The following is a 144,179-nucleotide window of genomic DNA, read 5'->3' as shown; positions in this document are numbered from 1 at the left end:
AGGGACTGGTCCTTGGTCCCGTTCTTTTTCATATTTTGAAAGTGATTTTGCAAAAGGTGTATCTGGTAAGGTCTGATTCTGTGCTTATGATACCAGAATCTGAAATAGGGTAGACACCTTGGAAGGTGTGGATAATATAAGGAGGAATCTTGCAAAAGATGATGTAGAATTTGGGCTGCAGAAAACTCAAGGGAAGAGATAAATAGTAACATAGTAGATGATGGCAGAAAAAGACCTGCACGGTCCACCCAGTCTGCCCAACAAGATAAACTCATATGCGCCATTTTTTGTGTATACCTTACCTTGATTTGTACCTGTTCTTTTCAGGGCACAGACCGTATAAGTCTGCCCAGCACTATCCCCGCCTCCCAACCACCAGCCCCGCCTCCCAACCACTGGCTCTGGCACAGACCGTATAAGTCTGCCTAGCACTATCCCCGTCTCCCACCACCGGCTCTGGCACAGACCGTATAAGTCTGCCCAGCACTATCCCCGCCTCCCACCACCGGCTCTGGCACAGACCGTATAAGTCTGCCCAGCACTATCCCCGCCTCCCAACCACCAGCCCCGCCTCCCACCACAGGCTCTGGCACAGACCGTATAAGTCTGCCCAGCACTATCCCCACCTCCCAACCACCAGCCCCGCCTCCTACCACCGGCTAAGCTTCTGGGGATCTCTTCCTTCTGAGCAGGATTCCTTTATGTTTATCCCACGCATGTTTGAATTCTGTTACCGTTTTCCTCTCCACCACTTCTGTGCATGGAAGAAGAGTGGGACTTGGGGATGATTGGATCTGATGACCTTAAGGTGGTAACACACATAGAAAAGGCAACAGCAAAAGTCAGAAGGATGCCTGGAAGCCTAGGAAGAGAACATAAGAGTAGCCATACTGGGTCAGACCAATGGTCCATCTAGCCTTGTAACCTGTTTTCCAACAGTAGCTAAGCCAGGTCACCAGTACCTGGCGGAAACCCAAATCGTGGCAATATTCCATGCTACAAATCCCAGGGCAAGCAGTTGCTTCCCCATGTCTGTCTTAATAGCAGACTATGGACTTTTCCCCAGGAACTTGTCCAAATCTTTTTTTAAACCCAGATACGCTAACCGCTGTTACCACCTCCTTCAGCAAAGAGTTCCAGAGCTTAACTATTCATTGAGTGAAAAAATATTTCCTCCTATTTGTTTTAAAAAGTATTTCCATGTAACTTCCTCAAGTGTCCCCTAGTCTTTGTACTTTTGGAATAGCTAGAAGGAAAAAGGAGGTGAAAATGCCTCCATATAAGATCTCATTTGGGCTACTCTGCTAAAATCTGGAGACTGCATCTTCAAAAAGATATAAACAGAATTGGGTGGTCCAGTGGGTGGCTACCAAATGGTCAGTGGTTTTTGTCATAAAGCATATGATGACAGATTTAAAGATCTGAATGTCTATGCTTTGAAAGAAAGGCTGGAGAGGGGAGATATGATAGAGGCATTTAAATTCATTTGAAGTATAAATCCACAGGAGGTGTCTCTTTCAATTGAAAGGAAGTTCTGGGATGAGGGGGCACAGGATGAAGGTGAAAGAGGACAGGCTCGGGAGTAATCTAAGAAAATACTTCTTAGAAACAGTGATGGATACATGGAATGGCCTCTCAGTCGTTCCATGCTAGAGATGAGGACTATATCTGAATTCAAGAAAGCTTGGGAGAAGCCCAGAGGATTTCTAAGGGAGATGAAGGGACTGTAGAGATTAGTACTTGGTGTGGATGAGCAGACCAGATAGGCTGTATGATCTTTATCTGCAAACACTTGCTAAGGTTTTATGATGTCTTGTAAAAGTCTTCACACCATTGTACGTTTTTCACATTTTTATGTGTAAAATAATATAATTGAAAATGTATTAAAGTAGGAGTTGGTTCTTTCATATTGAAAGTGTAGAGTGTGTTGTATAGATCTGTGAAAATTACAGAAACATCCCAACAAGTAATTAAGAAACCCTTTGTGATTGCAAACTCACCAAGTGGAGCCTATAAGCATCTCTGGGATTGCTCTTCCAGTCTCACCGCCTTTCCAGTCTCATCCACCTCTCCAGGCTTCACCAAGTGATTCTCTTGCCTTCCCACAACTGCGCAAACCTTTTGTCCCTGAGTTAACACTGTGGCTCTAGTGGTTTCCAAATGACTTCCTGTCTGCTCTTCCATCCTTGCCTGGCATACAAATTCCTTATCATACACCTTTACCACACTGACTGTTGTAACATCGTTTTCCCTTAGCATTTTTATAAAATCCAATTTCAATATACAATACTTACCCCACCGTAATATCAAAGATGTTGCTGCCAATAGAGCTTGAAACAGCCATATCACCAAGGCCTTTGCGTGCCACAATGACACTGGTAATCAGGTCAGGAATGGATGTGCCAGCTGCCAAAATGGTCAAACCCATAATCTCCTCTGAGATCCCTACTGTTTCACCAACCTGAAGTAAAGATGTAACAGAAATGAGACATCCTGTGACCATGTTTTTAGTTAATAGAAGTGATCGAGGCCATAACAAGCAGGCATAAGTTATGCTTTCCATTGGACCACGTGTACTGTTAGGATAGCATTTATGGACAGTTGAGTATATGAAAGAAGCTTACTTATATACACTGTCAGCTAGCACATTTGCTTATTTCCGATCTGACGAAGAAGGACAACCTTCGAAAGCTAATCAAGAAATGTATTAAGTTATGTCCAATAAAAAAGGTATCATCTTATTTTCTTTTCCATGTTTTATTTTGTTTGATTTCTATTGATAACTGGGAGAAAAGGATAAAGCCAGAAAAATGGATGGTGAAAAGGGCTTCAACTATGATAGAACCAGGAGCTGTCTTAGAAGGAAGATTAGACATGGGTCTGGGAAAGACTGATTAATAGTAGGGCAAAGTAACTGGTGTCATGGGAACACAACTACCACATGCAAGAACAGGAAGCATGACTGCAGAAAACGGGAAGGGCCACACAGGTTGAAGCATGTCACACATCTATATGTTGTGCCTCTAATGCGTGTCCTTCATGCACAGACACAACCCTTTGGGCAAACTCAGTCCTGCAGTTCTGTTCTTCATGCCCTCTCCTGATTTTTATTCTTTTGTGGGTAATGTTACTATGACAGTTACTCAGGACATGGCAGCAATATGTCATAATTTCAGTGCTCTAGTGGTGAGCCCTCTGTCCCATGCCAAGGTATCTCCTGCAGTATCTGGAACCCCTTACCTGATGAGCCCACCATACCATAAGGTAGGAGAATATTGCGATCCATAGGATGGAGATCAGGAATGTGAGGACAAAGTATTTTCTAGATTTCTGTAGGTAACAAAGACAAAAAAAAATGTTTATTGAATTAATATCTATTGCTTTCAGTTCTCAGCAGTAAATAATTATTGTTCTTCATAGACAATCAGAGAAATGCAGGTACAATTGATGGTGATGGCACTGGCTCCACCGAGTGACGGTAGCCCTCCTCTAGATGAGAAGCGTTTTTAAGCTTCTTTGAAGCTGCATGAGAGTTCTCACATTTCTTCTTCGATGTATCCCCTTTTGGTCTAGTTCATCTGTGGACTTGAGCAAATCCAGTCCCCCCTCCCACCCTCCCTCCCCTTCACAGCAAGAGAAAAACAAAAAGAGGGGAAAGAAGACCCCTTCAAACAGAGCAGCTCTGCTCAAGTGAGAATGATCACATTACAAAAACAAAAATCCCCAAACAAAATAGTTTAAACAGTACCAGTTCCCCTTCTTGTCCCCATGGCACCGCTATCTTGGACGCAGTCCCTTCTGCCGCCAGTACCCTGCCCAGTCCAGCTCAGGCTCCTTTAGGAGAACTTTCATGGAGAGCAGTTGGAAGCAGGCACCTCTTCCAACAGTGGAAGCTTCCCAGGCAGTCTGGCGTTGTTGGGTGATATTACCATAAATCTGGAAAAACCCCATCACTACTACTACTACTTATCATTTCTATAGTGCTACTGGACGTACGCAGCGCTGTACACTTGAACATGAAGAGACAGTCCCTGCTCCACAGAGCTTACAATGTAATCAGAACAAGATAAATAAGAGATAAGGGACTATTAAAGTGAGAATGATAAATTAAGGGTTCTGAACAAGTGAATAAGGGTTAGGAGTTAAAAGCAGCATCAAAAAGGTGGGCTCTTAGCTTAGATTTGAAGACGGTCAGAGATGGAGCTTGACGGTAGGCTCAGGAAGTCTATTCCAGGCACATGGTGCAGCAAGATAAAAGGAACGGAGTCTGGAGTTAGCAACTCTGCTTTCCATACTGCACTGAGGTTATAAAGCACAATAAACTAAAACATCTCAAGCCCAAAGGGATGGACTAAGACAGTTTGTTTCCCAGAAAGAACTACTCAAGCGGGCTATATTTGGTGTAATATACATACATAGTAACATAGTAGATGACGGCAGAAAAAGACCTGCACGGTCCATCCAGTCTGCCCAAGACAAACTCATATGTGTATTCCTTACCTTGAATTTGTACCTGTCCTTTTCAGGGCACAGACCGTATAAGTCTGCCCAGCAGTATTTTCCGCCTCCCAACCACCAGTCCCGCCTCCCATCATCGGCTCTGGTACAGACCGTATAAGTCTGCCCTCCCCTATCCTAGCCTCCCAACCACCAACCCCTCTTCCCCCCACCTGCTCCGCCACCCAATTTCAGCTAAGCTTCTGTTTTTAAGGAAGCTTGAAATCCATCACACGGCTTGCAGAAGCAGCAGCAAAGTCAGTATCTAGAACGTGAACATGGTGTAGGTAACCGTTCTGCTAAACACTAGGAGCCGGATTTAGTAAATGCTGCCTGAATAGAGGCGCTGGAGAGAACTATAAAGGGTGCTCAGTGCCAGGTGCCCTTGATAGAACATTGATTAGCACCAATTCTCATGCCCACCTGCTGTCAACCCTGGTGCGCAACCCAGGACTATGCCGAAATTTTGAGAATGCCCCTGACCCACCCATGTTTCTGTCATGGCCACACCCCCCTTTGGGTTGCACCCGAGACACTCTGAGCATTGCAACTTTACAGAATAGAAAGATGCAGGAGCAGAAACGGTGGAACATGAATGACAACCTTTAGTGTAAAATGCAGGTAAGCGGGTGCCCGACACAGCGTGTTTCACCCAGCAGGGCTGCTTCAGGGCCATTGCAATACTAATAAATATAAAAACATAAACACATGAATTGAAATGCATATCTGACAATCCAAGAAGTCATTATATCTTATCCTATATAATAAAAAGCACCTCCAACATTCTGAAGCTGACTCTGTGGCACTTTAGGGTTCGTAAGTCTGTAGTTCAGCGTTTCATTGGCTCTCACTGTCCCCACCCTCACCAATCAGACAGAGCGGAACTTGGAGGAGGGAAGTGGAGTGGACTGAATCTCTAACAAACAATCATATACAGGGAGGTACGAACATCAGTGGAGGCAAAAGGGAAGACAAACATTTAATCACTTTGTCACTCACACACATCACACACACACACACACACAGACATCACACACACACACTCACACACACTCAATCACTCTGTCTATCACTCTCTTACACTGTCTGTAAAACACACTGTCACTCTCACGTGGGCCATAGGAGCCAACTTTTCAAAATTATTGGGGGTGCTTAGCCCAATGGAAATAACCCCTCCCTGGACACATACAAGGAATTTTCTCAATATTGGGGGTGCTCAAGCACCCACAGAGTCGGCTCCAATGACGTGGGCAACTGTATGTTGCATTCTCAGGAGTAAGGAGCTCTTCTGATGTGATTGTTAAACTGATTGAAGGGCCTGAACAAGGAAAACTTTTACCACATTGTAACACAGTTTACACAAAAACTATTGTATATAAAGAAATCTTACACATGTAAACAACAATTATATTCAGAATACAACCGTGGAAACATTAATGGCAGGAACTCATTACATTGCTAGCGCCCGTTCCATTGCGTTAAGAAACGGGCCTTTTTTTTTACTAGTAAATAAATAAATGCATATACAGGTAATTGCTTAATCAAATCAACAAATACATAGTAACATAAATATACAAACAAGACTTGGTGTTATTACATAACCCTCAAGGAGTAATCCTGTTACTTTTCCAAAGGGAGGAAACCTGGGTTTTTCTGTATATGCTTCAAGTCAAAAAGAAAATTAAATAAGGATTTTAAGCATTTAATGACACTTATTTCTTTATATAATTACTTATTCATTAGGATTGCCAAATATGCATTTTAATTTATGTTTGTCTTTATATTTATTAGTATTGTATCGCCCCTGAAGAAGCCCTGCTGGCGAAACACAGCACCCGTTTACCCGCATTTTACACTAAAGGTTGTCATTCATCTTCCACCGTGCCTACTTCTGCATCTTCCATTCTACTGGGACTAGGGGTCCCTTGCCCACCTGTTTTCTAGGAGTGTTATCTAGATTGTAAGCTCTTTGAGAAGGGACTGTCTTTTTGTGCATGGTGTACAGCGCTGCGTATGCCTTGTAGAGAGTGGTGTGCTGGTAAATGTTTAACAACAGGCTCTCTCCCCGGTCCACCTCTGCGCCCCCCCCCCCCATCCACCTCTGCGTCCCCACCCGTCCAACTCTGCGCCCCCCCCCCCCCCCCAAATTGCAGAGCTGGCTATAGCCGGGGAGAGAGCCGGGGGGGGGGGCAATCTAATTCATGTTTAATGTGGGATAAAATGCCATAAATAAGTAATAAACTTTTAATGTTGAGCACCTGATTCTCAAAGTGGACATATTCCAAACACTATAATGAAAATAAAATGATTTTTTTCTACCTTTGTTGTCTGGTGACTTTCTTTTTCCGATCATGCTGGCCCAGTATCCGATTCTGCTGCTATCTGTCCTGTTAACTGCGTTTCCAGGGCTTCCTTTCCATTTATTTCTTTACTTTCCTCCTTTCTTCTTCATTTCTGGTCCTCAGCTTCTGCCTATTTTCTTCATCCATGTGCAGTTTTTCTCCTCTCTTCCTTTTCCCTCATCTCATCTCCTTCCTCACTCTTGCCTCCCCTCCATCCATGTCCAGCATTTCTTCTCTCTCCCTTCCCTCTCTTCCATCCATGTCCAGCAACCCTCCTCTCACCCCTGCCCTCCATCCACCCATGTCCAGCAGCAACCCCCCTCTCCCCTGCCCTCCATGCACCCATGTCCAGCAACCCTCCTCTCCCCTCCATCCACCCATGTCCAGCAACCCTCCTCTCCCCTGCCCTCCATACACCCACCCATGTCCAGCAACCCTCCTCTCCCCCCTGCCCTCCTCTCCTCCATCTGCCTTCTTCCAGCCCTCCCCACTCCCCTGGTTGTCCATCTTCCGTCTGCCCTCTGCAGATCTGCCGATAGTAGCCCTGGTTTCCTTCTTGCCCCGCTGCCCTGCCTTTAAAATTTTTATTTTCCCTCGAGGCGCACCAGCGTTGAAGCAAAGGCAGCAGGCTCAGCTCGGTTCCAGCCTTCATTCCGTTCCTTCGCATCATGGCTCCATCCCTCGCCTGACGTATTTCCTGTTTGCGCGAGGGCGGAGCCATGATGCGAAGGAACAGAACGAAGGCTGGAACCGAGCTGAGCCTGCTGCCTTTGCTTCAACGCTGGTGCGCCTCGAGGGAAAATAAAAATTTTAAAGGCAGGGCAGCGGGCAAGAAGGAAACCAGGGCTACTATCGGCAGATCTGCAGAGGGCAGACGGAAGATGGACGAGCGGGGGAGCAGAGGTGAGCCGGCTCGCACGGGCCAACAACCGGCTCGCAAGATGCCAGTAAATTTAACTTGCGAGCCGGTGCGAGCCAGCTCCAGCACACCACTGCTTGTAAACTATAGAAGTGATAAGTAGTAGTAGTAGTAGTAATGTAGAAGCCTGCCCTTGCAGATCAGCAATGTGGCCGCACAGGCTTCTGTTTCTGTGAGTCTGACGTCCTGCAAGTCAGAATCACAGAAAAAGAAGCCTGCATGGCCGCATTGGTGATCTGCAAGGGCAGGCTTGTACAGGAAATGTTGCTAGTGGAGGAGTAGCCTAGTGGTTAGTGCAGTGGAACATGGGATGTTGTTACTATTTGAGATTCTGCAATGTTGCTATTGAGATTCTACATGGAATGTTGCTACTATTGGAGATTCTAGATGGAATGTTGCTACTATTGAGATTCTGTTGCTACTATTTGAGATTCTACATGGAATGTTGCTATTCCACTAGCAACATTCCATTTTTAGATTGTGAGCTCTTTGAGCAGGGACTGTGTTTTCATGTATGGTGTACAGCGCTGCGTATGCCTTGTAGCGCTATAGAAGTGATAAGTAGTAGTAGTAGTAGTAGTAATGTAGAAGCCTGCCCTTGCAGATCAAGTCAGACTAACAGAAACAGAAGCCTGCGTGGCCGCATTGCTGATCTGCAAGGGCAGGCTTCTAGATGGAATGCTGTTAGTGGAGGAGTAGCCTAGTGGTTAGTGCAGTGGAACATGGAATGTTGCCACTATTTGAGATTCTACATGGAATGTTGCTACTATTGGAGATTCTCCATGGAATGTTGCTACTATTTGAGATTCTACATGGAATGTTGCTACTATTGGAGATTCTAGATGGAATGTTGCTACTATTGAGATTCTGTTGCTACTACTTGAGATTCTACATGGAATGTTGCTATTCCACTAGCAACATTCCATTTTTAGATTGTGAGCTCTTTGAGCAGGGACTGTCTTTTCATGTATGGTGTACAGTGCTGCGTAAGCCTTGTAGCGCTATAGAAGTGATAAGTAGTAATAATAATGTTACAGATAGACAGATACACATGTAAACCCAAATCAGTGCCAGTTAACACAATAATTGATTGTTAATGGCTTGTTAACTAATTAATTTACACACTCATCTGCTCTGTGTGCCCAAATTTGAGTGCCATTTACTGAAGCCAGGGGTAGATGGATGTATAGAAAGGCTGAGCAGTTGGGACTGAAAAGTCGGTTCACAAGAAAGTTGTTTTTTTTTTTAAATAGCACTTGCGTGCAGACAGGAATGGACCAGCTCAAAACTGGAACATAGGACATGTCACCTGCCCTTTAGGTTTTCACTGCTGATTCAGTACAGCCACATCTGGAGGGTGAAGTCTTACCGGATTCCTAACATCAGGCACAGTAAGCCACAGAGGGGTAACAATGGGGAGCACAAACAGATAAGTGGCCTGCTCCCTCCTCGTTTCAGGCCATTTCAGGGACAACAGTTTGTCAGTTTCTTCCTCCTCCTCCTCTTCCTCCTCTTTTCTGTTGTCACTGTTATCTTCATCACCATTGGTATTTGAGCTGCCCTCTCCAGCCACAGCATTCTGTGAAGCCAAGTAATATGTCATTATACTGCCTGTCCTTCTAGACAAATCAGTCTCTGCTCATACTCTGCCCCTGTACCACCCTGGCTCCAGATGGTGTGGAGGTGGTCTGGAAGGATATTCAGCAGCATTATGCATGTAGTGTCGCTGAACATCCATGGACAGTTCTCGTGTGTGGATGACAGCTATCAAGTTCAGTAAATAAATAAATATATAAACAAATAAATGATTTTGTATTCAGTCTGGAGGTGAGCACATACTTACCCAATGACTTTATGCTTCAAATGAAATTTCAAGGAATAAGGAAATTTCCCTGTTTTGGAATAAGAATCCTCCAGATGCCTGCAAAGCTCTGTCTCTAGCTCCGCAGTCGCTAGAGTTGAAACATACTGCGGGATTATTTTATTTGTCCAGTCTGAAAGAGTAATGCTACGACTGGTAGCGCTATAGAAAAGGCGGTAAAACGAGAGGACATGAAATGAGATTGAAGGGGGGCAGACGCAAGAAAAATGTCAGGAAGTATTTCTTCACGGAGAGAGTGGTGGATGCTTGGAATGCCCTCCCGCGGGAGGTGGTGGAAATGAAAAAGGTAACGGAATTCAAACATGCGTGGGATAAGCATAAAGGAATCCTGTTCAGAAGGAATAGATCCTCATACGGTCTGTGCCAGAGCCAGTGGTGGGAGGCGGGACTGGTGGTTGGGAGGTGTTAACAGTGCTGGGCAGACTTGTATGGTCTGTGCCAGAGCCGGTGGTGGGAGGCGGGGCTGGTGGTTGGGAGGCGGGGATAGTGCTGGGCAGACTTGTACAGTCTGTGCCCTGAAGAGGACAGGTACAAATCAAGGTAGGGTCTACACAAAAAGTGGCACATATGAGTTATCTTGTTGGGTAGACTGGATGGACTGTGCAGGTCTTTTTCTGCCGTCATCTGCTATGTTACTATGTTTGTTACTACTACTACTTAACATTTCTAAAGCGCTACTAGGGTTACACAGTGCTGTACAGTTTAACAAAGAAGGACAGTCCCTGCTCAAAGGAGCTTACAATCCAAAGGACGAAATGTCAAGTTGGGCAGTTGAGATTTCTTGAATAGAGGTGTAGTGGTTAGGTGCCGAAGGCGACATTGAAGAGGTGGGCTTTGAGTAAGGATTTGAAGATGGGCAGGGAGGGGGCCTGGCGTATGGGCTCAGGGAGTTTATTCCAAGCATGGGGTGAGGCGAGGCAGAAAGGGCGGAGCCTGGAGTTGGCGGTGGTGGAGAAGGGTACTGAAAGGAGGGATTTGTCTTGAGAGCGGAGGTTAGGGTAGGAACGTAAGGGGAGATGAGGGTAGAGAGGTAATGAGGGGCTGCAGATTGAGTGCATTTGTAGGTTAGTAGGTGAAGCTTGAACTGTATGCGGTACTTGATCGGAAGCCAGTGAAGTGATTTGAGGAGAGGGGTGATATGAGTATATCGGTCCAGGCGGAAGATAAGACATGCAGCAGAGTTCTGAACGGACTGAAGGGGGGATAGATGGCAAAGTGGGAGGCCAGTGAGGAGTAGGTTGCAGTAGTCGAGGAGAGAGGTAATAAGAGAGTGGATGAGAGTTCGGGTGGTGTGCTCAGAGAGGAAAGGGCAAATTTTGCTAATGTTATAGAGAAAGAAGCGACAGGTCTTGGCTATCTGCTGGATATGCGCAGAGAAGGAGAGGGAGGAGTCGAAGATGACTCCGAGGTTGCGGCAGATGAGACGGGGACGATGAGGGTGTTATATAAAATATTTGGGTGGAGTGGAACAGGTGGATGTGAAGCGTCCTGTTCACGCTTTCCAAAAAATACTAGGACTAGGGGGCCTGCGATGAAACTACAGTGTAGTAAAAGTTTTTTCTCCAATTTTTATTGAGTAGAACAACATAATATTTTCCAAATACAAATTATAATCTGCTTAAAAGGAACCCACTGTATGTTTCCCCCTCCCCCCCCCCCCCCCACAGTGTAGTAAATTTAATACAAATCGGAGAAGAACCGTTTTCTTTCACCAACGCGTAATTAAACTCTGGAATTCATTGCCAGAGAACGTGGTGAAGGCGATTAGCTTAGCAGAGTTTAAAAAGGGGTTAGACGGTTTCCTAAAGGACAAGTCCATAAACCACTACTAAATGGACTTGGGAAAAATCCACAATTCCAGGAATAACATGTATAGAATGTTTGTACATTTGGGAAGCTCGCCAGGTGCCCTTGGCCTGGATTGGCCGCTGTCGTGGACAGGATGCTGGGCTCGATGGACCTTTGGTCTTTTCCCAGTGTGGCATTACTTATGTACTTATGTGACTATATCCATGCACGTCCATTTACGCCAATGAAAAGCTGGTGTACAGTTTCACATTCTGATGGTGCAGACAGTCTTTGAGTTTGATATCTTAAGCTCCAAAGATACATTGGTGTTGATCTTGTTGCTGGGTCATTTTAGAGCTGAGAATTTCAGGCTCTGTGTGTCAAATGGGGGCAGATGATTTTGATGTAAAGTTTTTTTCAGGTTTCAGTTGGTAGTTAGTAGTTAGGTAGCTACGTGGGGCCTGGGCCCCCGTAGATTGGCCCTGGACTCCCCTGCCGACGACCCTCTGGACCTCCCCCTCCCGCCAGCCGAGATCCTCTTCTTTCCGCAAAAGCCTTCCTTCTGCTTCTGACGTAACGTGCGGAAGGTAATTTCAGAGGAAGGTATCAGCAGGGTTCAAACCACAGCAGTTGATAAAGGACAGGGCCAGAGCCTGAGTGATAGAACTGAGCAGCATGCTGGAGATGGTGTCCACTTCACGTGATGGACCAGACTGGTCAAGACAGTTTGAAAAGCAGCTGCTGGGAACTAGGAAGTTTTTCACTGATGCCAGAAGGCTATGCGAGCTCTCTAGAGAGGTAAATGCTGTCCTTCGCAGGAAAGTTCTCCTTCTTGTGGCTCTAAATGCAGCTCCAGCTTTAAATTCCAGCTTCACCTCGAGTTCTGTTTCCAGCCAACCAGGCCTCCTCTACCTGCAAGAACCCAGTTCCTAGCCATCAGTACCAATGTGACTAGAAAACCTTCAAGCACTCTATCTGAGAGCAAGAGCTGACGGAGCAGTAATATAACCCAAGAGCCCCAGGCTCTCTCATCTGATCATACCTGAAGGTCTTGTGTGCCATCGACGGTTGTTGTTTCTTCTTCCTCTTTCCTCAATGTCTCAGAGCTGACTGGAGGTTTTACTTGCACGCTCACAGTGGACCCAACTTTCGCTTCTAAATGGAAGGATAAAAAACTGGAGGATTCAGTGAACAACATGCCCAGGCCAATCACAAGGCCCACAACTCTCGTTTTCTTGTCATTGTGTACAGAACATAAATAGCACCACAGCCATGCAAGAGAAGGAGGCACAGCGCCACCTAGGGACCACCCCCAGTCCACTCCCTAATTCCTCATGTCTGTGGGCCTTCTAGGTATTATGACAAAGTGGGATTAGAACTGAGCCGTAGGAAGATAAATTGACCTTTCCAAAGAGATACAGGAAGTCAGCAGCAAATATGAAATCCAAATTTGCATCCTAAGACTTCTTCCTGGTTGTGGCCTAGCACTTTAAATTAAAACTAGATGACATCACTCTCCTTTCAGCCCAGCCCCATCTTGTCCTATTCTCTTGCATGGCTGGAACTAATCCCGTGCAAACAGTGACAGTGATGCTACAAAAACCTGGTCTAAGATTGAGAACCACCAAACTAAATTCACTTGTGAAACCCAGGAACAGAAGACTTCTGCAAAGCAGTGTGCTGAACCTTCTCTCTACAGAGGGGAGATGTAGAGCTTATCTTTTTCCTCAAGCTTTCGTTGCTATTTAGAGATATGTTCAATGAGATGCCAATGTCAGCTCTTTTATCGCTGTTTTTTGAAACGATTGGAGTTCACTTTGTTTATTTTTATGTACTGATAATGTATGAGATGTTGCGATCCGCCTTGAGTTGTAGGATAGTGCAGAATATACATAAGATCCTAAGTGACAAAATTGTCAGGTGTTTAAAGTCAAGAAGTGGAGTGGAGGAGTGGTTAGTGTGGTGGACTTTGGTCCTAGGGAACTGGGTTCGATTCCCACTTCAGGCACAGGCAGCTCCTTGTGACTCTGGGCAAGTCACTTAACCCTCCATTGCCCCATGTAAGCCGCATTGAGCCTGCCATGAGTGGGAAAGCGCAGGGTACAAATGTAACAAAAATAAAATAGATACTATTGGAAATTCTACATGGAATGTTGCTACTATTGGAGATTCTATATGGAATGTTGCTACTATTGGAGATTCTACATGGAATGTTGCTATTCCACTAGCAACATTCCATGTAGAAGGCTGCGCAGGCTTCTGTTTCTGTGAGTCTGACGTCCTGCACGTACGTGCAGGACGTCAGACTCACAGAAGCAGAAGCCTGCGCGGCCACATTGGTGATCTGCAAGGGCCAACTGGGGAACTAAGGAACTGAGTTCGATTCCCACTTCAGGCACAGGCAGCTCCTTGTGACTCTGGGCAAGTCACTTAACCCACATTGCCCCATGTAAGCCGCATTGAGCCTGCCATGAGTGGGAAAGCGCAGGGCACAAATGTAACAAAAGTAAAATAGATACTATTGGAGATTCTACATGGAATGTTGCTACTATTGGAGATTCTACAAGGAATGTTGCTATTCCACTAGCAACATTCCATGTAGAAGCCTGCGCGGCCACATTGGTGATCTGCAAGGGCCGCCTTCTACATGGAATGTTGCTAGTGGAATAGCAACATTCCATGTAGAATCTCAATAGTAGCAACAGTGGAGGAGTGGCCTAGTGGTTAGGGTGGTGGACTTTGGTCCTGAGGAACTGAGTTTGATTCCCGCATGTGGGAAAGTGCGGGGTACAAATGTAACAAACAAGTGTGAATTGGGAAAAATGTTGCATGGATAGCGGAGCAAAAGCAACACAGCAAATAACAAAAGAAGCCATTTTAGCATTTCACTCCTCGGCAGCAAAGTAGAAAATGAGACTTTGCAAATGGTGATACAAAACATAAACAAAACAGCTGGAAAGCAACGAGTTCAAACACTCAGGGGCCCTTTTACTAAAGGGTTGCCGCGTGGCGATATGGAATTACTGCTGGCCCAACGCAGACACTGGCGGTAGTTCTGCCTTGAGTGCGAGTCATTTCTGGCGCTAAGGAAAATGCCACCTGTATTTTCTAAAAGCAGCGCTAACCCAGCAGTAATCAGGCAGCCGGTTAGGCCAGGTTACTAGGGGAGCCCATACCGCCACCTTCAATGGGTGGTGGTAAGGGCTCCCCCCCCCCCCCCACACACATGGCCACGTGGTAAGAATAATCTTACCGCATGGCCATGTCTTTTTAGTGGCTTTTTATCCATTGTTGTAAAAATGCAAACCCCCCCCCCCCCCCCTGCTACCGCAGGGCCCTTTCAGCACAGCTTGGTAAAAAGACCCCTCACAGTCTAAGCAACAGAGTTCCAGATCTGCAAGCCCTGATGGGATAGGCAAATTGGTTCAATAAGTCCCATTAATAGGTCAAATTCATACTGGGCTATAATCTCTTTAAGAGGGGTAGAAATGACCAAAAATTGAAGGGAATGGGGAATAGCCCTTTATTTGAAAACAAACATTGTCTATTAGGGGTATTACGCAGGCCTGAAATCATATCTTGGTTCAGGCTCTGAAATGACAGTAAAACTGACACGCTCATTTCTAAGTGACTTTCAGTTGAACTAATGTGTGACTCAAGATCTCAAGACACAATGTCACAAGCTATATGAGGGAGGGTGCAGGTGCAAAATAGCTGACCACAGGGGTTTAGAAATATGACAGTTAGCAACTGTTAACAGATGTTCTGGAGAAGGAGGGAACAAAGTAGTTCCTCGGGAAGATGACGATGTTGCCGAGAAATGAAGGCCTCTTCATTATCATACAACCAATTATCTGTAACTAATTAATTACCATGAACCTATCATATGTAACCAATTAATTAGCATGTAGCCAATTACCTGTAACTACAATATTACAATATGCAACGGAAATTACCTGTATAAAAGTGATTGTACCAGGAAGCAAGAGCCAGAGTAGCAGATTCAGCCAGTACTTCTGTATAAGCTTGTCTGTACTCTCATGAGAAATTACAATTTGTAATCTGCAATTGGTGAGTAATAAACAATCACATTTCTCATTCTAAACATAGCCTTGGTTTATTTATTCCACCTATTAGGAGGTGGCTGGTCCATACACTTTAGTAAGGAATAGATAAACCTGAAAATTTAACATTAAAGTGACTGAAATGTAGAGGGCTAGAGGAAATGGAACCTTTATCCAACTCAAATAGAGAAATTGGTCATAAATATTCAAAAGTTAGGAAGACAAGGGGAGGTGATTTTTTATAAAAATTTACAAATAAGCAATTGCAAGAAATAAATCTTGTAGTAGAAAATAAGACAGCATAGAAAGGAAGATATATAATTTCTATCACAGAAGGAAATGTGTAATAGAAAAATAATAATATACTTTTCTCTCTAATCCAGTCCAGAAAATAGAGGGAGAATCCAAGGCAATATTCAATGAAATGACCATAAGGAGTACAAAGACTTGAAAGATGGTGTATCATCAGAAGTTACCTCAAGACATAAATTCCCTGCTATTCCAGAATCTAGGACTGAAATCAAGTGATCTGGATCCTAGACGATGTACTTGAGCTACTCCAATTTTTTCCATTATCGGCTGAGGACGCCCATCTCTTAATCGTGCCCCAGTCCCGCCTTCGCTACGGTGCCGACATGCCCCCCGTGAACTTTGGTCGTCCCCGCGATGGAAAGCAGTTGACGCCGAAAATCGGCTTTCGAGTATGCCGATTTGGGCGACCCTGAGAGAAGGACACCCATCTCCCGATTTCTGTCATAAGAAGGGCGCCCTTCTCTTTCGAAAATAAGCCTGATAGTAAAACCAAACATATAAAATAAAATAAATAATAAAATCTATCATGTTAAAAAATTTACATTCAAAGGTTTTACATATAAAATGTGTGATTAATGATACACTCATAAAAAATAATAATAAACCAATATATATGTAAAATATATCATTGTTAATATATAATATGAATAAAATAGCAAATAATATAATCCATCGTGTGCTTTAAAAAATATTTCCAGTAGAAAACTATCTGAGATTGAAATGAATGTTTTGAGTAAAGGATTGTCATTTATACCAACGCCTAAATATAACACATTTAAAACTAGGATTGAGTTTTTTTTTAATTTATAAGAAAATTACAAATTATGGAATTTTTCTCCAAACATGCAGACCAATCGATAGATAAAAGGAATAGCAAATGGAAAAGTTTTATTGTTTCCTGATGTCTCCAAGGAGACATGACGACGAAGGAAACAATTCCTGTTCCTTAGGCCTGAAGTTTTACACTTGGGGGTACCTTTTTTTTAAGATACCCCTGCAAGTGTATAATAAAGTTTAAGGAAAAAAAAATATGTATTTACAGAGCCGTCTCATGTATCTTCACTCATAACCTCAGTGAAAGTGGATAAATGTTAATTATAAGTGTTTGCTCTACTTAACAGTACTTGTAGAATTTCTTTTTTGATTAACCTTTAGATATTTTGTCTCCAGTAATTTCCTGAAATCTTGGATCACATGTATGGACTTGAGTATAGTTTTCCTGTTAATGTGAAGCTTCTTAAGCCTCACTTTTTTCCTTTCTGTTTTACTATCTTTACATAATTTTAGATTATTAGATACTTTTCCTGAACAAGAGGGTTGTCTTGTAAAATATTGGGTAATATTAATAAATAAATAAAAAAAGGAATAGCAAATGGGTTCCATCAGGCAACACACATCCAGTGGCGTTCCTAGGGGGGGCGGACACCTGGGGCAGCGCCCCGCCCCCCGGGTGCAGCCCCCCCCCGATGCAGCGAGGACCCCCCCCCCCGCGAAAGAGCCCCCCCCCCCGGGTGCATGCCACTGGGGGGGGTGCCGCAGCGCGCGCCTGCTGCGAGTTTACTAACTTTGCTCGTTCGCTGCAGCTCCCTCTTCCCCGGAACAGGAAGTAACCTGTTCCGGGGCAGAGGGAGCTGCAGCGAACGAGTTAGCAAACTCGCGCAGCAGGCGCACGCCGCGGCACCCCCCAGCAATGTGCACCCGGGGCGGACCGCCCCCCCCCCCTTGGTACGCCACTGCACACATCACTTGATACAATCATATGAAACTATTGTCCTTAATGACATTATGACATTGGAAAAACAAGACAATCAGAGGATTTTCTACAATATGACAAGAGAGGAGAATGGAGAGCAGTTAGGACACTACAGAAAGATCCTGATATTATTATTAAGCCAGCAGACAAAAGTGGAACCGTAGTTGTAATGAATAGGGTCGATTAAATTCAAGAGATTTATAGACAATTAAATGACAACAGTTTCTATAAAGTATTGAAAAAAAGATCCTACAGTCAATATTAAGGAAGAAATGTCTTCGTTGGTATTGTTAGGAAAAGAAGCCGTTCTTCCCACAATATACACCCTCCCCAAAATACATAATCCCTGTCCAAACCTCCTGGCAGACCTATCGTATCTGCCTGCGGCTCTTGTGTAGAACCACTTTTTATTTTTATTGACAAGGTTTTCACGTCCATGGTTTTTAAGATTCCGTCATATACTCGAGACTCGTCTGACATGATAAACACACTTAACACCATGTCTCCAAGCAACAATATGTTTCTAGTCACTTTTGACCTAGAGATGGGAGTAACTAGTGAGGTATTTAAATTTGCTTGATGACACAAAGCTATTCAAAGTTGTTAAATCGCAGGAGGATTGTGAAAAATTACAAGAGGACCTTACGAGACTGGGAGACTGGGCATCTAAATGGCTGATGACGTTTAATGTAAGCAAGTGCAAAGTGATGCATGTGGGAAAGAGGAACCCAAATTATAGCCACGTCATGCAAGGTTCCATGTTAGGAGTCATGGACCAAGAAAGGGATCTAGGTGTCGTTGTTGATGATACGTTGAAACTTCTGCTCAGTGTGCTACTGCGGCTAAGAGAGCAAATAGAATGTTAGGTATTATTAGGAAAGGAATGGAAACAAAATGAGGATGTTATAATGCCTTTGTGTCGCTCCATGGAGCGACCACAACCTCGAATATTGTGTTCAATTCTGGTCGCCGCATCTCAAAAAAGATAGTAGTGGAATTAGAAAAGGTGCAGAGAAGGGCAACAAAATGATAAAGGGGATGGGCCGACTTCCCTATGAGGAAAGGCTAAGCGGCCAGGGCTCTTCAGCTTGGAGAAAAGGCGGCTGAGGGGAGATATGATAGAGGTCTATAAAATAATGAGTGGAGAACGGGTGGATGTGAAGCGTCTGTTCACGCTTTCCAAAAATACTAGGACTAGGGGGCATGCAATGAAGCTACATGTAGTAAATTAAAACAAATCGGAGAAAATGTTCTTCACTCAACGTGTAATTAAACTCTGGATTTCGTTGCCAGAGAATGTGGTAAAGGTGGTTAGCTAGCAGAGTTTAAAAAAGGTTTGGACGGCTTCCTAAAGGAAAATTCCATAGACCGTTATTAAATGGACTTGGGGAAAATCCACTATTCTGGGATAAGCAGTAATAACATGTTTTGTACTTTTTTGGGATCTTGCCAGGTATTTGTGATCTGGATGGCCACTGTTGGAAACAGGATGCTGGGCTCAATGGACCTTGGTCTTTCCCAGTATGGCAATACTTATGTACTTATGTACTTATGATGTAGAAAGTCTATATACCAATATCCCACAATTAGAATCCATTGAGATTATTAAGGAAGTATGGCAAATAGAGGTCTCATTGTATGATTCCCAGAGAATTTATCATAGAATTAATGACTATTGCACTTACAAAGAATTTTTTGTTTTCAATGGTAAATTTACCAACAAGTGAAGGGTACAGCTATGGGGCTACATTGCGCCCTCTATAGCTAATTTATATGTGGCTGATTTCGAGAAGAAAACCTTACAGATAATGTATATATGAACAACATATGTCTTTGGAAAAGATATATTGACAACATCTTTATGATTTCGAGAGGGACAGTGAGCAACCTGGAAGAATTCTATACATGGGTAAACACCCTGGATGCCAATCTCAAGTTCCAAATGAATTACAACAAGAAAAAGGTATCTTTCCTAGACATTAATATAAGGATTAGAGGCGGAGAATTTATTACCGACATTTATCGCAAACCGACTGATGTTAACAAATTTTTGAATTACAAAAGTTGTCACAGTGCATCGCTTAAGGCCAATTTTCCCTATAGCCAGTTTTTGCGCTTGAAGCGCCTCTGTTCAGATTCTAGAACTTATGCATGGCGAAACTGTTTGTAGAAAAGGGTTACCCGGCAAAATGTATAGAGATGGGATTTCAGAAAGCCTCTAACTTTCGAAAGAAGTATTGTTAAAACCTGCACCAAAACCAGTTGATAATAAGATGGTTTGTACTCTTCCGATTACCAATATGTCAAGACCTATTGTAAACCTTTTTAAAAAGCATTGGCATCTGTTACAAGGATTAGATAACTTTAATAACAAGAAGTTAATTGTCGCGTATAAAATGTGAAAAAAACCTTAAAGATTTACTAGTCCCATAAATATTACCAGACTATCAGGTGAATTTTCGAAAGAGAAAGCCGCCCATCTTCCGACATAAATCGGGAGATGGGCGTCCTTCTCGCAAGTCGTCCCACATCGGCATAATCAAAGCCGATTTTGGGCGCCCTCAACTGCTTTCCGTCGTGGGGACGACCAATGTTCATGGGGACGTGTCGGCAGTGTAGCGAAGGCGGGACTGGGTCGTAATTAGGAAATGGGCGTCCTCGGCCGATAATGGAAAAAAGAAGGGCGTCCCTGACGAGCACTTGGACAACTTTACTTTGTCCATTTGTTTTCACGACCAAGCATCAACAAGGTGCCCGAACTGACCAGATGACCACCGGAAGGAATCGGAGACCACCTCCCCTTCCTCCCCAGTGGTCACTAACCCCCTCCCACCATAAAAAAACGTTTAAAAAACACTTTTTGCCAGCCTCAAATGTCATACTCAGGTTCATCGCAGCAGTATATAGGTACCTGGAGCAGTTGTAGTGGGTGCAGTGTACTTCAGGCAGGCGGACCCAGACCCATCCCCCCTAGCTGTTACACTTGTGGAGGTAAATGTGAGCCCTCCAAACCCACCCGAAACCCACTGTACCCACATGTAGGTGCCTTCCTTCATCCCTAAGGGCTATGGTAGTGGTGTACAGTTGTGGGGAGTGGGTTTGGGGGGAGGTTGGGGGCTCACGTACACAAGGTAAGGAGCTATGCACCTGAGAGCAATTTTTGAAGTCCACTACAGTGCCCCCTAGGGTGCCCGGTTGGTGTCCTGGCATGTGAGGGGGACCAATGCACTACGAATGCTAGCTCCTTTCATGACCAAATGGCTTGGATTTGGTTGTTTTTGAGATGGGCGTCCTCGGTTTCCATTATCGCCAAAAAACCGAGGACGACCATCTCAAAAACGACCTAAGGACGACCATCTCTAAAGTCGACCTAAATTTCATGATTTGGGCGTCCCCAACCGTATTATTGAAACGAAAGATGGACGTCCATCTTGTTTCGATAATATGGGTTGCCCCGCCTCCTTACGGGGCCGTCCTGCGAGGACGCCCTCATGAAAACTTGGGCGCCCCATTCGATTATGCCCCTCTATGTCAAACCATCAGTGAATTTACCCATCTCCCTCCTTCCTTTTCTCTCCAAATTACTTGAGCGTGCTGTTCACCGCCGCTGCCTTGATTTTCTCTCCTCACATGCTATATTTGACCATTACAAATCTGGTTTTCGCCCTCTCCACTCAACCGAAACTGCGCTTACTAAAGTCTCCAATGACCTATTACTGGCTAAATCCAGAGGTCAATATTCCATCCTCATTCTTCTTGATCTTTCCGCTGCTTTTGACACTGTCGATCACAGCATACTTCTCGATACCCTTCCTCACTTGGATTCCAGGGCTCTGTCCTTTCCTGGTTCTCTTCCTACCTCTCCCTCCGCACCTTTAGTGTTCACTCTGGTGGATCCTCTTCTACTTCTATCCCTCTGCCTGTCGGCGTACCTCAGGGTTCTGTTCTTGGTCCCCTCCTCTTTTCTCTCTCCACTTCTTCCCTTGGTTCATTAATCTCATCCCATGGCTTTTCCTACCACTCTCTATGCTGATGACTCCCAAATCTACCTTTCTACCCCTGATATCTCACCTGCATCCAAACCAAAGTTTCAGCGTGCTTGTCTGACATTGCTGCCTGGATGTCTCAACGCCACCTGAAATTAAATATGACCAAAACCGAGCTTCTCATTTTCCCCCCCAAACCCACCTCCCCGCTCCCCCCGTTTTCTATTTCTGTTGATGGCTCTCTCATTCTCCCTGTCTCCTCAGCTCGAAACCTTGGGGTCATCTTTGACTCTTCTCTCTCCTTCTCTGCTCATATCCAGCAGACCGCCAAAACCTGTCGTTTTTTTCTTTACAACATCCGTAAAATCCGCCCCTTTCTTTCCGAGCACTCTACCAAAACCCTCATCCACACCCTTGTCACCTCTCGTTTAGACTACTGCAATCTGCTTCTTGCTGGCCTCCCACTTAGTCACCTCTCCATCTCCAGTCGGTTCAAAACTCTGCTGCCCGTCTCATCTTCCGCCAGGGTCGCTTTACTCATACTACCCCTCTCCTCAAGACCCTTCACTGGCTCCCTATCCGTTTTCGCATCCTGTTCAAACTTCTTCTACTAACCTATAAATGTATTCACTCTGCTGCTCCCCAGTATCTCTCCACACTCGTCCTTCCCTACACCCCTTCCCGTGCACTCCGCTCCATGGATAAATCCTTCTTATCTGTTCCCTTCTCCACTACTGCCAACTCCAGACTTCGCGCCTTCTGTCTCGCTGCACCCTACGCCTGGAATAAACTTCCTGAGCCCCTACGTCTTGCCCTTCCTTGGCCACCTTTAAATCTAGACTGAAAGCCCACCTCTTTAACATTGCTTTTGACTCGTAACCACTCGCCTCCACCTACCCTCCTCTCTTCCTTCCCGTTCACATTAATTGATTTGATTTGCTTACTTTATTTATTTTTTGTCTATTAGATTGTAAGCTCATTGAGCAGGGACTGTCTTTCTTCTATGTTTGTGCAGCGCTGCGTATGCCTTGTAGTGCTATAGAAATGCTAAATAGTAGTAGTAGTAGTAGCAGTATGCACTGTCAATATGAAAATGAAAACTTTCTGTGTTCCCTCTTCACATAAAAAAATACAGCTTAAACAATTTTCTAACTGTAAAACAAGCAATGTGATTTATGCGGCTTTATGCCCTTGTCATTTAGTTACATTGGTAAAAGCAAAAGGAAGTTTAACATTCGTCTGATCGAACATAAGAGTGCATTAAAACGTAAATTGATTGACAAACCTTTGGTTAACACTCAATAGCCCTAGGACACAATTTGAAGATTACCATTTTGTGTTATATCTATATATAAAAGGCAACCCCAATGTTCTGAAGCCTCCACGGACGTTGAGGCGCCCCGAGATTCCGGTGTGCCCTGGAGTGTCTGCACCACCCTCGCGTCAAACGCCATGACGCGTCAAAACGTCATGACGTCGAGGCGGAGCTATTCACACTCGAGGGCCGAAACGGCCCACAGCGAACAAGGCAAGTAGCTTCGAGGGACGGAGGGAGGGGGCCCCTTGCTAGCGCCCGTTTCATTCCGCGCAGAAACGGGCATTTTTTCCTAGTTTGTTCATAAACCAACATGGAGAGGTGGCCCTATAGACATTCAACTGTTACGTAAGGAACAACAATTTATTTTGAATTAGACACCCTCTATCCTAAAGGGCTGAATGCAGAGACAGACCTTTCAGTTTTTCTATAAATATGTTCTGCATGCAGGACATCCCCACTCATTCCCTGACTTTTTTTCATTCTTTATTTTCATTTTTTAAATTTTTATTTTGTATTAATTAATTTTTTATTTTTGACGTATGTTTCAGCACTTTATCTATATATTTTTTTTCATATACATATTTATATTTTTTATTACTGGTATTATTTTCATATTGGTTATATATTTATATAATTTTTTGTAAATATACATACATTAACACAGTTTCCAATTGGGGACTTTTGGTCTATTTGTGATACAAGTATTTCTCTCATTATTAAATTATTGACTAGTTTTTGTGTAGTTGGGACCATTGTATGATTGAATATATATTATTCCCTTTTTACTTTGACTATAAGGTGTCCAGGTTTATACCACTCTATCCCTCTTTCAAGAGTTTTATCCTTTGTGGCATATTTATATTTATTTTATCATTTTTTATATTAGCGACACCTTTCACCAAGTTGGGATTTTTGTAGCATTAGGTCATGTGTCGGTTTTTTGATTATTTCATTTGGATTAAATGTAGCCCAGCTTTTATAATATCTGTTTTTATTACCTTGTGCATTTTTTTTAGATCGTTGTATGCTCATATTAACATAGTAACATAGTAAATGACGGCAGAAAAAGACCTGCCACGGTCCATCCAGTCTGCCCAACAAGATAAACTCATATGTGCTACTTTTTGTGTATACCCTACCTTGATTTGTACCTGTCCTCTTCAGGGCAACAGACCATATAAGTCTGCCCAGCACTATCCCCACCCCCCTAACCACAGCCCCGCCTCCCAACCACTGGCTCTTGGCACAGACCGTATAAGTCTGCCCAGCACTATCCCTGCCTCCCACCACCGGCTCTGGCACAGACCATATAAGTCTGCCCAGCACTATCCCCGCCTCCAAACCACCAGTCCCGCCTCCCACCACCGGCTCTGGCACAGACCGTATAAGTCTGCCCAGCCCAATCCCCGCCTCCCAACCACCAGTCCCGCCTCCCACCACCGGCTCTGGCACGACTGTATAAGTCTGCCCAGCACTATCCCCGCCTCCAAACCACCAGTCCCACCTCCCACCACAGGCTCTGGCACAGACCGTATAAGTCTGCCCAGCACTATCCCTGCCTCCCACCACCGGCTCTGGCACAGACCGTATAAGTCTGCCCAGCACTATCCCTGCCTCCCAACCTCCAGTCCCGCCTCCCACCACCGGCTCTGGCACAGACCGTATAAGTCTGCCCAGCACTATCCCTGCCTCCCAACCTCCAGTCCCGCCTCCCACCACCGGCTCTGGCTCAGACCGTATAAGTCTGCCCAGCACTATCCCTGCCTCCCAACCTCCAGTCCCGCCTCCCACCACCGGCTCTGGCTCAGACCGTATAAGTCTGCCCAGCACTATCCCGCCTCCCAACCTCCAGTCCCGCCTCCCACCACCGGCTCTGGCACAGACCGTATAAGTCTGCCCAGCACTATCCCTGCCTCCCAACCTCCAGTCCCGCCTCCCACCACCGGCTCTGGCTCAGACCGTATAAGTCTGCCCAGCACTATCCCCCGCCTCCCAACCACCAGCTCTGCCTCCCACCACCGGCTCTTTTCTTTAGGTACAACTTCAAGTCAATCTATAGATACATTTTTCCATTATTTAAGTAGTAATGCCTTTTTGCGTAGTTGATCATATGTGGTCTATATTTATTTATTTTTAAATAGAGCAAGGTTTCTTTTGATATTATTTTCGTGCATCTCATTCTGACGTCCTCTAATGGTGTATTAGGCGTTTTTTTGATTCACCATTCACTATTACTTACTGTCTATTTTTTTTTTAATATGCATGTACTAATTTATTTTTGTGATGCTACTCATTGTATTATATACTTTTCATTCATTTTATTAGACAGTGAAAGCCTTATAACTTATATGTGTCTTACCCCATTGACGTCATGATTGACATATAACGACATATTTCATGTTGTTGAATTTTTTAAGTATTGGATTAAGATTAGATCATAGGAACTACAAATCAATATCTATATGATTCACTATGATTTTATAATATTATTTCAGCGCATTCCTCAGATATGCACTTTGACCTTTAGAGCACTTATATTATGCCTCAGCTAGGCGGTGTAATTCCTTCAGCCATTCTGAGCCACAAGGGTGTATCGTTGCTTTTGCGTGTAAGTTTGATTTCTACTTGATTTGTTTTATTGTGTCAGTATTTCTTCGAGATCGTTTTTGAGTTTGATTCTTGATACACTGTGAATGGTGACATTCTTAACCCGGGTACTAGGCTGAAGGCAGTAGAAGAGCGAGAGGGTTTTGTACTTGTTTTGCAACTTTGCACTTTCTTTGGTAGTAGGTCACCATCCATTTCAGTGGTTTTTCATTTGTGCTGGTTTTTAACTTTGTGCTTGAGAAGATTTTCATCATCGTTTCTGCACATGTGAGTTTGGCCATTTTGTCATTATCAATTTTATTTACATTAATTATATAGCTCATATTTTCTTATATACAATCATTTATTATATTTTTTATTTTTCATTTCTTATCTTTTTTCAATCAAGGTCACTGGCTGGCACGGTCGTGTGCATTGATAACAAGGAGTATCTAGTAGGTGGGTGTCCTTTTTGCTGCCATTTCAACACACATATTTCCAAAGTGTATGATGGATTATGATATATAAGGAATTTTTTTTAAAGCACACAATGGATTCTATTACTTGCTATATCTTTTTAGTAGGCATAGGATGGCTATTCAAATGCCTTTGCCAGTTAGAGCAGTTCAACAAATCTCTATATATAAAGGCACCACCAACGTTCTAAATGAAGCCTCCAGCCGGAAGTGTGAAGGGGGAGAGATATCTGGTTTCCCCATGAGTGTCTGCCCTGTCCTCGCTCTCTCTGTAACACAAACAGTGAAGGAAAACACAGCAAAGCAAGAAAGCAAATCGCTCTCTCTGTAACAGTGAAGGACTCAGAGGGGGGAGGGGAGAGAGGGCAGAAGCCCTCACTATCTCTGTAACACAAACACAGCACAGCAGGAAACTTAAACACTGAAGGACTGGACTCCGAGGGGGGAGGGGACAGAGAGGACAGACAGCACAGGGGAAGGGAGAGAGGGCAGAGGGCAGGGACACACACACTCCCTCATGCACACAGAAGAAAACCTTGCTAGCCCCCGTTTCATTTGCATCAGAAACGGGGCTTTTTTACTAGTTAAACTATAACTGCCCATTCTAGCATTGTACAACCAACATTTAATTCCAACCAAGCAAAACAAAACATCACAGAAACCCCAAAAAGAAAGGGAAGGAAGAAAATATAGCCTCTTTCCCCCCCCCCCCCCCCCACTTGAATTTACTCCCATTTAAGATAAATATCCACTTCCTTCCATTGTGCCATTATTTCAGACCCATTTTAAGCTGTGCAAGGGATTCTAGAAGCCCTGAACCCCTTAAGCTCCCCTTCCGCAAGGTTAGAGATGGAGCTACTTCTGCCTTCCAACGTCTGACTGGCACCTTCTGGTCAGCCAAATAGCACAAGTGTTCCTCCACTCCTAGCGAAGGGTGCTCCCAGCCAGCCCCTAATAAACAAGCTGCTGGTATCAAAGAAAAAGATTGGTCAAGTATAACCCCCATTTCTTTCCCCACCAATGATGGAATAAAGTGCCCTCCGTACCACACCCCCGCCAGCATCTGTCAAACATTGCTGAGTTAGTGGTGCAGGCCTATAGGAGTGAGATGCCAATGAAACAAAACATTTACATTTGCCTCCTTAACACTAGCAGCAACCCGAGAATTTATGGCCAAGTACCAGGATATCCCTCCACTGTATAGTCACTTCTTAGGTCTTGTTCCCACACTACCATATAAGATAGCTTACAAAAACCCTTGGATAATAGCGAGGCATATATTGATGGGTCAGCCACAATAGCTCCCACCTATTCAGTGGACTCCACTATACCGTAGCCTTTGTTGCATAAAATGTCTAACATAGTAACATAGTAGATGGACGGCAGAAAAGACCTGCATGATCCATCCAGTCTGCCCAACAAGATAACTCATATTTGCTGCTTTTTGTGTAAACCCTACTTTGATTTGTACCTGTGCTCTTCAGGGCACAGACCGTATAAGTCTGCCCAGCACTATCCCCACCTCCCAACCACCAGCCCCGCCTCCCAACCACTGGCTCTGGCACAGACCGTATAAGTCTGCCCAGCACTATCCCCACCTCCCAACCACCAGCCCCGCCTCCCACCACCGGCTCTGTCACTGACCGTATAAGTCTGCCCAGCACTATCCCCGCCTCCCACCACCGGCTCTGGCACAGACCGTATAAGTCTGCCCAGCACTATCCCCTCCTCCCAACCACCAGCCCCGCCTCCCACCACTGGCTCTGGCACAGACCGTATAAGTCTGCCCAGCACTATCCCCGCCCCCCAACCACCAGCCCCGCCTCCCAACCACTGGCTCTGGCACAGACCGTATAAGTCTGCCCAGCACTATCCCCGCCTCCCACCACCGGCTCTGGCACAGACCGTATAAGTCTGCCCAGCACTATCCCTGCCTCCCACCACCGGCTGGCTCTGCCACCCAATCTCGGCTAAGCTCCTTAGGATCCATTCCTTCTGACTAACCCATAAATAATTGTAAGAATTCTATTTAGGGAGCCCAAATTCACTATGCAAAAGCTTTCGAGCCCCCTTGCTCCAGCAGCTGATAGCAGTGGTTCAACCCATGTCTGTCCCAACCAGCTTCAACCCTCCCCCCACTTTGCCCTCTCCTCACTGCAGTTCCCAATTAAAAGGAGTCGGTGGAGATTTGACATCCCTCACGCCCCCCCCCCCCCCCCCAATCTGCATTTTCCACCTTAAAGTAAGCAAGTACCTTGTGTATGGATTAGGTATCCTTTCCAAGATCCCTCCTAGCACAAACTAAATCTCCTAACTTACAATCTCCCAGCAAAACTCTTTCTCAAATTTTAAAACAAAGGGGAAGGGTGTTAGAACGAAGTACAACGGACTCATCGTAGTGGAGCTGCATTCTAATGATTTTTTAAATCAGTTGACATGCCTGTGTCATGATAGGAAGCTCTGGCAGCTCCCACATGAGATGCTGGTAGTGTGAAAGATTGATAATCCTATATAATAATTCTCACCTCCAACGTTCTAATGTGCCTTGGACCGTGGATCCCTCGGAAGTGGTCTGCTAGGCAGCTTAGAATGTACTGGCGTCAGTGACGTCACTGACAGCTGATTCCAAGGCAAGGTTTCCCTACTCCTCCCCCTGCCTGGGAATCAGCTGTCAGTGCGCCGCTCCCTGCCACTTCAGAGTAAGTGGCAGGGAGCGGGACAACACAGAACACACCCGAAAGAACATCAACACCCCCCCCCCCCCCCCCCACACACACACACGTCACTCCCTCCCTCCCATCCCGTTCAAGGAGCGCGAGTCCCAACGGGCGCCAGAGGCTCGAGCCACACAGGATGGCGGTGGCGTGCAAAGCCTGCCACAGAGCATAGGTAGAGCGGAGGGAAATGGGCGCGCCTCCCTGTGGACCCTGCCACGGCACTCACCGGGCCCTCTTCACGCCGCTGAGGTCGCGCCGATCACCATCTGATGCCCGGCTGTGCACAGGATGCTCCCGCCGCCACCCGCTTCCGCTCAGCGCCCTTCTGACAGGCTGAGGGAAGCCGAGCCGGAGAACAAGATGGCAGCTCCTCCATTCCCCTCCCCTCTCAGAAGGAAGGAAGGGAGGGAGGGAGGTCTGGAACTCAGAAGGAAGGAAAGCAAGGGAGGGGGGGGGTCTGGAACTCGGGAGGGAGGGGGGTCTGGAACTCGGAAGGGAGGGAGGGGGTCTGGAACAAGGGAGGGGGGTCTGGAGGGAGACAGGGAGGGATTACCTTGCTAGCGCCCGTTTCATTGCCTACCGAAATGGGCCTTTTACACTAGTATGTGATAAAGCTGAACATTTAAGGGCCTATTTTCTAAGCTGTGTTAGCACACATTGGGGTCATTTTACTAAAGGGCATTAAGCCCTAACAAGTGAGAAAATGCTTACCAGAAAACTAGGGCTGCTTGTTAATCTTAGTTAACATTGCGATTAATACATTATTTATTAGTTGCGATTTTTAAAAATTAATTGCACTGCACGGTCTCCCCCCAGCATTTCCCTCCCTTCTCCCTCCCATCCTCCAATGCATGGTCTAGCATCTCCCTCCCGCGATCCCACATCTCTCTCAATTCCCTCCCCTTGTACCGCCCGTATCAAATTTAAAATTCTCTTGCTCGTGTAGAAATGTAGGTTCCCCTCTGCCTCTTCCTACCTCAATAACCTCCTTATTCCCTATGCCTCCCTCTGTTGTCTCCGTTCCATCGATAGCAATCTCCTTACGCTCTTTCCACCCTCACTCATACATCTCACCACCACCTGTGACTCTGCTCTCAGTTATCTAGGCCCTAAGCTATGGAACGACCTACCTCTCCGTATCAGGAACCAGCCTACCCTCTCTTACTTCAAACAAGGTTTAAAAACTCACCTCTTTTCCATTTCTTTCCCTAGTTACTACAAAGTATCCTTTCCATGACTATTCTCCCCCTTTAGGCCCAGATGCATCAACCAAACGTAAAAAAAGCAAAAACGTAAAAGCTGTTACCGAATTTTAAAAAAATGAACAATACAGCAAAAAAACAAGTCGCACATGTTCGGTGCGGTATTGTAAAGTACAATGCATCAATCTGGTGGAATCCCCATCGGTAATCGGTCCCTAAAGCATGCGCGCAGAGCGTCAAAAAACTATTGGTATAGTCACTTCTTAGGTCTTGTTCCCACACTTCTGTGGTCTGCTTGAGATGTGTGAGGTTTGGTGGAACCAGGAACCAGACCCCTGGATTGGTTTAAGCACTACTCTGTAGGGTGTTTTTGCTGGCTGTTAAACAGTTGTGGAGATGCACCATTTGCTTGTTTTGCAACGCAGACCATAGATTGGACTGGTTTAGTATGTATGACATCAGTGTCGTTACCACTATATATAACGTCAGCGATCTGGAATTCAATACGGTGGAAAAAAAAGGTGGGGGGACTGGAAGGGGGAGGGTGTGGGGAGAAAAATGTTAAAACTGAAATGATGAGCTTATTGGTTTGCTGTTATTCAGATGCTTTTGTTTTCACTTTTTGTAAATTGTGCTTTTTGGCTGTTTATTTGGTTGCATCATCAATAAAAATTATTGAAACACTAGTAAAAAAGCCCCGTTTCTGATGCAAATGAAATGGGGGCTAGCAAGGTTTTCTTCTGTGTGCATGTGGGAGTGTGTGTGTCCCTGCCCTCTCTCCCTTCCCCTCTGCTCTCTGTCCCCTCCCCCCCTCGGAGTCGAGTCCTTCAGTGTTAAGTTTCCTGCTCTGCTGTGTTTGTGTTACAGAGATAGTGAGGGCTCTGCCCTCTCTCCCCTCCCCCCCTCTGAGTCCTTCACTGTTACAGAGCCAGCGATTTGATTTCGTGCTCTGCTGTTTTCTTCACTGACTGTGTTACAGAGAGGGCGGGGCAGACACTCATGGGGAAACCGGATATCTCGCCCCCTTCACACTTCCAGCTGGAGGCTTCATAGAACGTTGGTTTTGCCTTTTATATAGAGAGATAGTAAAAAAGCCCCATTTCTGATGCAAATGAAACGGGGGCTAGCAATGTTTTCTTCTGTGTGCATGTGGAGTGTGTGTGTCCCTGCCCTCTGGCCTCTCTCCCCTCCCCCCTCTGAGTCCTTCACTGTTACAGAGCCAGCGATTTGATTTCGTGCTCTGCTGTTTTCCTTCACTGACTGTGTTACAGAGAGGGCGGGGCAGACACTCATAGGGAAACCGGATATCTCGCCCCCTTCACACTTCCGACTGGAGGCTTCATAGAACGTTGGTGTTGCTTTTTATATAGAGAGATAACTAGTAAAAAAGCCCCATTTCTGATGCAAATGAAACGGGGGCTAGCAATGTTTTCTTCTGTGTGCATGTGGGAGTGTGTGTGTCCCTGCCCTCTGGCCTCTCTCCCCTCCCCCCTCTGAGTCCTTCACTGTTACAGAGCCAGCGATTTGATTTCGTGCTCTGCTGTTTTCCTTCACTGACTGTGTTACAGAAAGGGCGGGGCAGACACTCATAGGGAAACCGGATATCTCGCCCCCTTCACACTTCCGGCTGGAGGCTTCATAGAACGTTGGTGTTGCTTTTTATATAGAGAGATAACTAGTAAAAAGCCCCGTTTCTGATGCAAATGAAATGGGGGCTAGCAATGCTTTCTTCTGTGTGCATGTGGGAGCGTGTGTGTCCCTGCCCTCTGGCCTCTCTCCCCTCCCCCCTCTGAGTCCTTCACTGTTACAGAGCCAGCGATTTGATTTCGTGCTCTGCTGTTTTCCTTCACTGACTGTGTTACAGAGAGGGCGGGGCAGACACTCATGGGGAAACCGGATATCTCGCCCCCTTCACACTTCCAGCTGGAGGCTTCATAGAACGTTGGTGTTGCCTTTTATATAGAGGGATGTTATGGATGATACACTACAATATGAATTATACCTTATATATGGAATATTTATATATATATATTTTGGGGTGTCCTTTGCTAATTTAAATATATATTTTTTAATTATAATTGTTCAATTATACATTGGTTTGGTCATATTTGATTATGTGCATATGTATATATGTTCAATTTTATGTTATTACCTGGTGGTATTGTGCTATCTGGCCGAGTTCTTGGGTTTGGTGTTTATTAATTTTTATTTAATCTTCCACTTTGCTATCTAATTTTTAATTTAATTTATCATCTATTTCATTTAATGTATTTGTTGTATCATTACACTTGCACTTATTCATGTTCTACTTAAATGTGAAAAGCAGTGATCTGAAGAACATTAAATGTGAGAATCCAGAACTGGAGAAGGCCTGCTGGGGAAAAGTAGAATCAGCTCTATGCTGAGGGTAAGCCCTTCTTTTCAGTGTAAAGAATGATCAATAGTTTCTTCACAGGGAATAATCACAGTGCTCTCATTTGAACTAGGAGAACTCTTTCCATAATGCCGTTATGCCCGTTAAAATGGCGAGATTTCCAGCTACCCTCCTCGCCAGGTCGCCGCCACACCTCCCCCCCCCCAGAGTCGCCGGCCCGGGCCCTCTCTTCGCGATTCAACTTACAGTGCTGAAACCACAGCAGGCAGTTCAGCTGAGCTGCCGTCGGCCTTCCTTCTCTGCCTGTGTCCCGCCCTCGTGTGACGTAACGTCGGCGGGGGCGGGACAGAGGCAGGGAAGGAAGGCCAACGGCAGCTCAGCTGATCTGCCTGCTGCGTTTTCGGCGCTGTAAGTTGAATTGCGAAAGAGAGGGCCCGGGCTGGGTGGAGGGGGGGGCGGCGGCGGTAACTCCGGTTGGAGGGGGGAGCAGTAGCGACCTCGGCGGTTCCCTCCCTCCCTCCCCTTCACGCAGTTTCCCTCTCTGTCCCGCATATTGACGCGGGGGCGGGACAGAGAGGGAAAGTCTCTACTGCGCTTTTGCGGGTGAGTACGGTCACTTGCAATTTATATGTTTGATAGAGTCTCCAGTAAAATAAAGCCACTATCATACTGCGATATTCAGGGTCTTGAGGACACACCTAGCCCAAGGGGCTTAGCCAGACAGCCAGATTTTGGGTAGGCCTAGTCAAGAAGTGGGGGGGACACCAAGTGTTCTCCTACCCCCCCACCCCCCCCCCCCCCAATGGTGAGGCCAGTATCAGCAGTCTTAGGAAGCTTAGACTGCTGAAGTGGGAAAGCAGTGTTTTCAGTACCATCAGGGGGAGGGTCCTTCAGGCTGGCGGAAGACTTGTGGGTCCCCTCACTAGAATAGCACGTAAAGTATGTGCTGCTGTTGGGTGGGGCCTGAGCCCTAAATGGATGGGCCCCCGGCCCACCCAGGCCCATCTGTGGCTACGCCAGTCCCTAGCCAGTCAGGTTTTCAGGATATCCACAATGAATATGCACAAGATAGGTCTGCACACAATGGAGGCAGGCATGCAAATTTATCTCAATTGATATTCATTGTGGATATCCTGAAAACCTGACTGACTAGGTGTGCCCTGAAGACGGGGTTTGAGAACCCCCTGTGTTGAGGTGTCTCATAAGGTTTTTCCCATGTGCTCATGGCAAACATACTTCATACATCTGACACTGATCTCATAAACCTCACAATTGGACTAACAGGTGAGGAAGGGGACATGGCTGGGTGCTTCTTACCTTCATGCAGGGGCTCTAGGGTGTGGGTCATGAGCTGGAAGATGGTGTTACCGCATTGAGCTGTTGTGAGAGAGGCTGAGACGTTCCCCTGCAGGAAGAATGGCTTGGGATAGAGAGAAGAACAGGCAGATGAGAGAAAAAGCTTAGCACAGTACAAAGAGAGCTGCTGTTGTAGAGAGCAGGCAGGACTTAAACATAGAATGAAATGATCCAAGGGCAAATCACAGACAAAGGAGCACTCTGAGACAGAGTGATATTGCAATATATTCACTATAGAAAGTCAGAGGCACACTGTATATGCACATTTTAACTAGAATGGACAGAATAACATTACAGAACATATGTCTCAGCTTTAGGGACATTCTAAAGACTTTCCTGAGTTGATGTAACTTACATCTTACCTGATAATTTTCTTTCCTTTAGTCACAGCAGACAAATCCAGAGACTTATGGGTTATGACCATACCACCAGGCGGAGATAGAAGGCACCAAACTGAACTCTGCTCTTATAGGATGGTATGTTCCTGAATCAATCAGTATTATGCTTAACAAAGCAGGAGACAACAACAACAAAAAAAAAAAAAACGTCTCCTTCCTCACAGGAACAAGGCGTGAACATGACAACCATTCAGAATATGAACTGCAACATATATCCATAAGCCTAAAGAGAGAAGCGGCTGATAAGAGAAAGCAAAAGTCTGTAATAGGGTGGGGTTCTGGATTGATCTGCTGTGACTAAGGAAAGAAAATGATCAGGTAAGACATAAATTGTCTTTCCTTCCTCAGCAGCAGATGAATCCAGTCAGACTTGTGGGATGTAGTGAAGCAGTCCTTTTTCTTGGGAACCACAAAATAGATGGAATAACGGCCCCAGACCCCATTCGGGGCTGGGCACTGGGGACCATTGCCCCTAACTCCTGCAAGGATCGGAGGATAGATTGCACAGCTTGCCTTTGTGCAAGGTATTGCATGGGGACTCCAAAAGAAAAAGCTGTGATTGGAGAGGAGAACTCTAATTTGTAGCCATCTTTGACAATACCCAGAACCCATTGGTAATCTTGGCTCACACTTCGTAAAAACAGGACAACAAAGTGTGAACCGGCAACCCATCATTGCAAGGGACAAGAGGACGGGGGAGAATCTAGTGGTCTGGCTGATGGAGCACTTGTCCATGTGAAAGGATTGTTTAGGCTGGGTACCTAGCATTCTGAAAGGCTGGCAAAGTGGCCAGGACTGCACCACTTCAAGTCTTTTAGGCGAGAGCGAGCTCGAGGCGCCCTGAAGGAGCCTCTTCGTATGACACACTTCCACAAGAAATCTGGACCAAATTATCTTTTGATAAATTTAAGTCAGCTTTAAATACCTGATTGTTCAATTTAGCTTTTAGTCTTTTAGCAAATGTTAATAAACGATAAACTTAATGGGTTGCTGACCTTTTTCATTCCTGGATTTCCATATGCTCCCTTACCTTTGTTCCCACCTAACCCTATCCCAGGGGTGTGCTGGTAAATTTTTAACAACAGGCTCTTTCTCCGGACGTAGCCAGCTCTGCAGTTGGAAGGGTCAGGGGGTGGCCGGGGGGGGGGGGGGGGGAGAACACTTGCCTCTCTCTCCTCCCGCCCTTTGGTGCGGGCACGCTAGGCATACCTTTGCTGGCAGCCGCCACTCCCAACATCTTGCTCTGAGCAGCATGCTAGAACTTCTCTCACATGTTCAAGAAGTCCCAGCCTGCTGCCCAGAGCTGGAAACAAGGAGTGGGGAGCAGCAGCAGTCTATTTATTTGGTTGGCAGGGCTCAGCATCCCCACCAGCAAAGTAAAAGAGAATTCAGCAGGGGGCCCAAGCCCACATTTTGGGAGCCAGTTGTTAAAGTAGCCATGGGAGGGCCCTACTTTAACAACCGGCTCCAAAATTCTTAAAAGCTTAACAACCGGCTCTTGCGAGCCTGTGAGAGCCTGCTCCGGCACACCACTGCCCTATCCTCCCACTACTTTTTTCCCTTTCAGCTCCCTCCACTGTTCTCGACTATAAGCTTCTACATTGATTGTGAGAATGGTCCTTGCTTTTCAATATGATTATTGTAGTTCCTCTCTGACTTCTCTAATTTTGTTGTGTTAACCGCTTTGATCTACTAAGTTAGCAAATGCGGTATAGCAAATGCCAATAAACTACTGGCCTTGTCTTCAGGCAAATGCCGTAACTTGGAGTCACCTAGACCCTTGACTAGCCTCTTCTTCCCCACAAGCAGCATCCCCTTAAAAGGCAATTTTATAAGGTACTGCTTGGCGTCCGCAGCCCAGTAACTGCCTAGCTGTGACTGCTGATGCCTAGACTAGATTGTCTAAGGAGTCCGCCAGGTAAGCTAAACCTGTTTCCAAACTGGTGAAGCAAACAAAGCCTGAGAACCAGAGTCAACCAGGGCATCTGCCACCTGCTGCACCCTACCCCTCTACCCACCCACCCCTAGAGTGACATGTCTTATATAACCTCCCTATCAACCCACTCATTACTTTTACCTCACCCATTTCTATTCTTCTATCACCTTCCTCCCACTACTCCAACCAGAGTTACACCTAATCACACTGACCACCCTTCAACATCTTCAGTCCTTCTGTGACTGTTCTCTTGTGCTTGACTGCTTAAATATTTTAAATTTAAATGCTTTACTTTTGTCTATTAGATTGTAAGCTCTTTGAGCAGGGACTGTCTTTCTTCTGTGTTTGTACAGCGCTGCGTACACTTTGTAGCGCTCTAGAAATGTCAAATAGTAGTAGTAGTAGTAGCTGAGACACGCTTTTGCAGCATAAGAACTACAGACCACAGCCTGAAGAGACAGAGCCAAAACCTCAAAGGAGAGCTTCAAGGATGACTCCAACTTGTGATCCTGAACATCCTTTAGCGCTGTACCCTCCTTCCAGCAAGGTGGTCTTTTTGTCACTGCCACTACCAAGGAGTTCACTTTGGCGGCTTCAGCTTCTCCAGCTCATCCTGAAGACAAGCGAGAGGTGAGACATAGCCCAGGAGTGGACCTATTGGGCGGTAATCAACTCCCGCACAGCCTCGTGAACGGGGAAGGACTTGGGATTAGAGGCAGATGGAACCTTGAAAGCAGGAGAGGAGATATTAAGAGCCTCCAGAACTTTGGTAATGAAGGAAGGTAATTCCTCCCCATGGAATACCTATACTGCCTCATCAGGCAGTAATTCACTGTCCTCAATGTCATCAAGCACCAACCAATGCAGAGAGGCTACAGACACCTGGAGGGACAGAGGATGATGGAGACCCAGGATCCACTTCAGAGAGAACTCCAAATGCCCCTTTTGGAGGAAAAATCCAGAGGTCCATGTTGAGGAGCAATCTGGGAGCCAGACAGGGTGAGAGCACTTTAATAGAAAAAGCAATATAAACTCAGGAGAAAAGGCCTCCTGAGGAGCAGTAAAATCCAGCCCAGCCCTAGCTGAATGACCCCACAGAGAGTGATGTAGAGTGGCAGAATTGTGAGGGTCTAAGATGATTGTGGGTGTCAATGTGCCAGCCATGTCTGTGAGGGAAGGCTGAGCAGAGCACGGTAACATGTCCCCTGCAGGGGAAAACAGTGTTTCGCCTTTCCGGGTACTGATTCAGCTGCCTCCGACCCCCCATCACACCCAGAGCACTGTCTTGATGTTGCTCTCCACTTTCCACAGTGGGAGCAGCGCTTTACAGTCTCTGCTGCCATCAAGTGAAAGCGAAAGTAAAACCGCGATCCAGCCTGACTGAAAGAGAACATTTAAAGTTGTATTCCCCAACTGGGTAATTCCCTGTTTTTTTTTTTCAGGCCAATAGCTGCTCTGGAGAGACCAATGTGAGTAGTAGTGCAGGGTTCACCTCCTCCCAATTACAACCGCAAGAGCAGAGCTCAGCTCTAAGTCCCTTTTTTTTTTTAACTCATTTGAGGAAGGAGAAGGGAAAGCAGCAGGACGGGGTGGGGGAAGGGAAGGGACCTGGCACCACATGCACCCTAAACTAGGCGCCGATCTGCCTAAACACCTCCTAGTTCCACTGAACCAGGAGACCCAGAACAGGAGCATAAAGAGCTTGTGAGACAGGAGCTTGTGAGAGACCATCCACTGCCTGCTGGAGATAGAGGAATACTGACTGACTCAGGAGCATACCGTCTTATACGAGAGAGTTCCATCTGGTGCTCTCTATCTCCACCTGCTGGTAGATGGTCATAACCCACAAGTCTCTGGATTCATAAGATTAATGCATGTTATCTGCAGCAGGAACAATAGAAATAAAATGCGGAAACCTTTAGTAAAAGACCCCCCTTAAATTGCATGCCCTCTGGGAACAGGAAAATACCTACTATACTTGAATGTAATTCACCTTGAACTACAACTGAATGTGTCAGCTAAACCCAATGTATCTTCTCTTTCTCTAGGAATGTAGAGTATATATGATATGCTGTTCTCATTAACTCATGCATTATTAAACAGCTAGCTAAACCATCCCAACATCCAAAGGAAGGTCTTACTTTTCTTAATTTCCAGCTGTTTGTTGCAAATAAGTAAGCCAGATAACTTACTGCATGCAGGTAGCTGAAAACAAGAGTCCTACGCAGGCAGGATGAGTCCTTGAAACAGAAGCTGATCAACTGGACTGGATGCTGAGCGACTGGAGCAATGGATTCTGAATTGTTACGGAGATGGAAATTAAATTTTGATGGGGAAAGGATGTTTTGTGCACTGGATGAATACAAGGTTCATTGAAAGAAGGATGGTGATGAAAAAGAGAACACTTTCTTCAGAGGGAAAATAGGGACAGAGGCTTTGGACACCTTGCTCTTCAGGCCAAGATAGGGAATTCTGCTCTGCTGGAGGGGTCCAGAGAATATCCATAACACTAGGGGCTAGGGGAAATTACTAATAAGGTCAGCACAGGAGTGGCCTAGTGGTTAGGGTGGTGGACTTTGGTCCTGGGGAACTGAGTTCGATTCCCGGCACAGGCAGCTCCTTGTGACTCTGGGCAAGTCACTTAACCCCTCCATTGCCCCATGTAAGCTGCATTGAGCCTGCCATGAGTGGGAAAGCGCAGGGTACAAATGTAACAAAAATAAATAGATACTATTGGACATTCTACATGGAATGTTGCTACTATTGGAGATTCCACATGGAATGGTTGCTATTCCACTAGCAACATTCCATGTAGAAGGCTGCGCAGGCTTCTGTTTCTGTGAGTCTGACGTCCTGCACGTACGTGCAGGACGTCAGACTCACAGAAGCAGAAGCCTGCGCTGTCATGAGGAACTGAGCTTGATTCCCACTTCAGGCACAGGCAGCTCCTTGTGACTCTGGGCAAGTCACTTAACCCTCCATTGCCTGCCGCATTGAGCCTGCCATGAGTGGGAAAGCGCAGGGTACAAATGTAACAAAAATAAAATAGATACTATTGGAGATTCTACATGGAATGTTGCTAGTGGAATAGCAACATTCCATGTAGAATCTCAAATAGTAGCAACAGTGGAGGAGTGGCCTAGTGGTTAGGGTGGTGGACTTTGGTCCTGGGGAACTGAGTTCGATTCCCGGCACAGGCAGCTCCTTGTGACTCTGGGCAAGTCACTTAACCCTTCATCGCCTGCCGCATTGAGCCTGCCATGAGTGGGAAAGCGCAGGGTACAAATGTAACAAAAATAAAATAGATACTATTGGAGATTCTACATGGAATGTTGCTAGTGGAATAGCAACATTCCATGTAGAATCTCAAATAGTAGCAACAGTGGAGGAGTGGCCTAGTGGTTAGGGTGGTGGACTTTGGCCCTGGGGAACTGAGTTCGATTCCCGGCACAGGCAGCTCCTTGTGACTCTGGGCAAGTCACTTAACCCTTCATCGCCTGCCGCATTGAGCCTGCCATGAGTGGGAAAGCGTGGGGTACAAATGTAAAAAAAAAACTTTGGGATGAAGCTTGAGCCTGGCAAGTTTCTCTATGGATGATATGGGTCACATGCATGGGATGGCCTATGAAAACAGAGATTGCAAGTCTTACCAGTAAATCACTGCTAGCTTGAATAGACACACAGCAATGTAAATATGTAAATGAACCTCTGAGGGCAGGACATATGATCAAAATGCAAAAAATGTGAAGAAAGATACCACATAAGAGGAACAAACCAAACATTTTGGACATGTGTCAGTCTTCATAGATATAGCATAACCTATTACAGAAAAATATCCCAATGACAGCTCAGTAGGTTAGCAAGTCAAAAACAGCAAAGATGACAAATGATTGGACAGCAGAAGATGTGAAAAATATTGTAGCTTTATTACAACATCCGAGACTCGACACGAGTCATGTTTCAGCCATGAGGTCTTCCTCAGAAGTCTAAAAATAAATAATATATTTATTTATTTATTTATTTTAGACTTCTGAGGAAGACCTCATGGCTGAAACATGTATCAATAAAAACATACAAAATATAAAAAATATATATACTAAAAAATGATGAAATCTTGACACAGTGTAAACGAAAAAATTATTTAAATGCATCCCAATGTTATCCAAAAACAAGTTTCAGTTCAAAGTGGCTTACAATTACGTTCTGGTTAACATTTATAGTATTAGTTTACTTTATACAGTTTAGTTGTGACTTATAGTGATGGTTTACAAGTGCAGTTTATATTTTGGTTGGGATTTATATAATAGTTTGTGATTAGTATTCAGAATGGATATTAATGGCTGAATTACTTGTAGATTTTTTTTTTAAAGGTATGTTTTCAGTTCTTTTCTGAATTGAAGACAGTTTGTGATGCTTCTTGTGATCTTTGGTATTGAGTTCCACCATTTGGAACCCAGGTAATTTATTTTATTTTGTTACATTTGTACCCTGCACTTTTCCCACTCATGGCAGGCTCAGTGCGGCTTACATGGGGCAATGGAGGGTTAAGTGACTTGCCCAGAGTCACAAGGAGCTGCCTGTGCCTGAAGTGGGAATCCAACTCAGTTCCTCAGTTCCCCAGGACCAAAGTCCACCACCCTAACCACTAGCCCACTCCTTCACTCCTGATTAAGTCCGGCCCTGTAGATAGTACTACTACTACTTAACATTTCTAAAGTGCTACTAGGGTTACGCAGCGCTGTACAATTTAACATAGAAGGACAGTCCCTGCTCAAAGAGCTTACAATCTAAAGGACAAGTGAACAGTCAGTCCGATAGGGGCAGTCAAATTGGGGCAGTCTAGATTTCCTGAAAGGTAAGAGTTAGGTGCCGAAAGCAGCATTGAAGAGGTGGGCTTTAAGCAAAGACTTGAAGATGGGCAGGGAGGGGGCTTGGCGTAAGGGCTCAGGAAGTTTGTTCCAAGCATAGGGTGAGGCGAGGCAGAATGAGCGGAGCGTGGAGTTGGCGGTGGTGGAGAAGGTACTGAGAGGAGGGATTTGTCCTGTGAACGGAGGTTTCGGGCGGGAACGTAAGGGAAGATGAGGGAAGAGAGGTAGTGAGGGGCAGCAGACTGAGTGCATTTGTAGGTAAGAAGGAGAAGCTTGAACTGAACGCGGTATCTGATCGGAAGCCAGTGAAGTGACCTGAGGAGAGGGGTGATATGAGTATATCTGTTCTGGCGGAATATAAGACGTGCAGCAGAGTTCTGAACGGATTGAAGGGGGGATAGATGGCTAAGTGAGAGGCCAGTGAGGAGTAAGTTGCAGTAGTCAAGGCGAGAGGTAATGAGAGCATGGACGACAGTTCGGGTGGTGTGCTCAGAGATGAAAGGGCGAATTTTGCTGATGTTAAAGAGGAAGAAGCGACAGGTCTTGGCTATCTGCTGGATATGCGCAGAGAAGGAGAGGGAGGAGTCGAAGATGACTCCGAGGTTGCGGGCAGATGAGACGGGGAGGAGGAGGGTGTTATCAACTCAGATAGAAAGTGGAGGAAGAGGAGAAGTGGGTTTTGGTGGAAAAACGATGAGCTCGGTCTTGGACATGTTCAGTTTCAGGTGGCGGTTGGACATCCAGGCAGCAATGTCAGATAAGCAGGCTGATACCTTTGCCTGGGTCTCCGCGGTGATGTCTGGTGTGGAGAGATACAGCTGGGTGTCATCAGCATAAAGATGATACTGGAAACCATGAGATGAGATCAGGGAGCCCAGGGAAGAGCTGTAGATTGAGAAGAGAAGGGGTCTAAGGACAGATCCCTGGGGAACACCAACAGATAGCGGGATGGGGGTGGAGGAAGATCCATGAGAGTGAACTCTGAAGGTGCGGTGGGAGAGATAGGAGGAGAACCAGGAGAGGACAAAGCCCTGGAACCCAAATGAGGACAGTGTGGCAAGAAGTAAATCATGATTGGCAGTGTCAAAAGCGGCGGATAGATCGAGGAGGATGAGGATGGAGTAGTGGCCTCTGGATTTGGCAAGGAACAGGTCATTACAGACTTTAGAGTGCTGTTTCTGTCGAGTGTAGAGGGCGAAAACCAGATTGAAGTGGATCGAGGATGGCATGAGAGGAGAGAAAATCAAGGCAGCGGCTGTGAACGGCACGCTCAAGTATTTTGGAGAGGAAGGGTAGGAGGGAGATGGGGCGGTAGTTGGAGGGACAGGTAGGGTCAAGTGATGGTTTTTGAGGAGAGGTGTGACTACCGCGTGCTAGAAGGTGTCAGGGACAATTGCAGTGGAGAGAGAGAGGTTGAGGATATGACAGATGGAGGGGGTGACAGTATGAGAGATGGTGTTAAGTAAGTTGGTGGGGATGGGATCAGAGGAACAGGTGGTGCATTTCGAGGAGGAAAGAAGGCGAGCAGTTTCCTCCTCGGTGATGTCAGGAAAGGAGGAGAAAGAGGCCTGGGTTGGTTGGTTGAGGGAGAGGGTTGAAGTGTGAAGAGGAGGAGATGGCTTGGTACTGAACTCAAGGTTGATCTTTTGCACCTTGTCGCAGAAGTAATCAGCCAGTGATTGAGGAGAGAGCGAGGGGGTGGGAGCGGAGGGCACTTTGAGGAGGGAGTTAAGGGTGGCGAAGAGATGACGAGGGTTGGAGCTGAGAGAATTGGTCAATTGGGTGTAATAGTCCTGTTTGGCAAGGAATAGGGAGGAGTGGAAGGAGGATAGCATGAATTTGTAGTGAAGGAAATCTGAATGGGTGCGAGATTTCCTCCAGAGGCGTTCAGCAGATCGGGCGCAGGAGCGAAGGTAACAGATGCAAGGGGTCAGCCAAGGCTGGGGATTAGTATGCTTTGTGAGACGGGAGGTGGATGGTGCGAGGGTGTCCCGAGCAGAGGAGAGAGTGGCATTGTAAGCGGAGACAGCCTTGTCGACAGACTCGGAGGACATGATGGAGGGGAGGAGATTAGAAATACTAGAGGATAAGGTGGGAGGGTCAATAGCCTGGAGATTCCTGTAGATAGTGGTTAAAGTTGGACGGGGCTGAGGGGGGGGTGAAGAAGTGTGAAGGTGAGCAGGTGATGATCGGAGAGAGGAAGAGCTGAAGCATGGAAATTGGAGGGAGAGCCGGAAGAGGAGAGGACGAGATCAAGACAATGGCCGTCTCGGTGAGTAGGGGTGGTGGAGCATAGCTGGAGGTTGAAGGAGGATGTTAGAGTGAGGAACTGAGAAACGTGAGGGTTGGATTGGTCATCAACGTGTATGTTAAAGTCTCCGAGAATGAGGAATGGAGATGAGGGTTCAAGAAAAACGGAAAGCCAAGCATCGAAGTCGGTGAGGAAGGAAGAGAGGGATTTATCAGGGGGGGCGGTAAATGACTGCCACTCTGAGTGGCAATGGGTAAAATAGCCGGATGGAGTGTGCTTCAAAGGATGAGAAGCAGTGAGACTGTGGTAGGAGGAGGGGTTGGAAACTACAGGAGGGTGAGAGTAGTAGCCCGACGCCTCCACCACGGCCAACTGGGCGGGGAGTGTGGGAGAAGAGATAACCTCCATGGCAAAGGGACGCGACTGAGGCAGAGTCGTCAGGGGAGAGCCAGGTTTCAGTTAGGGCGAGCAGTTGAAGGGAACGAGAGATGAAGAGATCGTGGGTGAAGGGCAGTTTGTTGCAGACCGAGTGGGCATTCCACAGGGCACATGAGAAGGGGAGGGAAGAGGGGGGAAGGAGGGGAATAGAGACGAGATTGGAGACATCACAGAATCGTTTGCATGGATAGGAGGAGGACAGGTGAGGGGGGGCCTGGATTAGGATTAATGTCTCCCACGGATAGCAAGAAGAGGAGCAAGAGAGTGCGGAGGAGGGTGGGGGAGGTCGGGCGATGAAGGCGACGAAGACGGGATGCACTTAGGAGGAATGGTGATGGGTTAATGGCAGGAAGGAAGTGTTGAAGGTTGAGAGCTAGGAAGGAGGAGGGGGACAAGAGAGATGGTGAGGTGGTGAGGGATGGGGTGAATAGGGTATTGCCATAGCGAGCAGGACGGGAGAGGACATGGGTGGGCAATGAGTTCCAGCGGTAGACAGCGGTAGGGGGAGGGGAAAAAGATTAGGAAGGGACAGGGCATGTGGACAGGGGCCATAAGTAGTGATTGAGGTGTAACAGGTGTATGTGTAGTGACTGAGGTGTGAAGCAGATGGATAGAGCGGGAAAGCTGATAGATAGAGCGGGGAAGGCTGACTGGTACAAGCTGGATTGGAGGCTTGGAATTGATGGAATTGATGGACTGGAGAGCAGGTAAGTCAATGGCTGACAAGTTAGCAGGCAGGCACGTAAGTCAAAGGCTGACAAGCTAGCAGGCAGGCAGGTTGGCTGATGGGTTAACAGGCAGGCAGGCAGGAGCAGGACTGGAGTCAGCTGGAGCAGACGGATTGAAGTAAACTGGAACGGATGGACTGGAACACACTGAGGTAGACCAGCTGAGACAAATGGACTGGAGCAGGCGGCAGGACTGGAGCAGGCTGTAGCACTTTGGAGGTTGGTTTGATTGGCTAGCAGGCAGGCAGGCAGGAACAAGCTGGAGCAGACGCACTGATTAGGCGGATGGGACAGGCTGGATCAATGGGCTGGAGAAGCTGGATCAGGAGAGCTGGTGAAGCTGGATCAGGCGGACTGGAACAAGCAGGGAGCAGATGGACTGGTACAAGCAGGGAGGAGCTGGATCAGGCTGACTGGTACAAGCTGGAGCAGATGGACTGGAGCAAGCAGGGAGAGGCTGGATCAGGCGGATCGGTACAAGCTGGAACAGATGAACTGGAACAAGCAGATGGACTGGAATAGGAGGGATTGTGGGAGGGGGGAAGGGCAGTTGGGTTTCGTGTATTCCATGGTGTCTGATGGAGGTTTTAGTGTTGTGTTGGGTGCTGGTGGGGTAAGAGAGATTTTTGCAAGATGGGTCAGGGTTTTGGGCTCTAGGGCGAAGATACAGAGATCGGTTTGCATCCCTCCACACCACTCTGCCCAGAATACTGCCGCCAGACTCATATCTGGAAAAACTAAATATGAAAGTGCAAAACCCTTAAGAGAGAAACTTCACTGGCTCCCACTTAAGGAATGAATTGCGTTCAAAATCTGCACGATTGTACACACAATCATTCACGCAGATGCTCCAAACTACATGCTAAACCTCGTGGACCTACCTCCCAGAAACGCCACAAGATCATCCCGCAAATTTCTCAACCTGCACTTCCCCAGCTGTAAAGGACTAAAATACAAGCTGATGCATGCCACTACCTTCTCTTACATGAGTACGCAGTTGTGGAACGTATTACCTACTGTACAGACCTGAAAACAATCAACGAAATAACTATCTTTCGCAAATCTCTGAAGATATACCTCTTCAACAAATCCTACAATGAGAACCGATAACCTCACTAATCCACCTCACCAACCCACTCAGTTATGAAAACCCACCTTCTATAACTACCCTAATCACTCCCTTCCTTCTTCTCTCTTCCCTACTTAATCTCTGCACAATATCTGATATCCTGGAATGACATTGTTAACAAAATTATGTAAGCCACATTGAGCCTGCAAATAGGTGGGAAAATGTGGGATACAAATGCAATAAATAAATAAACAATACTTGGCAGGGTTGGCATTGCCTTACAGATCTGATTCTGGGAAAGGGTAGGTGAATGAACTTCTCTTGCAATATGCTGATAGCTCTAGTTCCACCCACCTTGGTCCTGTATTCAGGTGCTTCTGTTTCATCAGCAGCCAGTGGCATAAGGAATGTCAAATCAGAGGCAAAGCACTGATAAGAAAGGCTAAGAAGGACTTTGAAAGGAAGATAGCGGTACAGGCAAAAACACATAGTAAAAATTGTTTCAGGTATATAAAAAGCAGGAAACCGGCAAAAGAATCGGTTGGGCCACTGGATGACCGGGGAGTAAAAGGGGCAATCAGGGAAGATAAAGAAATAGCAGAAAGATTAAATGAATTCTCTGCCTTGGTCTTCACCGAGGAAGATTTGGTTGGGATACCGGTGCTGGACAGGGTATTCGAGGCTGACGAGTCGGAGAAACTTAATGAAATCTCTGTAAACCTGGAGGATGTAATGGGGCAGTTCTGCAAACTAAAGAGTAGCAAATCTCCTGGGCCAGATGGCATTCATCCCAGGGTACCGATGGAACTAAAAAATGAGCTTGCGGAGCTACTGTTGTTGATATTTAATTTATCCTTAAAATCGAGCGTGGTACCGTAAGATTGGAGGGTCGCTAATGTAACGCCAATTTTTAAGAAAGGTTCCAGGGGAGATCCGGGAAATTATAGACCGTTGAGTCTGACGTCGGTACCGGGCAAAATGGTAGAGACTATCATTAAGAACAAAATAACAGAGCACATTCTAAGCATGGACTGATGAGACAAGTCAGCAAGGATTTAGTGAAGGGAAGTTTTGCCTCACCAATCTATTACATTTCTTTGAAGGGGTAAACAAACATGTCGACAAGGTGAGCCGGTGGATATTGTGTATCTGGATTTTCAGAAAGCGTTTGACAAAGTCCCTCATGAAAGGCTCCAGAAGAAATTAGAGAGTCATGGGATCGGAGGTAGTGTATTGTTATGGATTAAAAACTGGTTGAAAGACAGGAAACAGAGAATAGGGTTAAATGGTCACTATTCGCAATGGAGAAGGGTAGTTAGTGGGGACCCTCAGGGATCTGTGCTGGGACCGCTGCTTTTTAACATTTTCATAAATGACCTGGAGGTGGGGGTAACTAGCGATGTTATCAAATTTGCTGATGACACAAAGTTGTTTAAGGTCATCAAATCGCGGGAAGATTGTGAAAAGTTGCAAGAAGATATTGCGAGACTAGGAGACTGGGCGTCTAAATGGCAGATGATGTTCAATGTGAGCAAGTGCAAAGTGATGCATGTGGGGAAAGAGGAACCCAAACTATAGCTACGTCATGCAAGGTTCAGCGTTAGGAGTCACGGAACGAGAAAGGGACCTGGGAGTCATCGTTGATGATACGTTGAAATCTTCTGCTCAGTGTGCTGCTGCGGATAAGAAAGCAAATAGAATGTTAGGTATTATTAGGAAAGGGATGGAAAACAAAAATGAGGATATTATAATGCCACTGTATCGATCCATGGTGCGACCGCACCTAGAGTATTGTGTTCAATTCTGGTTGCCGCACCTCAAAAAAGATATAGTGGAATTAGAAAAGGTGCAGAGAAGGGCGACAAAGATGATTAAGGGGATGGGACGAGTTCCCTATGAGGAAAGGCTAAAGCGGCTGGGGCTCTTCAGCTTGGAGAAAAGGCGGCTAAAGGGTGATATGATAGAGGTATATAAAACAATGAGTGGAGTGGAAAAGATAGATATGGAGCGTCTGTTTACGCTTTCCAAAATACTAGGACAAGAGGGCATGCAATGAAGCTGGAGTGCAGTAAATTTAAAACAAATAAGAGAAATTTTTTTTCTTTACTCAGCACGTAATTCGACTCTGGAATTTGTTGCCAGAGAATGTGGTTAAGGCGGTTAGCTTAGCAGAGTTTAAGAAAGGTTTGGATGGCTTCCTGAAGGAAAAGGCCATAGAATGTTATTAAATGGACATAGGGAAAAATCCACTATTCCTGGGACAAGCAGTACAAAAAGCTTTGCTCCTTGGATCTCGTCGGGTGATTGTGACCTGGATTGGCCACTGTCGGAGACAGGGTGCTGGGCTAGATGGACCTTTGGTCTGTCCCAGTGTGGCGATGCTTATGTCTTACGTCTTTCTGTGTACAAACATGAAGAGTAAGCATTTAATACAGTCTCTCAGGGCTACAGAAAGCTTAAAGGAATTATTACTTCATGGTCATTGATCAATACTCTCTTTGGAAAGGGTATTTTCTTTTGTCCCCACAGAGGCTTCTTTTTTGTTATTGTTATTTTTGGAGTGCAGGGAGGGTTAGGGGTTTTCTAGCTGAACTGGAATCAGTGCCTACTAGAGATATTACACCACGAGCCTACCAGTGAAAGGACCCTGGATTTGCAATGACAGTTCTCTGGCTTAGGGCTCCTTTCACTAAGCTGTGTACATAAGTACATGCCATACTGGGAAAAGACCAAAGGTCCATCGAGCCCAGCATGCTGTCCCCGACAGCGGCCAATCCAGGTCAAGGGCACCTGACAAGCTACCTACTACTACTACTAAACATTTCTAAAGTGCTACTAGGGTTACGCAGTGCTGTACAATTTACATAGAGGGACAGTCCCTGCTCAAAGAGCTTACAATCTAGTAGACAAGTGAACGGTCAAACGTACAAACATTTATACATGTTATTCACAAAATTGTGGATTTTTCCCAAGTCCATTTAGTAGCGGTTTATGGACTTGTCCTTTAGGAAACCGTCCAATCCCTTTTTAAACTCTGCCAAGCTTACCGCAGATTAAAAAGTGATGCACCAAGGTGTCCCACGGTAAGTTCTGAATGTGCACATGCAAACCCATGTACTAAAAAATATTTTTATTTTTCTGGGAAGGGGTGTGTTTCTGCACTAATCAGATAAGCACATCTACATTGCCATGTGCTATCTGATTTGAGCATCGGCCCTTATCACCTACAAAATAAGAACATAGGAATAGCCATATCGGGTCAGACCAATGGTCTGTCCAACAGTGGCCAATCCAGGTCACAAGTACCTGGCAGAAACCCAAATAGTAGCAACATTCCAGTATCGCAAAGAGTAGCAAGATTTCGGAATCCCAAATAGTAGCAACATTCCATGCTGCCAATCCCAGGGCTAACAGTGGCTTTCCCATATCTATCTCAATAGTAGACTATGATGGACTTTTCCTCACATGCCAATTTCTGGTAATAACTTGCTGACTAATGGCCATTGCGTGGCCATTGATTTATAAAGTGAAAAATCAGCCATTTTCCAGAAGTAGTAAAAATGGCCTTAGGGTGCGGGAAAGACCCACGTAAGGGTGTGCTAAGGCCACTTTTTATCGCAGCTTTGTAAAAGGAGCCCTAAGTAACATGGACTGCAGTTCCTTCCAGAAATGTGCTCTTCTACAGCCAGAAGAGCTCAGTATTGTGAAACATCTAGAACCTTCTTACTCCTGGGGCCACAGTATTTCCAGCTCCAGCAGACCCAAGCAGAAGAAACCAGGCTTGGGAATTGAACTCAGATATCCCACAGAACAGTGTACAGCATAAATCATCCCTAAAGGGTGACAGGTTAGTTTATGATATTTTCATGAAATATTATTCACTGTAGTAGAGGTATTGGGACACTGTGAGCCACCTGGGAATGACACAGTTCTGGAAGGGAAAACTAAGTCAGGGAACTCCTCGTAAATATAGTAATAAGATCTGGGGCAGATAGAGTTCAAAATGGATTCCAAGATGGCGCTCTGAACGGACGCACCTGAGTTTGCTCTCAGAAGACGATCAGGTCTTAGCTTCCTTCGTGGCCTCCGACCCATCGGTATCGATGGGGAAACAGAGGGGAAAGGTGAAGGAGTACCCCTCGGCTCCTGGAGCCTCGTCATCGTTGAAGCAAACGACCTTGCAGTTCCCTAAGAGTCAACCGGGTCCTCTGGGTACTTCGACCCCCTCTGCAGTTGTCGACGCCTTGACGTCAATAGAGAGCGCCGACGGGGCTTCTCTGAGCCCCGTGGAACGCATGGCACCACGACAACCGGGGAGTGAGTGGTTTGAAGCGGCCCGAACAGAGACGGACACCAGTGGGGTGCAACCTGATCTGGTTGAGGGGAGGACTGCAGCAAATGCGAGCGAGACCCAGGCTCGAGGAATTTCAACTCAACTGGCCTTGATTTAGTTACCAAACTTTCTCATAGCGAGGTTCAGCCACACTCTCCTTTACCAACAAGTGGTATAATTAAACCGGCCATTGTGACGCTTGAGTCACTGTGGGATATGGTCTACAATATGCACTCCTCTAAGCAAAATACTATGAAAGAAAACACTAATGACATAAAAATACTTTCGGAAGCCGCTCTGATATAGGCTCAAGTGACTGCACAGCAATCCTCTAAGATGGAAAATGTGGATATTAAGATTCAAGAAATAGGGACTTTGGAAACTGCTTTGGTTGAAGGCAACAATTTCTTGCATAGACGTTTGGAATACCTGGAGAATCAGGCTAGAAGACTTAACCTTAGGTTCCTTAATTTCCCCAAATCTCCATTAATTCCTCCTTTGGAAATGGTGAAAAAATATATGACCGAAATTCTAGGAATGGATAAAGATTCATTACCTCCCATTACACGAGCCTATTACATCTGGAACTCCAAGGGGACGTTGGGAAACCCCCCTGTGATGGGTGAAGAATGAACCTTACTTCTTTCCTGGAAAATTCATTGGAACTGGTTACTTGTAGGACAACTCTGCTGGTCACTTTTGTGCTGGAACCAGATCGGAATGCTGTTTTAAGACTTTCCTTAAGACACTTAGAAAATCTGTTATGGGTTCCAAAGTTAGAATTTTCCCTGATCTCTCTAAGCCTACACAGGTGCGACGCAGGGCCTTTTTGGAACTGCGTCCCAGAGTTGAGGCTTTAGGAGCAAATTTTGTGTTACGTTTTCCATGTATCTGTAATGTAATGCTTGAGGGTAAGCAATTTCAATTTATGGATCCTAACAGTTTAAAGATTTTTTTTATTTTTGTTACATTTGTACCCCGCGCTTTCCCACTCATGGCAGGCTCAATGTGGCAGGCAATGGAGGATTAGTGACTTGCCCAGAGTCACAAGGAGCTGCCTGTGCCGGGAATCGATCTCAGTTCCTCAGGACCAAAGTCCACCACCCTAACCACTAGGCCACTCCTCCACTGTTGCTACTATTTGAGATTCTACATGAATGTTGCTATTCCACTAGTGAAGTCGGCCCTTGCAGGTCACCAATGTGGTCGCGCAGGCTTCTGCTTCTGTGAGTCTGACGTCCTGCACATACGTGCAGGACGTCAGTCTCACAGAAACAGAGCCTGTGCAGCCTTGTACATGGAATGTTGCTAGTGGAATAGCCAGGCTTGGAATTGAACTCAGATATCCCACAGAACAGTGTACAGCACAAATCATCCCTAAAGGGTGACAGGTTAGTTTATGATATTTTCATGAAATATTATTCACTGTAGTAGAGGTATTGGGACACTGTGAGCCACCTGGGAATGACACAGTTCTGGAAGGGAAAACTAAGTCAGGGAACTCCTCGTAAATATAGTAATAGATCTGGGGCAGATAGAGTTCAAAATGGATTCCAAGATGGCGCTCTGAAAGCAACATTCCATGTAGAATCTCCAATAGTAGCAACATTCCATGTAGAATGTAGAATCTCCAATAGTATCTATTTTATTTTGTTACAGTTGTACCCTGCGCTTTCCCACTCATAGCAGGCTCAATGTGGCTTACATGGGGCAATGGAGGGTTAAGTGACTTGCCCAGAGTCACAAGGAGCTGCCTGTGCCAGGAATCGAACTCAGTTCCTCAGGACCAAAGTCCACCACCCTAACCACTAGGCCACTCCTCCATACTAGATGCTAGAGTTGAAGTGAATGTTGTGTGCCCTCCCAAATAGCAGGCTGGAGTTTGAATACAGAGGAAGCAACTGTGTGGTTTCTTTTTTTCCTTTATTATTAGTCTGTTTAAATCTTGGAATCATTTTTCTGTATTTGTGGACGTAAGGGCTGTTGTTATTTTTCCTTAAAGTTGTATTTGAATTTCTTGTTTAATGGAATGTCGATTGCATAATCACATTGTTTTGTGACATATTATAAAATATCAATAAAGAAATAAAATAAAAAGATCTGGGGCAGATAGACTGCAATATGCATATCCTCTGATACTGCTGGCAGTCATACACACCCCAAAGGCCTCCCCCGATCCGCTGTAGGAGAGAATTTCAGAGTCAGATCAGACTCTCTCCTAATTCTTTATGTGACCTTGAGTAAGTCGGTGGACCCCTATTCCCCATGGAATCCAGCTATTCAAACAGACCTCTCTCTAAACATTACCCCTTGATATACATTAAGGGGGCCCTTTAACCAAGTCTCACACTTTTAGCGCAGAAGTAAAACGGCTGCAGTTGTGTATCTGGATTTCAAAAGGGCATTTGAGAAAGTAAACTCATGAAAGACTCCAGAGGAAACTGGAGAGTCATGGGATAGGAGGTAGTGTTCTATTGTGGAGGGTTAAATGGTCAGTGGAGGAGTGGCCTAGTGGTTAGGGTGGTGGACTTTTGTCCCTGGGGAACTGTGGCAGTGAGTTTGATTCCCGCACAGGCAGCTCCTTGTAACTCTGGGCAAGTCACTTAACCCTCCATTGCTCCATGTAAGCCACATTGAGCCTGCCATGAGTGGGAAAGCGCAGGGTACAAATGTAACAAAAATAGAGAAGGGTAGATAGTGGGGTTCCCCAGGGGTCTGTGCTCGGACTGCTGCTTTTTAACATATTTATAAATGACCTAGAGATGGGAGTAACTAGTGAGGCAATTAAATTGCATATGACATAAAGTTATTCAAAGTCGTTAAATCGCAAGAGGATTGTGAAAAATTACAAGAGGACCTTACGAGACTGGGAGACTGGGCGTCTAAATCACATTTAATGTGAGCAAGTGCAAAGTGATGCATGTGGGAAAGAGGAACCCGAATTATAGCTATGTCATGCAAGGTTCCACGTTAGGAGTCACGGACCAAGAAAGGGATCTAGGTGTCGTCGTTGATGATACGTTGAAACCTTCTGCTCACTGTGCTGCTGTGGCTAAGAAAGCAAATAGAATGTTAGGTATTATTAGGAAAGGAATGGAAAACAAAAATGAGGACGTTATAATGCCTTTGTATCACTCTGTGGTGCGACTGCAACTCGAATATTGTGTTCAATTCTGGTCGCCACATCTCAAAAAAGATATAGTGGAATTAGAAAAGGTGCAGAGAAGGGCAACAAAATGATAAAGGGAATGGGACGACTTCCCTATGAGGAAAGGCTAAAGCGGCTGGGGCTCTTCAGCTTGGAGAAAAGGCGGCGGAGGGGAGATATGATAGAAGTCTATAAAATAATGAGTGGAGTGGAACGGGTAGACGTGAATCACTTGTTTACTGTTTCCGATCTGATGAAGACGGGCTACCTTCGAAAGCTAATCAAAAAATGTATTGTTAGTCCAATAAAAAAGGTATTATCTTATTTCTTTTCTGTTTTCTTTTATTTCTATTGATTACCTTTAAAAGTGGACTAACACGGCTACCACATCTCTCTTTTCCTTAAAATGAAATCAACTTAATGAAAAAGGAAAAGAAAAGGGGAAAAGTTAGGTTGACTCTTTCCCTCATCCCCAAAGTAAAAGAAAATGTCCTAGCAGCAGGCTCAGTATCGTTGTTTCATTCTGCCTCTTTCCCCATCCATGGCTGCTGCATCTCCCCAGTGCCGTTTCAAAATGGCCACCATAGAACAAACTAATTGGGTCAGGAGTGCCTAGGGATCACTGGGGTAAGAGATATAGTGGAGGGAAGAAAGGTGAGGGTGGCACCAACTCAGAAGGGGGATTTCTTTCAGTCGGAGACACCCAGGGGATGGCTGTGCCTGCTTTTCCTTTTTTTTACCAAAAAAAATGAAAAATTAATGAAATTGTTCTTTTTATTTACTTTTAGCTGATTAAAAAAAAAAAAGAAAAAAGAAACAACACATCCTAATATTTTGAAAACAGGCTGCTGACGAGTTTCGAGTGAATTTTAATGGAGTAGATTATAGGAGCATAGTCAGTCTTCACATGGAGTTTGACCCTGATTCAAGGAGTGTTTTCATGCCTCCAGACCATGGACAGAGGGATGCCTGAATCGCTGTCTAGTGTGGTTGTACAGATACAACACAAACACAACTATATAAACTAACTTCTATTGGTATGGAACTATATACTTACACACTAGTCAACAATAGATCATTACAAATAGCACTAGTTTTCAAATAACTACTTTTAAAAAAAGCAACTGTACAAACCTCAGTGGAACCTCTGAAAGCCATCACCTTGCGTCTTCTCTTCGGTAGTCGTTTCTTCACCCACTTTTCCACCTGCACATTCCACTTCATGAAGAAAACGTACAGACCGTAAGCACTCAGCAGAAGGACACTTTCCCACCATAAATAACATTGTCCAAGAAGAACAGGATCAACATGATTAAGCCTAGCACGTAGAACGAGACATCTCTGAACATTGGCCACCAAGTCAAGTGCAAGACCTCCCTTGAGAGGAGGGCACAGGTGCCGATGACAAATAAAATGTTGAACACTGCAGACCCCACAATAGTGCCAATGCCCACGTTGCTGTGTGAGATGAAAATTCCAATGAGAGAGGTAAAAAGTTCTGGTGCTGATCCACCAGCAGCCATGAGGTGGCCCCAGCTACATCCTCTGATATTTGTAACTTCTCCGTGATCACACTCAAGGCAGGAACAAAAATTCATCACACACTATGGCCAAGGCCACAAAGACATATGTCACGCCAAAGATGTGAAGCAATACCCATCCTTGCCGGCGCTGCTGTATACTAAAGAGGTCGGCCGGATAGTCCCCTTTGATGTATTTTTTGGGCTCCTCCGTGAGCAGGAGGGCTACTCTTCTAGTATTGGTAGCAGGGTTTGAGGTTGGTAATACTTGATGGGATCGACAAAGATGCAGTGTTCCGATATTAATTTTTTCGGTCAGGTTGTCTGTGGGAGCCTCAGTGAAAGTCTGAGTCAGATTGGCAAGTTCTTGTACTTCTGGGGATAGTGCCTGCACCTCCTCTGTGCTGGGTACCCTAAAGCCTTCTGTCCATGGTGCTGGCACTGAGAACGTGGCTAGACAGATGCTGATACACCGAGCATATGAACGCTGAGCTGACCACAACGAAAACCTCTGTTCCACTGGAGTCTTTTTCTCTGGAATAACTGCATTATTTCATTTTCAGGTTAATTTTCTTCCTCCCCCCGCCAAAAAAATCTTGCAGTTTGGAAAGGATAGAAAGAGTTGTCTTCATGAAGAGCTACTTGCTTGCTTTGGCCCCAGATACTCAGGCTTCAGCTTTCCAGTTTAGGAGAGGCAATGCACGACAGAAATTCCAGTGAATAGGCCATCACCTGTCAAAAGAAATGAACTTCATTGTGAAATGGATATTCAGTCCACCTACATCCCATTCCTCTCTACCATTATCTTATATCCATTCAATAGGATATTCTCAAAGAATGATCTTTCTTGCTACAATAAATAATCCATTATTTTCGAAAAACAATATTTCTCTCAACACATTGAATAGGCTGAAAATTCAACCAAACAGCTATTCAAAGTAGTAAACAGTCTACTCAACTCCCACAACAGAACCAGCCTTACCAGTCACAACTAACCAGGAACAACTTTGCCACTTACTTGGACAGCAAAATTAAAGGACTCCATCAGGGCCTACCGACAATCCCAATGAGCCTCCCAACAGCTAATCAAAAGAACACTTCCTCCTCCCCCGCGTGCACGGTAATCTGAAACTTATTCAACCAGGTCAAAGAGGAGGCCCTCAGAAAAATCTTGGAAGGCCTACAGCAAGCCAACATCCTGTCTTCTTGACACTTACCCAGCAAAATTAGCACAGCTGGCAAGTAAAGGCCTCATTGAAGGGGCCTGCGAGGGAATCTATACAATGCTGCCACTTCCCCTTAAGGACACTCCCTCACACTGTCAAAACCACCTTAAACTCATAGTCCACCCAACGGGGAAGTGACATGGGAGGGTCAGAGCCAGGAAGGCATGGTCCAGGAAGTATAAAAGCTAGGGCACAGTTAGGTTAAGGAGGCCCAGAGGGAAGCGGAGATGCCCCAACTGCATTAGCCTCCACCACATATCTCCAACTGAATATTAGCGCTTAGGAATATCGGCCAGACTGTGTTCAGACCCTCTTGATTGCTATAATCTGAATGATTCCATCCAGCTATCCAGGGCTTTTTTGAGGGGGTACTTGGGTGTACCAAGCACCGGCACCTTTTCCATTGTCTGCTAAAATTGACCCACGGACCCCAAGTTTTAATGAACGATCTCAGGCTGTACACACCAATTCTGCCTGGTCATAGATTCTGTGACTAGTTGCAAGGGGCCTGGCTATTGTGGGGTGGGTCCCTCAGTGATCACCCCACCCTGAAGGATGGCCTGGCATTTGAGTACCGCACCTTTTTCAACAGAAACAAAATGCTCTGCAGCTATCCATATGTACATACATCATCTATAAATATCTACCCACCAATCTGCAAGTCTTACCTTTGAAAGATCTTAGTCAATAATTTAGTTTGGAAAGCTTGACGCTTGGAACTCAACGAGAAGACATAGCCCTGGTCAGAGATGGCAGAAACCATCCTGCTGTCTCCATCACAATCAAATCTCTCCCAACAACTGCAGCAAGTGGCAGGGTCAAGTGTGAAGGGCACATTTCTGGAGTGATATCCAATCCAGCTTAATACCTGCAACGTATAATAAGATTAAGGCGCATTCCTTAAACCACCCAAGTACATCAAAAAACACCTCTCACACGACCTTACCTAACACCTTCCATCTAAACCCTCTTTACCTTCAGCTTACTATCGACTGTATTTAAAACCACGTAACGACTAGATCATTACAACAATCTGTAAGCCAGACTGAGCCTGCAAAAAGGTGGGATAATGTGGGGTACAAATGCAATAAATAAATAAATACTTTCCTTTACTGTGTCTAAGAACAAATTGAATCTGAAACAGATGCTCTGAACATCAGGGAAAGATGCTTTACTTCTTTCTTTTTTTTTTTTAATTACAGAATTCTATTACCAAGAAAGAAAGAAAGAAAGAAAGAAGGAAAGAAAGCAAGAAAGAAAGAAAGCAAGAAAGAATGAAAGAAGGAAAGAAAGAAAGAAAGGAAGGGAGAAAGAAAGAAAGAAGGAAAGAAAGCAAGAAAGAAAGAAAGCAAGAAAGAAGGAAAGAAAGAAAGAAGGAAGGAAGGAAGGAAAGAAAGAAAGAAAGAAAGAAAGAAAGAAAGAAAGAAAGAAAGAAAGAAAGAAAGCATCATGTGACATAAACAGGGCAGCTTAATCCAGAAAATAAACTCAAAGGGGAATTATTTTAAAGGAACCTCTGTCCAACCTGAGCTAGAATTCATCAAAAATGAAAAATCAAGAAACATACAGCATAGCATAAGTTATATAACACTAGCCGTTAAGCCTGTAAAAACGGGCTAGTTTTTTTGTTTTCCTATGTCCTCCCCACCGTCCACCAACCCTGCTCTCTCTCCTGCCCTCCCCCCAGCGTGTTTCCCTCAGTTCCGCCCCCTCCTTCCCTCCCTGCTCCCTCCTCCTCTGATTTCCACGCCCATGTCCAAGCCCTCCTCCCTATTGGGCTGTACTGCTGGTGGAGGCGGGGCTTGGACTTCTACACTCTCAGCGTTCCGACTCTACTGTGCATTTGCAGGTGAGTCGGTCACTTGCCGTTTATATGTTTGATACTATAGCAATACTTGCGGAGTGGAGGAGTAGCCTAATGGTTAGAACAGTGGGCTGAGAATCAGGGGAGCCTGCTTCAAACCCCACTGCTGCTCCTTCTATCTTGCACAAGTCACTTACGGACCCTTTTACAAAGTAACATAGTAACATAGTAGATGACGGCAGAAAAAGACCTGCACGGTCCATCCAGTCTGCCCAACAAGATAAACTCATGTGTGCTACTTTTTGTGTATACCTTACCTTGATTTGTACCTGTCCTTTTCAGGGCACAGACCGTATAAGTCTACCCAGCACTATCCCCGCCTCCCAACCACCAGCCCCGCCTCCCACCACCAGTTCTGGCACAGACCATATAAGTCTGCCCAGCACTATCCCCGCCTCCCAACCACCAGTCCCGCCTCCCACCACCGGCTCTGGCACAGACCGTATAAGTCTGCCCAGCACCATCCCCGCCTCCCGCCACTGGCTCTGCCTCCCAATCTCGGCTAAACTCCTGAGGATCCATTCCTTCGCACAGGATTCCTTTATGCTTATCCCACGCATGTTTGAATTCCGTTACCGTTTTCATTTCCACCACCTCCCGCGGGAGGGCATTCCAAGCATCCACTACTCTCTCCGTGAAAAAATACTTCCTGACATTTTTCTTGAGTCTGCCCCCCTTCAATCTCATTTCATGTCCTCTCGTTCTACCACCTTCCCATCTCCGGAAAAAGTTAGTTTGCGGATTAATACCTTTCAAATATTTGAACGTCTGTATCATATCACCCATGTTTCTCCTTTCCTCCAGAGTATACATGTTTAGTTCAGCAAGTCTCTCCTCATACGTCTTGTAACGCAAATCCCATACCATTCTCGTAGCTTTTCTTTGCACCGCTTCGATTCTTTTTACATCCTTAACAAGATACGGCCTCCAAAATTGAACACAATACTCCAGGTGGGGCCTCACCAACGACTTATACAGGGGCATCAACACCCCCTTTCTTCTGCTGGTCACACCTCTCTATACAGCCTAACAACCTTCTAGCTATGACCACCGCCTTGTCACACTGTTTCGTCGCCTTCAAATCCTCAGATACTATCACCCCAAGATCCCTCTCCCCGTCCGTACTTATCAGACTTTTACTAAGTTACAGTACAAGGGGCCCTGTGCTAGCGGCGATGGTCATTTTTGCCATGCACCAGTGAAAATAGGTACAAATGAATGGCCGTGCAGTAAGTTTGTTCTTTATAATAGTCTCCATCATTTTGCCTGGCACTGAGGTCAGGCCCACCGGTCGGTCTATAATTTCCCGGATCACCTCTGGAACCCTTTTTAAAAACTGGCATTACATTGGCCACCCTCCAGTCTTCCGGTACTATGCTTGATTTTAAAGATAAATTATATATTACTAACAATAGTGAAATCCTGTCTAGGAAGTTGAGAGCTGTCGTTGAAGAGGAACAATGACTTAGGCTCTGTATTGCCTGGTGGCTTTGGTGGCCTGTTGGAGGATCAGCTGGACATACAGAAGGACCTGGATCAAGATTTCTTAGATGAGAGTTTGGCTCCCCCCCCCCCCCCCCCCCGGTGAAGATTCCTCTGTTATTAGGATATTTCACTGAGAAGAATTGCCAGCTCTAATTGTTTAGGTTCTGGCAACTTAAAAAAATCTCCCATAACAAGCCTGTGGACTCAGTTAAAAGGGGAGATCCTCTTTTCTGTGGAATTAGAAAATCTTTGAGAATTTGGTAAAAGCAGTTAGCTTAGCAGGGTTTAAAAAAAGATTTGGATAATTTGTTAAAATAAAAGTCCATAAGCCATTTTTAAGATGGACTTGGGCAAATCCACTGCTTATTTCTAGGATAAGCACCATAAAATCTGTTTTACTCTTTGGTTTCTAACCAGGTACTTGTGACCTGAATTGTGGAAATAGGATACTGGGCTTGATGGACCTTCGGTCTGTCGCTGTATGGCCTTCAGAACTCAAAGTTGGCAAGGATAAGCCGGGGTCAGCTAGATACACCATATCACTCTTTAAAGAAAAAGTGCAGTGTAGCAGAGGAACAAACTCTGAGGAAAATATCTCCTGAGAAAACTGAACTGCTCTGCCCACGCTTCAGTGAAATGAGAATCGGTAGGCCCTGTGTTAGAATTAATCTCTCTGAGGCAGCTGCAGGCAAAGCGGTCGAGTTTCCTGCCAATATCAGGTCTCTTGCACCTGGCACGGGCAGTGCCTCGAAGCCTGAAAAAAATCCCTTTACTGACCGGAAATTAAGTCCACCATTGAGGCTGGAACTGCTGCAGAAAGGTTCCCCGCATACTTGGGAATACAAACCACTGGGAGCTCCAACAGCACGGTAAGAGCCAAGGCTGACATAGGCCCCGTTACCTGGCTCAATTTACCACAGACTCTGTACGTCAGGGGACACACGACCCAGACCCTCTTTTCCCTACTACACACGCTCTCCTTCTGAGACCCAACATTCAAGAACTAAAATTAGGCTGCTGTGTTGTGTCAGCACTCTTAATATCTTAGCTTTTTTCAAGGTCTGCTGATGGGATTCTCACTAAATAAAGGCACTCAAGAGCCCTCTCCCAAAGCCAAAGAGAGGGGACTGAGGCACAACGACTCACCCCTCCAAAAGGAATGGATAGAAGGAAGGAGGACAGGGGGAGGGACCTGGAAACCTCCAGGTGTAACATGCCAAGGCACAGAAAATTCTGTGAAGAGCTCAAAGCCAAGTGCCTTTGTCTTATATATATATCTATATATCTTCTATTAATTTTTTTTTAAGCGTCGCCTCAAGAACAGCCAACCAATTCAACCTCAGCCTACCTGACTAACCAAACAGCCCAGAATATCTCACCTACCGCTTGTTGGAGACTGCGAACATACTGGCTGTTGCTAGGCTGCATAGAATGCTCTGGAACGTGATGTCACCATTCATTAGCTCTCAGCCTCCCCCTGCTGGCAGGAGACCACAGGCCAAACTTGTCCTGGGGGACCCCCAGCTAGTCAGGTTTTCAGGATATTCACAATGAATATGCATGAGATCAATTTGCATACACTGCCTCCTTGGTATGCAAATCTACCTCATGCATATTTATTTATTTATTGCATTTGTATCCCACCTTATCCCACCTATTTGCAGATTCAAAGTGGCTTACAAAGTTTTGTTATACACAGTGAATCCTGGATGTCAGGTACAATTATTGTTGAGCAGAGATTAATTAGGGGAAGAAGTAGAGAGAAGAAGGAAGGAATTTAGTAGGAATATTAAACGATGGGTTTTCTTAGATGATGGGTTTTCAGAGGTGGAGTTACAGTTCTGGGTTTTCATTGTAAGCTTTGTTGAAGAAATACGTCTTGAGGGATTTGCGAAAGATAGTTGTTTCGTTGATTGTCTTCAGGTCTCTAGGTAGTGTGTTCCATAACTTCGTGCTCATGTAGGAGAAGGTGGTATCATGGTATTCATTGTGGATCCCCTGAAAACTGACTGGCTGGTTTCTTTATTCTACGTCAACTACGCTCTATTCGCCGCTATAGCAATCTGAAATTGTTTCACTCTCTAAATGACAAGACTTGATGATCACAATACCATTTAACTTGCTTGTCCATGTTACCAATTAAAAAAGCTCCAAACATTGCTATTTGCCTTCTCTGTCATGCACGTTGTTTCAATCACTCGCCCCCCCCCCTTCTTAAAGCGACACCATTGGGTCCCTGTTGAACAAAGAGTTCTGTTTAAACTTCTTACTATCATATTCAAGGCTTACAGCATAGGTATTCCAGCTTATCTCTCTAGTCATACAGATCCTTCTTTCCCCGCACGTACCTTGCGCTCTTTCAATGACCACTGCCTCGTTTTTCCTGGGCCAAAAAAGGCTAGTTTGGAGTCCACCCGCCACTGTGCCTTTTTCTTTGTCGCCCCCCCCCCCCCCTCACTGGAACTCCCGTGCAAAAGAAATTCGGAGCGAGACATCATTTCACAAATTTAAAGTCGCACTGAAGCCTTGGCTTTTCTCCCTGGCTTTTGGTACTGCTTAATCCAGTTTTCCCTTTTTCTCTGGTTCTGCCTCTTCCCGTTCGTAGGATTACCCTTTCCTCACCACTCCTTTTTTCTTCCCTCCCCTCGCTCACTTCTATTCACCCTGTGTAACAGTCCAATGCCTCACCCTAACCCTCAGCATTGTATGGATAGTTATTTTTCCTATCTCTATATTGTAGTTTATCTTGTTGGGCAGACTGGATGGACCATACAGGTCTTTATCTGCTGTCATTTACTATGTTACTTTGTAGTTATTTTCTGTACATAAGTACATAAGCACTGCCACGCTGGAAAAAGACCAAAGGTCCATCAAGCCCAGCACTCTGTCTCCGACAGCGGCCAATCCAGGCCCCAAGAACCTGGCAAAACCCCCAAATTTAATAACGATCAATGGACTTTTCCTTCAGGAATGTGTCCAGACCCCCTTTAAACTCAGCAAGGCCAGCTGCCGTCACTACCTTCTCCAGCAATGAGTTCCAGAGTCTAAACACACGCTGAGTAAAGAAAAACTTTCTCCAATTTATTTTAAACCTACCACATTCTAATTTCATCTTGTGCCCCCTGGTTCTATTATTGTTAGAAAGCGTAAACAAACGCTTCACATCTGTCCGCTCTACCCCACTCATTATTTTGTAGACCTCTATCATATCACCCCTCAGCCACCTTTTCTCCAGGCTAAAGAGTCCTAGCCTTCTTAACCTCTCCTCATAAGGTAGTCGTCCCATCCCTTTTATCATTTTTGTTGCCCTTCTCTGCACCTTCTCCAATTCCTTTATATCTTTTTTGAGATGAGGCAACCAGAACTGAACACAATACTCCAGGTGCGGTCGCACCATGGAGCGATATAACGGCATTATAACATCCTCATGCTTGTTTTCCATCCCTGTATGGATGATTGCTACCTTTCCTATGTACATACTGTAGTTCCTTTCTGTTTTTTCTGTAATTTTTTGATACAATCAGGCTTATTTTCGAAAAAGAAGGGCACTCATCTTTCAACACAAATCAGGAGATACTACTACTTATCATTTCTATAGTGCTACTAGATGCCCCCTGGGAGATGGGCATCCTTCTCCCAGGGTTGCCAAATCGGCATAATCGAAAGCCGATTTTTTTTGCGTCCTCAAATGCTTTCTGTAGCGGGGACGACCAAAGTTCAGGGGGCATGTCGGAAGCATAGCGAAGGCGGGAATGGGGCGTACTTAACACATGGGCGTCCTCGGCCGATAATGGAAAAAAGAAGGGTGTCCCTGACGAACACTTGGACGACTTTACTTGGTCCTTTTTTTTTTACGACCAAGCCACAAAAATGTGCCCTAAATGACCAGATGACCACCGGAGGGAATCGGGGATGACCTCCCCTTACTCCCCCAGTGGTCACCAACCACCTCCCACCCTAAAACATTTTTTTTTAATATTTTTCCAGCCTCCATGCCAGCCTCAAATATCATACCCAGCTCCATGACAGCAGTATGGAGGTCCCTGGAGCAGTTTTAGTGGGTATTGTAGTGAAATTCAGGCAGGTGGACCCAGGCCCATCCCCCCCTACCTGTTATACTTGTGGTGGTAAATGTGAGCCCTCCAAAACCCACCACAAACCCACTGTACCCACATCTAGGTGCCCCCCTTCACCCCTTAGGGCTATGGTAGTGGTGTACAGTTGTGAGGGGGGGGGGTTGGGGGGCTCAGCACACAAGGTAAGAGAGCTATGCACCTGGGAGCTTTTTCTGAAGTCCACTGCAGTGCCCCCTAGGGTGCCCGGTTGGTGTCCTGGCATGTCAGGGGGACCAGTGCACTATGAATGCTGGCTCCTCCCACGACCAAATGGCTTCAATTTGGTCGTTTCTGAGATGGGTGTCCTCGATTTCCATTAGCGCCGAAAATCGGGAACGACCATCTCTAGGGACAACCATCTCTAAGGTCAACCTAAATTTCGCGATTTGGGCGTCCCCGACTGTATTATCGAAACGAAAGATGGACACCCATCTTGTTTCGATAATACGGGTGCCCCTTCGAGGTTGACATCCTGCGAGGACGTCCTCAGGAAAACATGGGCGCCCCATTCGATTATGCCCCTCCACGTAAACCGCTTTGATCTGCTAGCTGGCAAAGGCAGTATAGGAAGCCTAAATAAACTAAACTAACTGAGGTTCCCCCCAGGATAGGTTTGGGAACTCTTCGCATATACCCAAGTGTCTGGACTGGTCTGTAGGAATGCTAAGGAATGCACATCCACCAGCACAAGCAAGCACTAGAGTCTGTTGCCAGAGGATGTGGTAAAAGCAGGTAGTATAGCTACATTTAAAAAAGGTTTTGATAAGTTACCATAGGAAAAGTCCATAAACTGTTATTAAGTTAGACCTGGGGGAAAGCCGGGGGTAAGTGGTATGGAGGCATATTTTCAAAGTACTTAACCTATGGAACTTTGTGAGTCTAACTGCTTTGAAAATATGCCTCTTACAGTCTTACTACCATGTGGTATTGTACCAGGTATTTGTGACCCAGATTGGCCACTACTGGAAAGAGGACACTGGGCTTGATCTGGTCTGACTTATGCACAGATCTAAAAACATGACTTCCCTTTCCAAATGCAACATTACCAGCAATAGCAGTCAAAGGCCATCATTTCTTTTCCTATTCCCATCATCTCTCCTGTGAGGCTATTCCACACATGCACTATCAGTGAGGAAATATTTCTTAAGGCTGCTACAGAACCCAGGGGCAGCAGAATGCCTTTTTGTTCAGGGGGCTCAAGCTCCACCCCAACCCCATCCACAGCCTTGCCCCCCCCCCCCAAAAAAAAAAGCTAACAGCCTTTACCACATTCTCTAGCAGCGAATTCCAGAATTTTCTCCGATTCGTTTTAAATTTACTACATTGTAGCTTCATCGCATGCCCCCTAGCCTTGTATTTTTGGAAAGCGTGAACAGACGCTTCACATCCACCCGTTCAACTCCACTCATTATTTTATAGACCTCTATCATATCTCCCCTAAGCCGCCTTTTCTCCAAGCTGAAGAGCCCTAGCCGCTTTAGTCTTTCCTCATAGGGAAGTCGTCCCATCCCCTTTATCATTTTCATCGCCCATCTCTGCACCTTTTCTAATTCCACTATATCTTTTTTGAGATGCGGCGACCAGAATTGAGGTGTGGTCGCACCATGGAGCGATACAAAGGCATTATAACATCCTCATTTTTGTTTTCCATTCCTTTCCTAACAATACCTAACATTCTATTTGCTTTCTTAGCCGCAGCAGCACAATGAGCAGAAGGTTTCAACTAATCATCAACGATGACACCTAGATCCCTTTCTTGGTCTGTGGCTCCTAACGTGGAACCTTGCATGACGTAGCTATAATTCGGGTTCCTCTTTCCCACATGTATCACTTTGCACTTGCTCACATTAAACGTCATCTGCCATTTAGACGCCCAGTCTCCCAGTCTCGTAAGGTCCTCTTATAATTTTTCACAATCCTCCTGCGATTTAACGACTTTGAATAACTTTGTGTCATCTGCAAATTTAATTACCTCACTAGTTACTCCCATCTCTAGGTCATTTATAAATATGTTAAAAAGCAGCGGTCCCAGCACAGACCCCTGGGGAACCCCACTAACTACCCTTCTCCATTGAGAATACTGACCATTTAACCCTACTCTCTGCTTTCTATCTTTTAACCAGTTTTTAATCCACAATAGGAGAGCTCCTCCTATCCCATGAATCTCCAATTTGCTCTGGAGGTACTTTGTCAAACGCCTTCTGAAAATCCAGATACACAATATCAACCAGCTCCCCTTTATCCACATGTTTGTTCACCCCTTCAAAGAAATGTAGTAGATTGGTGAGGCAAGATTTCCGTTCACTAAATCCATGCTTTTGAATATGCTGTGTAATTTTGTTAATAATAGTCTCTTCTCTACCATTTTGCCTGGCACCGACATCAGACTCACCGGTCTATAATTTCCCAGATCTCCTCTACATCCCCTCTCTGTTTCCCTAGTCTCATACCTCCATGTCTGGTATCCTCTCTTTGTTAATTTAGTCCTTTCACCCCATATCCAGCATCCTGGTCCCATATGTCTCCCTAGCACCCCCCCAGCCCAGGTGGTCCAACATGTCTATCTACCCTCCCACTCATATCCAGCATCTCCCTCTCTGTTCTGTACCCCTCACCCTGTTAAAAATCCCCCATCTCTTCCCTCCCCCCATGAGATCCAACATCTTCCCTCTCCTCCGTCCCCTATCTTCGTCCAGCATCCCACCTCTGACCTGGTCTACCATTACTCCTCTGTTCCTCCCCTCTCCAGCTCCAGAGTCTGAGATCTGCCAGTCCCCACCTAGTCTAGCATAGTAGCATCTCCCTCCCTCCCTCCCTTCCTCACATTCCTCCTGCTCGTCACCTTTTATCAGGCCTGCACAGCAGAAAAAGACAAAGCAGCATGCAATCGCAGACACTGCATGGGTCCGGGAATGTGCATGGCTAGGTCCACTGTAGGAACCTCTTCTGCCCATGAGAGCAGTAGAACCCTCTGACACATCCCACCCTTGACGGTCACTTCCTTTGGAGGAGGGAAGCATCATAGGGTTCTCACTCTCACAGTCCATAGAGGTTCCGCGGTGAGCTGACCATAAGCATTCCTCGACCCGTGACTCACAGTCCATAGAGGTTCCGTGGTGAGCTGACCATAAGCATTCCTTGACCCGTGACACAGTATCTGCTACTGTCTGCTATTGCATGCTGTTTGTCTTGGCCTGCTATGCTGCCTGATAAAGGTAAAGAGCGGGCGGCGTTTGCAGCAGGGAGGGAAGGAGGTGCTGAATCTGGAAAGCAGCAGGTGCATGGCTTAGAAAGGAAACACTGGCTACCTTGTTCAATATTTTGGTGGATGCCACTGAACCACAAGAGAGAAGATTTTTCTAGCTGGACTGATTACAGATACTTATCCTCATCTATAAAAGATTTAAACTTCTATAAAACAGCCTTTAATAAATCTATAAGAAAGTTAAGTATTATTTCCAAGAAGAAAGTTACCACCCATAGCTGAGCTGATAATTCAGCTGTCTGGGGATGGCTAGGGGCTTAGCCACAGGTGGGCCTGGGTGGGCCAGGGCCCATCCACTTAGGGCTCAGGCCCACCCAACAGCAGCACATATTTAGTGCTAGCTAGTGGGGATCCCAAGCTTCGCCAGCCGAAGACCTCCCCCTGATGGTGCTGAAAACATTGCTTTCCACTTCAGCAGTCTAAGCTTCCTAAGCTGCTGATACTGGCCTCATCGCATTGGTGGGGGGGGGGGGGGGGGAGAACACTTGGTGCCCACCCACTTCTTGACTAGGCCCACACAAAATCTGCTGTCTGGCTACGCCCCTGGGCTAGGGTGGAGTGCAGTAGGGTTACGATGGGGCTGGATAGGGGTGTGGTATGGCAAGGGGCTGGATAGGGGTGTGGTAGGGCAAGTTAAGATATTTAGGGTGGGGGGCAGTGAAGGGACAGTGAGGGCAATTTTGATCACAGTAAGGAAGGACCCCTTCATTGTGTCTCTGGTACATATTCACCAGCTGCCTCCCACCCTAATATCTCTATTACTGATGGTAATATGTACACTGAATACACTACAGGAAACGAAATGGCCTGCGGTAGTGTAGGTGCAGGTTTTGGGCACGCGCAGAATCATTTTTCAGCGCACCTGTAGAAAAAAAGTCTTTTTTTTCCCCCGAAAATGGACGTGCGGCAAAATCCAAATTGCCGCATGTCCATTTTGGGTCTGAGACCTTACCGCCAGCCATTGACCTAGCGGTAAAGTCTCACGCGGTAACTGGGCAGTAATGGTCTACGGGTGTAAAATGCCGATTAATGCCCATGCACCAGAAAATTAAAATATTTTCCGGTGCGCATAGCAGACGCGCGTCTAAAATGAAATTACCGCAAGGGCCATGCGGTAGCCGGCTGGTAACTCAAAATTGACGCTCATTGGGCGGCTACACGGCTTAATAAAACGGCCCCTTACTTTATAGAAACAGTTGCAGGTATTAATTTTACTTACCAGCAAACACACATTCTTCAAGTTCTTCCATATTGTTTTCAAACTTGAATCACTATAACAGCTCATCTTTATAGAACTTCTTCAGTATGGATCTCCAAATCAATACAGATTGCATCTTTCTATATTTTTACATAACACTTTTACATGGATATTGCTTTCTCAGCAGATTCTATTTTTTTGGACAGACGTTTTATGGTCTTTCCTATGAGGCTTCAACTCTCCTCCTCCACTTACACTTCCAGGCAACAGCCCTATTACTACTACTACTACTATTAAACATTTCTATAGCGCTACTAGACTTACGCAGCGCTGTACAAATTAGCATGAAAAAGACAGTCCCTGCTCAACACTACTACTACTACTTAACATTTCTAGAGCGCTACTAGGGTTACGCAGCGCTGTACAATTTAACAAAGAGAGACAGTCCCTGCTCAAAGAGCTTACAATCTAATAGACAAGTGAACGGTCGGTCCGATAGGGGCAGTCAAATTGGGGCAGTCTGGATTCACTGAACGGTGCTGTACAAATTAACATGAAAAAGACAGTCCCTGCTCAACAGAGCTTACAATCTAAATTGGACAGACGAACAGACAGTTAAGGGTGGGGAAATTGCAGTGGTAGGGGTGATAAGTGAGGGTGTTGAGTAAGAGAGTAATGGTTAGGAGTCGAAAGTCTATTTTGTTTGGTATTTTTGTATGGACTGTTCCCTTTTGTAGCTTGGGAGTCTTCGACTGTGTGGCTAGATGATCGATGTCCGTGGAGAAAGAATAGTTAGTTACCTGTAACGGTGGACAGTGGATCATCATCAAGCCACCCAGCCCCTACCCTCCCACCAGAGTTTCCACCAGCTTTTTTATTAACTGAGAGGGAGGGCTGAGTGTGTGATATATATAGCGCCTAGCGGTGGCGGGAAAGCAAAGATATGCACAGAGAGCTTTATTTAAGTTTTCTCTGCTATAGAAAGGCCGGCTGGGTGATGTCACTTCACTACTACTACTACTACTAATGATTTCTATTGCACTACCAGACATGCGCAGCGCTGTACACATTATATACAGGGCTCACAATCAAAGTTTTTGTACCTGGGGCAGTGGGAATCAAACCCAGGTCGCCAGGATCAAAGCCTGCTGTGCTAACCATTAGGCTACTCCTCCACTCCTTCAACTGTGTGGCTAGATGATCTACTGTCCACAGAGAACCACCGTTACAGGTAAGTAGCCATTCTTTACTGTTACACAAGCCATTTCTGGGGGTTTTCTTTTTCCCTCAGAAATGGTGCGCACTTGGGGTGAGATTACAACTGGCAGCCACGTTGGGCCGGCGGTAGTCCCGGAAGAGCATGCGGTAAACCCGCATTGGGCTTACTGTCACTCTGCAAAAGGGCCCCAAGTGCATTTTTATAATAAACCACTGCATTCATTCATTCCACAAAACAAAAGGAGCACCTTCCCACAAACCATCTTTCTCGTTTGATCTAGGCACAGGGAAAAAAAAAAGATTTTAAATGTTCCCTTGTTTCAATCTAGTTCATGTTTAATGTGGGATATAAATGTCATAAATAAGTAAATAAATAAATAAATAGATAGATAGATAGATAGATAGATAGAAACTCTGAAAGTTTAGCACCTAATTCTCATAACACGATCTCTGTTTTAGTGGCCCTTTACCAGGAGAAAAACAATCTGCACGAGCATGAATCAGGGGCATAGCCAGACATCTAATTTTAGGTGGGCCTGGGCCCAAGATGGGTGGGCAGAAGAACCCCACCCCGTCCCACAGGCAATTTGGTCTCTTCTTCTCTCGCCTGCGTGCTATATGGTCTGTCAAACATCCCCCTCTCCCGCATACCTTTTAAATAGCAGATTTTCACCGGCAGCGAGCAGCAACTAATATACAATGCTCATGTTGGCCCCACACCCTTCCCACTGATGCAACTTCCTGTTTCCGCGTAGGCTGGAAAAAGGCAGTGGGGCTGGAGTGAACGGTATGCATCAGTCGCTGCTTGCTGCAGGCGAAGATCTACTATTTACAAGGTATGCAGAAGGGACAGTTTTCAGCTGGTGGGACTAGGGAATTCCTGCCAGCCACATCGTAGGTGTGCTGCTTCTGGGTGGGCATGAGCCCAAGGTGGTGGGCTTCGGGCCCACCCTTGGCTACGCCACTGGCACGAATATAACACATGGTAGGGTAGGGTGTCTACTACTACTACTACTATTTAGCATTTCTATAGCGCTACAAGGCGTACGCAGCGCTGCACAAACATAGAAGGAAGACAGTCCCTGCTCAAAGAGCTATGTAATAAAAGTGAGCCAAGTATAGGACAATCAAGCCATTGTGACATCACTGATGAGGTTGGCTCTTATTGGTGGCCTGAGGCATTATGACATCACAATATCACCTCTGATTACAAGAGACTACTACTACTACTATTTAGCATTTCTATAGCGCTACAAGGCGTATGTAGCGCTGCACAAACATAGAAGAAAGACAGTCCCTGCTCAAAGAGCTTACAATCTAATAGACAAAAAATAAAGTAAGCAAATCAAATCAATTAATGTGTACAGGAAGGAGGAGAGGAGGGTAGGTGGAGGCGAGTGGTTACAAGTGGTTACGAGTCAAAAGCAATGTTAAAGAGGTGGGCTTTCAGTCTAGATTTAAAGGTGGCCAAGGATGGGGCAAGACGTACAACCCCTCCAAATGACACATTGATTACAGTTTATAACAAATTACTGGCAAAACTTTACACCGTCCCCAAATTACTACTCTACCTATGAAAAGTTATTATACTTGCTCTGTGTACATCCGTATGCAGAAGCCGGCATATAGGGTAGGCTTGTTTGCTTTGGTTTGAGTGTACGGGGATGACGGCTGCGCGCGGAAGGGGAAACAGAGAGTAACCTAAGTGGATTCAACGTTTTGTCGTCACGCCTCCTCAATCAACCCTCCTTGTCTCAATCTAACTTCTTCTGCTTGACTCCTCCGGTGTCCCGCCCTCTTGTGACGCAACTTTTTCAATTCTCCAGCCAGCGTCCTGCCCTCTTCTGACGCAGCTTCCTGTTTCCCGCAAGGCGCGGGACGCGTTAGGGGACGTCTAGACGGGGCACCGGCCGCGGAGAAGGAAGGAAAGCAGCGTGGTTGGTTGTTGTGGGTGTCCTTAGGTATAAGTTTGACAGTAGGACGGGTGGAGAGATATATAGCTATAATATTTTATTGTGGTTTCAGATAATGAATGAATATAACATTAATTGAATGTATAAGTAAGTGGTAAAGTATCAGCTGAAGGCACTAGTCCCAGATACATTCAGAAACGTGCATTAGAATGTTTCTGCATTTTCAAATAAGTGTTCGTTTTTTTTTTCATTTTTAGGTAATCAATAGAAATCAAACAAAATAAAACATGGAAAAGAAAATGAGATGATACCTTTTTTTATTGGACATAACTTAATACATTTCTTGATTAGCTTTCGAAGGTTGCCCTTCTTCCTCAGATCGGAAATAAGCAAATGTGGTAGCTGACAGTGTATATAAGTGAAAACATTCAAGCATTACTATGACAGTAAAATAGATACCATTGGAGATTCTACATGGAATGTTGCTACTATTGGAGATTCTACGTGGAATGTTGCTACTATTGGAGATTCTACATGGAATGTTGCTACTATTGGACATTCTACATGGAATGTTGCTACTATTTGAGGTTCTGTTGCTACTATTGGAGATTCTACATGGAATGTTGCTACTCTTGGAGATTCTACATGGAATGTTGCTATTCCACTAGCAACATTCCATGTAGAAGGCTGCGCAGGCTTCTGTTTCTGTGAGTCTGACGTCCTGCACGTACGTGCAGGACGTCAGACTCACAGAAGCAGAAGCCTGCGCGGCCACATTGGTGATCTGCAAGGGCCGACTTCTACATGGAATGTTGCTAGTGGAATAGCAACATTCCATGTAGAATCTATAGAAATCAAACAAAATAAAACATGGAAAAGAAAATAAGATGATACCTTTTTTTATTGGACATAACTTAATACATTTCTTGATTAGCTTTCGAAGGTTGCCCTTCTTCCTCAGATCGGAAATAAGCAAATGTTCTAGCTGACAGTGTATATAAGTGAAAACATTCAAGCATTACTATGACAGTCTGACAGGGTGAGAGGATGGGGGTGGGTAGGAGGCAGGACACTGTACCAGTGACTTCACAGTGAGAATCCTGAAAGGTAACTTTAAAACCATACAAAGAACGTAAGACCTTTGAAGTCAGAATGATTGAATATTTTAACACCCAACAGAAAGGACAACGAGGACCTGGGGTTCCTAGCCCATTATAAACCATAAAGCTGTATTTCTCTGTTGATCACCCCACCCCTCACCTATCCACACCCATCCTGTTAGAATATCAATGATATGCTTTGATGTCCCCATGCATACCCCCACCCTCCCACTCTGTCAGACTGTCAAAGTAATGCTTTGATGTTTCTGTTAAAGGTTATCAATAGAAATCAAACAAAATAAAACTTGGGAAAAGAAAATAAGATGATACCTTTTTTTATTGGACATAACTTAATACGTTTCTTGATTAGCTTTCGAAGGTTGCCCTTCTTCCTCAGATCGGAAATAAGCAAATGTGGTAGCAGATAGTATATATAAGAGAAACATCAAAGCATTACTTTGACAGTCTGACAGAGTGGGAGGGTGGGGGTATGCAAATCAAAGTAGGGTATACACAAAAAGCAGCAAATATGAGTTATCTTGTTGGGCAGACTGGATGGACCGTGCAGGTCTTTTTCTGCCGTCATCTACTATGTTACTATGCATGGGGGACATCAAAGCATTTCATTGATATTCTAACAGGATGGGTGTTGGTAGGTGAGAGGAGGGTAATAAACAGAGAAATAAACAGAGAAATACAACTTTATGGTTTATAATGGGCTAGAAAACCCAGATCCTTATTAAGTCTCGTCTGTTGGGTGTTAAAATATTCAATCATTCTTATTTCAAAGGTCTTACGTTCCTGTATTGTTTTAAAATTACCTTTCAGTATTCTTACTGTGAAATCACTGGTGCAGTGTTCTGGTCTTGTGAAGTGTTGGCCCACAGGGGTGGGGGCCTGACTGGCATTTTTAGAAATGTTTTATTACATTTTGATAACAGGGTTAGGAAATACAAAGTACAAGAAATAATCAGGTAATCACACCAAAGAATATCAGTGGACAGGTAACAGGGTTTGTATCTGCATATTTTTGACTGCTTAGTTTGTAAATTCAACTTTTAAGTCCTCATTTGATCACTAAACTCGCTCGTTCGGTGAGATGGGGAAAGACTTGGATTTGATTCCCCCAGGGCCGGGGATTATGCAGTGGTGAAGCTTAGCAGAGGTTTGCAGTTCTCTTGCGTTTAACGCTGTTGTGAACCGGGAAGATGGGGATCGGTACAGTTGCCTAGGATGTGCCGTGTTCCGAGAAAGTGGAACCAGAGTTTTGGCCACTGTGTAGTGGCTTTCTTTAGGGTTTGCATCTCCTGAAGAAATCCACAGCACAATAGCTGAAATTGTTTTTATGTATTAGGACGTGTTTACCGCTTTTTTTGAAGGAATTCACTCAAGGCGGTGTACGGTAAGAATCAAACATGAGCATTAGACAATTACAACAGTAAAAATATTCAAATAACAATACAAAGTATGGCAATGAGGCATATTTTCAAAGCACTTTGGGAGGCTAAGTTCCATAGGTTTCTATGAAACTTTGGGAGGCTAAGTGCTTTGAAAATATGCCTCATAGTATACTACTAATAATGTCAACACAGTACCTAATAGAACATTTTAATTGACAGTGTAGGGTATAATGTCAGCACAATATGTAATAGAAAATGTAACTGTCAATGTACGGTTCCAGCATGATCAGGACACCAGTCATAGAAGTCACAGGAAGATGGTGTTTAATGTGTTGCTTTTCCTTTTTATTTTGCAGCTGTTTATTTTTGTCATTATTGCCAAGAAGGGAAAGGTTTGGCCTACTCCTGCTCCCCCCTCCCCACCTTACACCTCACAATGCCTACGGTGGTCGTGATGGATGTGTCCCTGTCGATGACCCGGCCTGTGGCTGTGGAGGGCTCTGAGGAGTACCAGCGGAAGCACCTGGCCGCTCATGGACTCACCATGCTTTTTGAGCACATGGCAACTAATTACAAACTTGAGTTCACAGCACTGATAGTGTTTTCATCTCTTTGGGAACTGATGGTCCCTTTTACACGAGATTACAACACACTTCAGGTATGAACATGTTTCTGGAGAAAAAGACTATCAAATTATTAGCCAGGTAGACTTGGGAGAGCCATTGATTGTCCCTGGAAATGAGACGTGACAGACTGATGTTTTTTGGAATTCAGCCAGGTACTCATGATCCAGACTGGCTACTGTTGGTAAATTTATTGCCTCTTCATTCCATGTAGGGAACCTCTGTGGTTGAAGGTATAAAATAAACACTGAAGTTCCTTATTTGGCATAAAGATAGAATAAAAATATAGAGCATTTCTGTTCACAGTAAAACTTAAGTAGCTTTCACACTTTAAAAAATAACTACAAAAAAGAGGCAGACTGCACCATATGTCAGTTATAACCCTAAAGGGGGGGGGGGGGGGTAACTCACATGGAATTGCAGGTACATTCCTGGCCATTGTTGTGGGCAAACTGGATGAGCCATGCTGGTCTTCATCTGTCATCACTTACTCTGTTACTATAATTGAGACAGAGCATGCAGGTGTCTGTCGTCCGTATTTATTGTGGATATCCTGAAACCTGACTGGCTGTGGAGGTCCCCAGGACAAGTTAGGGAAGCCCTGCTTTAAGGCCAGTTCTTCACAATTTTTCTGTTATTCTAGGATCCAGCCCAAAGACTTAGGGCTAGATGCACTAAAATAAACGAGCCAGTAACGTGGGTTTTAAACTGGTTCTAGCCAGTTTAACATGCAAGTAGTAAACCAGGACATGCACAAAAGGGCATTTTCCTGTCACGGTAGTAGCTAACGAAAACGGAATGCAGATGAGCAAATTTAGTATTATAATGTGTATAATTAATATTACAATGAGATGCACTACCGTTTTCCGATCCCCTCACCGTGGAAAACCTAACGGGAGGTCTGCATCTCTCGTTGGGGCTGCTGTAAGGGAATCGTAAGGAAAAAAAAACACATCACAGAGACGGGAGAGGCGTGTACATTACATTCTCCAGAAATACAACTCCCGAGTAATCAGCTGCATTCTAAAACCTACAGAGAGCACTTCCAAAATCTTTTTCTTGAATGGATTTGTTGTGATCGGGACAAAGGCTTCACTGAGCGTGTTTAGCTGACAGCTAAACGCGCTGTGATTGGTTGAGAGAGACCTGGAGGAGGGGCATCGGACATGCTGCTAACACCCCGGGGCAGACAGAAAGGAGAAAGGCGGCCGGAGGAGAAGCCGCCGATAGCTGCCAGCAGCATCGGGAGCCTCCTCGTAACTGCTGCTGCTGCAGGCTCGGGCAATCGAGAGACATGCAGCCGGAGAGCAGCGAGATGTAACATTTTCCCCACACCGTCCTGTCTTCACATGCCTGGATTTGTTTTCTGATTTTTTTTTTCTTGTGGATGGCATTGGTTTGGTGTATCTTGTTGCACTGAGCTGCTACTGCTGCCCTTTGATCTCCCTCCCGATTATGGGGACGACTTGTTTTTTTTTGAGTGAAGGACGTCCATAAAGGACGTCCTTGCCATGCGCAGAGCAGCCAGCATAACGCTTGGCTGCTCTGCGCATGCTCAGCTGGCCGACTGGCTTGGAAGGAAATCCCATGCAAATGAGCTAGCAGCGACCAGCTCATTTGCATGCGATTTCCTTGATGCATGCCCTTTTCTTACCGATTCGCTAAGGAATCAGTAAGGGAAGAGCTTTAACGATTGTTTTTAGTGCATCTACCCTTAGAAGGCAGCAGCTGAGATTTCTCACTCTTTCCCCCAACCTCCATTGTCCCAACCAAAATTTGAGTGGGGAGGGAGGGGCATCTTCTCAGAGGTCTGCTGTTGGGGCCTAATTTTGCAAAGACTGTTTTTCTATTCTGTTTCTATGGCAAAAGAAATATTAGTAAATCAGGCCCTTAGTACACCTCTGCCTGGCATTAGCAGAAGCCAGCAGCCCCATTTCCCCAAGCACGTTATTAGCAGCATGCTAGCACCCCCTAACATTTCACATTTCAACTTTGATACTCCTCTAAGCCAATAACAATATTTAAATGGTTCACCTTTAAATTTCAGGAAATGGTAGATGAGAAATTAAAAGTAGACCTAGGTTATGGCAGCCATTTTGAGAGCGGAGCCGGCATGGGTAGCACAACTAGGGATTGCTCCTGCCCCATGTACACCACTAGACGACCAGCAATTGTAGGGGAGGGGGATGTTTGAGCTAAGAGACAAAGTTCAAAGTTTCAGCTGGGGGCATTTTCAGTTGAAACCCTCCCAAAAAAGCCAGAAACTGATTTCAGCCCAGTTTCAGTGCCAAAATGGAAATTTGTTTGGCCTTGATACTACTATTACTAGCAATAATAATAAGAAACAATAGTGGGGAGAGTAAATTTACATATAGGTAGTACAAGACATATTGCTGGAAACCATTATAACCATCATGCAATCAAAAGTTAAATTAATCAGGAAAAGCCTGTCCAAAGCAGGTTTTCAAAGTTGACTTATGTGAGGCCTCTAGATGGATGTTCATGGATAAAGTGTTCAGAGAGTAGGGGTTAGCACACTGAAGCAAGAGCCCCTAGTGCAGTTCAGACTGTATCTGGGAGTGAGGTGGAATGAGCAGAAGATTATGTTGTGAGGAAGGAAGGGAGCTCAGAAACAGATCACTCCCACTTACCTTGCAGCAGGACTGGCCAGCACTCTGGAAGTGTGGTGAAATGCCTCTGAAAAGGAGCAAGAGAGTCATTTTGGCCTCAGTATGTGAGCGCAGGCTGAGTGAGGAGCCGAAACACCTTTTGCTCTTTATTGTGGGTTCTGAGCAGTCCTGCTACAAGATAAGAAGGCGTTCATTTATTTTTCAATATTTGGGTTTGGTAACGGTTGGTGAATGTTTTGAAACTTTTGAAGTGACATCATAAGGGGAGTAGCCTAGTGGTTAGTGCAGCGGAGTTTGATCCTGGGGACCTGGGTTCAATTCCCACTGCAGCTCCTTGTGACTCTGGGAAAGTCACTTAACCCTCCACTGCCCCTGGTACAACCTGTATATACTATGTAAACCGCTTTGAATGTAGTTGCAAAAGCCACAGAAAGGCAGTATATCAAGTCCCATTCCCTTTCCCTATGTTCACGTGTGCATTTATGGTATGTTGAAGGGCACACAATTGAGTATGTATATATGAGCTCTGACCAAGTGAAGTGTATGTTTCAGTAGGTCATATGACCCAATAAAAGCTGACACTGATACCCTTCATTTCTCATTTTATTTAAATATATTGATAGTGTTCAGCATTGAGTTTAAAGATACTATGTTTGAATAATTTTTTGAGTTTCTCCTGATGTCGGATCCCATTGTATTTTTTGGGCTTGAACTTTTTTTTTTTTGAGTTGATCATTTTCAAATATTGTTTCCCCTGTTTTGACTTTACCTTAACCCTGATAGCTCGCCTTTATAAAGCACTCTGCAGCACTGGACTGAAATGAAACGTCTGTAACACTCTTCTGCCTTGCACTAAAATGAAGCCATTCTTGTCTTTGTCCAGGAGGCATTAAGCAATATGGATGATTATGATAAAACCTGCCTGGAGTCAGCTCTGCAGGGAGTTTGCAATATTGTGCAGCAGGAATGGGGTTGTGCTATTCCTTGCCAGGTAAGTTTGCCTACTATTTATTTATTTACTTAACACTTTTACATATGCTTTCCTGGAAAGCAGCGAGCAAAAGTGGACTAGTTGCAACAGTAAAGCACCAGCCACTGTGGAAAAGGATTAAAGCAAAAATAAACATTTCTAGCCACAGATTGTATCTTGATGTACACAGCCTTGAGTGAATATCTTTAAATAGATGGTTAGTAACAGTAAATGTCAGCAGGTCCATCCAATCTGCCCAACAAATCCTAATAAATAAAAAGAAATGTAATTGGTAGGAAAAGTTAAACATCTTGCCTATATATAAGTACTGCCACACTGGAACAGACCGAAGGTCCATCAAGCCCAGCATCCTGTTTCCAACAGTGGCCAATCCAGGTCACAAATACCTGGCAAGATCCTGAAAAAGGTCAATACATTTTATGCTGTTTATCCCAGAAATAGCAGTGGATAATTCCCCAAGTCAATTTAATAGTGGTCTGTGGACGTTTCCTGTAGGAAACGGTCCAGACCGTTTTAAAACCCCGCTAAGCTAACCACCCTTACCATGTTCTCTGGCAACGAATTCCAAAGTTTAATTACACATTGAATGAAGAAATCTTTTCTCTGATTCGTATTAAATTTACTGCTTTGTAGCTTGATTGCATGCCCCCTAGTCCTAGTATTTTTGAAAAGAGTAAACAAATGATTCATGTCTACCCATTCCACTCCACTATAGACCTCTATCATATCTCCCCTCAGCCGTCTTTTCTCCAAGCTGAAGAGCCCAAGCCACTTCAGTCTTTTCCTCATAAGGAAGTCGTCCCATCCCCTTATCATTTTCATTGCCCTTCTGTGTACCTTTTCTAATTCCACTATATCTTTTTTGAGATATAGGCCCTCGAAAAATCTAAACCTTGAATGCCCTTGGCTTTTCACTCTCATTTTGTGCCCTTCCCTGTACCCAGAAAGATTTCCTGTCATTCAGCTTCCCTTGATAACCAAAGGCTGTTGAGTTGTTTTGAACAGTATCTTCTTGGCAGTCAAAAAAAAAATAAAGCAAATAGGATGTAGGAATTATTTGGAAAGGAATAGAGAATAAAACTGAGACAACTCTTATTCCTCTGGATACCACAAAGAGCAACAAATATGAACTCCTCCACGTAAATCCAGAACTGTCTTACCGTGTTTCCCCGAAAATAAGACACTGTCTTATATTTATTTTTCCTCACCAAAACGCGCTAGGTCTTATTTTCGGGGGGATGTCTTATTTTCTGGGAAACATCGGTCGCCCCCCCCCCCCACCCGAGGTCGCCTGGCCCCCCCTCCGTCGCTCTCGGAACTAACCTGGAGCTCCTTTCACCTTCGCAAGTTCAGATTCGGAGCAGCAAGCAACAGCAGGGCAGACCTCGCCTTCCTTCCGTGCCCTGCCCTCGCCTGACGTTATGTTACGTCAGGCGAGGGCGGGACACGGAAGGAAGGAGAGGTCTGCCATGCTGCTGCTCCAATCCGAACTTGCGAAGGTGAAAGGAGCTTCAGGTTAGTTCGGGAGCGACGGAGGGGGGGCCCGGCGACCTAGGGTGGCTCTCGGCGGCCCTGCTTAAAAAAAAAAGTTTGGTAGGTTTTACTTTTGGGGGGATGTCTTATATTTTAAATTTGCAGGAAAACCCCAGTAGGTCTTATTTTCGGGGTAGGTCCTATTTTTGGGGAAACATGGTACAATATCTGCTTGTTATACTACTATTACTACTACTATTTAGCATTTCTATAGCGCTACAAGGCGTACGCAGCGCTGCACAAACATAGAAGAAAGTCCCTGCTCAAAGAGCTTACAATCTAATAGACAAAAAAAAAATAAAGTAATCAAATCAATAAATGTGAACGGGAAGGAAGAGAGGAGGGTAGGTGGAGGCGAGTGGTTACAAGTGGTTACTATCATGTTTTATTATTATCATGTAACCCAAGATCCTTCTGTAATTCTAAATGTCTATTCCTTAGCGTCCCTCCGGACCGGACCAGGATTGGACTGATGGGTTGTGCTCGCCTACCAGCAGGTGGAGACTGAGAAAAACTCTGACTCTTGAGAGCCAATAGGAGCCCTGGCCATGTGACCTTAGCCTCAGTATTTTCTCAGTCTCCCAGCAGGTAGGAAGCGAGCCCATTAGTCTCTCTCTATCTCTTTCTCTTTTAGAGGTTCATAATTACAACAACAATAATACTACCTCTTCTTCTGTGCCTAGGAATTCTCTATTAGACGCTGGGCAGGTAGGAATTTCTTTTTCCTTTCTTTTACAGCCTCTGGGGGTGTTAAACTCGGGTGTCCCCGGGTCCCTCCCCCCTTCCTCCCCATCTCCCACATGTAGCTGGGAAGGGCTACCCTTTGTTTAGAAAGGTGTATGTCTTTGTAAATTTCCACTATTCATGATGTATTGTAAGTCACATTGAGCCTGCAAAGAGGTGGGAAAATGTGGGATACAAATAGGTCCTGGGTGTGACTGCACCTTCAGTACTGTGTGCAGTTCTGGTCGCCCCATTTCAGAACCGGTACAGTACAACTAGAAAAGTTCAGAGAGGGGCAGCAAAAATGATAAAGAAGGACAGAGCACCTCCCTTCTGAAGAGAGGGGAAACAGGTTAGGGCTCTTCAGTTTGTAGAAGAGAGGCTGGAACAGTTAAATAGGGAACACATTAATTGCTTTAGATACTATTAGGACTAGGGTATAATCTGCAAAAGAGTTAAAACAAATTGGAGAAAGTGTTTGGGGTTTTTTTTCCCATTCAAGAAACAAATGTGGAATTTACTTCCAGAGCATCTAGTAAGGTGGATTTAAAAGGGGGTTGTACATATTCCTGGAGGAAAAGTCTGTGATAAACTATTATTAGGCAGGTATACATGGGAGAGGCACTACGTATCCCTGAAACTGAGCTGCAAGGAATGGATCTACTCTTTAGGATCTGCTAAGGCTCTTCTAGGGACTTGGATTGGCTGCTGTCTGAGATAAAATGCTGGACTTGTGGTCTTAACCAGTTTGGCATATCTGAAAGGCTGGAAGCAAGGAGGTTCGATTAGCGGGAGACAGAATGACGTTACAAGGCTGAAGCTGGAAAAGGATTCAAGATGGCCACTGCTAGAGTCTGACGAACCTGCTGTTTCTCTGAATCTCCTAGTCTCTGGCGATGCCGAAAAGAAGGGGCCGGCCCTCCTCCACCACTCCTCAGTGGCAAAGCCTTTATCCTAACCCGGCTACAATACAAACTTTTTTTCAGAGAAACACGGTGCCAGAGGTGTCTGAGAATAGCCTGTTGGCCCATTCTGGGGTGGATGGAGACCCCGCAGTATTCCCAGGGCTAGAGCTTTTGTTCAGCCCCGATGTAAGAGCTCCTCCCCCTCAACCCTCTGGCTGCAGTACTCCTCAGTTGGTGTCCTCTATCCCGAAGCTCACAAGCGGAACGGGAGAAGAGAGAGGGGAGGTGATGCAATCAACTGGAGGAATTCGGACTGAAGGAGACTTAGACAAGCAGACTGGAAGAGTAGTATCAGCTACTCCTGGAACAGTGAAGGAGACTCCAGCCGTGAGTGAGGAGCATGGTTCTTCTTCTACTAATATAGAGGTAACGACTCTATTTCCTATATCGATGGACAAACCAAGTGAAGTTACGCTGGATAGTCTATGGACATTAATAGTAGAGCTGGGAAAAGCAATATGCCCGCAGATAAAAAAAATTGACTCAAGATTTATCCATGTTAGAACATAAGACAAAAGATATTGAATCTAGAATGGACACCATAGCGAATAAAAATAAGGAATATGAAAATGAAGTTAAAAAGACACAATCATATCAAGAATGTATAACTAAAGATCTAATACTCCTTAGAAGAAAAACTGAATCCTTGGAAAATTCGATAAGAAATAATAATCTTGTTTTTTTGAATTTCCCCAAACAATTTGCGACTTCTCCCAGAGATAAGTTAAGGAAATACATAGGAGATTTATTGGGAGTGGCCGAAGAGGCCTTTCCCCCGTTTTCTCAAATATATTATTTGCCAACAAAAACAAAGAGAATCAAATCCAAGAACTTGATGTTTCAGAGATTCTGGATGCTTCTGACAGTGAAACGGTAACACCGTCGACATTGATTGCAATTGTGGCATTAACTCCAGATAAAAACTGGTTAATGAGACTATTCTTTCAGAATAGGGAAAAAAGTTTTCTTGGACTGAAAATTCGTGTTTTTCCTGATGTTACTAAAGACACTCAGAAGCGTAGACAACAATTTCTTATGATGAAGCCAGGGGTTCTTCATTTGTGGGCAACATTTTTTCTAAGATATCCTTGCAAGTGCGTTGTTAAATATCAGATGAATAAGTATGTTTTTTTTTTTATCCTCAACTCACTGCATTTCTAACTGCTAAGGGGTCCACTAGGAGGGGTGGAAATAGCTCTAATAATTTACTGGTACCTTTTGTAGAGGAGTGTGGTAGCCGTGTTAGTCCACCCTTAAGGTTATCAATAGAAATCAAACAAAATAAAACATGGAAAAGAAAATAAGATACCTTTTTTATTGGACATAACTTAATACATTTCTTGATTAGCTTTCGAAGGTTGCCCTTCTTCCTCAGATCGGAAATAAGCAAATGTGCTAGCTGACAGTGTATATAAGTGAAAACATTCAAGCATTACTATGACAGTCTGACAGGGTGGGAGGATGGGGGTGGGTCGGAGGTATGCATGGGGACATCAAGCATATCATTGATATTCTAACAGGATGGGTGTGGATAGGTGAGGGGAGGGTGATCAACAGAGACATACAGCTTTATGGTTTATAATGGGCTAGGAACCCCAGATCCTTGTTAAGTCCTTTCTGTTGGGTATTAAAATATTCAATCATTCTGACTTCAAAGGTCTTACGTTCTTGTATGGTTTTAAAGTTACCTTTCAGGATTCTCACTGTGAAGTCACTGGTACAGTGTCCTGGTCCTGTAAAATGTTGACCAACATCCCTCACCTATCCACACCCATCCTGTTAGAATATCAGTGATATGCTTTGATGTCCCCATGCATACTTCCTACCCACCCCCCTCCTCCCACCCTGTCAGACTGTCATAGTAATGCTTGAAGGTTTTCACTTATATACACTGTCAGCTAGCACATTTGCTTATTTCCGATCTGAGGAAGAAGGGCAACCTTCGAAAGCTAATCAAGAAATGTATTAAGTTATGTCCAATAAAAAAGGTATCATCTTATTTTCTTTTCCATGATTTATTTTGTTTGATTTCTACTGGTACCTTTTGGGAATCAGACTCAGCAAATTCCTGCTGTTTTTTTAGATAATTGATTTAAATATCCATATATGTAACATTTTGAATCCTAATTGTGGACTTGAGTATAATCTGGTGAAATAATTTCCTTATATATTTTTTGTTTTTCTTTAATAAAAAAATTCAGATTTTATATATTATATAATGGAACCAGGTAACTTTTCTGAACAAGTGTTATGCTTGATTATAATTAAAAAAAAAAAAAAAAGGCTGAAGCCATCTCCTCCCAATTTTAATTCTCCCAATACAGCTGCCGCCATCTTAGTACATTCAAAGCAATGCAGGTGATATGGTGATAAGCTCCGCCTACTGGCTTCAGGCCAGATAATGGGCCAAACACTCTCCTGTCATCTCCTATTGATCAAACGTCCTTGGCTGGAAGGAGCGATCTCTCTGAGTCTGGTTCTTGTGTTCTTAAAGATGGAAGGCATAGGACGTTAAATGCCTTTTTATCACTCCATGGTGCGATTGCACCTTGATTATTGTGTGCAATTTTGGTCACCGCATCTCAAAAAAGATACAGTGGAATTAGAAAAGGTACAGAGAAGGGCGATGAAAATGATAAAAGGGATGGGACGACTTCCCTATGAGGAAAGGCTAAAGCAGCTAGGAGAAAAGATGGCTGAGGGGGAGATATGATAGAGGTCTATAAAATAATGAGTGGAGTGGAAGACGTGAATCACTTGTTTACTCTTTCCAAAAATACTAGGACTAGGGGGCACGCAATGAAGCTACAAAGTAGTAGATTTAAAACGGAGAAAATATTTTGTCACTCAACGTGTAATTAAACTCTGGAATTCGTTGCCAGAGAATGTCGTAAAAGCAGTTAGCAGGGTTTAAAAAAGGTTTGGATAGCTTTCTAAAAAAGAAGTCCATAAGCCATTATTAAGATGGGCAAAATCCACTGCTTATATCTTGATGTTTAGATTGGAGAGAGCAATGTCTCTGTTGTATCCAGAAGTTATTCACAGTGGAGTTCTTTTGAGAATAGGATCCTGGTGCAATGTCCTGGCAATCTAATGTAGACTTGATAACATCACTGTGTTTTCTTTTTCCCAGGTTGTGCTGGTAACAGATGGGTGTTTGGGTATTGGTCGAGGATCCCTGCGCCACTCCTTAGCAACGCTCAGTCAACGAAATGACAGCAACAGGTTTCCACTGCCTTTCCCCTTCCCTTCCAAGCTCTACATCATGTGCATGGCTAACCTGGAGGAGGTGATTACCCCAAATGTTCTAAGCCCTGCTGAGCTGCTTCTATGCATCCCCCTCCCTTCAGCTTGCAGAAAATAAAATATATATATCTGGGGGCCTTGTATGTCTAGCGCTATGTGTATAAATCCACTATTGCCCTCATTTCACGAGCCCTATTTTAATTTGATACATGCATAAACCGGCACTTAAATGTTTATCTTGCATAAATGTCTAAGTGCCCATTTTACAAAGCCAGGACATGCATGTATGAAACCCAAGTGCATGCAAATGGCAAGGGGGCATGGACAGGGCTTGGCAAGTTTATAGACGTTTATTTCCTATTTCGGAAGGGAGCTAAATGTCTGCTGTAAAAGATCAATGTCAGGAGTTGCTCCTGCTACCAAGTACATTTAGGATTTGGGAAACACTTGCAATTCGAGCAGCTGGCCCTGGAAAGATTAGGGAAAGGTCACTCCTTAATCCCTCAATGTTCTTGTCCCCTCCAAATGCCAGACTGGCAGGAGAAACTAATCACTGTGGTAGCGCTGGGATAGACTGGGTGTTAAGGTTGTATAGCTATAACCGGTTATATTGCCATTGTACAATATAGGAAAAGGGAAATGGGACTTGATATACTGCCTTTCTGAGGTTTTTGCAACTTAATTCAAAGCGGTTAACATATATTCAGGTACTTATTTTGTACCAGGGGCAATGGAGGGTTAAGCGACTTGCCCAGAGTCACAAGGAGCTACAGTGGGAATCGAACTCAGTTCCCTAGGATCAAAGTCCACTACACTAACCACTAGGCTACTCCAGGTATGTGCTGGCTTGATATTTTGTTATATGGCAACATAACTGGTTATCTGTGCAACCTTAATACCCAGTTATGTTTCTATTCCAGCACTGTCGCAGTGACCAGTTTCCCCTGCAAGTCTCCACTCCTGCTTCTACGGCCTGTTTAAGATGGGGTTGTAGGCATAGTATTATATGTAGAGCGAAAAGGGTGAGGCTTCTAATACATAGTAACATAGTAGATGACGGCAGAAAAAGACCTGCGCGGTCCATCCAGTCTGCCCAACAAGGTAACTCATATGTGCTACTTTTTGTGTATACCCTACTTTGATTTGTACCTGTGCTCTTCAGGGCACAGACCGTATAAGTCTGCCCAGCACTATCCCCGCCTCCCAACCACCAGCCCCGCCTCCCAACCACCGGCTCTGGCACAGACCGTATAAGTCTGCCCAGCACTATCCTCACCTCCCAACCACCAGCCCTGCCTCCCAACTACCGGCTCTGGCACAGACCGTACAAGTCTGTCCAGCACTATCCCCGCCTCCCAACCACCAGTCCCGCTTCCCACCACCGGCTCTGGCACAGACCGTATAAGTCTGCCCAGCACTATCCCTGCCTCCCAACCACCAGCCCCGCCTCCCGATCTTGACTAAGCTCCTGAGGATCCATTCCTTCGGCACAGGATTCCTTTATGCTTATCCCACGCATGTTTGAATTCCGTTACCGTTTTCATTTCCACCACCTCCCGCGGGAGGGCATTCCAAGCATCCACTACTCTCTCCGTGAAAAAATACTTCCTGACATTTTTCTTGAGTCTGCCCCCCTTCAATCTCATTTCATGTCCTCTCGTTCTACCACCTTCCCATCTCCGGAAAAGGTTCGTTTGCGGATTAATACCTTTCAAATATTTGAATGTCTGAATCATATCACCCCTGTTTCTCCTTTCCTCCAGAGTATACATGTTTAGTTTAGCAAGTCTCTCCTCATACGTCTTGTAACGCAAATCCCATACCATTCTTGTAGCTTTTCTTTGCACCGCTTCAATTCTTTTTACATCCTTAACAAGATACGGCCTCCAAAACTGAACAGAATACTCCAGGTGGGGCCTCACCAACGACTTATACAGGGGCATCAACACCCCCTTTCTTCTGCTGGTCACACCTCTCTCTATACAGCCTAACAACCTTCTAGCTACGGCCACCGCCTTGTCACACTGTTTCGTCGCCTTCAAATCCTCAGATGCTATCACCCCAAGATCCCTCTCTCCGCCCGTACCTATCAGACTCTCCCCGCCTAACACATACGCCTCTCTTGGATTTCTACTCCCTAAGTGCATCACTTTGCATTTCTTCGCATTGAATTTTAATTGCCAAACCTTAGACCATTCTTCTAGCTTCCTCAGATCCTTTTTCATGTTTTCCACTCCCTCCCGGGTGTCCACTCTGTTACAGATCTTAGTATCATCCGCAAATAGGCAAACTTTACCTTCTAACCCTTCGGCAATGTCACTCACAAATATATTGAACAGAATCGGCCCCAGCACCGATCCCTGAGGCACTCCACTACTCACCTTTCCCTCCTCCGAGCGAACTCCATTCACCACCACCCTCTGGCGCCTGTCCGTCAACCAGTTCCTAATCCAGTTCACCACTTCAGGTCCTATCTTCAGCCCATCCAGTAAAGAGCCTCCTGTGGGGAACCGTGTCAAAAGCTTTGCTGAAATCTAAGTAGATTACGTCCATAGCTCGTCCCTGATTTAATTCTCCTGTCACCCAATCAAAGACTCAATGAGATTCGTTTGGCACGATTTCCCTTTGGTAAAACCATGTTGTCTCGGATCTTGCAACTTATTGGCTTCCAGGAAATTCACTATCCTTTCCTTCTGCATCGCTTCCATTACTTTTCCAATAACCGAAGTGAGGCTTACCGGCCTGTAGTTTCCAGCTTCTTCCCTATCACCACTTTTGTGAAGAGGGATCACCTCTGCCATTCTCCAGTCCCTCAGAACCTTTCCCGTCTTCAAGGATATATTAAACAAATCTTTAAGAGGACCTGCCAAAACTTCTCTGAGCTCCCTCAATATCCTAGGGTGGATCCCATCCGGTCCCATGGCTTTGTCCACCTTTAGCTTTTCAAGTTGTTGATACACACTTTCTTCCGTGAACGGTGCTCTATCCACTTCATTCTCAATTGTATTATTTCTAGTCCCTCGCGGTCCTCCAGGATTTTCCTCTGTGAAAACAGAACAAAAGTATCTATTTAGCAAATTTGCTTTTTCTTCATCATTTTCCATATAGCGGTTCGCAGTATCTTTTAGTCTCACAATTCCCTTTTTAGTCATTCTCCTTTCACTAATATACCTAAAGAGATTTTTGTCAGTACGTAGAGATAGTATGTACAGGTGCGGATATTCGACCCCTATACCTTTGATTCATTTGGAAAGGAACAGTATAACTTGTTTGTCATATGATTTAATACATATAGGAGGAAATTCTGGACAACTTCCTTAAAGTGTGTGTGCTAGGTGCGAATTCTGTAACAGCAATTAAGTGCATAACTACCATTCGAGAATACACGCATAAATCCGCATTTCCTTCGCGTCCTTCCAGACCAGCCCAGTAAGTGACTGATGGGTTATGCACGCCTTCCAGCAGGTGAAGACTGAGAACTGACTCACCCTTGTGTCTCTAGTTTAAAAGATGTGATTTGATTTATTTCTTCAAGAACTTGGGGTCAGAGTTTATTTCTTAGATATTTCTTTCTGTGCACTGGCATTTTTTGAGTTTGTCTGAGGCAGAGGCCTGCAGGGGTTCTCTGAACGCGTCAGGGGTGTCGCATTTGGGTGGCTGGGTTCCTCTCCCCACTTCTCCTCCCATTGCCAAATTTTAGTGCAGGCCAGAGCCTTCTAAGGCGGGCGGTAGGCACTAGCCTCAACCTCTTTTGGGGAAGAGTGGTTAGAGGCCTGGGAGAGAGAGCCATGTTGTTAAAAAAAACAAACAAACAACAGAGACCGAACGAGCAGGGCAGCTGTGCTTCCGCCTTCGATTATTGCATTACTGATTTTGGTTTGTGGTGACAGTCCTTTCTATGCTACGTGGGCACTTTAAAAAAAAGCGGGGGGGGGGGGGGGAACCGCGCTATGGCGGAAAAGCTCCGCCGCTGTGCTGTATGTCAGTGATGTTTGTAAGTACTGTACTGCTGTGGAAACTGCGTCAGCTACATCTCCATATCATTCTGCGCCATCTTTAGCTGCTGTGATCGCTCAGCAGCAGGATTCGGGTGTCAGTCATCAATTCCCGTTTTGGTGGGAAACTCTACCATTTTGGCCTTTCAGTCCATCTCAGGGGAATGGCCTGTTTCTCTGCCGCTCTCCTGGGGTGGGGGGGGGGGGGGGGGGTGAGAATGGGACTTAATATACCACCAAGCGGTTTACATAGTATATACAGGTACTTATTTGTACTTGGGGCAATGGAGGGTTAAGTGACTTGCCCAGAGTCACAAGGAGCTACAGTGGGAATGGAACCCAGTTCCCCAGGATCAAAGTCCACTGCACTAACCACTAGGCTACTCCTCGTTAGCAGTGCAAGAACAATCAGGAATTCCTGAGGGTGGTTTTCCTCCAGATGTATAGGGCTTTTCTTTTGCAGAAGTCTGACCCAGTTTCAGCGTCTTGTTCTGGTTTGTCAGAGAAGAAATTATCATCTAAAAGACCTAGGCTGTCATGGGGTCCAGTGGACCAGGGTGTGGAGACACTGCTCCCTGGGGAAGACCCTTCAGTCGTTAGAATTTTTCACAAGGAGGACTTACAGGAGCTTATTTCCTTAGTGTTTTCTACTTTACATTTTGAAGAAGAATCCATGGCCGGGAAATCAGAGAGATTATTCAGGCACAGTGAGATGTGCCAGATTCTCCGTTCAGGCTCGCAGAGTCTATGGTTCATCTACCTGTGGATGGAGGTTTTGCTCTTAAGGATATTCAAGATCGCAGTATGGAGACTTGTTTAAAAAATAGTTTTCATGTCTTTGAGCCATCTGTGGTTCGTTGGTGGCTAGGGCTTGTTTTCGCAGGTCTGAGAGAGTGGTAGATCGGATCAGTTTTTAGCTTCTGTAGACGCCGAAGTTGCTAAGATTGAGATGGATTCTGCCTTGTTGGCAGGCACCTTATATGATTTGCTGAGGGCTTCTTCTGAGACTGTGGCCTTAGGGGTTGCTGCATAGCGTTCTCTTTTGTTGCGAGGTTGGTCTGCTGATGCAGCTTCTAAATCTAAGCTCAGTAAATTCCTGACTAACTTTGGACAAGTTAGTCAGGAGTCGGGGGAATATTAAGGTGCCTCATCTTCCTGAGGATCGGCCTAGGTCTTCTGGTCATGGCCTTCTTTTTGGTTGAGACCGTGGCTGAGATTTTCATCGGTTCCAAGCGGGCAGAGTAGCTACTTCTTGGAGGTCTTGTTTCTTTCAGAGGTTTCAGTCCTTTCGGGGCGCTCAGCATGAAGGCAGAGATGCAGGATCCTCCTTCCAGTCCGTCCCTCCCAATGAAGGTTTCCGGATCCAACCTCTTAATTCCTGTGGGAGCTTGATTTGACACAGTTTTATTGGAGGTGAGCCCAGATTACTTCCGATCAGTGGGTGCTTGAGGTTATTTGCAATGGGTATGCCTTTGTGCAGCATCTTCTGACGCCTTCTTGGAGTCTCCGTCATTCTCACCTCAAGACAGTTGCGGTCAGGGATACTTTCAGAAGGCTGCTTGAGTTGCAGGCCCTCTGTCCAGTCCCTCCCTCAAGGCTGTTATTCCATTTACATTGTAGTCTTGAAGAAAGAAGGTTCCTTCCACCCAATTTTGGACCTTTCGTATGGAAACTTCGCTTGGGTATAGTGGCTGTATGGACCGGGGAGTTTTTGACTGCTGTGGATTTAACAAGCCTATCTGCATATTTTGATTCGTCCAGTCCACCAGCGTTTTCTTCGGTTTGCAGTTTTGGGCAAGCATTATCAGTTTCGTGCTCTGTCTTTCGGCCTTTCTACGGCTTCTCGTACCGTCACGAAAATCATGGTGGTGGTGGCAGCAACTCTCAGGAAAGAGGGCATTTTGGTGCACCCTTACCTGGGTGATTGGTTGATGAGAGCAAAGTCGTGACAGGAGAGTATGCAGGTCACTGCTTGAGTGGTTCAGTTCCTTTAGTTCCTCGGTTGGATAGTCAACTCTCTCAAGAGCCGCTTAGTACCGTCTCAGACACTTGACTATCTTGAGATGTCTTTCAATATGCTTCAGGGTTGGTGTTTCTTCCCCAGAGCAGGATTCTCAAGCTTCAGGATCAAATTTGAATACTCATACGGAAGCCAGTACCGTGTTCAAGAGATTATCTTCAGGTTCTGGAATCCATGGCAGTGACGATAGAGGTGGTACCTTGGGCCAGGGCATACGTGAGATCTCTGTAGCGGTCACTGTTGTCCCGGTGGTCTCCGCAGTTGGATTTCCTGGATGTCAAATTGCCACTCAGAGCTTTGGAGCACAGCAGCCTCCGTTGGTGGCTTTGGACAACCAATCTGGCCAAGGGTGTTCCTTTGGATCTGCCTCAGTGGGTAATAGTCACAGCCCACCGGAAGTATCTTCGATTTTCAACTGGGAACACATCACTTTCAGTACCGCGTGTTGCTTTTTGGCCTCGCGTCAGCTCCCAGGGTCTTCACCAAATGTTTAGCGGTAGTTGCACCATCGCTACTCAGACTGGGAGTCTATGTGTTCCCATATGTTGACGATTGGCTGGTAAAGAGCACCTCTTCAGACGGTGCTCAGGAGTCCATGTGGATGACTGTTCGGGTGCCCGAGCTACTAGGGTTTGTTTTAAACTATCCCAAGTCCCATCTTCGTACTGTCCAGCGATTTAGGATTCATAGGAGCCCTGCTCGATACACTGCAAGTTTGAGCCTTTCTCCAGGAGACGAGAGTGGACACTCTTGTTGCACTCGCTTGAGCCTCTCAGCAGGTCACAGCTCCTCAGATATTGAAATTGTTGGGCCACATGGCTTCCACAGTGTACATTACATTCATGACACATCTTCACATGAGATCAGCTCAGTGGACCCTGGTTTCTCAGTGGTGTCAGGCCATGGGGAGCCTAGAAGATGTCATCCAGGTGTCCCAAGAGCTTGTACACTCCCTTCAGTAGTGGACTATTCAATCCAGTTTGACTCTTGGACTTCCATGTAGATGGGCTTCACAACCAAGATATTTGGTCCATGTAGGAAATGAATCTTCAGATCAATCTTCTGGAAATCCAGGTGATCTGGAACACTGTAAAGGTTTCAGAGATCGGTTATCTCATCAAATTATGCTCATCCAGACAATCAGGTTGCCATGTATTACACCAACAAGCAGGGCGGCACCAGATAATACGCTCTGTGTCAGGAAGCTGTCCAGATATGGCATTGGGCTCGCCGACATGGCATGTTCCTTCGAGCCACTTATCTGTCAGGCAAAAACAACACCCTGGCCAATAGATTGAGCAGGATAACGTAATCACACTAGTGGTGTCTCAATATGGGTATTGCTGCAAGATCTTCTGAGCGTGGGGCACCCCCTTGGTGGATCTCTTTGCCACTCAGATCAATCACAAGGTCCTTCAGTTCTGTTCCAGGCGTCAGGTCTATGACAGACTAGCATCAGATGCCTTCCTCCTCTATTGGGGGACAGGTTGTCTGTATGCATATCCTCCCATACCTTGTGTCCTGGAGGTTACCTTTTCTCCTATATACCTCACCTGGTTGGCCGCAGAAGTGGTGTTGGACTACTACTCTCATCCTCTTGTAGATTTCAGCCTCTTCTTCCACCTCAGTCTCGCTGCTTTTCTTCCTTCAAAAGTCCACTGAATCCATCTATTCACTCCTCTGCCTCTCTGAGTATCAGTCCCTTTCTCTCTGACTTGGCTTTCCTTCTTTCTCAAACCCTCTTCTCCCTTCCTCATTCTTGAGGATTTTAACATTCATGCAGATGATCCCTCTGACTCTTATGCCGCTCAGTTTCTTGTTTTAACATCCTCCTTCAATTTTCAGCTGTGCTGCACTACCACTACTCAGTAGAATGGCCACTGTCTTGATCTTGTCATCTTTTCCAACTGCTCACTCTCCAGTTTCTGCACCTCAGTTCTTCACTTCTTTGACCATCATCTGATAACTTTCACATTTAAACACCCTTTCCCTGTGGAATCAGCAGGAGACGTCCCTATTATGTGAACAGTAGGACGAGCCCCAATTCTGTAGGCTAAGGTACTTGGGCTGGCAGAAAATTACTAGATAGCAATTGTTCTGGACACGTTTTTAGAGGATGAGTGCACTTCTTATTTGAGCTTAGGTTTCTGCCAGACTGACTACCAATAAAAGGAAAAATGCCACAAATGAGAATATATTATTTATTATAGGTATAAAAATAACAATATGGCAAATGCAAAGCAAGTTACAAAAATATACTTTTGCACTACAAAAATATAGATCACCAAGAGATAGATATATATAAAGATATATGATTAGCTAAGTAAACTATGTGTATGAGAGATTATGCAATATATCCTGATAAAAGATTATCACTCTTAGCAGCGAGTTATCCTACTAGACCACAAATCCTGAGACAAACTAGTCTTTCACAGATAAAAACCATGGACTAACTATACCTTGAACTATCTACTATAATAAAACTCACCCTCAACGTTCTGAGGACACTGACGTCAGTGAAGCCAAGCTCTGACTTCCTTCAAAAAGGTTCGAAGGTTCGTGGTGGTGAAGCCACCAAAATTGCTCCAGGCCCTGCCCTCGAGGGCGGAGCAATGGCAGAACAACGAAGGGGTTGGCAGGGAGGGAGGCAGGGAGGCGGGGGGTGGGAAATTGCTCCGGGCCCCGCCCTCGAGGGCGGAGCAATGGCAGAACAACAAAGGGGTTGGCAGGGAGGGAAGCAGGGAGGCGGGGTGTGGGAAATTGCTCCGGGCCCCGCCCTCGAGGGCGGAGCAATGGCAGAACAACGAAGGGGTTGGCAGGGAGGGAGGCGGGGGGGGTGGGAAATCGCTCCGGGCCCCGCCCTCAAGGGTGGAGCAATGGCAGAACAACGAAGGGGTTGGCAGGGAGGGAGGCAGGGAGGCGGGGCTGGGAAATCGCTCCGGGCCCCGCCCTCAAGGGTGGAGCAATGGCAGAACAACGAAGGGGTTGGCAGGGAGGGAGGCAGGGAGGCGGGGCTGGGAAATCGCTCTGGGCCCCGCCCTCAAGGGCGGAGCAATGGCAGAACAACGAAGGGGTTGGCAGGGAGGGAGGCGGGGGGGGGAATCGCTCCGGGCCCCGCCCTCGAGGGCGGAGCAATGGCAGAACAACGAAGGGGTTGGCAGGGAGGGAGGCGGGGGGGTGGGAAATCGCTCCGGGCCCCGCCCTCAAGGGTGGAGCAATGGCAGAACAACGAAGGGGTTGGCAGGGAGGGAGGGAGGGGGGTGTTGGCGACGAAAACCTTGCTAGCGCCCGTTTCATTTGCTCTGAAACGGGCTTCTTTTACTAGTATGTAGTAAATCCTGCTTCCTCTTACCCTGCAGTTCTTATTGCAGACTTTCAGTGGGGTGAAGAATTGGATTCCTCCTTTGAAACTCTAGCAGAATTCACTGCAAGTCTATCTCAGTCCAGGAATAAATTCCAAGGTCTTTACTCTGTATACTGATTACGCAGTCTTTCAAGTAAGGCCTTAGTGCTGCAGCGGAACTGACCTTGTCAGCTTATCACTGGTGTGTTTTAGAAAAATCAGTCTCTCTCTAGCACCTCTCAAAGCAATCTATCCACCAACAGGTCTCTTCTCTTCTCTCTTCACTTCTTCCTCGTCAGGCCAACATTGGCATCTTTCTGGGTCAGGTGATACCTATTAACCAATCACAAACTGTGTACTTCTGACCAGCAGAATTCAAGGTGAACAATGCAAGTTATTGTGATAGCAGCAAAAAAAGTCTTATCAGTCATGAGGCTGATGGTAGCAACCTCCCTCTTGATTCACATATACTCCCGGAGACATTATCTTCAATGAGGTAAGCTCCTCCGCACTTCCCAGGAGATAACCGGAGGCTAGTTTGCAGTAAACAATGTGTCCTTGGATGAAGTCATCATGGGTATGCCAAGCAGTAATTTTCCTTTATAAAAAGCTGGTTTCTGATGGTTTCAGATGCATTCAGGGCACAGGCTGTAGAATCTATATTAGTTGGTAAAAGATGGTTCAGGCTTGGACAGGCCTCAGACCAGCAAAGGTTAGATAGCAGGAAAATACCCCTACATCCCCCAAGTCCCACCCAATCTCCACCTTATACATTTAGGAATCTTCAGGCTGTTGACCTTTGCACTCTCTCCACCAGTGTTTCTTCCATTTTCTCAACCACTATGTTATCCAAGTCTATCAGTGAGGCTGTCTCTTCCTATAATATTGTTGTCTCTTCTTCTCTGGATACTCTCACTCCTCCCATTCTGTAAGGTGCACCAAACTGCAGCCTTGGCTGACCTCTAGAATCTGCTACCTACGTTCCTGTGCCCGATCTGCTGAATGCCTTTGACTGAAATCCCGTGCCCATGTTGACTTCATACATTTCAAATTCTTACTCACCTCCTTCCAGTCTGCTCTTTTACTTGCCAAACAGGACTACTAGATTCACTAGACAAACTTTCTTGGCTCAAACCCTCGACATCTCTTTGCCACACTGAACTCTCTCCTCAAAGTGCCTTCACTTTCTCCACAGACTATGGCTGAATGCTTTCATGATAGGGTTCACCAGGTTAACCTTGAGTTCTCAACCAAGTCTCCTTCCCCCAGTCCATTCTGTCAACTCTCCTTCAACCCCTGCCTCCTTTTCTGAAATCACTGAAGAGGAAACTGCACATTTTCTTTCCCCCTCTAAATTGACTACCCGCCCTTCTGATCTTATTCCTACCCATCTACTCAGCACTGTTTCTCCTACTGTCATCTCTTCTAATCTTTCATATCCTCAATCTTTCACTTTCCACTGTAACTGTTTCTGATGCCTTCAAACATGCTGTAGTTACACCACTCCTCTAAAAACCTTAATTGGACCCTACCTTCCCTTCCAACTATCGCCCCATCAACCCTCCTTCCTACTATCTCCCCATCAACCCTTTTTCCTTTCCTATCCAAGATACTTGAAAGCGCCGTTCACCGCCGTTGTCTTGACTTTCTTTCACCTCAAGCTATTCTTGGTCAATCTGGCTTTCGCCCTCAACATTCAACTGAAACAGCGCTTGCTAAATTCTCCAATGACCTGTTCTTGGCCTGATCTAAAGTTATCTATTCTGTCCTCATCCTTCTTGATTTATCTGCTGCTTTTGACACTGTTGATTGCCATGTACTTCTCGAGATGCTTTCCTCACTTGGATTTCAGTGCTCTGTTCTTTCTTGGTTTTCTACATTGTGCTTTTAGTGTATACTCTGGTGGGTCCTCCTCCACTTCTATCCCACTATCAGTTGGTGTACCGTGGGGTTCTGTCTTGGGACCTCTTCTTTTCTCCATCTATACTTCTTCCCTTGTTGCTCTGATCTCATCCTGTGGTTTTCAATATCACCTTTATGCTGATGACTCCCAGATCTACCTCTCCACACTAGAAATTTCAGCAGGAATCCAGGCCCAAGGTCAGCCTGTCTGTCTGACATTGCTGCCTGGATGTCTCACCATCATCTGAATCTAAACATGGCCAAGACTGAGCTTCTTACCTTTCCCCCTAAACCAACCTCTCCTCTTCCCCCATTCTCTATCTCTGAGGATAAAACTCTCATCTTCCCTGTCTCGTCGGCTCGTAACCTTGGGATCATCTTTAACTCCTCTTCCCTTATCCCTTATTTGTCCTGTTTGTCGAGCAGGGACTGTCTCTTTCATGTGCAGTGTACAGTGCTGCGAACGTCTAGTAGCGCTACAGAAATGATAAGAATTAGTGTGTTTATAGAATAGCGCTTAGGCATAATTTTGGCATTTACCCATGTATGTTGTTATTGTAATGATTTCTACACGTTCTTAGCGTGTAAAGTTTATAGAATTGTCTTCATTGTGCTGCAGAATGTAGGAATAATTTGAAAGGTCCAATTATTCCTGAGATGTTTTATTGGAAATTGATCTGATATATATGCAGGCTGTTCATTTCTGATGTTGCTCATTGCGCTATCTAAAAATGCAGAGAGGTTTCTCTTCACATCATAAAACTGAACTGGTGCCCGTTATAGCAGCGAGTGCAGTGGTCTGATTTTATAATGTTTGCGCGAGTCTCCCAAATCCTAAATGAAGCATCAACACTAAATCCTGTCAGTGTTACTGACAGGATTTGAGCTGGAGCTGGCGAGACAGCCTGAGTGCAGAATGTATACAGAAATTAGGGGGGGGGGGGGTAGGTACTTAAAAATGGAAAAGGATTGTAAAGTTTAGAAAAATAGGACGTTGGGGGAATTGCAATGAGAGGAAAACAATAAGAATGTACTTTTAAAAACTAGTGTGAGTGTATTTCTTTTTAACTAGTGTGAGTGTACTTTTAAAAACGCAGTGCAAAAAACACCTCGCTGTATGTGTGGAGAGGGAGAGATTTTTTTTTTTTGCACAATGCATTTATAAAAGTACAGTGTATGTATATATAAAATTCCATAGCTATATATTGCCCCAGGTGTTGTGGCTGATGGGACTTGCAGTGTAAAACTTTGTGGTTATAAAGGGGTCTTGGACACAGCAAGCTGTCTGTAAGTACCCATGTGTTTGCTCTGGTGCAGCTGCAGAACTCTGAATCCTTAGACTACCTGGAACGTCTGATTGATTTAAACAACGGGGAAGGCCAGATCTTCACTATAGATGGACCCCTCTGCCTGAAAAACGTGCAGTCCATGTTTGGGTAAGTGCACTCACTTCCACTCACTAGTGTGCAACCAAGCAAACAAGTTTTGTCATCTGTTAATTTATTGTGTTCTCTGTACTGAAACTCAAAGCAGTTTGCACTCATTCCCATAATTACAACAATTCCCCATCGTGATATTAACCACTGTACCAGTGGTTCCCAAACCTGGTCCTGGAGGCACCTCAGCCAGTCAGGTTTTTAGGATATCCACAGTGAATATTCATGAGAGACATTTGCGTGTGCTGGTAGCAGCAGTTAGCATGTCTGGGTTTAAAAAAGGTTTGGACAAGTTTCTGGCGGAAAAGTCCATGGTCTGCTATTGAGATACATGTGGGGAAGCCGCTGCTTGCCCTGGGATTTTTAGCATGGAATGTTTTACTATTTGGGTTTCTGCCAGGTACTTGTGACCTGGCTTGGCCACTGTTTGGAAATGGGATACTGGGCTAGATGGACCATTGGTCTGACCCAGTATGGCTACTGTTACATTAGACAAATTCCTGTAGGAAAAGTCCATAGTCTGCTATTGAGCCAGACATGGGGAAGCCACTGCTTGCCTCGGGATTGGTTGCATGGAATGTTGCTACTCTTTGGGGTTCTACATGGAATCTTGCTATTCTTGGGGATTCTAGAATCTTGTTACTCTTTGGGGTTCTGGAATGTTGCTACTAATTGGGTTTCTGCCAGGTACTTGTGACCTGGCTTGGCCACTGTTTGGAAAACAGGATACTGGGCTAGATGGACCATTGGTCTGACCCTGTATGGCTAATCTTACGTTCTTATAGTTCTCATTTCGGTTCTAGTCGAGGCGCTTGTACTGCAGCACTTTCCCTGGGAATCTGTGTAGGATTTCTGTAGGCAGTGCCACTTTCAGTAGTACTACAGTTTTCAAAAATACTTTATAATTCTGAGTGGTGCTGTCTTAGCAAAGTCTTTATTGCAGAACCAATTTTATTAAATACATTTTGCATATTCTTGCATTACAATTGCAGAAAAAGAAGTTTGTTAGAAAAGATGGAAGAAATGCAATGTGAGCAAGTTTCTTTTTTTTTTTTTCTTTTTCCTCTGATTTTGTTCCTTTTTATTGATCCTAGGAAATTAATCGATCTGGCATATACCCCCTTCCATGCTGTTCTGAAATGTGGTCACTTAAACTCAGACGTGCAGGTCTTTCCTCGGCCAGAACCAGTCATACTGGATGATGAAATTGATCCCGTCCCCAAGCACATTAATACAGGTAACACCAGACTGTTACAGGTTGGATTGTTTGCTTTAAGGAATCTTTCAGCTTATTTTATGTTTCAACTGTTTTATTGATGACCATTCATAGTAAACACCACCAAAAATACACATATCCAGGAATTCAAATATAAAACTGTACATAGTAAAAACAAACTGATATAATCTGTCATCAAACATTTAACCAACTTTTTTAGACCCCCATCCTCCCCTTCCTGTAATAACAGTTCAATCATTTCATTAGGACACAGTACCAGTTATCTAAATAAGCAATACATCTATAAGCCGAACAGCTCAAATCTTTCAGCTCATTTTAAGTACAACATATCCTCAGCTGTTCAGGAATGACTTGCAAAGGGTTTGCATTGCTGAAACTTGATGGTATGTGTCGAATGAAATCTTGAAGCAGCCGAGACCTGTTAATATAATGTGATATTCTGTAAGGAACAGCCTTAACGTGTCCTGAATATGGCTGCAAAGATTTTAACAGGCTCTGGTTCTGGGGTTCACGGTATTCTGATTGTGAAGGAGCTGCACCGGCTGACAGTGTGGTAGTGAATGAAGTTTACAGTTCTATCAGTGGAGGTTGAGGGCTTTATTGAACTTAATATTATCGCCTTTTCTTAGCAAATACATGGGCTGAGCTTACTCAACAGATGTTCTGACTCCATCCATGTGCATTTCATCAAACGTTTTGTCAGCGGTAGCACCGCTCTCTTTGCAAAGATTATGTCTAGGCATGGAGTGGAATAACGAAAATGATAAAGGGGATGGGACAACTTCCCTATGAGGAAAGGCTGAAGTGTCTAGGGCTCTTCAGCTTGGAGAAAAGACGGCTGAGGGGAGATATGGTAGATGTCTATAAAATAATGAGTGGAGTGGAATGGGTAGACATGAATCGTTTGTTTACTATTTACAAAAATACTACTAGGGGGCATGCGATAAAGCTACAAAGTAGTAAATTTAATACGAATCGGAGAAACCTTTTCTTTACTCAGCATGTAATTTAACTCTGGAATTCGTTGCCAGAGAATGTGGTAAAGGTGGTTAGCTTAGCGGGGTTTTAAAAAGGTCTGGACGGCTTCCTAAAGGAAAGGTCCATAGATCATTATTAAATTGACTTGGGGAATATCCACTGCTATTTCTGGGATAAGCAGCATAAAATGTATTGAACTTTTTTGGGATCTTGCCAGGTATTTGTGACCTGGATTGACTACTGTTGGATACAGGATGTTGGGCTTGATGGACCTTTGGTCTGCCCCAGTGTGGCAATACTTGCGATTTGAGTAGGGGGCTGAGAACCAAGGGTTTAGATGCCACTGATGCTCCCTGTGACATAAGATGAGTCTCTTCACCCTCCACTGACTTGGTCTGTTTACTACAAGCTTTCTCCAACTGTTTGCCTGTGGGGAAAATGGATAGTAAATGGAGGCCTTATAGTGCAGGCAGCCAAGAGTTTCCCTGTCCCCACAGTACATGAACCTAACTCACCTCGTTACCAATGAATAGCTGTGAACCGAGTTCAAATAATAAATAGATTTGCATTCAGAATTATGGGGATTACACTGTGAACCACAGCGCCACTGGACATTCATTTGGAAATTAATTATGGTATGGGGGAGGGTGGTTAATGGGTTTTGCTATTATTGTTACTAGATCCGGGGTAGAAGAAGGGTGTAATCTGCATTGAGCCTGCCATGAGTGGGAAAGCGCGGGGTACAAATGTAACAAAAATCTCAAGCTTTCTGTAAATGTGATTAATAAAACACAATAAATACATGTATTAAAAAGCATTTATGCATCGGTGCCAGGGAACACTTAATTGCCTGATCCATATATTTGCAGAACATACGTATCAGGCTATTGTGAATTGCTGAATGGACAGATACTGTCCATATATTTGTGGGCAGGGTGAGGGTGGGCTCACATTATCCAGCTGCTCACCTAGTTGACTATGCTTTTTGCGAGGACCCACTGCTGCGGGATACTCCTGAAGCTGAGGCTGAAAGAAGGCGCTGTGGAATTCCCCCGCTCAAGGCTCCTCAGCAGTTTTTACAGAGCGACCTGGGTTACCGTTCCAGATTAGTTCCTGTTCGGGATCTCGGGCCCAGCCTGGGTCTGAGTCCAGACCGAGGGGAGCGTCCAACCAAGCCTTCGATTCCAGCTCGAGTGGCGCTTCCAGCTAAGTTCAGTCTGAGGGACGGTCCTGACCAGGTCTCTGAGGTCAGGCCGAGTGAGACGCCGTACCAAGCCTCTGATTCAAGTTGTGCCACCACCCAGGCTCCTGAGTCCAGTCCAAGGGGTACTTCATACGGAGCCTCTGATTCCAGTTCGAGTAGCGCTTCCAGTCAAACCTCTGCGTCCAGTCCGAGGGACACTTCTAACTGAGTCTCCAAGTCCTGTTCGAGTGGCGCTCCGGGTCGAGCCTCCGGTTCTTGTCCAAGTGACCCGTCCGGTCAAGCCGCTGAGTCCAGTTCGAGGGGTGCTTCTAACCAAGCCTCCGATGCCAGTCTGAAGGGTGTTTCAGACTGAACCTCCACTTCCAGTCCAGATGGCACCTCCAATCAAGCTCCTGAGACCAGTTCGAGTGGCGCTTCAGACCGAGCCTCTGATCCCTGTGTAAGGGGTATTTTCTGCCAAGCCTCAGTTAACGTTCCGTCCCAGCCAGGAGGCAAAGGGCGCCTCGAGTTCCTGTTCCAAGCAAGAGGGTGATTCCAGTCCGGGGTCCAGCCCCAGTTCCATTCCTGTTCAGAGTTCTAGTTCCACTCCAGACTCTGATGCCAGCCCGTGTCCTAGTCCCGGTTCCGTTCCTGATACCAGTGTGGGCGTCCAGTTTCTGCTGGTCAGTTTCTGCTCAATGATGAGATGACGCTCCAAGAGTACTGTGATAAACTTTGTTCTGATCCAGCCTTGGAGAATACCCCCGAAGCGGTTGCTGAGAGAAGGCGTGTTCAACAGCTTGGGGTCCAGAGAAGTCCTGTTTCTGCTTTTGATCCTGCTATCACGCTCTATGCGTACTGCCGCAGTCTTCTCTTGGAGCCTGCCCTGTGGCTTACTCCTGAAGCCAACGCCGAAAGGAGACGGCTTAGAAAGACGTCCCAGTCCAGCCAGAGGAGTGTCAGTTCCAGCCAAGCTGTTGAATCTACTCTGAGTTTCAGTTCCAGCCAAGCAACTGAGTGTACTCCAAGCTTCAGTTCCAGCCTAGATGCTGAGCCCGCTCTGAGTTCCAGTTCCAGCCAAGATGCTGAGTCTACTCCGAGTTCCTGTACCAGCCAAGAAGCTGAGGCCGCGCTGAGTTCCAGTGCCAGTCAAGCTCCTGACCCCGGTCCAGCTCCTGGTTCCAGTCACAGTCAAGCTTCTGATTCCAGTTTGGGTCCCAATCCCGGCCCAGCTTTGGATACTACTGTCCCGTTCCGGGCTCTTACCTGGCGCCCCGCGGCCCGTGGCGGTCGTCAAAGGCGCCAGGGGAGCGCGGACCGACGGGTGGAGGCTGCCGCGGGGATCACCGCGACGATGGAGTGCTCCGAGGCCGGCGATCCGAAAGAACTAACGCCGGCCTCGGAGAGTGAAACCCGCCAGCCAAGATGGCGGCGCCGACGTCGGCGTCCTCCTCGCTGCAGCAGGACCAGCGAGGAGGCTCCGCCCACCCGCGCCGGATTGGCGCATCTTCCTGGGAACACCGCCCATCAAATGAAGGGACCTATCCGGTTCCAGTGGCCGGCTGGGGTGGAGACGATTGGCGCCAGCTGTTCTGCAGGCAAGGCAAGCGGGGGATTTAACAGAAGCACGGAGGGGAACCAGTGCTTCCGTTTTCCTGTCTGAAGCCGTCTTGCCAAGAGGATTACAAGCCTGTTTGTTCTTCAAGACTGCTAGCTGTCCTGCTAGCCTTTTCCAAGTTTAATTGTTCTTCAAGACTGCTAGCTGTCCTGCTAGCCTTTTCCAAGTTTAATTGTTCTTCAAGACTGCTAGCTGTCCTGCTAGCCTTTTCCAAGTTTAATTGTTCTTCAAGACTGCTAGCTGTCCTGCTAGCCTTTTCCAAGTTTAATTGTTCTTCAAGACTGCTAGCTGTCCTGCTAGCCTTTTCCAAGTTTAATTGTTCTTCAAGACTGCTAGCTGTCCTGCTAGCCTTTTCCAAGTTTAATTGTTCTTCAAGACTGCTAGCTGTCCTGCTAGCCTTTTCCAAGTTTAATTGTTCTTCAAGACTGCTAGCCGTCCTGCTAGCCTTTTCCAAGGTTAATTGTTCTTCAAGACTGCTAGCCGTCCTGCTAGCCCTTTCCAAGTTTGTTTGTTCTTCAAGACTGCTGGCCGTCCGGCTGGCCTTTTCCAAGTTTGTTTGTTTTTCAAGACTGCTAGCCGCCCTGCTAGCCTTTTCCAAGTTGTGTTTGTTCATCAAGACAGCTAGCCGTCCGGCTAGCCTTTTCCAAGACTGTGCGGTACCTCAAGTCTACTAGCCGTTGTGCTAGCTACTGTCTAGTCAGCGTACGTTCCTGTTGTCCGCTAGCCATCCCGCTAGTCCACGTTACCTAGGACGCTGTAACCAGATCCGACCAGGCCAGCCGTTCCCCGTGGTTCCAGCAGTCCTGCTGGCCGCCCGCAGCTGAGGGCTCAACCCTCGGTGAACGGCGGTCGCCGCGGGTGAAGATTCGGGGTGCTCGGTTTTCCTGGTCTGCGGAGTTCAGGAAACTCAAGAGCTCACCTACACTAACGGGACCTCAGAGCCGCGACAGAAAACGGAAGCCATGAGCTCGCCGACACAACCGGATCTGCGGGACCTGGCCAAGGTTCTACAGCAGCAACAGGAACAGCTTAATGCCCTGTCTGGGGCGCTCCAGAATGTATGTTCTCAACTTTCCGCGCTTCAGGTACAGAACCAGGCCGCTGCGGTCCAAGGGGCCGCAGCAGCTCCCCGTATGGGAGGGTTCCGAGTGGGACCTCGGTTCCCTGAGCCGGCACGATACGACGGGAACCCAGCAGGTTGTCGAGGGTTCCTCCACCAGTGTAATCTGGCCTTCCGGATGCAACCGGAGGCCTTTGCTTCAGATCACAGTAAGGTAGGCTACATTATGGGCCTGTGTACAGGAAAGGCCCGGGATTGGGTGGTTCCTCTGGACGAACAACAGGATCCCATTCTGGAGGACTATAGCGAATTTCAGCGCCGGTTCCGGATGGTGTTTGATATTCCGGGAAGACCCTCCTCCGTGGCATCGGAGCTGCTTCGGATTCATCAGGGAGAGGGTACAGTGGCCGACTATGCCATCCGGTTTCGTACCGCAGCTGCAGAACTGCGTTGGAATCCGGAATCCTTGATGGCCATTTTTATGGAGGGATTACAAGAACGAATCAAGGATGAATTGGCCGGACGGGACGTTCCCGGATCATTGGATGCCCTCATCTCACTCTGTATCCGGGTAGACACCCGATTCCAGGAGCGAGCCAGAGCTCGGATGGAGCGGCAGAAGTGGGGACGAGGGTTCCCCAAGACGAGCAAAGGGTTGGCCTCTCGTCAGGCGAGCCGGGACGCTACGGAGCCCGGAGAGGAGCCCATGGTAATGGGCCGGCAGCGGTTGACGGCCGCCGAAAGACAACAACGACAGTCTAAGGGGCTGTGCTTCTATTGTGGACAGGCTGGGCATTTCCTCCGGACTTGCCCGATCCGGCCGGGAAATGCTCCCCCCAAGGCACCCTGAGGGGAGGTTTCTTGGGGCACTCCGCTCCCCTACAGGAGACCTTGCTCGTCCTACCAGTGACCTTGCGGTGGCAGGAGGCCACGCTTCAGACCCGGGCCCTGGTGGACTCGGGGTCTGGGGGTAATTTTATTGGACTCGAACTGCTCCAGCAAATGGGCTGGCCCATGCTCCCCCAGAGACCAACGCTGCGAATAACCTCCATCCAGGGAACTACCCTTCCACAACCGGTCACTGAGATTACGCCGATCTTAGGATTGCAGGTTGGAGAGGACCATCGGGAGGAGGCCGAATTCTTAGTATTACCCCGGACCATTCACCCGGTGGTTCTGGGGCTACCATGGTTACGATACCACAACCCAGTTATTGACTGGACCAGAGGGAAGATTCAAGCTTGGGGCATTTCCTGTCAAGAGACCTGTTGTAAGGGTCGGGCTGGATGCTGTCCGGCGTTAAATACGGTGCCCGGAGAAGAACCACGTGAAGGGAGCTCCCTGCCTGCGGAGTATAGAGACTTTGCCGATGTGTTTAGTCCCAAGGAGGCGGAAGTATTACCTCCTCATAGGTCATTTGACTGTGCCATTAATCTGAAGACAGACACCGTGCCTCCGCGGGGTCGATTGTACAAACTGTCCCGCGGAGAGGTCAAGGCTATGCGAGACTATATCCATGAAAATCTACGGAAAGGATTCATCCAGCCGTCGACCTCCCCAGCCGGTGCGGGGTTTTTTTTCGTCGCCAAGAAGGATGGAACCCTGAGACCTTGTATTGACTATCGGGGATTAAATGCCATCACCGTGAAAGATCGGTTCCCTCTGCCCCTCATTCCGGAGCTCTTAGACCAACTGCAAGGGGCCCAGATCTTCACGAAGCTAGATTTACGGGGAGCCTACAATCTAGTACGAATCCGGTCAGGGGATGAATGGAAGACGGCCTTCAATACCCATGAGGGACATTTCGAATATCGGGTAATGCCATTCGGTCTGTGTAACGCCCCTGCGGTATTTCAACGTCTGATCAATTGTGTTCTAGAAGAATTCCGCCATTCCTCGGTGATTGTATATCTGGACGATATCCTAGTTTACTCCAAGGACCCCAGGGAGCATTCGGGCCATGTCCGGGCGGTATTGCACCGCCTACGTCAAGCCCACCTTTTTGCGAAGCTGAGTAAATGTGCCTTCCATCAGCACTCCTTACCATTTTTGGGGCATATTCTGCTCCCAGGAGGGTTACAAATGGAACCAGACAAGCTCCAAGCCATTCGGGAGTGGCCCCAACCGAAGAGCCTGAAGGCCTTGCAACGATTCTTGGGCTTCGCCAACTATTATCGCCAATTTATTCCCCATTATTCCAGCTTGACAACACCGCTGACGGCGCTCACCCGTAAGAACGCAAGGGTCAAGGATTGGCCGCCAGAGGCGCAAGCGGCTTTTCGTCTAGTCAAGGAGGCCTTTGAGTCCGCGTCTATTCTGGTGACTCCTGACCCTGCGAAGCCCTTCACGGTAGAGGTGGACGCATCCGCGCTAGGAGCCGGAGCGGTTATTTCTCAAATCAACTCCGAGGGCCGGCGTCAACCTTGCTCCTTCTTCTCACGAAAATTCTCTCCAGCCGAGCGGAACTATACGGTGGGGGATAGGGAACTCTTGGCCCTGAAACTAGCACTACAGGAGTGGAGACATTTACTGGAAGGAGCGGAACACCGGTTTACGGTCATCACGGATCATAAGAACCTCCTATACCTCCAAGAGGCCCAGCGGCTGAATCCCCGACAGGCTCGGTGGTCATTATTCTTTGCTAGGTTCCATTTCCAACTGGTGTTCCGGGCAGCCTCCCAGAATACTCCGGCCGATGCGCTTTCTCGGGCATTTGAGGTACCAGAAGAGACTACGGAGACTCACCCCATGCTAGACCCCGATTGTCTTAGTGGGGCCACGGGGAAGCTTACCCAAATCCCGAGATTCGTGGCGGCCGCGGATCGGAAGAAGGTGCTGCAGTGGGGACATTCGTCAAGATGGGCCGGGCACTTCGGGTATCACAAGACGCTCCGATTCATCTCGCGACAATATCGATGGCCACAGATGAGAAGAGATATCTTCCAGTTTGTGACTTCCTGCCCGATATGTGCCCGAACCAAGCCAATAGGAGGACCTCCCGTAGGAGACCTACAACCCTTGCCCGTACCAACCAGCCCTTGGACGGAGATATCCATGGACTTTATCACGGAATTACCACGGTCCCAGGGTCATACGGTGATCTGGGTGGTGATCGATCGATTCTCTAAGATGGCTCACTTTGTTCCCTTTGTGAACCTTCCGACGGCCGCCGCTCTAGCTCAAGCATTTATTCAGCACATCTTTCGATTACATGGACTGCCCACCAGGATCATCAGTGACCGAGGGCCCCAATTTACCTCCCGTTTCTGGAGAATGTTATGCAAGGCCTTGGGAGTGGAGAACCATTTCTCATCCGCTTACCATCCACAAACCAATGGCATGGTTGAGAGGATAAATCAAACCCTGAAAGGATTCTTAAGAGCCTTTGTTAACCAACGACAAGATAACTGGGCTTCTTTACTTCCTTGGGCCGAGGTCGCATATAACCAAAGTACCCATTCCTCCTCAGGACAGTCCCCGTTCTTCCTGGTATATGGACGACATCCACGAGTTCCAGGGCCGCTCCCGGCTACCGCCATGACGCCAGCTGGGGACCAGGTGGTCGCCGACCTACGGAAGGTCTGGAGAATGGCTAGGGAACAATTACAGAAGACCGCGACCAAGAACAAGCTCTTTGCTGACCGTCATCGGCGGCCCGCCCCCGTGCTTCAGCCAGGACAGAAGGTATGGTTAAGCACGAAACACTTGAGACTCCGAGGGTCTTCCCGTAAGCTGGGTCAGCGATACGTGGGACCGTATGCCATCCAAGAACGAATTGGATCAGTAACCTATCGCTTGCGGCTACCCGCCACCCTGCGAGTACATAACGCCTTTCATATCTCGCTATTGAAGAGGTTCCGAGAATCCAGATGGCACCCGCCTCCAGCCCAGGAAAAGGATCTCCAGGTGTCCCCAGAACCGGAGTACGAGGTAAGAGAGATTCTCGACTCAAAGTGGCGGCGGGGAAAACTATATTACTTATTATCCTGGAAATCTTTTGGCCCCGAAGATAATTCCTGGGAACCCGTGGCTAATGTTCATGCTCCAGAACTGGTCAAAGCCTTCCATGCTCAATATCCATCCAAGCCCGGGCCTCGAAGGAAGGGGTCTTCCGGGGAGGATACTGTCCCGTTCCGGGCTCTTACCTGGCGCCCCGCGGCCCGTGGCGGTCGTCAAAGGCGCCAGGGGAGCGCGGACCGACGGGTGGAGGCTGCCGCGGGGATCACCGCGACGATGGAGTGCTCCGAGGCCGGCGATCCGAAAGAACTAACGCCGGCCTCGGAGAGTGAAACCCGCCAGCCAAGATGGCGGCGCCGACGTCGGCGTCCTCCTCGCTGCAGCAGGACCAGCGAGGAGGCTCCGCCCACCCGCGCCGGATTGGCGCATCTTCCTGGGAACACCGCCCATCAAATGAAGGGACCTATCCGGTTCCAGTGGCCGGCTGGGGTGGAGACGATTGGCGCCAGCTGTTCTGCAGGCAAGGCAAGCGGGGGATTTAAACGGAAGCACGGAGGGGAACCAGTGCTTCCGTTTTCCTGTCTGAAGCCGTCTTGCCAAGAGGATTACAAGCCTGTTTGTTCTTCAAGACTGCTAGCTGTCCTGCTAGCCTTTTCCAAGTTTAATTGTTCTTCAAGACTGCTAGCTGTCCTGCTAGCCTTTTCCAAGTTTAATTGTTCTTCAAGACTGCTAGCTGTCCTGCTAGCCTTTTCCAAGTTTAATTGTTCTTCAAGACTGCTAGCTGTCCTGCTAGCCTTTTCCAAGTTTAATTGTTCTTCAAGACTGCTAGCTGTCCTGCTAGCCTTTTCCAAGTTTAATTGTTCTTCAAGACTGCTAGCTGTCCTGCTAGCCTTTTCCAAGTTTAATTGTTCTTCAAGACTGCTAGCTGTCCTGCTAGCCTTTTCCAAGGTTAATTGTTCTTCAAGACTGCTAGCCGTCCTGCTAGCCCTTTCCAAGTTTGTTTGTTCTTCAAGACTGCTGGCCGTCCGGCTGGCCTTTTCCAAGTTTGTTTGTTTTTCAAGACTGCTAGCCGCCCTGCTAGCCTTTTCCAAGTTGTGTTTGTTCATCAAGACAGCTAGCCGTCCGGCTAGCCTTTTCCAAGACTGTGCGGTACCTCAAGTCTACTAGCCGTTGTGCTAGCTACTGTCTAGTCAGCGTACGTTCCTGTTGTCCGCTAGCCATCCCGCTAGTCCACGTTACCTAGGACGCTGTAACCAGATCCGACCAGGCCAGCCGTTCCCCGTGGTTCCAGCAGTCCTGCTGGCCGCCCACAGCTGAGGGCTCAACCCTCGGTGAACGGCGGTCGCCGCGGGTGAAGATTCGGGGTGCTCGGTTTTCCTGGTCTGCGGAGTTCAGGAAACTCAAGAGCTCACCTACACTAACGGGACCTCAGAGCCGCGACAACTACTCCAGGTTCCAGTCCCAGTTCTGCTTCTGTTCAGACTTCTAGTTCCCGTCAAGACTTGGGACTGTCCTTCCCCATGTTTAAACTTGTACAGCGCTGCGTAACCCTGGCAGCGCTATAGAAATGCTAACTAGTAGTAGTAGTAGTAGGATGCCACTTTGGGCCCTTGTCCAGCTTTTGATTTCAGCGTGGGTATTGGCTCCAGCCTTGTTCCTGTCACTACATGGATTTGCCAGGAGGTCAAGGACGTTGTGGGTTCCCTCAGGGAAGGGTTCCTTTTGAATCTTGTTCCTCTTGCTGCATCCAAGATCCTGATTCTGCCCAGCGGGGATTCGAAAAAGCCTCCGGTCTTCAAGCCCCGCTCCTGTCTTCAAGTGTTGGACTTCCTTGTTGCTTCCAGTCCAGCGATCCATGTTTGGCTTTTGAAATCCATCCAGAGGTTTCACCACAGTTACCCCTGGACACCTGAACTCCCCATGGAGTCCGGGGAGGGGGTCTTGAGGGGGAGGTACTGTCACGTCTGTGGCCGTGATCACCCTCAGACTTACCTTATTTCTGGGGGTCAGCATCTGTGCTGGCTTCTGTCTGTTTCTGTGTTAGTTTTGTCTCTGTCTCCGTATGCTGATTACTTCACTAGACCTCACCTGTGTGGGCTATGCCTCTCTGGGGAGCCAGCATCTAAGATGGCTTCCGCCTGTTCTTTTCCAGCTTCCAAGATGGCTCCTGCCTGCCCTTCCTATGTGTTCCAAGCCTCTCCTTGGTATGAGTGTGTTCCCTGCTCCTGTCCTGCAATAGGTGACATCATCAGTGAGAGCCTTCATAAGGGAGTGCTGTGCTTGCATTCAGGGCCTTTGCATAGTAAGTAAGAGTGTTATGCCAGTAGGCCGTGAGGTTAGTGAGAGCACTGTTGCGCTGCTACTTAGCCTTTCTCTGGGGCTCTTGCCCACCTGCTGTTTGTGTCTGTGGACTGCCAGTCCTTCTGTTTGGGCACTGCCCTTCTGCTTGTGTGTCTGTGGACTGCTAGTCCTTCTGGTGCTCCATTCTGTGTTTGGGAGCCACTGAATCTTCAGTCTTTGTGGGTTCCCTGTCTGTGTTGGGAGCTGCTGAAGCTTCAGTCTGTGTTTGATCCCTGTCTGTGTTTGGAGCTATTTAGCTTCCAGCCTTTGTTTGTTCCCTGTCAGTGGTTGTTAGCTCCTGAGCTTCAGCCATTGCCCTGACCTTTGCTAGTGCCTGGTTTATTCTCTGCCTGCTGCCTGCCCAAAGACTCTGTTTGCTCCTGGTTTATTCTATTGTCTGCTGCTTGCCCAAAGACTCTGTTTGCTCCTGGTTTATTCTATTATCTGCTGCCTGCCCAAGGACTCTGTTTGCTCCTGGTTTATTCTATTATCTGCTGCCTGCCCAAGGACTCTGTTTGCTCCTGGTTTATTCTATTATCCGCTGCCTGCCCAAGGACTCTGTTTGCTCCTGGTTTATTCTATTATCCGCTGCCTGCCCTAAGACTCTGTTAGCTCCTGGTTTTTCCTCTGTGTGCTGCCTGCCCTAAGACTCTGCTAGTTCCTGGGTTTTTTTCTGTCTGCTCTGCCAAGCTTGCTTGTATATCCCGAGTCCTGTTTCTGCCTAGCTTGCTTGTATTTCCTGAGTCCTGCTTCTGCCTAGCTAGTGTGTATATCCTGAATCCTGTCTCTGCCTAGCTAGTGTGTATATCCTGAATCCTGTCTCTGCCTAGCTAGTGTGTATATCCTGAGTGTATATCCTGAATCCTGTCTGCCTAGCTAGTGTATATATCCTGAGTGTATATCCTGAATCCTGTCTCTGCATAGCCTTTGTGTACGTCTTGTCCCCTTGGTCTGTCTTGTGTTTCTGGCTTAGTGGCTGCATGCAGCTTTCAGTCCGAGTCTAGATTTTAGCCTAGTCTCCCTCGTGTATCCCGGACCCAGGGTGGGTTCTCTGGATTTTCAGTTCCTGCCTTATCCTGCAAGTCCTGCCAGCCACCCGCACTCTGGAGCTCAACTCCGGAGGAACGGTGGTCAAGCGCAGGTGAAGTTGTTCCTGTTCTGCCTGTTCTAGTTGCCTGCCTCAGTACTACTCCAGTCCAGAGTTCCAGTCCTGCTCTTCTGTGTATCCAGTTCCAGGGTGGTCTTGCCTGCTGCTCTTCGGCAGTGGCCCAAGGGCTCACGTATTCCGGTTCTGCCTCGAGAACCCGACAGTCTCAATAGTAGACTATGGACATTTCCTCCAGGAATTTGTCCAGACCTTCTTTAAACCCAGATACACTAACTGTTGTTACCGCATCCTCCGGCAACAAGTTCCAGAGCTTAACTATTCATTGAGTGAAAAAATGTTGATTCCTATTTGTTTTAAAAAGTATTTCCTTGAAAGATCTTAAGCTAAAGACGGCATTCTTGGTGGCTTTTGCATTGGCACATAATGTTTCGGAGCTTCAGGCTGTCTTATAGGGATCCCTATCTCCGCTTTTCTGAGGTGGGGGTTTTCCCTGTGCATAGTTCATTCCTTTCTTCGGAAAGTGGTATCTGTAGAGCTTCCATCCTTTCGCATAGAGGACGAGGAGGCTCATTATTTTTCCTTGAAGCTTCTTGATGTCGTAGAGTCCTCATTAGATATCTAGAAGTCACAAATGAGTTTTGCAAATCGAACAGACTATGTGCTTTTTGGTAAACAGAGGCTTGGCCTCATGGCTTCCAAGCCCACAATTCCTAGATGACTGAAGGAGACTATTGCATCAGCTTATTTGCCTGCGGAGAAGCAGGCTCCTCAGGCCTTACAGGCTCATTCTATGGGCAGAGACTAGCTTACTGTCTCTGGCAGATATTTGCAAGGTGGTGACATGGTTGATGCGGCATACCTTTGACAAGCACTACAGGTTGGAAGTTGTGGTGCGTTCGGAAGCCAGCTTTGTGGCTTTGGTCCTCAAGGCGGCGGTGCCAGGATCCCACCCACTCTAGAGATTGTTTTTAAACATTCAGTTGGTTCTGGAATAGTGGGGATCTATGTAATGGAAGGAGAAATTAGGTCTTACCTGATTAATTCTCTTTCCATTAGTCCTTCCCAGTATTCCAGAGGCCCACCCAATGGATCAAATAATGACTGTCACCTTGCATGGTGTTTCCTGCATATCTCTTGTTCTCTACAAGTTGTTCAGAGATGAGAGGTCCACACGTTTGCACGTCTGGTTAGTGTTACGCTAGCTACTTGTTTAAGGTTGTGTTTATTCTGATTTTCTCCTTACTGCTTGTCCTTTAGATTGTAAGCTCCTTGAGCAGGGACCGTCCTTCTATGTTAAATTGTACAGCGCTGCGTAACCCTAGTAGCGCTTTAGAAATGTCAAGTAGTAGTACATAAACACTGAAGAGCTGAACTGGATGCCAAGAGAAATGCCTCAGCTCAGTTTTCAGTTCTCTGTCTCCACCTGCTGGTTGATGGGACATAGTGGGAAGGACTTATGGAAAGAAAATTATCAGGTAAGACCTAATTTCTCCTTTAAAACCCCCTTTTTGTTAAATATTAAATGCTTCACAAAGTGCCCCTTCAGTCAGTCAGGGGTTTCTTATATGCCATAAAATGCTCAGGATGTGATAACAGAAGTAAGGTACAGCAGAATAAGAAGTGAGGCCCTGTTATGTTTTGTTTTTTTTTGCAAACATTCTTTGTCTATTGGGGGTGGGGGGACAGTGTGAATAAAGCCCTCAGTTGGTAGCTATTTATAACCAGAATGCTCCTTCCAAACTTTCTCTTGTTTTTGTTTCTTATTTCAGATCTGGAAATAGTTGGATTTATTGACATTGCGGATATAGCTAGTCCTCCGGTCCTGTCTAGGCATTTAGTGTTACCCATTGCACTCAACAGAGGTAAGCCTCCCGTGTGCCAGAGCCACTTCCACTGGTGGCATTTCCTCAGCACTTCCTGGAGCTTTAAGGGTCTGAAATGTTTTAGGATTTATGTGATACCCTCACCAATTTATGGTGAGTTTCCAGACATGGCTTGCTCTGAATGCCAAGGAAAGATTGGCACATTCTAATTAGCTGTTTCTTAAAAAAACATGTGGGCTTCTGTCCAGCAGTGTTTCAGAAGTATGGATAGTCAGCAGGGGAGTCCATTAAAGGGTTCTCTAAGCTGAAATCACCTTATGTAAAATTGCCAGGTGTATAGACTTGTTGCAAATATATTCTGCAAATACATAAGGACTAAAATACAAGACAGCCCATGCGTCCAACTTCTCTTACATAAGCACGCGCCTGTGGAACGCACTGCCACAAGAGGGTGAAAACAACTTAACGATCACCTAAAATTCAGAAAATTATTAAAGACTCACCTATTCGGAAAGGCATATCCGACTGACCCAACTTAAATGACTCAACACTTCACTATCAAAGATTGTATTGGACATTAACAAACCCTTATACCTCAAACCCAACTTGATTGAATCTTACCTTCCCTATCCCACTACAACATTTTGTGCTTATCCCGTACCGGACTTGGCGAATGTCTTCACGGTATTATGTAAGCCACATTGAGCCTGCAAATATGTGGGAACATGTGGGATACAAATGTAACAAATAGTAATAAGTGAGTCTGACCTGATTAGTGGCATTCCTGGAGACAGGTTTTGCACTTAGGCGTGTATTTTCTGAAATGTATGAATAGCCACATAAAACAGCAAAGGTGTGAATGCCTGAGAGCTACTACCATAACTTCTACTACTTATCTTTTCTATAGCGCTACTAGATGTACGCAGCGCCATACACTGCACATGAAGAGAGAGTCCATGTTCGACAGAGCTTACAGTCTAATTAGGACAGACAAACAGGACAAATACTACTACTACTATTTAGCATTTCTATAGCGCTACAAGGCGTACGCAGCGCTGCACAAACATAGAAGAAAGACAGTCCCTGCTCAAAGAGCTATGTAATAAAAGTGAGCCAAGTATAGGACAATCAAGCCATTGTGACATCACTGATGAGGTTGGCTCTTATTGGTGGCCTGAGGCATTATGACATCACAATATTAGCTCTGGTTACAAGAGACTACTACTACTACTATTTAGCATTTCTATAGCGCTACAAGGCATACGCAGCGCTGCACAAACATAGACGAAAGACAGTCCCTGCTCAAAGAGCTTACAATCTAATAGACAAAAAATAAATAAAGTAAGCAAATCAAATCAATTAATGTGAACGGGAAGGAAGAGAGGAGGGTAGGTGGAGGCGAGTGGTTACGAGTCAAAAGCAATGTTAAAGAGGTGGGCTTTCAGTCTAGATTTAAAGGTGGCTAAGGATGGGGCAAGACGTAGGGGCTCAGGAAGTTTATTCCAGGCGTAGGAATTAATAAGGGAATTACTAAGGTGGGAATGATAGTACATGTGTACTGAACAAGTGAGTAAGAGGAGTTGAAAGCAGCATCAAAAAGTTGGACTTTTAGCCTAGATTTGAAGACGGCCAGAGATGGAGCCTGACGTACCAGCTCAGGAAGTCTATTCCAGGCATATGGTACAGCAAGATAAAAGGAACGGAGTCTGGAGTTAGCAGTGGAAGAGAAGGGTACAGATTAGAGATTTACCCAATGAACAGAGTTACCGGGGAAGACTGTAGGGAGAGATAAGAGTGGGGAGGTACTGAGGAGCTGCAGAGTGAATGCACTTGTAAGTCAGTAAGAGGAGTTTGAAGTGTATGCGGAAAAGAATAGGGAGCCAACGAAGTGACTTGAGAAGGCTAATATGAGCATAGCGAAACTGGCGGAATATAAATCGTGCAGCAGAATTTTGAACAGATTGAAGGGGAGAGTGATGGCTTAATGGGAAACCTGTGAGAAGCAAGTTGCAATGGTCTAAGCGAGAGGTGATAAGAGTGTGGATAATGGTTCTGGTAGTGTGCTCAGAAAGGAAAGGGCGAATTTTGGTGGTGATGTAGAGAAAGAAACGACAGGTTTTAGCAGTCTGTTGAATATGTGCAGAAAAGGAGCAAGAGGAGTCGAAGATGACCCCAAGGTTACGAGCTGATGAGACAGGGAGGATGAGAGTGTTATCCACAGAAATAGAGAATGGGGGAAGAGGAGAGGTTGGTTTAGGTGGAAAGATAAGAAGCTCAGACTCAAGAAAAATGTCAGGAAGTATTTTTTCACGGAGAGAGTAGTGGATGCTTGGAATGCCCTCCCGCGGGAGGTGGTGGAAATGAAAACAGTAACGGAATTCAAACATGCGTGGGATAAGCATAAAGGAATCCTGTGCCGAAGGAATGGATCCTCAGGAGCTTAGTCAAGATCGGGAGGCGGGGCTGGTGGTAGGGAGGTGGGAATAGTGCTGGGAAGACTTATACAGTCTGTGCCAGAACCGGTAGTGGGAAGCGGGACTGGTGGTTGGGAGGCGGGGATAGTGCTGGGCAGACTTGTACGGTCTGTGCCAGAGCCAGTGGTTGGGAGGCGGGGCTGGTGGTTGGGAGGCGGGGATAGTGCTGGGCAGACTTATATGGTCTGTGCCCTGAAGAGCACAGGTACAAATCAAAGTAGGGTATACACAAAAAGTAGCACATATGAGTTATCTTGTTGGGCAGACTGGATGGACTGTGCAAGTCTTTTTCTGCCGTCATCTACTATGTTACTATGTCGTGTTTAGTTTCATATGGCAGTGAGACATCCAGGCAGCAATGTCAGACAGGCAGGCTGATACTTTGGCCTGGATTCCTGCTGGTTTGGAGAAGTCCATCCAGTCTGGGAGTCATCAGCATAAAGGTGTTACTGAAAACCATGGGATGAGATCAGAGTACCAAGAGAAGAATTATAGATGGAGAAAAGAAGTGGTCCCAGGACAGATCCCCGAGGTACACCAACAGTGGGATAGAAGTGGAGGAGGATCCACCAGAGTGTACGCTAAAAGTACGATGGGAGAGAGAAGAAGAAAACCAGGAAAGAACAAAGCACTGAAATCCAAGTGAGGATAACACTCATCCTCCGTGCAGTGGCATAGCCAGACTGCCAATTTTGGATGGGCCTGAACCCAAAGTGGGTGGGAACAAAATTTTCTCTCTACCCCCCTCCCCCAGCAAACTTTAGTCACGCTAATCAGATGCATTTGTCACACAGGGTAAAGTGCTGCTTTTCAGTGCATCAGATTTCAGAAAATTTATTTAATAGCCTAATCCTTTTCAGTGAGCTTTCAGAGGCCAAAACCTCCTGCCTCAGGTCAGTATAATGCTGTTACGGTATCCTCGCCTGACCTAAGGAAGGAAGTATTGGTCTCTGAAACTTTATTAACACCATATTACTTTATCCTAAATTAAAAATAAAATTATTTTCTTTACCTTTGTTGTATGGCCATTTACTTTTTCTCATTGTGTCGCTCCCAGTCTCTAGATTCTGCTTTCCTTCGTTTTCACTTAACTCTTCTGCCACGGTTTCCTGGCCATTTCTCATTTTTCTCTCCTTTTTCTTTGCTTTCTTCAATATTTTTCTGCCTCTCTCTCTCTGTCCTGATTTAATTCATTCTTACTATCCATTCTTTAATTTCCTTCATCTACTTATGGCTTTTCATCTTTTTCTCTCCCTTGTTCTCCCCATGCCCCTTCCTCTTATTCTCCAGTCTTTCACTACTCTCCTTTTCCATCCAGCAGCTCTCTTCTTTCTCTCCCCATCCTTCCAGTCTCCCCCCTCTCTCCCCATCCTTCCAGTAGTCTCCCCTCTTTCTTTCTGCATCCTTCCGTCCAGTGTCACCTTTCTCCCTACCCTTCCATCCAGCGTCTTCCCTCTTTCTCTCCCCATCCTTCCATCCATCTATCCTCTCTCCTGATCCTTCCATCTAATGTCTCTCTCTCTCCCTCTTTCTAACCAGTGTCTCTGTATCACTCTACCCTTTTCTGTTCAGTGTCCCTTCTCTCTCCACATCCTTCCATCCAGAGTCTCTCTCCCCATCCATCCATTTTCCCTCTTTCTCTCCCCATCCTTCCATCTGTTTTCCCTCTTTTTCTCCCCATCCTTCCATCTGTTTTCCCTCTTTTCTCCCCATCCTTCCATCTGTTTTCCCTCTTTTTCTCCCCATCCTTCCATCTGTTTTCCCTCTTTTTCTCCCCATCCTTCCATCTGTTTTCCCTCTTTTCTCCCCATCCTTCCATGTTTTCCCTCATTCTCTGCCATCCTTCAATCTATTTTCCCTCTTTTTCTCCCCATCCTTCCATCTGTTTTCCCTCTTTTTCTCCCCATCCTTCCATCTGTTTTCCCTCTTTTTCTCCCCATCCTTCCATCTGTTTTCCCTCTTTTCTCCCCATCCTTCCATCTGTTTTCCCTCTTTTTCTCCCCATCCTTCCATCTGTTTTCCCTCTTTTTCTCCCCATCCTTCCATCTGTTTTCCCTCTTTTCTCCCCATCCTTCCATGTTTTCCCTCATTCTCTGCCATCCTTCAATCTATTTTCCCTCTTTTTCTCCCCATCCTTCCATCTGTTTTCCCTCTTTTTCTCCCCATCCTTCCATCTGTTTTCCCTCTTTTTCTCCCCATTCTTCCATGTTTTCCCTCTTTTCTTCGACGAGGCCCGCCCTGCATGCCAGCGCCAGCTCCCATTGCCGGCCACTGCTGCTTTTCTTGTTGAGCAGCAGGGCCGGCGCTACAAAAAGAAGAAGCGCTAACGGCGCTAAGGACGAAAAATGTAAAAAAAAAAAAAAAAAAAAGCGCGGCACCGGCAGGCACTGTCTAGGCAGCCTTGAGGCATTGGCTGCTGGCTCGCAGGCTCCTCCCCTCTCCTACGTCACTGCCTCCGTGTCTGATCAGCTTGTAACTACTACTACTACTACTATTTAGCATTTCTATAGCGCTACAAGGCATACGCAGCGCTGCACAAACATAGAAGAAAGACAGTCCCTGCTCAAAGAGCTTACAATCTAATAGACAAAAAATAAATAAAGTAATCAAATCAATTAATGTGAACAGGAAGGAAGAGAGGAGGGTAGGTGGAGGCGAGTGGTTACAAGTGGTTACGAGTCAAAAGCAATGTTAAAGAGGTGGGCTATCAGTATAGATTTAAAGGTGGCCAAGGATGGGGCAAGACGTAGGGGCTCAGGAAGTTTATTCCAGGCGTAGGGTGCAGCGAGACAGAAGGCGCGAAGTCTGGAGTTGGCAGTAGTGGAGAAGGGAACAGATAAGAAGGATTTATCCATGGAGCGGAGTGCACGGGAAGGGGTGTAGGGAAGGACGAGTGTGGAGAGATACTGGGGAGCAGCAGAGTGAATACATTTATAGGTTAGTAGAAGAAGTTTGAACAGGATGCGAAAACGGATAGGGAGCCAGTGAAGGGTCTTGAGGAGAGGGGTAGTATGAGTAAAGCGACCCTGGCGGAAGATGAGACGGGCAGCAGAGTTTTGAACCGACTGGAGAGGGGAGAGGTGACTAAGTGGGAGGCCAGCAAGAAGCAGATTGCAGTAGTCTAAACGAGAGGTGACAAGGGTGTGGATGAGGGTTTTGGTAGAGTGCTCGGAAAGAAAGGGGCGGATTTTACGGATGTTGTAAAGAAAGAAACGACAGGTCTTGGCGGATCTGCTGGATATGAGCAGAGAAGGAGAGAGAAGAGTCAAAGATGACCCAAGGTTTCGAGCTGAGGAGACAGGGAGAATGAGAGAGCCATCAACAGAAATAGAAAACAGGGGGAGCGGGGAGGTGGGTTTGGGGGGGAAATGAGAAGCTCGGTTTTGGTCATATTTAATTTCAGGTGGCGTTGAGACATCCAGACAGCAATGTCAGACAAGCACGCTGAAACTTTGGTTTGGATGCAAGGTGAGATATCAGGGGTAGAAAGGTAGATTTGGGAGTCATCAGCATAGAGATGGTAGGAAAAGCCATGGGATGAGATTAATGAACCAAGGGAAGAAGTGTAGATAGAAAAGAGGAGGGGACCAAGAACAGAACCCTGAGGTTCGCCGACAGGCAGAGGGATAGAAGTAGAAGATGATCCACCAGAGTGAACACTAAAGGTGCGGAGGGAGAGGTAGGAAGAGAACCAGGAAAGGACAGAGCCCTGGAATCCAAGTGAGGACAGGGTATCGAGAAGTATGCTGTGATCGACAGTGTCAAAAGCAGCGGAAAGATCAAGAAGAATGAGGATGGAATATTGACCTCTGGATTTAGCCAGTAATAGGTCTGATTGATGCGTCTGATTTTGACTGGTACACCTTTTGGGTCCATTCGATGCGTCCAACTAAATCGGCAGCAATTTCCCAATCCTCCTATTTTCTTTTTCACAGGGCCTATTGGACACCTGCTAGAGTGGCCAGGATTACTAAGAGTCTTGATTACAAATGCTGGTCCTGTCAAGAATCAGATGGATCCCTTTCCCATATGTTTTTTTACTGTAAGAACGTAAGAGCATACTGGCGACTCATTTGGGCTAAGTTGCGCCTTATTTTTCAGTTGCCTGCGTCAACCGTGATTTCTTATGATGTTGTGGTTTTAAGGGCCACTTCTGCTAACTTCTCTCTCTTAGAATCCGATAAGAAATTGTTTAATATATTGTTGGCTGTTGCTTTACACTTAATTGTTTCAAACTGGAAAAATAATGTACATCTCAATTATAATGAATGGTGGAGTAACGTGTGTGTGATTAGGAAATATGAAACTATTCTAGCCCATAAGCACCGTTGTGTTCAATCTGTCTTGAAGACGTGGGCTCGTTTAGATTCATTTTGTCGGACTCCTAATAGCACTACCTGATAATTGTATAATTGCTGATTTGCTATGGGTATTGTCATGGTATGTTGTTCTGTCTTTTCATTTTTGTTATTAACTTTGCCATGGATTATTGTAACTTTTTTTGTTTGTTTGTTTTGTGTTATACTTGAAAAACCTTAGTAACTTTGAGGTTAGCTTTGACTCCTGTCTCTCTTTCGCTGCACATATCCAACAGACTTCTAAAAACAGTCGTTTCTTTCTCTACATCACCAAAATTAGTCCTTTCCTTTCTAAGCACACTACCAAAACCCTTATCCACACTCTTTTTCACCTCTCGCTTAGACTATTGCAACTTGCTTCTCACAGGTCTCCCACTAAGCCATCTCTCTCCCCTTCAATCTGTTCAAAATTCTGCTGCACGACTTATATTTCGCCAGTGTCGCTATGCTCATATTAGCCTTCTCAAGTCACTTCGTTGGCTCCCTATCTGTCTCAGCATATAGTTCAAACTCCTCTTACTGACTTACAAGTGCATTCACTCTGCAGCTCCTCAGTACCTCTCCACTCTTATCTCTCCCAACACTTCTCCCCGGGAACTCCACTCATTGTAAATCTCTCTTATCTGTACCCTTCTCTTGCACTGCTAACTCCAGACTCTGTTCCTTTTATTTTCCTGCACCATATGCCTGGAATAGACTTCCTGAGCCGGTACATCAAGCTCCATCTCTGGCCGTCTTCCAATCTTGGCTAAAAGCCCACCTGTTTGATGCTGCTTTTAACGTCTAGCCCCCCATTCACTTGTTCAGTACCCTTGTATATTTTATCTTTCCCACCTTAGTAAGTCCCTTATTTCTCTTGTTTGTCCTGATTCGATTGTAAGCCTACTGTCTAGCAGGGACTGTCTCTTCATGTTCAAGTGTACAGCGCTGTGTACATCTAGTAGCGCTTTAGAAATGGTAAGAAGTAGTAGTATTCATAAGCACGTTGTTAAAAAAAAAAAAAAAAAATCCTACAGCGATTGTGCAGTGGCTGTGGGTGGTGTGCGTTGTCAGAAAATAATGTGTATATATAACTTAAAGCGTCGCTACCCCGTTATATATCATATAGTGGTAGATCAAAAAGCCCAATTCAAAATAGAGATTGGGGTACTGCACCCAGTCTAAGACATAGAAAAACATAGTAAAAACAGATTATACTTTTGTGTTTTCTATGTAAAAAAAATGTCTTCTCGGATTCCAAAAAGTTGTATATACCATCTCAAAACATTACTACTAAAACAGAGTGAAGATGAAAATAACCAAACATATCTCAGAAACAGTGACACAGAGAAACACTCTTCTCTAGTGGGTACAAACTGCTCTACATAGAAGCGTGTTTCTAAAAACCTCCGGAATTTAAAACCACCAGTAACGCGGGAAAAGTCATGTGCATACTCACCAGAACAGGAACTGTCAAATTCAAAATATACAGCATGAATAATATAAATGAGAACAGCAGTGATAATAGAAATGAAAACAGCAATGATGGATGTTATTCAAACAGAATACAAAACAACCGAAAAAAGGTGCATCAAGTATAAAAAGAGGAAAAAAATAGAAAATAAAAAATGGTATGCCAAAACAGAAAGTGGGGGTATATACTTATGCCATTTTATTGCCTTTTACAGAAAATATAAAAAGGTCTTATAAAGAATAAACTTGAATGCATTTGTATGTAAATGGAATACTACATACAATTCTGTGTTATGGATTTTACATATTGAACAATAAATGGATCTTTTTATGTGTTATATGAAAAAGTATTGTTTAATTTTCAGCCCCACAGTTTGAGCTTTCTCTGTTTCCCACTTTTTTTTGTGTTTTCATCATTTTTTTTTTGTAGGACTGTTATGTTCATCCCTTTCATGGTTTCATTATTCTTAAAAGCCATTTTGGAAGTCCAGATAAAACTGTATTCTATGCATCAGAAAAAGTCAAACAATGGCCAGTGTGGTTTAGTAGTGAGGTGGTAAAAAGCCAAAAGAGCATTTTTCAAAAAAATGGTGTCTGCTAATCAAGAAAACAGATATGTAAATATTGTAGAACTAAGGGGGTCTTTTACAAAGGTGCAGTAGCATTTTTAGTGCACAGTAAATTCTAGAGATGCCCATAGGACTATATGATTTTCTCTAGTGTTTAGCGTATGCTAAAAATGCTAACACACCTTTGTGAAAGGCCCACTAAATGTAATAAAGTTAGTAAGGCAGGTGAAGTGAGGCTTTGAAAAGAAGCTTTCTGTGAAGTACATCCAAAGCAAAAAGCCCATGAGAGAGCTGGTTGAAACTACTTCCCTGAAATTCCTCTCTCCCCAATCCTCAGAGTTGCTAGGTTCAGGGTAGGGCCACAGGTCAGCAGGGCCGTGCCTAGGGTCTCTGGTGTCCCCCTGCAGACTATCGGTTGGCGCCCCCCCAGAGCAGGAACAGAAGGGAGCAGGCAAGTAAGCCGGACCTCAGGAAAAAATAGCACTGTATGTATCCCTCATTGATAAGTCTCTGACTCTAAAGTTTAGCAATTTCATTAAAGCAAAATGTATTTTCACATATCGCATCCTATCCAAGGAGAATGTTTTATATATGTCACCCGTCTGTGGTAAAACTTCACACAGTATCAAAATACCTCTAATATGTAGTCGTGCCAGCCGAGGAAACTAACTGTGCTCAGCTCACAAGAGACAGAGTGAACATAAAATAAAACTTCATCCTTAAAAGATAATATCGGATGAATGCATGAAGGTGAATATGAATTCCTGTGAATGGAATCAATTTGATTTACAATAAATCCAGATACTACTCCCTCATATATATAACAAAAAATTATTTAAGTGGAATGGAATTATTTGACTGTACTGGTAAACAGAAAGAAATACTCTATTGCATTCTAATCTCCTTTGCACCAAAGGATATAATTCAGATCAAACATTTATCTCTGATCAACTATCTCAGATCAAATATTTATTTCAGATCAAATATTAAGGTTTCCTTGCTTACAGTCACTTAAATCTACCTAGCCTTTATATAGCTTATAGGATTTAAACACTCTTAAACTGAAATTCACCCTTTTCTATTCTTCACAAACTTCAAGTAATCCTGAAATATTCAGATCCTTTTCTCACTAGAGAAACTTCAATCGCCACCAATCTCTTTTCACTTATATTTTTTCATTTACCACAATCAGGCACTCTTTTATAACTTCAGTCAACAAACACAGGAAGTCACAGCTGGATGTCTCTCTTGGCAAAGGACAGCTCTCACTCTGTTCACTTCCCGGGCAGATTTCTTAACAGAAGCTGATCATCCAATCAGAGAGCTCTATTTGAATGCAGATTAACATACAGACACTCATGGGAATGTTTAGTGAAAAACACCGGACTAATTTGCATATGATTTAAACAAATCTGAGCATATGACAACCAAGTACAGACTCCCAGCACCTGAATTCTGCAATTAGATTTAAGGCAAATACTTTTAAAACTTATTTTTAGCACTTTTAAAATTTCAGGTTCTCTTTAATTTGAATGCTGTTTCAAGCTCTGAAACTTACCCTGACTGAGGAGCTAGCCCCAAACTGAAGCATAAATAGCAATCTGGTTGTATTCTCACGTAAGTTGAAGAGCGTGCCTGCCTCAATTAATACTGTTCAGGTGAAAGATTTTGCAAGTGAGCAGACGGACGGCAGGGCAGTGGCGCCCCTCGAAGGCAAGCGCGCTTACCTCGCTTACTGCATCAGCACGGCCCTGCAGGTCAGCTTACATGGAGAGGGATTTCACCTTAGCACTACATATAAAATAATTTGTGACCTTGTAGCTAATATAGCTGTTTTATGCCACCAGTGTGTCTGTAATTTGGGGTATTCTTGTGCTATTCACCAGTTCTCTCTGACAGGGTGTTAGCAGCTAGGAAATGCCCTGGGCTAAATGCTGGAACTGTGTAGTGCCTCACAGTAGATGTACCACCGCTACTGCCCACTTCTCAGGCTGAGCTGTATGGGCCAGTCTTCTACAGAGAAACTCATCAGGCAGAAACTGCAAGAAGTAGGGAAACTTCCAACATGTGCTGAGTTAAAGAGCAAGCTGTGAACATTTTATTCTCACTTGCCTGCAGATCTAAATTGGAGTTGGGTGGGGGGGGAGTGGGGAGATTAGACCCAGGGCTTCTATCAGAAAAACAGATTAAAGGGGACGGAACGCCTCTCATATGAAGAAAGGCTAAAGAGGTTAGGGCTCTCTTCAGCTTGGAAGAGGGACGGCTGAGGGGAGGATATGATTAAGGTCTGTTAAATCCTGAGTGATGTAGAACGGGTAGAAGTGAATCGATTTTTCACTCTTTTTCAAAAAGTACAAAGACCAGGAGACACTCAATGAAATTACATGGAAATACTTTAAAAACATATAGGAGGAAATATTTTTTCACTCAAAGAATAGTTAGGCTCTGGTACTCTTTGCCGGATGATGAGATAACAGTGGTTAGCGTCTCTGGGTTTTAAAACAGTTTGACAAGTTCCTGGAGGAAAAGTCCATAGTCTGCTATTGAGAGAGACATGAGGGAAGCCACTGGGGTTGGTAGCATGGAATGTTGCTACTATTTGGGTTTCTGCCAGGGACTTGTGACCTGGATTGGCCACTGTTGGAAGCAAGATACTGGACTAGATGGACCATTGGTCTGACCTAGTATGGCTGTCCTTATGACAGAACTCATTTACCAAAATAAATTGAGCCCGGGATTGATTTTGTTCTTTGGTAGCATTTTCCAAGATGTTAGAAGAACGCACCCATCTGCTCATTGTTCCTTTTCTTAATATGGCTATCGCCAATATGAGCATTATTATTAAGGCTGCATAACGATTAAAATTTTTAATTGTGCAATTAAAGGCAAGGCATAGCCAGCAGTCCATGGGAGGGGAGGTGGATGCATTTCCTCTTCCTCCCCCCTCCCCAATTAGATAGCATACCTTTGCTGGTGGGGATGCTGAAGCCCTGCCAGTTGAAGAAATTCACTGCCAAAGCGGCCCCCTTCCTCCTTGCACTGCCTCAGGAATGAGGAAGTCACTGGGGTGCCTCTAGCCACTGATGCCAGCTCTCTCCGAGCATGCAAAGTTCATGCACGAATTGAGCATGCTTGGAGTGCAAGCAGTGGCTGGAGTTACTCCACTGACTTCCTTGCTCCTGAGGCAGTATGAGGAGGAAGAGGGTGACTCAAGCAGCGGATTTCTTCAGCTGGCGGGGCTTCACCTACCCCACCAGCCATTGAACAGGTCCTGCAGCTTTGAAGGGAGCCTGAGCCCATTCTGTCTTTCATATATACACCCAGCCATCATCCATTTTCTCTCTCATATGTCCCCCCCTGTGCCTCTCCTCCCCTCCCAGTTTACCTTTTTATTTTCAGTAAGCCTGTGCCCTGCAGCGGCAGCCATATTGAAACACTGCCTCAGCCTGCACTGGGCCTTTCCCTCTGACTCATCCTGCCCCCTTGTGACGCACCTTCCTGTTTTCAGATGGGGCGGGGTGGGATGGGTCAGAAGGAAAGGCCCAGTTTAGGCTGAGGCAGTGTTTCAATGTGGCTGCCGCTGCAGGGCACAGGCTTACTGAAAATAAAAAGACAAACCGGAAGGGAGAGAAAACCGCCAGCAGTCTGGGGGATGGGGTGGAGGGAGGGTGGTTAATCATTAATCATAATTAAATTTTTTAATCCTGCTTGACATGTTAATTATTGGCATGCAGCCCTTATATCATGTTCTTTATTTATGGACAGCCTCGTATATCGCCACACGCATGTGCAAAGGGTTTAAAACAGGCCTAAAGGTACTTAGCCTTAGATATCTGGGAGTGGGCCTTGCTGGCCTTCCATGTGACCTTAGTAGCCACCTGATGGTGACAGGGGTTTGGGCTTGATTAGTCGAATCCAGTTAGCCCTTATGTTCTGAAGTGATGAGAGGCTATGCCTGTCCTACTGATACGTTTTTCTTCCTTTCTCTCACAGATGGTGATGAATTGGGCCCAGGGGTGACTGAAGACGTAGAGGATGAGAACTCAGCCAGTCAGATAGCTGGGAAGGTCCCCAACTTCTGTGTGTTGTTACATGGCAGCCTGAAGGTGGAAGGGATGGTGGCCATCGTGCAGCTGGGGTACAGCCTTTGAGTTGTCACGTTTCTTGGTGTAAGCTTAAATGTTGGGAAGTGCTCAGTGAATATTGGACTCTTAGGATGACGTGAAAACGGGCTGTTGCTTTCATCTTGTGTGCTTATAGGGCCAGGCCAAAAGCTAGACACCGTTAAGATCCACACTAAACGCCAGTTCTATAAAGGCCAGTTAGTACTTGCTACATTAAAGACATCTTACAAAACTTGGCTTAAATTTGATGGAAACCTGGGCCTAAGAATCCAAACTAAAGCTAAATAAAGAAAAGGGAAATGGGACTTGATATACCGCCTTTCTGAGGTTTTTGCAACTACATTCAAAGCGGTTTACATACAGTGGTGGAAATAAGTATTTGATCCCTTGCTGATTTTGTAAGTTTGCCCACTGACAAAGACATGAGCAGCCCATAATTGAAGGGTAGGTTATTGGTAACAGTGAGAGATAGCACATCACAAATTAAATCCGGAAAATCACATTGTGGAAAGTATATGAATTTATTTGCATTCTGCAGAGGGAAATAAGTATTTGATCCCTCTGGCAAACAAGACCTAATACTTGGTGGCAAAACCCTTGTTGGCAAGCACAGCGGTCAGACGTCTTCTGTAGTTGATGATGAGGTTTGCACACATGTCAGGAGGAATTTTGGTCCACTCCTCTTTGCAGATCATCTCTAAATCATTAAGAGTTCTGGGCTGTCGCTTGGCAACTCGCAGCTTCAGCTCCCTCCATAAGTTTTCAATGGGATTAAGGTCTGGTGACTGGCTAGGCCACTCCATGACCCTAATGTGCTTCTTCCTGAGCCACTCCTTTGTTGCCTTGGCTGTATGTTTTGGGTCATTGTCGTGCTGGAAGACCCAGCCACGACCCATTTTTAAGGCCCTGGCGGAGGGAAGGAGGTTGTCACTCAGAATTGTACGGTACATGGCCCCATCCATTCTCCCATTGATGCTTGTGAAGTAGTCCTGTGCCCTTAGCAGAGAAACACCCCCAAAACATAACATTTCCACCTCCATGCTTGACAGTGGGGACGGTGTTCTTTGGGTCATAGGCAGCATTTCTCTTCCTCCAAACACGGCGAGTGAGTTCATGCCAAAGAGCTCAATTTTTGTCTCATCTGACCACAGCACCTTCTCCCAATCACTCTCGGCATCATCCAGGTGTTCACTGGCAAACTTCAGACGGGCCATCACATGTGCCTTCCGGAGCAGGGGGACCTTGCGGGCACTGCAGGATTGCAATCCGTTATGTCGTAATGTGTTACCAATGGTTTTCGTGGTGACAGTGGTCCCAGCTGCCTTGAGATCATTGACAAGTTCCCCCCTTGTAGTTGTAGGCTGATTTCTAACCTTCCTCATGATCAAGGATACCCCACGAGGTGAGATTTTGCGTGGAGCCCCAGATCTTTGTCGATTGACAGTCATTTTGTACTTCTTCCATTTTCTTACTATGGCACAAACAGTTGTCTCCTCGCCCAGCGTCTTACTGATGGTTTTGTAGCCCATTCCAGCCTTGTGCAGGTGTATGATCTTGTCCCTGACATCCTTAGACAGCTCCTTGCTCTTGGCCATTTTGTAGAGGTTAGAGTCTGACTGATTCACTGAGTTTGTGGACAGGTGTCTTTCATACAGGTGACCATTGTCGACAGCTGTCTGTCATGCAGGTAACGAGTTGATTTGGAGCATCTACCTGGTCTGTAGGGGCCAGATCTCTTACTGGTTGGTGGGGGATCAAATACTTATTTCCCTCTGCAGAATGCAAATAAATTCATATACTTTCCACAATGTGATTTTCCGGATTTAATTTGTGATGTGCTATCTCTCACTGTTACCAATAACCTACCCTTCAATTATGGGCTGCTCATGTCTTTGTCAGTGGGCAAACTTACAAAATCAGCAAGGGATCAAATACTTATTTCCACCACTGTATATTCAGGTACTTATTTTGTACCAGAGGCAATGGAGGGTTAAGTGACTTGCCTAGAGTCACAAGGTGCTGCAGTGGGAATTGAACTCAGTTCCCCAGAATCAGAGTCTGCTGTACTAACCACTAGGCTACTCCTCCACTAGCAACATTCCACGTAGAAGCCTTCCCTTGCAGATCACCAATGTGGCCGCGCAGGCTTCTGTTTCTGTGAGTCTGACGTCCTGTACGACTCACAGAAACAGAAGCCTGCGTGGCCGCGTTGCTGATCTGCAAGGGCAGGCTTCTACATGGAACGTTGCTAGTGGAATAGCAACATTCCATCTAGAAACTCCAATAGTAGCAACATTCCATGTAGAATCTCAAATAGTTTCAACATTCCATGTAGAATCTCAAATAGGGAAAGGGAACTGGGACTTGATATACTGCCTTTCTGAGGTTTTTGCAACTACATTCAAAGTGGTTTACATATATTCAGGTCCTTATTTTGTACCAGGGGCAATGGAGGGTTAAGTGACTTGGCCAGAGTCACAAGGAGCTGCAGTGGGAATTGAACCCAGTTCCCCAGGATCAGAGTCCACTGCACTAACCACTAGGCTAGTTCTCCAAACTAAGTTCATGGTCATTATGAACCTATTTGACCAAAACAACTACAACAGTTTCACAATTGACAACACTTCATTCTCCGAGGACAAGCAGGCTGCTTGTTCTCACTGATGGGTTGAAGTCCTCGGCAGCCCCCTCCATCGGAAAGTTTACTAGCAAAGGCCTTTGCTAGTCCTCGCGCGCCCATGCGCACCGCGCATGCGCGGCCGTCTTCCCGCCCGAAACCGGCTCGAGCCGGCCAGTCTTCTTTCGTCCGCGCTCGGTACGGTCGTGTTACGCCGTTCGTGCCCCAGAGAGTCGACCTCGCGCGTCCTTTTCGACGTGTTTTTTCCTTGTTTTTCTTTTAAAAAGTTCGGGAAGCGCTCCGGAAGTGTTCCGGAAGACCCTTTCGGGTTTTCTGCCCTTCCCGTATTTTTCTCAACTTTTGCCCCGTAAGTTTTCTTTCGTTGTCGGGGTAGGCCTAGTTTGGCCTCGGTCGAGATTTTTCTCCCTTTAAATTTTGGTGCTTCAATTTTCGCCATTTCGGCTTTTGATTTCGCCGGCGTGATTTTTCCGCCCATGACATCGAAGCCTTCCAGCGGCTTCAAGAAGTGCACCCAGTGCGCCCGGGTAATCTCGCTCACTGATAGGCACTCTGCGTGTCTTCAGTGTCTAGGGGCCCAGCACCGCCCTCAGAACTGCAGTCTGTGTTCCCTGTTACAAAGGCGGACTCAGGTAGCGAGATTAGCCCAGTGGAACGTTTTGTTCTCGGGCTCTTCGTCGACATCGGCACCGGAGGCATCGAGTGCATCGACGTCGTCAGCGTCCGGACCATCTTCCTTGGCTGCCGCTCCATCGACTGCATGGAGGCATCGGACCTCTGCATCGGCGCCGAGGCATCGGGCGACTGCATCGACGTCGGTGGTACCGAGACTTCGTCTGCTGATGTCGTCGGACGGAGGTGCATCGTCAGGAGTGCAGGTGAGGGCTGTCCATTCCCCTGCTGGTGGCGGTGAGCCTTCGGGTGGGTCTCCTCCTACCCTGAGGGCTCCTGCGGTACAGCCCCCCCGGGATCGACCCTCTTCGGTCTCGGCCCCGAGGAAGCGACGGATGGATTCTACGTCCTCCTCGTCGGTGCCGGGGAGCTCCGGTGACATGCTTCGGAAGAAGTCGAAGAAGCATCGACACCGGTCTCCTCCCCGTGTCGGCACCGAGAGCTCTGGGTCGCCGAGGGATTCGGCACCCAGCAGGCATCGGCACCGAGAGGACCGCTCACCCTCTGTTCAGGAGGTGTCGATGCGCTCCACTCTGGACAGCCCGGAACAGCCTCCTCGCCCGGAACAGGTTCTGACGTCGACGCCTGCATCGACCTCTCAGCCTTTTTCTGCAGCCACTCTGAACGAGAGCCTCCAGGCCGTTCTCCCAGAGATTCTGGGAGAGCTGTTGCGCCCTACCCCTCCGGTACCGGCGGTGCTTGCGCCTCCGGTACCGTCGAGCATGGCGCCGGCTGGTCCATCGCCCAGGTTGAGGTCCCCGACGTCGGTACCGCGTGCGGTGCCGACCGCGGCCACCTCCCAGGAAGGCTCCCCGACTACGTCGGCGGAGGGAGCTTCGCCGATGCGGGCGAGGGAGTCTACCTCTCGACGCCCCCACCGTGGACGGGGTTCCACCGAGTCGAGCAGGGCGAGGTTGCGGACACAGGTTCGCGAACTTGTGTCTGACACCGAGGGTGAGGCCTCGTGGGAGGAAGAGGAAGATCCCAGATATTTCTCTGACGAGGAGTCTGAGGGTCTTCCTTCTGATCCCACTCCCTCTCCTGAGAGACAGCTTTCTCCTCCCGAGAGTCTGTCTTTTGCTTCCTTTGTCCGGGAGATGTCTACGGCCATCCCCTTCCCGGTGGTTGTGGAGGACGAGCCCAGGGCTGAAATGTTTGAGCTCCTGGACTATCCTTCTCCACCTAAGGAAGCGTCCACTGTTCCCTTGCACCATGTCCTGAAAAAGACATTGCTTGCGAACTGGACCAAGCCATTAAGTAATCCCCACATTCCCAAGAAGATCGAGTCCCAGTACCGGATCCATGGGGACCCAGAGCTGATGCGCACTCAGTTGCCTCATGACTCTGGAGTTGTGGATTTGGCCCTAAAGAAGGCTAAGAGTTCTAGGGAGCATGCTTCGGCGCCCCCGGGCAAAGACCCTAGAACCTTAGACTCCTTTGGGAGGAAGGCCTACCATTCTTCTATGCTCGTGGCCAAAATCCAGTCTTACCAGCTCTACACGAGCATACACATGCGGAACAATGTGCGGCAGTTGGCGGGCTTGGTTGATGCTCTTCCCCCTGAGCAAGCCAAGCCTTTTCAGGAGGTGGTCAGGCAGCTGAAGGCGTGCAGAAATTCCTGGCCAGAGGAGTTTATGACACTTTTGATGTTGCGTCCAGGGCCGCTGCTCAAGGTGTGGTGATGCGCAGGCTCTCATGGCTGCGTGCCGCCGACCTGGAGAATAGACTCCAGCAGCGGATTGCGGACTCGCCTTGCCGTGCGGACAACATTTTTGGGGAAAAAGTCGAGCAGGTGGTAGAGTCTCTCCACCAGCGGGACACCGCATTCGACAAGTTCTCCCGCCGGCAGCCTTCAGCATCTACCTCTACAGGTAGAAGATTTTTCGGGGGAAGGAAGACTGGTCCCTATGCTTCTGGTAAGCGTAGGTACAATCCTCCTTCCCGACAGCCTGCGGCCCAGGCTAAGCCCCAGCGCGCTCGCTCTCGTCAGCAGCGTGCGCCTCAGCAAGGCCCCGCGGCTCCCCAGCAAAAGCAAGGGGCGAGCTTTTGACTGGCTCCAGCAGAGCATAGCCGACATCCAAGTGTCAGTGCCGGGCGATCTGCCGGTCGGGGGGAGGTTGATAGCTTTTCACCAAAGGTGGCCTCTCATAACCTCCGATCAGTGGGTTCTGCAAATAGTCCAGCAAGGATACACCCTCAATTTGGCCGCCAAACCTCCAAATTGTCCACCGGGAGCTCAGTCTTACAGCTTCCAGCACAGGCAGGTACTTGCAGAGGAACTCTCCGCCCTTCTCAGCGCCAATGCGGTCGAGCCCGTGCCATCCGGGCAGGAAGGGCTGGGATTCTATTCCAGGTACTTCCTTGTGGAAAAGAAAACAGGGGGGATGCGTCCCATCCTAGACCTAAGGGACCTGAACAAATATCTCGTAAAAGAAAAGTTCAGGATGCTTTCCCTGGGCACCCTTCTCCCCATGATTCAGCAAAACGATTGGCTATGCTCTCTGGACTTGAAGGATGCCTACACTCACATCCCGATACTGCCAGCTCACAGACAGTATCTGCGATTTCAGCTGGGCACACGCCACTTCCAGTACTGTGTGCTACCCTTTGGGCTCGCCTCTGCGCCCAGGGTGTTCACAAAGTGCCTAGCTGTGGTAGCAGCGGCACTTCGCAGGCTGGGGGTGAATGTGTTCCCATATCTCGACGATTGGCTGGTGAAGAACACATCCGAGGCAGGAGCCCTGCAGTCCATGCAGATGACTATTCGCCTACTGGAGCTACTGGGGTTTGTGATAAATTATCCAAAGTCCCATCTTCTCCCAGTACAGAGACTCGAATTCATAGGAGCTCTGCTGGATTCTCGGACGGCTCGCGCCTATCTCCCAGAGACGAGAGCCAACAACTTGTTGTCCCTCGTCTCGCGGGTGCGAGCGTCCCAGCAGATCACAGCTCGGCAGATGTTGAGATTGCTGGGCCACATGGCCTCCACAGTTCATGTGACTCCCATGGCCCGCCTTCACATGAGATCTGCTCAATGGACCCTAGCCTCCCAGTGGTATCAGGCCGCTGGGGGTCTAGAGGACGTGATCCACCTGTCCACGAGTTTTCTCAATTCCCTATATTGGTGGACGATTTGCTCCAATTTGACTCTGGGACGTCCCTTCCAAATTCCTCAGCCACAAAAGGTGCTGACCACGGATGCGTCCCTCCTGGGATGGGGAGCTCATGTCGATGGGCTTCACACCCAAGGAAGCTGGTCCCTCCAGGAACGCGATCTGCAGATCAATCTTCTGGAGCTGCGAGCGATCTGGAACGCTCTGAAGGCTTTCAGAGATCGGCTGTCCCACCAAATTATCCAAATTCAGACAGACAACCAGGTTGCCATGTACTATGTCAACAAGCAGGGGGGCACCGGATCTCGCCCCCTGTGTCAGGAAGCCGTCAGCATGTGGCTCTGGGCTCGCCGTCACGGCATGGTGCTCCAAGCCACATATCTGGCAGGCGTAAACAACAGTCTGGCCGACAGGTTGAGCAGGATTATGCAACCTCACGAGTGGTCGCTCAATTCCCGTGTGGTACATAAGTACATAAGTAGTGCCATACTGGGAAAGACCAAAGGTCCATCTAGCCCAGACAGATCTTCCAGGTGTGGGGCACCCCCTTGGTAGATCTCTTCGCATCTCGAGTGAACCACAAAGTCCCTCAGTTCTGTTCCAGGCTTCAGGCCCACGGCAGACTGGCATCGGATGCCTTCCTCCTGGACTGGGGGGAGGGTCTGGTGTATGCTTATCCTCCCATACCTCTGGTGGGGAAGACTTTGTTGAAACTCAAACAAGACCGAGGCACCATGATTCTGATTGCTCCTTTTTGGCCGCGTCAGATCTGGTTCCCTCTTCTTCTGGAGTTGTCCTCCGAAGAACCGTGGAGATTGGAGTGTTTTCCGACCCTCATCACACAGGACGAAGGGGCGCTTCTGCATCCCAGCCTCCAGTCGCTGGCTCTTACGGCCTGGATGTTGAGGGCGTAGACTTTGCCTCTTTGGGTCTGTCAGAGGGTGTCTCCCGCATCTTGCTTGCTTCCAGGAAAGATTCCACTAAGAGAAGTTACTTCTTCCATTGGAGGAGGTTTGCCGTCTGGTGTGACAGCAAGGCCCTAGATCCTCGCTCTTGTCCTACACAGACCCTGCTTGAATACCTTCTGCACTTGTCTGAGTCTGGTCTCAAGACCAACTCTGTAAGAGTTCACCTTAGCGCAATCAGTGCATACCATTACCGTGTGGAAGGTAAGCCGATCTCAGGACAGCCTTTAGTTGTTCGCTTCATGAGAGGTTTGCTTTTGTCAAAGCCCCCTGTCAAGCCTCCTACAGTGTCATGGGATCTCAATGTCGTTCTCACCCAGCTGATGAAACCTCCTTTCGAGCCACTGAATTCCTGCCATCTGAAGTACTTGACTTGGAAGGTCATTTTCTTGGTGGCAGTTACTTCAGCTCGTAGAGTCAGTGAGCTTCAGGCCCTGGTAGCCCAGGCCCCTTACACCAAATTTCATCATAACAGAGTAGTCCTCCGCACTCACCCTAACTTCTTGCCAAAGGTCGTGTCGGAGTTCCATCTGAACCAGTCAATTGTCTTGCCAACATTCTTTCCCCGTCCTCATTCCTGCCCTGCTGAACGTCAGCTGCACACATTGGACTGCAAGAGAGCATTGGCCTTCTACCTGGAGCGGACACAGCCCCACAGACAGTCCGCCCAATTGTTTGTTTCTTTTGATCCCAATAGGAGGGGAGTGGCTGTAGGGAAACGCACCATATCCAATTGGCTAGCAGATTGCATTTCCTTCACTTACGCCCAGGCGGGGCTGGCTCTTGAGGGTCATGTCACGGCTCATAATGTTAGAGCCATGGCTGCGTCGGTAGCCCACTTGAAGTCAGCCTCCATTGAAGAAATTTGCAAAGCTGCGACGTGGTCATCTGTCCACACATTCACATCTCATTACTGCCTGCAGCAGGATACCCGACGCGACAGTCGGTTCGGGCAGTCAGTTCTTCAGAACCTGTTTGGGCTTTAGGATCCAACTCCACCCCCCCGAGGGCCCTGTTTGTTCTGTTCCAGGCTGCACTCTCAGTTAGTTGGTAAATTTTTTTAGGTCAATCTCAGTTATGTCCTCGCCGTTGCGAGGTCCAATTGACCATGGTTGTTGTTTTGAGTGAGCCTGGGGGCTAGGGATACCCCATCAGTGAGAACAAGCAGCCTGCTTGTCCTCGGAGAAAGCGAATGCTACATACCTGTAGAAGGTATTCTCCGAGGACAGCAGGCTGATTGTTCTCACAAACCCGCCCGCCTCCCCTTTGGAGTTGTGTCTTCCCTTGAAGTGTATTGTCTTGCTACATACTGGACTGGCCGGCTCGAGCCGGTTTCGGGCGGGAAGACGGCCGCGCATGCGCGGTGCGCATGGGCGCGCGAGGACTAGCAAAGGCCTTTGCTAGTAAACTTTCCGATGGAGGGGGCTGCCGAGGACGTCAACCCATCAGTGAGAACAATCAGCCTGCTGTCCTCGGAGAATACCTTCTACAGGTATGTAGCATTCGCTTTCCCCACTGACAATAATCTGAAAAATCTAGGTATAATTATAGACAAACATTTGATACTCGAGTTTCCTCAGTAATCACAAAATCTTTCCGGTCTCTTTGGAAACTAAAAAAAAGGATCAGACCCTATTTCTCATCAGAAACATTCAGAATATTGGTACAATCATTAACATTATCCCAATTCAATTATTGCAAAATGCCATATATGTTGGATGTAAGGAGTACCTGTTGAAAAAACTCCAAACAGCTCAAAACACCGCAGCCGGGTTCATATACAAAATCTCTCGTTTTGAAAGTGCCTCCCCTTTATTAATCAAATTCCACTGGCTTCCCATCAAAACGAGAATTACATTTCAAATGCTAAATGGCACAGCTCCAGATTGTATGGTACCATTAATAAATTAACCCTCCATTGCCTGCCGCATTGAGCCTGCCATGAGTGGGAAAAAGTGCGGGGTACAAATGTAACAAAAAAATAAAAATAAATTTACCTCAAAGAAACACTAAATATGAGGCAAGAGACTATCTCAGATTTGGAAAAACGTGATCTACAAAACTGTCCAGTCTGCAGACTTCACTTACCTAGGAACCAAATGGTGGAACTCCTCAACACCCAAAATAAGAAATCTATAGGAATATAGTAGATTCCGCAAAATCCTCAAATTGTTCCTATTCAAACAAACCCTCACAATGAACGACCATATCTCAAACAATTAATTATTACCTGAATTGGTTATTCCTCTATTTACCATTAACCTTCTCTTTGCTTCTTGTACAATTTCTCATTTTTAATAGATTTTCTAAATGTTAAACTTCCATAGTTATCCCAGTATGTTTATGATACTGTATTGTAAAACTGGATTCTTACAACAAATTACTTTTTTATGCATTATTCTTTCTTATGTATCCTATACTGTTTATTGTAAGCCACATTGAACTCAAACTTGTTTGGGATAATGTGGGATATAAATGTCACAAATAAATAAATGCACTTTTATAGAATGATGCTTAGAGCGGATTCCCAAGCCCAACTTTGGGTGTGAGGAATTACGCCTACTAAAACCTGGTGTACATCCCCACAGTTGGGCACACAACTCCCAAGTATTCTGTAGCACCGCGCCTAATTTCTGTGACTCATCCATGCCCCTCCCACGGCCCCGCCCCCTTTAGCGACTAGGGCAGATGTACGTGCCAATCCAAAATGAACTCCTTCCGGAAGTTATTGAAGACACACCTGTTCGAAGAGACTTAACAATAAAAATCCTCTTTAATGACTTGATTCCATTCTACATCTAAACCAAGTAATACTGATCCCTTCTAATTTGATTATGTTAATCACATTATCACTATTGGTCATTATATCTTACCTGTTTTATTTTGTGTTATGTAAAGAATTCTACTGACCTATCTACCTAATTTCTTACACAGTAATATGTTAAATTAGACCATACATCTTACTCTTTTTTTTATTATTTTATTTAAATGGGAAAGAAAAGAGAAAATATCAATTAAAACAAACATTAAGGAAAAATATCATCTTTGTTAGTCCACATTATTGTCCACAATTGTTTTCCTGATCTTGGATCCCCCAATCTCAAAGAAAATAAGAAAAACACGGAATGGTTAATCTTACAATTCATATTTTCTGAGGGAGGAAGGTTAATCGGTAATTGCAGCCGATACAGTGGTAACTTAAAGGAAGTTGCTGCAGAGGGTTCTTCATCTGTTCTTTTAACGCCACAAACTCTTGTAATTTCCTGGGTTCAACAAATAAGTAGTCAGGAAATAAAACACTTACAAGGGAATCGCTCTAGGAAGGTCCCACCTAGGGCAATGATGCTTGGCTTAAAAGCCAAGAGTTCACACCTCCTTAGTCTGTGATTCCCTTGATATATCAGGAAATATATTTATCTTTGAACCCAAAAAAAACCTCTTACTCTGTTTATGATCCATAGTGTAAGCCACATTGAGCCTGCAAATAGGTGGGAAAATGTGGGGTACAAATGCAGCGAATAATTGTTAGCACCTATTTGACTAATTATTTTGTGCGTCCGGGGGATAGTGTGGTGTTTTAGTCTGCTGTCTCTCTCTTTTCAGTTCCGAGTGGCATGGAATGCTCTATTCCCAGGCAGACAGCAAGAAGAAGTCTAATCTCATGATGTCTCTCTTTGAGCCTGGCACAGAACCTCTCCCCTGGTTGGGGAAAACAGCGCAGCTGGGGCCTATCTCAGGTAGGATAACCCTTCCCAAGATTAACAGTCTGTGAGTGGAGATGAGGCCCATCTTATCCACCAGTCTCCTGTCTTGTGCCGTGCTACACACCCCAGGGAACCTATGGCATTCTTGTTATTTGGATTTAGTTCACACCTCTTTCAGTTGTAGCTCAAGGTACACTGGGTATTCCTCACAATCTGCCTCGGACAATGGTGAGCCCTGGTCTCCCTGTTTGTCAGCCTGGTACTCACACTGCTACACTTCAGTAGGGATCCTCTGAGCCTGTTCTGGGGTTTCCTAAATCCTCTGTTTGTTTTTGCCTTCCAACTTCCCTTGGGGGCTGTTCGTGCAGCCACCACCTTTTCCTATTCTCCAGTTGGGTCCCTGCAAAATATCCAAAATGAGGATGTTAATGTTTCAGTACTTGGGTTAAATGAACACTATATTCTACAAACATGATAAAATGGAGGGAAAAGGCCTGAAATCGCCAGTGGTGCTTCAGTGCTTTCACACATAATGAGGCCTTTTTCCTCCATTTTTTCATGTTTGTAGAATATAGTGTTCACTTAACCCACAATATTTAGTGATATTATGAAAAGATTTTCACATAAGGTTATGGAGTGTTCTTTGAGTTTTGATGTCACCTTATCTCCTAGACAGGATACTGTTTTAAACAATGAAATCTGTTAAGAAATGATTTTTGCATTTTTCTGTTGTTGTGATCCTTAGTTGCAAATGGCATGCAGAGACAATGAACAAATTAATTACCAGCTGTAATAACAGGAAGTTATAACATAAAACATGTACTCGCTTAGCTGGCTTTTCCTTGTAGGCTGCCATGATAGAATGCCTCATCAATCTAGTCTAGCTGGCAGGCTGTGGAGGTGGGATGCATTAGCAGCTGGACAGTGGTGGGGATGCCAGAAGCAGGCTGCAGAATGTGTCAGCAGCTGGATCTGGCAGGCTGTGGTGGTAGAATGCATGAGTTAGGCTGCAGAATGTGTCAGCAGCTGGATCTGGCTGGCTGCGGTGGTGGGATGCCTGAGGCAGGTTGTAGAATGTGTCAGCAGCTTGATCTGGCTGGCTGGGGTGGTGGGATGTGTAAGGCAGGCTGCAGAATGCATCAGCAGCTGGATCTGGCTGGCTGCGGTGGTGGGATGCCTGAGGCAGGCTGCAGAATGCGTCAGCAGCTGGATCTGGCTGGCTGCGGTGGTGGGATGCCTGAGGCAGGCTGCAGAATGCGTCAGCAGCTGGATCTGGCTGGCTGCGGTGGTGGGATGTGTAAGGCAGGCTGCAGAATGCGTCAGCAGCTGGATCTGGCTGGCTGCGGTGGTGGGATGCCTGAGGCAGGCTGCAGAATGCGTCAGCAGCTGGATTTGGCTGGAAGGTTTCGGTGGAGGGATGTGTGAAGCAGGCTGCAGAATGCGTCAGCAGCTGGATCTGGCAGGCTGTGGTGGTAGAATGCATGAGGTAGGCTGCAGAATGAGTCAGCAGCTGGACCTGGCTGGCTGCAGTGGTGGGATGCCTGAGGCAGGCTGCAGAATGCGTCAGCAGCTGGATCTGGCTGGCAGGCTGGGGTTGGAGGGATGTGTGAGGAAGGCTGCAGAATGCGTCAGCAGCTGGATCTGGCTGGCAGGCTGGGGTTGGAGGGATGTATGAGGCATGCTGCAGAATGGGTCAGTAGCTGGATCTGGCTGGCAGGCTGTGGTGGTGGGATGTTTGAGGCAGGCTGCAGAATGCGTCCGCAGCTGGATCTGGCAGGCTGTGGTGGTAGAATGCATGAGGTAGGCTGCAGAATGTGTCAGCAGCTGGACCTGGCTGGCTGCAGTGGTGGGATGCCTGAGGCAGGCTGCAGAATGGGTCAGTAGCTGGATCTGGCTGGCAGGCTGTGGTGGTGGGATGTTTGAGGCAGGCTGCAGAATGCGTCAGCAGCTGGATCTGGCAGGCTGTGGTGGTAGAATGCATGAGGTAGGCTGCAGAATGTGTCAGCAGCTGGACCTGGCTGGCTGCAGTGGTGGGATGCCTGAGGCAGGCTGCAGAATGCGTCAGCAGCTGGATCTGGCTGGCAGGCTGTGGTGGTGGGATGTTTGAGGCAGGCTGCAGAATGCGTCAGCAGCTGGATCTGGCAGGCTGTGGTGGTGGGATGTTTGAGGCAGGCTGCAGAATACGTCAGCAGCTGGATCTGGCAGGCTGTGGTGGTAGAATGCATGAGGTAGGCTGCAGAATGTGTCAGCAGCTGGATCTGGCTGGCTGCGGTGGTGGATTGCATGAAGAAGACTGTGATGGTACAATATCAGCAGCACGGTCTGTGTAGTCAGCTACTCACTGTGTATTGAATAAAGTATGTTTTGATCATTCAAAAAGCCCACAGGAGCCAGGGAAGCCAGCGGTTCATGTTGTGGTTTGGTGGCGTTTGGAGTATTATTGGACCCTGTGCTTGAACAGGGGGGTGTTACATGCCCAGTTATCCAGGAGTGTTGAGTAAGTTGAGAAGAATGACCCAAGTTGTTTGGATAAGGATGATATCTTACAGGTTGCCAAGGGTTTATCCCCCTGACATGTGGTATGAAAGATGTTTCACCATTAAGTCCATCTTTCTGCACACAACTATTATCCAGTAGCATCTTTCCTGGCCTAGTACGAGATGCGTCATGTAAGCTGCACTTGGCCTTTCTGAGACAGTTCACTTCCTTTTGGCTGGCAGTCTGCTCTTCTGCCGGGAAGAAATAGGTCTTGAGTACCCCAGAAGCAATGTTTGGAAAAAAAAAATCACCTCTGTTTTCTTATAAGATGCAAAAGAGAATCCGTATGGTGAGGATGACAACAAGAGCCCTTTCCCCCTGCAGCCCAAGGCAAAACGCAGTTATGCGCAGAACGTTACCGTGTGGATCAAGCCCAGTGGCCTTCAGGTGAGTGTCCGTCTTTGTGTGCTTTGCCTAGGAGCATTGTTAACCCGGGTAACAAACCTGTTCTGATTACCTTTCCATAAGCATTAGGAATCAGATGTAGAAAGGGATTTCTCTCAGTTCATTCATCCAGCCCAAAATTAGAAATGGAGAAAAGTGAAGGCAGATAAAGACCCTATGGCCTAGCCAAGTCTGCTCATCCATGCCATCTACTCTCTCTTTCACTCCCATAGAGAGCCCAAGTTTTTTTCAGTTACACTTTTTGACTCCACCGCCTTCACCGAGAGTCTGTTCCATGATTTCACCTCCCTTTCCATGAAGTAGTATTTCCTTAGGTTACTTCTGAGTCTATCTCCTTTCGCATCATCCTATGCTCCCTTGTTCCAGAGCTTCCTTTCAATTGAAAGAGGTTCATCTCTTGTGCATTTATGCCATGAGATGTATTTAAACATCTCTTCCATATCTCACCTCTCCTGCCTTTGTCTGTCCCCTTAGGCCTTACAGCCTATTAGGTTGCCTTGTCAGATTGTAAGTTCTTCGGGTCAGGATCTTGGCAATGCTTGTGATTATAGATCCCCATAGGAAGATACAACACGCCTTAACCCCTTTCTGACTCCTGACACAGGCATTTGCCAAAACACGGGCTGTGTCAGGTCCTTCCTCAACATTTTTGGCTTTGCTTGATAGTTTCATCTGAGGCCTTCTACGCTGCTTCATGTCTATTTGTGTAGACTAATCCTCTCTGAGCACACTGAATTAACTGTCACTTGGAAGATAATTTACAACGCCAGTTACGTTGGTAAAGAACGATTTGCTTGTGTGCACTGGCTGTCTGGAAAGTGCCTTTCTTCAGTATGGTTATGTGTTTAGGGCAAGATTGGAAAATAATGTGCATCAGTTTTCATAGTCCTGGATTAAAAGGAGCCGCATACTTTTCCTTGAAGCAGCCAGTCTGTGCTCTAATGTAACTCCTGATGAATTAGCTGGTACCAGTATAGTCCTCCTGAAACACCAGCTTGCCAGCAGAGGCACATTGAGAACTTGTCTGTGGATATGTGAGACCAGGGGCTCATTTTCAAAGCACTTAGACTTACAATGTAACTTTGTCTTAAGTGCTTTGAAAATACGCCTCCACGTGGTGGTTCACCAATCAGTAATGTTTGACTTTTGCAGGGTGGGGTGGGGGTCGAAAGGTGGTCTGCGTATTATTATTATTTTCTTTTCATGCAGACTGATGTACAGAAGATTTTGAGGAATGCAAGAAAATTGCCTGAAAAGACTCAAACTTTCTATAAAGTGAGTAACTGGGACATTTCCCATCTTGTGTAGGTTTGATAATGTGGGATTGGAGGGGGGGGGGGGGGGGGTGTTTTGCTGTGTTTCTTGCGCTAAGTCTCCTAGATTTCTAAAGATGGTAGCTGTCTCTGGCTCCTGCCGGTTCTCATGTCCGTCACAAATCATTGATCAGGTATGCAACAGAATTCATGTTCATAATCTGGTAGGAGTTTTAGCCATGTCCTTTGGGACCACCAACTCATTTCACATGGCCACCCTTTATGTCCCTGTTGATCTGAACTGGATTAGAATTTGGGACCAAGGAATCGGGTGCTGCCATGCCACAGTGTGGTAGTACTGAGAGAAGGATGCCACCCTGGACCGGGTAGGTGGTATCGGTCCAGGGGTGCCCAACACCCTTGGATGAACTCCCTGAGCCGGGGGTGTCCTGGACTACATATTCTCTGGGTGGGGGTGGCTACTAGGCCACTTAAGACCACATGTTCTGCCCTTTTACCTCAGAGGGACCATGCTGCTCCCACTTAAGATCTTTAATTCCACCCCAAGCTGAACTAAAGATTTGGTGTTAAAGGGAAAGTAAACACCCACACCAAAAGCATGTTTGTTCATTGGGAACAATTCTTGATTCAATGGGTTTGTATGCTGGCTGTGCTGTCCTTCAGTGCAGTGGCCTAACCGGGCTGAAAACATGCTGCATTAAAGGATTACAGAGGGGTTTTGTAACATCACATTACAATAGCAGTTTCTTGTACATACCCTGCTTCATCCATGCCAGAAAACGCTCAACAACATTTCTTCATTTTCACTTCCCCCACTCCCGTTCCCATTCCATGTCACCCTGTCTTAACAACCTAACCTTGAACCAGCATGCTTTGAGCTCTGTGTGGCAGGGACTGACTGTCTTATGTCCCAGACATCGCACGAGTCACGCAGAGGATTGGGCTGTTGCATCATTGTGGCAGACTCGCACTGTCTCCAGCGTTCTATTATATATTTTTCTCTCTCCTAATCTTATTTCCTATCTGCATAGTTAACAAGTTGTCAAACAGTACCAAGTCTGTCTTTAGCTGCAGGCATGTATCGGGAACCTTGTCTGCATAATGTAAGATTGTTGCCCAGACCTCTGGCTCTGCATGCACAAGTTGCCTGGTCCTTATTGTGTCAGAGACAGTCTGTTCATGCCAGCTTAGCCCTAAAAGCCTACCTTTGCGAAAAACTGATAGCCCTCAGTTATTGTTTCCAAATGGTTAAAGGCAAGCTGCCTTACCTCTCAATCTCCTCTTTCCATTTGTTCAATAAATGTCTTATCCTTATGTACTGATTAAATAATTCTTTCAGCTTTTTCCACACTTCAGCCTAACACCTGTAACCAGGGCCGCTGAGGGGGGGCAGGGGCGGCAAAATTCCACGGGCCCGGGCCTCCAAGGGGGGCCCGGTGCCGGGGTCAGGCCACCGGCGCGGCAGTCCCCAGTCTCACCTGCCTGCCTCCGCGGCTCTGGGCCCCCTGCATTCGAAGCAGCAGTCACAGATTGCCTCCCTTCGTGCCTTCCCTCCGTGTCCCGCCCTCGCGGAAACCGGAAGTTACATCAGACGAGGGCAGGACACAGGGAGGAAAGGCCCGAAGAGAGGCGGGGGGCCTGGAGCCATGGAGGCAGGCAGGTGAGACCGCTAGCGGCGGGGGAGTGGGGGGGGGGGGGGGAGGGCGGCCTTGTCTCTCGGTGGCCCTGCCTGTAACCGTGCAAAGAACTCCCTGTTACTCAAGGAACAGGTGACTTTCCTCTGTCCTTATTTAGAAAGTGATTACCTTTAACCATCATAATTCTGTGTTTTGAGAATTTGATGTTGAATCCCAGGTATAAAAATCTCTGTTACCTCGGAATGGAAGAACCAGCGGAACTGTATAAGTACATTGTAACCTGTCACACGTCTTCATGCAAGTGGTCCTTACAGATGCAGAGATCACAGCCATAATTGAAAGTTGTGTGTCTAAGAAACTGTCGCTCACCTTCTGCTATCTTAGATTGGGTAAACCCAGCTCCCACTGCTAGTCATGGTTTCTTCCTTTTCGTGCAGCTTTTTATTTCATAGCCATGATGATAAGTTATTAGATTGTGGAAAGGTAGAAATGTCTTTGCTTAGCTAGGCATGAGCAGCCACCCAAAGTGAAAAAAAAACTTCCTGATCTTCCCTTTCAGGAACTGAACCGCTTACGGAAGGCAGCGATGGCTTTTGGATTTCTGGACCTCTTAAAGGGCGTGGCAAACATGCTGGAGAGGGAGTGCACCCTTTTGCCAGACACAGCTCACCCGGATGCTGCCTTTCAGCTCACCCATGCTGCGCAGCAGCTGAAGCTGGCCAGCAGCGGTTCCTCCGAATATGCGTCATACGATCACAACATCACCCCGCTGCAGACAGACTTTTCAGGCAGTGGCTCAGAGAGGATGTGACGCCTCACCTTTTTATAAATACATAACTCTTACTTAGGTATACTTCAGTGGGCTTTAAAAATGTCATTCCTACCTGAAGCACCACTCCGCTCTGTCCTAAGGATCTGCTTCATTGGTTTGAAAGATTTCTTAAAAGAAGCTTTTGTAAATGAAATCTTAACAGCTTCAGGTGAAGGAGCCTGGCTGAGGCAGGCAATGCTGCTGGGAATATTCACAGGCCCTAGAGAGGGGAGTCCCAGTCACTGTAGTGGTTGGATTTTAGGAATGTAGATTTTCCATGGCCAAAACAAAGAGAAACATTTCTGTAGGTCCTTGAAAATGAAGGCTTACGGTAGCAGATTCAGCAGGAGCAAACGGGTGGGTGAAAAAGATATTGGCAAAGATAAATGCAGTGTACAAAAATGATCGTTTTGTGGCCAGAGCCAAGCAGCACAGGCAGGAAAGGTCTACATAGTTTCCTTTCAGTGCAGGGGCTACTGCTAATGGATATTACCAGAACGTTACCCCTTTATCTCCCAACCATAGTGCTAGGTTTCCTTAGTCGAAGCTGCTGAAATGAATACAGCTACATGTATAACTGTAACTTATAAAGGAAGCTGTGGGCTTGGAGCCCTGTCTTAGGTTGTGCTGTCTGCTGGTTTCCAAAGAATAACAAGCGATAGGAACGTTTTGTGGGATTAGCAGGAAGTCAGACTGTCGGCCAGATTGCTAGACGGTACCACAACTTTCAGATGATGTGGGGGTGTTCAGGGAAGGAGCTCTTATCTTCTGAATGTCCCTTGTAGCTCAGGGCTACAGTTAGGCTTTGGCTTTGTGTGTTACCTGCATGTTCTTTTTTTTAACTGAGACAAGTGTAATTATTATTACAATTTTTTATTAAACAAAGTGCAGGAAGCAGCTTGTTTCTTCAGTTACTGATGGAATGGGTTTTCTCATTGTATTACTTTGCAGGCTTCTGTGTGATTTTGGATAAACAATTGCTTTCTCATAGTTTATCTTACTTAACCTACTACTATTTAGCATTTCTATAGCGCTACAAGGCGTACGCAGCGCTGCACAAACATAGAAGAAAGACAGTCCCTGCTCAAAGAGCTATGTAATAAAAGTGAGCCAAGTATAGGACAATCAAGCCATTGTGATATCACTGATGAGGTTGGCTCTTATTGGTGGACTGAGGCTTTATGACATCACAATATTAGCTCTGGTTACAAGAGACTACTACTACTACTTATCACTTCTATAGCGCTACAAGGCATACGCAGCGCTGCACAAACATAGAAGACAGTCCCTGCTCAAAGAGCTATGTAATAAAAGTGAGCCAAGTATAGGACAATCAAGCCATTGTGACATCACTGATGAGGTTGGCTCTTATTGGTGGCCTGAGGCATTATGACATCACAATATCACCTCTGATTACAAGAGACTACTACTACTACTACTTATCACTTCTATAGCGCTACAAGGCATACGCAGCGCTGCACAAACATAGAAGACAGTCCCTGCTCAAAGAGCTATGTAATAAAAGTGAGCCAAGTATAGGACAATCAAGCCATTGTGACATCACTGATGAGGTTGGCTCTTATTGGTGGCCTGAGGCATTATGACATCACAATATCACCTCTGATTACAAGAGACTACTACTACTACTATTTAGCATTTCTATAGCGCTCCAAGGCGTACGCAGCGCTGCAC

At 46.2% G+C, this 144,179-nt stretch overlaps 2 protein-coding genes across 5 annotated transcripts in view; one reads left to right on the top strand and one right to left on the bottom strand.

The window, feature by feature from the left end:
• SLC24A1 (solute carrier family 24 member 1) overlaps window positions 1-54,810 on the bottom strand; it is a 60,611-nt gene extending 5,801 nt beyond the window's left edge. Inside the window, 11 exon segments of the mRNA XM_030192796.1 lie at window positions 2,295-2,461; window positions 3,241-3,330; window positions 9,128-9,337; window positions 12,471-12,583; window positions 33,534-33,636; window positions 53,876-54,018; window positions 54,021-54,266; window positions 54,269-54,334; window positions 54,337-54,697; window positions 54,699-54,770; window positions 54,772-54,810. Coding sequence (XP_030048656.1) covers window positions 2,295-2,461; window positions 3,241-3,330; window positions 9,128-9,337; window positions 12,471-12,583; window positions 33,534-33,636; window positions 53,876-54,018; window positions 54,021-54,266; window positions 54,269-54,334; window positions 54,337-54,697; window positions 54,699-54,770; window positions 54,772-54,810 — 1,610 coding nt within the window.
• A 14,608-nt stretch (window positions 54,811-69,418) lies between these two features.
• Window positions 69,419-143,460, top strand: INTS14 (integrator complex subunit 14). 4 transcript variants are annotated; one of them, XM_030189783.1, is made up of 12 exons: window positions 69,419-69,468; window positions 73,402-73,703; window positions 77,182-77,289; window positions 83,644-83,799; window positions 96,334-96,452; window positions 97,547-97,689; window positions 111,703-111,795; window positions 124,603-124,747; window positions 135,722-135,855; window positions 138,629-138,747; window positions 139,975-140,040; window positions 142,236-143,460. In XM_030189783.1, exons 2-12 carry the CDS (start codon window positions 73,482-73,484, stop codon window positions 142,485-142,487), a joined length of 1,557 nt encoding a protein of 518 aa, XP_030045643.1. In that variant the 5' UTR covers window positions 69,419-69,468; window positions 73,402-73,481; the 3' UTR covers window positions 142,488-143,460. The 4 variants fall into 4 exon arrangements, with proteins under 4 accessions (XP_030045643.1, XP_030045640.1, XP_030045641.1 ...); XM_030189780.1 differs by lacking the exon at window positions 69,419-69,468 and adding an exon at window positions 70,492-70,593; XM_030189781.1 differs by lacking the exon at window positions 69,419-69,468 and adding an exon at window positions 70,508-70,579.
• Window positions 143,461-144,179: the final 719 nt, after the last annotated feature.

The sequence above is a fragment of the Microcaecilia unicolor genome, chromosome 1 (genome assembly GCF_901765095.1).
Source record: "Microcaecilia unicolor chromosome 1, aMicUni1.1, whole genome shotgun sequence".
NCBI classification, from domain to species: Eukaryota; Metazoa; Chordata; class Amphibia; order Gymnophiona; family Siphonopidae; genus Microcaecilia; species Microcaecilia unicolor.
The sequence above is the reverse complement of the archived record's forward strand: the minus strand, read 5'-3'. Positions and strand labels throughout refer to the sequence as shown.

Coding starts and splice junctions, on each gene's coding strand:
- INTS14 (XM_030189783.1), top strand. CDS start 73,482: ATGCCTACGGTGGTCGTGATGGATGTGTCCCTGTCGATGACCCGGCCT. Junction 77,290..83,643: donor GTTGTGCTATTCCTTGCCAG/GTAAGTTTGCCT, acceptor TCTTTTTCCCAG/GTTGTGCTGGTAACAGATGG. Junction 83,800..96,333: donor GCATGGCTAACCTGGAGGAG/GTGATTACCCCA, acceptor GCTCTGGTGCAG/CTGCAGAACTCTGAATCCTT.